This window comes from Argopecten irradians, chromosome 12 (genome assembly GCF_041381155.1).
Source record: "Argopecten irradians isolate NY chromosome 12, Ai_NY, whole genome shotgun sequence".
Taxonomy (NCBI): domain Eukaryota; kingdom Metazoa; phylum Mollusca; class Bivalvia; order Pectinida; family Pectinidae; genus Argopecten; species Argopecten irradians.
Genome location: NC_091145.1, coordinates 23,718,650 through 23,840,545, shown reverse-complemented (window position 1 = coordinate 23,840,545; position 121,896 = coordinate 23,718,650). Strand labels below are relative to the sequence as shown.

The 121,896-nt window shown below is 35.4% G+C and overlaps 1 protein-coding gene across 8 annotated transcripts; it reads right to left on the bottom strand.

Moving 5' to 3' along the window:
- Nucleotides 1-1,835: 1,835 nt before the first annotated feature.
- Nucleotides 1,836-116,618, bottom strand: LOC138336353 (FERM domain-containing protein 4A-like). 8 transcript variants are annotated; one of them, XM_069285796.1, is made up of 23 exons: nt 93,209-93,674; nt 90,947-91,628; nt 69,569-69,634; nt 67,494-67,588; nt 50,869-50,967; nt 50,087-50,171; nt 47,120-47,199; nt 44,686-44,769; nt 35,021-35,086; nt 33,461-33,518; nt 29,406-29,492; nt 27,213-27,289; nt 25,864-25,968; nt 23,839-23,980; nt 23,201-23,348; nt 17,082-17,218; nt 16,652-16,753; nt 16,179-16,328; nt 15,742-15,826; nt 9,396-9,445; nt 8,685-8,794; nt 6,429-7,817; nt 1,836-4,092 (listed from the first exon to the last, which is right to left on the bottom strand). In XM_069285796.1, the coding sequence occupies exons 2-23, from the start codon at nt 91,202-91,204 to the stop codon at nt 3,882-3,884; spliced, it is 3,684 nt and encodes a 1,227-aa protein (XP_069141897.1). In that variant the 5' UTR covers nt 91,205-91,628; nt 93,209-93,674; the 3' UTR covers nt 1,836-3,881. The 8 variants fall into 8 exon arrangements, with proteins under 8 accessions (XP_069141897.1, XP_069141898.1, XP_069141899.1 ...); XM_069285797.1 differs by lacking the exon at nt 93,209-93,674 and adding an exon at nt 92,611-92,775; XM_069285798.1 differs by lacking the exon at nt 93,209-93,674 and adding an exon at nt 92,561-92,576.
- Between the last annotated feature and the right edge of the window lie 5,278 nt (nt 116,619-121,896).

Sequence of the window (121,896 nt, the reverse complement as noted above, 5' to 3'; positions counted from 1 at the left end):
TGGTATTACATATCTACCTGTAACTACCACAACAAAGTCTGAGTTACAATACCATAGACACGAGATTTCTGTCTGACTGGTAATACATATCTACCTGTAACTGTCACAACAAAGGTGAGTTACAATTACATATAGACACGAGATTTCTGTCTGACTGGTATTACATATCTACCTGTAACTATTACAACAAAGTCTGAGTTACAATAACATAGACACGAGATTTCTGTCTGACTGGTATTACATATCTACCTGTTAACTACCACAACAAAGTCTGAGTTACAATAACATAGACACGAGATTTCTGTCTGACTGGTATTACATATCTACCTGTAACTACCACAACAAAGTCTGAGTTACAATAACATAGACACGAGATTTCTGTCTGACTGGTATTACATATCTACCTGTAACTACCACAACAAAGTCTGAGTTACAATAGCATAGACATGAGATTTCTGTCTGACTGGAATTACATATCTACCTGTAACTACCACAACAAAGTCTGAGTTACAATAACAATGGAATAATTGCAGTCATATTGACAAAATAAATACAATAAAGAATATGGGTGAAGATCATATCTTATGTTGGGTATCCTATCCACAAGTTTGATCTTTTTCTGCCTTATTATGAGACAGATTAAAGCTAGGGGAAGTCACTCTGTAAGATCAGAATGTTCTAACTATATGTACCCTCAAAAGGTGCTGTTTTTTTATATGAAAGGACAGTACATTAAGGTAGCTCCATACTTTTGGTAAAACTCATGTCATTTTTTTCTAATAGGTCTTATTTTCTTGCAGTTTTCATGTACATTTCAAATCTGTATAGAAAAATGGATGTCCTCTAACTACTTTTTGAGATATTTGAGCTTGAAATATACCATCTGTACAAATTTGCTGGCCGCAAAAAGAAAAATTCATAAAAATATGTTTTCCGTAATACTAGGGTGAATGTAGTCTCAATCCTGTTGATTTTTTGTCCTTAATTTCTAACTATAAATACAAATGCTAACTAATTTTCTTTATTTCCGAGGACCGTTTCTATACATAATTATCATATTTTGCCATGTTTTCGCCCGTAAAAAATCAATGAATAGGCCAAAAAGGAAATGAAAACCAATGTCAATTTCACAATATTTGTATATGATATGCCCAAGGTAATATATTTTTCAAATATCATATAAAAACATTGTGTCTTCGATCAAATTTTCACAATTTTGTAAGCTTAAAGTTTGTAACTCACAACCCTACCCCCATTTTATCCAGGGCAAAGATTGGTCATATTTGACTATTTTTTAAAAATCATGCCACAAAAAAAACCTTCTACATCAATTCATATGTTTTTGTCATATTCTATCTGGTTTATGTCGGTTTATTTTTATGATTTTCTCCAAATTTTGTGTTTTAAGGAAATCCGTAGGCGTTTTTTTTAGAATTCCGGAATTTCAGTCCGGACAGGTCCCCTCTTGTCATTTATTGCGATGAACGTTACTTCCGGTGTTTGAAAGTCCATTCCCATTTACGACAGGGACCGCAAAAACCTCAGAGATAGCATGTTATATTCACTTCATTGCTTTTATTTGATTTATTTAATGATTTTAAACATTCAATATTATATGTAATCAATTTTCACCTATTGAAAAAATGTCCAAGTGGAATGTCGTAGCATATCGGAAACCATTCTGGAATTCAAAACAACCTCGGCAGCTTCCGGTTTAGCGTCATATGAATTGGCGCGTTTTTCAAAAGTATGGACCTACCTTGATAGTAATCTTTATAATGTACAAATTAATCACTACAGGAAAAAGGTAACTCACAGACAACACAACAATGTAATATAGGATTCTTTCAGAAATTTAATATATATTTTAAGAATAATAATAATAATTCACGAAAATTTAAAAAATTGAGAATATAATTATCTCCCCAAACAAGCTGCCATCACTTTGTTAAGTATTGGTGATCTACACTCAGACAAGCATGATTGATTATAAACGTCACGTAACCTCACATGTTGCGCTAAAACATGTATCCATTCATCCTCTCTGTCGGTCCTTCTATCACTTCAGTCAACCTTCCCAGTCATACCTCTCACATCCATACACAATATTGCTATTTATCTTTAAGTTGTAACCATATCATAAAACATCATGGATTTCTTGTTCCTGTATTTGTTTTAGTAAAAGCTATTTGTAGGAAACTTTATGTGTCCTTTCAGGTACAAGTAAAATGGAGCTTTTAACTGTATACTTGTATTGTGAAATAAAGCACATTTCAAAATTTGTTCGGCACGAAATACACAATTAAGTCACCATAATAAACTGGTTTACAATATAATATTTATTTAAAATCTTCAGCATATTCCTTCAGTAAGGTATATTCGTTTTTATTACTGTGTATTTTATTTTACTGTGGAATTACAAAAAGATTCTCCTAACACAATTCACTGTATTTTCCCATTCTGGCCTCTTGAACAGCCATATTTTTGGAGCCAATGACAGTAATAATATTTTTGAGTATTACGATCATTAACCTTGAATTCAACACACACACACACACAGTTAAAATATTTCATCCATATTATAATCCATACAGCCAGTCTAAATTTTGTTGTCAATCAAAAACATTTTAATTATGAAATATGTTAATGACTAGATAATATATTTTGTTTGAATGCTGTGGACATATTTAATTTACAAAAATGTTTGGTTACTTTCAACCAGGCACAGCTGGAAGGCTGCAGCCTTTCTATCAAAGGTAGACAACCCAGCTCACAGTTAAGCATTTGACACTCCAGTAAAAATGAAAGTGAATTCCTGATTTACATGTGATAAAGAAGAACTTGTTATACATTATAACTGTAAACCTTTATAAAATGTTAAAAGAACAAAATCAAATATATAACTTTAGAGATTGTAAGAGAGCTGAATTGACAACTTAAGATCAAATATATATCTTTACTGATAAAACGGAAAAAATAAAATCATCACAGATTCCATGATGAATTTGCAAATAAACATTAACTGATATACATTGACTTTAAAAAATGAGTTTTAAAATAGGAGTATTGTATGTTTTATGTGACTTTTCTCTCATAAATTTGATCAAAATCTGCATAAGCTACATTTTTTTCAGTGTTTTGTATTTTGTTCTCAAGTGATAAAACTTGTATATAAATTCAGAAAATCTGTACAAAAAGATATGCATAAGCTTAAAATCTATTTTGGAAACTAAATGAACACATGTAAGAATATTTACTTCAGAATTAATTACCAATGTTCTAAGAAAACAAGATTATTAAAATTATCATTAACATTGAATAAGAATATGACTACTAAAGTCAATTTTATTTTTTCAGGAGATGTGAATTTCAGGCCCACATTTCTCCATTTTCTTCAGTTCAGGTTTCTGATTATGTTATAATCCATTCAGAAACCATGGCTAACAAAGATGAGATTTCTCGTGAAAAGATTAGATGTTATACAGTCAAACCTATCTATAACAACCACTGAAGGGGAGACAGAATAACAGTCACTATAGACAGGTATACCTAAAAAAAAATCATAAAATGTATTCAGTTTTAGCTATGTTATTGCATTATTTTCACTAGAGAGACTAGTAAGATTGAATTATTCACGTTCTGTTAATTTCAATTCAAGTAAAATTTGAGGGGAAAAAATCGCCATTAAACAAAATGTTTACTCTAAAATGTCCTCAATTTCAATAAAAAAGTTTTGCTCCGTAATAACTGGTACATTTGTATTACATAAACTCAGTGAACATTTGTAATGTTTATTTTTTTACCATTTCATTTACTACAATTTTTTGTGTGAAGAACTTGGCACCCGCCGATATATATATAGCACTCTAACAAACACACTTTCATACATAGGACGGTTTCTTGCCCACGTTACTGCTATCATCATACCAGGCCATCATCTCCTCGCTAAAATCATCTGCTACATGGTCCATCGGCTCTAGAGCAGAAAACGTTGTGTCGAGACACGAGACAGGCTGTTCTATGCGACTCCGTCGATGCTCTCGGGTGTTTCTAATACTTTTCTGGTCCCGTTTGGTCTTTACTTCTCGATGTCTGTTAAAAGTTAAGCATTGCATTAACAGATTATGGTTCTGGCGCCCTACTTTAAAATCAATTAGCTAATTAACTGTCTCAGTATGAGTGTTTTACCTGTTAACATTCTATGTACCCTGTAGTTTAATAATAACATTTTATCATCACCATCATCATAGTCTCAACCAACACTTTTTGGAGTAACTTCCCTTTAATACAGATATGGAAATTTAAAATAGACTTTTACTAGTAATCCCGCTCCACTAAGCTGCTCTAAGATACGCTCCTATTTTAATATGATTGGGAAATTATTTGATGTGTTGTATAATTAAACAATAGTACTTATTATCATGAATCCAAAAGGTTTAATATCAGCAATGACGAACTACATGTAACTTCACATGTATTTTTTACTACATTTACATATTTGTATTCCCATTTTTATACCATAATACTTTTGTTTTTTATTCTATAATATCACTGCCACTTTTATTAATGCTTAGGTGACAAAGTAATTCTACATTGCCTTAAGATAGCTATTTAATGCAGCAATTAACTAGACTTTTGTTGACTTCTAGGCTTAGGTATGTACAATTCTTGTATGAAATTACCAATTAACAAAAGATGTGAACAGAAACATTCTTCCTGTTCAATAAGTTAACATCATACATGGAGAAATCATAATTAAACAACACAGAAATTATATTAAAATGTTTTATTTCAGATCTTGTATTAATATCTCTATAACTGGCTCCAAGAATAAAACACTTCTCTCTTTAATAAACATTTCTTTGTGATACATCAACAATATTAACATTGTCATCAAGATAAAATAAATTAAAAAAATTAATGATAATTAAAAAGAGTAAAGATAAGAAATAATATTAGCATGATGATGGTGAAATAATTACAAAGAATAAAAAAAAAGAATTCTTTTTAAAAATGCAATAATAATCTCACAAGAAATAATAAAAACAGTTGGATCACATGCGGAAACATGACCAGAGATTCTGTAGGCGGATGTGATGGCATTCAACGAATGAGTGACAAGCAAGGGAGACAACCTCAAGAAAGGATGTCAAGCAAGGGAGACAACCTCATGAGAGGATATCAAGAAAGAAAGACAACATCAAGAGAGGATGTCAAGCAAGGGAGACAACCTCCTAAAATGATGTCAAACAAGAAATACAACACCAAGAAAGGATGTCAAGCAAGGGAGACAACCTCCAGAGAGGATGTCAAGCAAGGGAGACAACCTCGAGAGGATGTCAAGCAAAGGAAAACAACATCAATGAAGGATGACACATAAAGAAAACTGCCGATGTATTGTTGGCAAGCAAGGGAGACAATCACATGAGAAAGCAACAGACAATGACAAAGGGAAGACAATTCATCAGCAAGATGAAGTAGCAGCAAATAAAAATAAAATCAGCTCAGAATAGTGTAACTTAGAGAAGATCATCTATATATTAAATAAAGCAGCAGGAGGAGTGTAACAGCTCTAACACTTAACCAGTAGCAGTCAGTACAGATGACATGCAGCAGTAAGGAATGTGTATGTGTGCTCTAGAATGTCCAAAGGATGTGCAAGGATTCAAAACATTGTGTTACAATTCATGTAGAATGCATGCCTCTTGATTTTTTTAAAGAAAATTCATTCAGGTAAAATGTATGACTTTGATAAAATATTTCATGTCTTCAAATTCAAGATCAATGAATGACTATCAGATTATTTATTATTAAGAGCAAGCAAATTTACCAACTGTTGTTTGTTAAGATGACGGTATGAATGACAATCAATGTGAATATGAAGCTTGTAACAGAAAGCAAGTGCAATTGAATACAAACATTCAAGGGATCAAGAGTGCTGTTTAAAATCAAATATGTTAACAATTGTAATATTCTAGGCACCTTGAAATGTCTGGTTTTGAAATTATCCTTGCTTTAAAACTGTAATCCTAATATAGAACTGTCCATATTTCTGTTAAATAAATGTCACTGTGATTTCTAGTTAAAAAAGGACTGCATATTGAAGACAAAAATGGGGATTACCTCCCCTTACAAGCAATGGAACCCTATGGTTATATAGCACACACAGCAGAGTATTAGGTCACTGTCTGCATCGTAAAATAATTTCGGGGTAAAAAGCCTAGTGTACAAGTAGTCCATGTGAATTTGATTGATAAGCAGTGTAGGTATAAAGGTCAAAGGTCACACAGAGAGGCAACACACAGTAGATTGTGGGGGTCACACATGAGAGTCTGTGTAGACTAGAGGGGGAACACCACATCCTCCGTACTGAATCAGTCCTGACTAGGGTTTCCGCATGGCTGATGATCCACCTGTGGATATCTCACCTGGCACTGGGCGTGCGAGTGGATGGAGCTGAGGTCACTGGTGTGGCCGTCTGGTTTCTCACGGGGTCACACTTTTGAGGCGTTAAAGGTTTATACTGTGTATGTGTTGTCGTCTGTACAGATTTATAAATACGTCCACCCGTCGCTGTCTGTACTGTATATTGCACATGAGTACTATGTTCTTTAACTAACTTTGGTGAAGCATGACTAGGAAACAGTGATGACTGGTCATACCCCTCTCGCTTGTGGGCAAGGTAGGGAGACATTTGCCGACTAGCTGTAGCAAAGTTTGTAGGGGGGCCAGCCCTGAAGGGGCTCTGGGACGGGGAACCCTGTCCTGATGAGCCCTGTACAAAATGAGGGTGTCGGTATGAGGTAGAGCCTGAGTGGGTTGTCTCCCCTGAATCTGACGAGTGCTGGGAGGGGGTGGAGCACCGTGATCCTCCCATCAACTGTTGCTGGTACTGCTCTATCATCCGCTGCCGCCGGATCTTTTCACTGTATTTATAAAAGTCTGCCATTTCAAATGGTTTTGACACCAACTCCACACTCTGGTGGGGCTGTAATTTGGTCACTGTCACTAAAGCACTTGGATGTTTCTTATGAGATTCTGTCCTCTTGGTCGACGTCGTTCCCGTCTGCTCGGCGGACTGCACGTCATTATGACTTTGGAATGAACCCTCATATATACGAGGACTATAACACTGTCCTGCATACACACTTTCTTTACTCTCCTGTCTGGAGTGCTGAGGACTCTGCACGATTGGAGACGGCTCGGTTTGTGCAGTGTCCTGCCAGCCCGGCTGGTCCGATTTCTGGGAATGATATTCCTCATGTGACACAGGCACCTCCACCACACTATTTCGCGGGGTGGTCAAGTCGTATTCAGATTGTGAGGAACGTTTACTTCCGTACTTGGAAGGTTCTAGGTCTACCACAGGTATATGAGTGTCACTATCACTATGCTGTCGATCCCGCCCACGATTACTCGGATGCTGATCCCGTTTTTTAGAATTTCGTTCTAAACTTCCGTAACTTTGTTGTGAAGTCACTGATTTCCTATAACTACCGTCCAAACTACCGTGTTTGGACTGAGTGAGTCTATCATTACTAAACACACTGTCCGTGTCAGGATGAGGCTCTTTGTTTGTGGGGGTCTTTATCTCGTCTGTACTATCGTAGTGAGATGTACGTTGTGTCATAAGATTGTACATGTTATTTGCTGAACTGAAGCCACTGTCCTGACTGTCGTAGCGGTTGTAGCCACGCACGTTCTCGTACTCTGACTGGTTAGACATGTTACTACCTGAGGACTGTGAGCGGTTAGCCAGTACAGGAGAGTAAACCTTTCTGTTATACTGGTTACGACCTTCACCACACAACTGGGGGCTGCAAATAATACAACAGACAGCATTAAAAAACACTCCAGGTGTCAAAGTTACAACAAATATAGAAATATCTTTGCTTAGTTGTTCAGTTTTAAAGGATGAACAAAATGTGCATTAGCTCAGATGTTTTAATGTAAGTATTATAATGACAACATTCAAGTAAATTCAACCTCTAATAATTTCAGAAATTCTTTTAATTCATCAGTCTGATCAAGAAGCTTTCATTTACTCAGATGCAGATAAACATCGATTGGTATTTTTTTAAAACTGATATCCATACATAACTGATCAATAGTTGACCAAGAAACTTACATTGATACTTGTTCTAACTGTAACAGGAATCAATGGCTACTACATGACATTAACAAAAGGTCAGATGTACATGTATTACTACATTTACCTGCTGAGGGTGGGGAACAAAAGGTCAGATGTACATGTATTACTACATTTACCTGCTGAGGGTGGGGAACAAAAGGTCAGATGTACATGTATTACTACATTTACCTGCTGAGGGTGGGGAACAAAAGGTCAGATGTACATGTATTACTACATTTACCTGCTGAGGGTGGGGAACAAAGGGTCAGATGTACATGTATTACTACATTTACCTGCTGAGGGTGGGGAACAAAAGGTCAGATGTACATGTATTACTACATTTACCTGCTGAAGGCGGGGAACAATAGGTCAGATGTACATGTATTACTACATTTACCTGCTGAGGGTGGGGAACAAAAGGTCAGATGTACATGTATTACTACATTTACCTACTGAGGGTGGGGAACAAAAGGTCAGATGTACATGTATTACTACATTTACCTGCTGAAGGTGGGGAACAAAAGGTCAGATGTACATGTATTACTACATTTACCTGCTGAGGGTGGGGCTAAGTTGTGCAGGTGAGCTCTGTGTCGGTGACAGTTCTCTGGCTGTGGCAGATCTTTGCATCATAGGAGGAAAGTCCAGATCCCCTTCTCGGTCCTGTAAGGGATGTAACTCTTAGTCAAAATCTTAAAACAACTTCTGCTAGCAACAAACCACTAAACCATTTTCATTTACTATCAACAGCCAGTGTGATTTAGCAGGGTATTATTATCCTGATAATATATTGTCTAATACAAGATCAACTCATCCACGCTCACATGAGCAACATGATTTATTACAAGTCTATGTGTAAAGATATACGACTTACAACTTGAAATATTTATGTTAACAAAATTACTACCAGTTTTCCAAATCATTGGCTGCTGTCTTAAATGCTGTATTCCATCTTGGCATATCTCAGAGTTATCTCCCTTGTGGGTAGGTATTCGTTGTGACGCCATTATTTTGTGAATGAAACTCGCAATGATTGATCATTTTCTCAGAAAAAGTATGACATTTCAGAGGCAAACACATGTCACAATTAAACAATGCCTACTCGCAAGGGCAAAAATAAAGTGTGAAATGTGGAAATAGAGTAGACAGTATGTGGGAATCAAGTGATTCAATAATTTATTACAGGAAATAACAAGTAAAAGAATTTTTTTTTATTATTATTGATGACACAAACCAATGTTTATAGAGATGATTCACTACTTACATATTCCTGCTGTCGACGTAATTCAGGTGACTTTGTAGGACTTTCTAAATCTGCAAAAGATAAAGAAAATAAATATTACAAAAATCTATACAGAATACTTGCAGAATGTATATGAGTTTGTATATATGACAAACATCAACATGTTTATATCTACTGAACCATTATGTGTGATGTTTTGATCTCTTGTGTTATCAGCATTTCCCACGAGAGAGTTGCTTCTTCACAATCCTCATTATATATGACTGTTCAAGCAAGAAGCAATCAGAAACATAAAACGTTTACATGCAGTTATTCCTGAGGTAATTCCAGTGATAAACGAATGATGTAGTAGTTATTGTTACGATGAAAAATCACATCACAAAATTACTTGATCACAACACCAATTAAACAGCCTCTATATATGTCAGCCTGAACAAAGGACCACAACTGTTCACGGTTCGTACGATAAGACTGGGGGAAACAGGTGAACAAAACAACAGGAAATGATGATTAAAAACTTTACACACTTTTATCTGAGAAACATCCTCCCATCATAGGTCAAACAAACGTTTTAGAAGGCATAGTGCAGTCTGTCGACCTCGCGCGTGTGGATGTAATCATGTGCATTTCATGGTGAGCTGACCCCATTACACCACAAGCACGACCTGTGTCAGACTAACATCTACTCATAAACCCGAGCCGCAGGCACCAAACTTCCATCCACACAAACAGCTTAGCTCAAGATTATAGTTTTTTGAAGTGCATTTATTTTCATACCCATTCTGGAGAGATTTGGCCCAAAAAGATACAAGTGTAATATCAGATTGATTGGAATCAGTCATTAGCTTCTACTTAAGTACCCACATCCTTCAGGTTCTAAGGGACGAGACATTGAAACACTAGGGGTTAGCTGTGCTTATCTCTTAATGCTCTAGGCTCTTAAAGACTGTTTTCAAAAGTGATGCACTCTTATCTCTGACTCATAGACAAAAAACTTCTACTCCTCCTAAAGTCATTATTACATTTAGATTGTGTTGTGAGATTGTACATTAAGTTTATCTGTAGATCTAAGTGATTCTATCACAGTGTTACATCACACTACCTGTCTGTCAATATTGTATACCCGTTTATCTCCCTTACACAGAAAGGTGTCTGACCTGGTGTAGGTGAGAGGGTTGGACCAGGTGAACACACTGTCCAGCTGCTACCTAGCTAGTCACACTTGTTCTTTTATACACAACAAAGGGAGATAACTATCAAGTTGTTGGGCTGTGCAATTTCAAAACTATTGTAAACCTAACAAAAACAGGGTAAATCTCTACAGTTTTGAGGGTAAAGTAAATCAAATGAAGTCAACAGGTGGTAGGTTTCAGTATATAAGTGAAAATAACTATACTGAATGATTTTATATGCATGTACATAGATTTTATACTTGGTTTTAAATTTATTTTTTAATGTACAGCTATCCTCAAAGTGGAACTAAGATACTAATTTATCTAGTTAATTTACTGTGCATTTGGCTTGGTAAATTAATAAAACACTTGTTCTACTGAACAATCATATTAATTCTAAGTAAAAGATATATATTATTTTTAGTCTTGCTATGGGGATTAATCAAAGGGAGAAAATCATCTAGGCCAACTTCAGGGGAGACAACTGTCAACTGTTCCTTAATTATCAAAGGGAGTTGATATTTTTTAACAATCAATTTATTGATTTTTATACTAAGATAAACTTATCATTTTATTCGAAAATTCTCAAGAACCATAAGTTGAAGCTACTCTAACTAATTTATGAACAGTAACCTAAACCAGTTCACCCTATAAAATACTGGGGAAATTAACAGTGAGGACCTAATGTGTTCATTCCTATTCCTTCTAACAGGCCACACCAGGACCTCTTGTAAGCAGTAATCCAGGGGAGACAATCACATTGAATCATCATAAAGCTCTCAACATTAAAAAAATAAATAAGCACTACTGAGAAGTAGAAAAAATATTGTACAGATGTTTAATATACCGGAACCCTATCCTCTATAAGTCTATGTGGTAGCTATGTGGTAGACCTCCAGAATCAGTGACATGTTTTTACTTGTCTATAATCATGGTATACTATTACAGATAAAAAGGTTGTGGTGTACACCAGGTCCCGGGAGAGATTGCATCATCTGACTTCCCGACAGCTGTTTTTATACGAGTTCTGTCATCCTCCTGAGAATTTATCTGCATGTGTGGGTGTACATCTCATGTTTGATACTGTTTACATCCCCCCCCCCCCCTATATCTTATCAATAGGACGCTACTGATCCAGTGTGTGGTTCAAAACAGCTCATTTGATGTTCGCACTAAAATTTTATTTTACATTTATTCATATGTAATATATCAAGCAGTTCATTTGAGTTTCAAATTAAAATTATACTTATATGTGTATTCTTACGTAATGTATCAAAGTTAATTCTTTGTTTTATCATTGTTTAATTTCCTATCACCTTTCATGTCGCATGTATTTTCTTTTACTTTTAGTTTATTAATAATTTTTATCAGAATTAGAATTGTTTATTACCTCTGTGCTAACCTTCAATGTAGGATATGTATATATACTCTCTGATTTGTTATCACCTGATGCACTTGGAGAGCTACCAACCAAAATACATTCAAATAAACTGAATGACTTTTTGAATATCTGATGACTTAAAAGCATAAAATTGAGACTGAGGCAATTCTTTGATTTTTTTTTTAAAAGCAAAAGGAATGAATTACTACGAAAGGTAAAAACTGAATGATTGTTTAAACATGTTTTCCTTACTATAAAAATTCATTCTATTTTTGTGTGTATTAGTCTTGTTTCTTTAAAAAAATCTGGTAAACTAATTAACCCTTCCACAGCCTACATGTGAAACAATGTTTTCATATGATAGAAGCACAGCTCTTTTTTGAGAAGGGGTATAAGGAATGATTTTTTGGCAGTAACTAAGCAACCCATACCAAAAGTCATGTTTAAGTTTAGATAAGATTCCTTTAGAATACATATACTGTTTTTCTTCACAGGAATTAAAAAACAACTTTATCGCCACTTTTCGATTTTTTTTTTTAATCTTGGTCTAAGTTCAAGTCGATTTAAACTTTCAAGTGAATACAAAATTGATTTGCCAGTAATTTCCTGACATAAGATGATAAGGTTTTAGGTGTAAGTCAATGTATGGGTATGTTATCTGGGTAGGTATCGCCCAGGTGCCACTAATTGGCCTATCAGCAGGTGCCTGGGGCTGCAGTCCCTGTCTGTGGGAGAGAGGTCTGTGGTAGGCAGATGTTTCCAACTGTTTTCCATTACTATGTAGACAGAATACCCTGGGATTTGTACCCTATTAGAGTAGATCTACACCACTGCTAATTAACCATGACACCTAGGATGACCAATTTGTAATACAGACTACTTTTTTCATTACTAGTCAATGGAATCTGTTCAATAATGATGACTGTTTGCTTTTATGGGCTGTTTTAGATTGCTCTTCCTTTGTTTGAGAAGCTGTTGTAAAACTTTTTAATTCTGCCCACAGCTGTCCATTAGGACCAATTACCATGTGGGATTATCTAACATTATACAGCCAGATTAACTGGCACTTTTATTGATGATTTTATCAAACTCCTATAGACATCTCATGGCTTACTGATAATTGACTTTTTTATATAAATACTTCACTATTACATTTACAAAATTCAGACCATTCTTTACAGGAAGAGAGAATTAACTGTAACATTTCTGAGAAAAGATTAATGTTCACTTTCCCCTGGGTGTTTTACCAGTGACCCTCTATCTGAACGAAATTGTTGATTTGTTCTTTATGTAAATTATCTCTTTCTATAAGTAAGTATTGTCTATTCCTAGTCAACAATCTTGACCTATGACCTCCAGGTTTAATCTGCTGGTGCAGTTATGACCTTGACCTTGCTTTTATATACTGTTGACCTAACCTGTTAAAGTATTTTGATGTCATATTAACTCACTGACCCCTGAAAAATCATAATGAATTCTTCTAGTCTTTTACTTAGAACAGTACAAATGAGTCCTCAGGGGGTGAGTGGGTTAAAAGTTAAATCTTTTTCTTGTCATGTTCTGATGAATGTGACCTTGTGACCTATCTGTTGATATGTATAACATTTGTAATTACAAAAACTACAGTATCCATTTATAGATGAATTGCTGCCTTAGTCAACTGTATTTATATCTGTTTGAAGTATTTTTTACATTGCAGTAGTTTGACAGTGATAATGACCATTGTTCTTTGAACCAACAATGTTTTAGGCCAATTTGTAGTACTTGTCAGGGTTTATGTCTTCATTAGTGATGTCATTAATCCTTTAAGATTTGAGTTGGAAGTTTGATGCCATTTAAAATCTACCCACATCCTCCATAACCAATGTTCTCAATTTGACATGCAAGTATTCTCCCTTTTCCCTGATTTTTTCTCACCAAAGCTATTTTGTGTTTTGTCAGTCAAACATTGATCCTCCATGATCACCGAAAAATCAAAGAAATACCCAAACAACAGAACCTCCAGCACAAAGCACCATCTCTCACATGTTCTTTGCTTTTCATACAAATTCTTACTATTTACTTTTTCATTTAATCTTTATTAGTTAGAAAGGTTATTTATGTATTTCTTACTTAAGACAGAGAACTTTTAGTGGAAAGATGGTGTTTGTTCAGATGTTCTTCAACAGAACCTCCAGCAAAAAGCACCATCTCTCTCATGTTCTTTGCTTTTCATACAAATTCTTACTATTTACTTTTTCATTTAATCTTTATTAGTTAGGAAGGTTATTTATGTATTTCTTACGTAAGACAGAGAACTTTTAGTGGAAAGATGATGTTTGTTCAGATGTTCTGTTGTTGAAAGTCTCCAGCATGCAGTAAAATTAACGAGTCAAATGAATACACAGATTATGAAAATATATATTTAATAGTGAAGGAAATGATATGATGATTATCCTGGACACCACATACACAAGCAACACATATTACCACATATAAAGCACACCAAACAGTTACCATGGCAACAAAAACAAACACTGCAACATCACATAACAAAGCTTCAGATATTCCTTATGCAGTTATCTCCCCTAGATATTCATTATGCAGTTATCTCCCCTAGATGTTCCTTATGCATTTATCTCCCCTAGATATCCATTAAGCAGTTTCTCCCTTGACCTTATCAAAATAACTTAAAAGTTCATGAATTATATCTCATCTTAACAAAATTTTTATTAGATCTGTTCATCATTTATGGTTTTCATACTTGAATACATAAAAGAGTTTTTGGATATATAGATATCGATAAATTATAGATAATCTGTTATATAGGAATTCTGTCAAGCATAATAACAAGAAAGCCATGCATTAGCTATTGGTCAACGAAGCGTGCAGCTTACACACAAATATATGGCAGTGAAGCATTGATAAATATTTAGTGATATACACATAGAAGTGAGTACAAGTATTGATGATGATACAAAATGAGATCATTTCAATAAGAAACACTTTCAGATCTAATTTTATCACTTAAAACATCACACATAATGGCAGTTTAGATCATAAAATAAATATTCCCTGGGTATCACAATAAGTCCTGATTGTCTAAGATATGTCAGTCCTTCACTTAAAATATATACAACAGGGCACACATACACCAGTTACAGCGATGTGAACACCTTGGCACTATTGGAATGATAAATAATCTCTGTAGCACAACAATCAATAAATTAAAAGAGACAGATAGCCTCACAGTGTCACTAACACATGCATAGTTATCTCCCCTGACTGGGGTTATCTCCCTTCAATAAGGCACTTTGAGTGTATGTAAAGGATCCCAATGAGAGTTTGTCCCCAAGCACATCTAGTCACATTTTAACCATAGAAATGGGTCCTCCACATAACCAGCCACTTAGTCACATAGCACCAACACTTTTAAGACACTTCAGATAGAAGTCACATCTTAAGACACTTCTCACATCTTAGTCACATCTTAGTCACGTCTACACCTGACTCTCGACAGCTGGCGGTAGCTGATGAACCTTCTCATAGCAGTACGTATGCCAGGAAGCACGGCTGGCGGGGGACATCTCAAGCGCAGAACGGTCAAATACCTCGTCATCGAGAAAACCTGAAGTGTTGGCGCTACTGAGTGACGAGTCGAGATCGTAGCTGGACTTGTTGAGCTTGTGTCGGTAGGTGTACTTGTAGCGGAAGGACTTGTAGAGGCGACTGGTGATGGAGGAGTGGAATCTCTTCTTACCGTAGTCCTCGGTGTGACTCTGGGACAAACAATCATCTAAACTATACTCTAAACTGTCATTACAACTGTACATACCATCATATGATGGTGTGGAGGGGGTCAACTCAGCTAGACCGGCCTCACGCTGGCTATCCTGTAACTTCTTCTCCATCTCCTTGAGCTGTAGGGAAAAATAAAACGAAAATTAGCAATCTGAAGACATTCAGAAAAGCAAGTTGGTTTTTTTCATAATAATAAAAAAAAATTTCACTGAAATTATTCTTTGAATAAACCCAATTTTTATCTTCTTAATCTATCTATCATTTTTTAAAATGAATTGATTATGAATTAGTTTTCTTCAATTACGTATAAATGAATGCGAATGCCATTAGTTGGAATATTGTTTTCATTCTTTAAGGAACATTAAACATTAAAGCCACATAAGTTTCATTGCTATACCAGTTATAAATACAATATTTAGATTGTTTTATTTATTGTGTATATTTGAATCAACCTAAGACTGAGTAACCTACCTTGGTCTGGGCACGATGGAAGGACTGGCGACGCTGTTTCCGGACATACTTGCTGACGTTCTTGTCCTGGGACAGCTTGTGGGCGGCGCTGGTGATCTGTTTCTGTAACTCGTACTCCAACTCAATACTGGAAACCTGGTCATCATCATTCTGAAAGGACAAAACAGAATCATTGTAAACACCAAAGATTATTATCAAAATTATATATATATATATACATTTTTTATAAGTCTTCAAATCACTTATTTACTACATTACTTTGCATCTCACTATTAATTTGCAACAATACATAATATCTCCGATGTCTGGTTAATACTGTTATCCCTCTTTTTGGTGCATAAGGATATCTAAGAAACTGTGATATTTTCAAATTATCAAACTATTCAATGTTTTTCTGATTACATTTGAACTTAAATTACTTTTGAAAAAATCAGTTATCCATAGTGTACATTAACTATTATTATGCTACGTACCTTGGTGGCCAAAGTAAACGCTGTTCCAACACGTCGCCGAATCTGTGGGGGCTGCTCACCAGGGGCTAGGGGGGTCTCCTTCGGAAGTTTACCAGTCAACTCCTGTAAATACAAAATAACACCATGTAGGAAAACATTACATTCTGCATTTAGTTACTTTAACTCACACAAAATTGTGCTGATTTTCATTATTTCATTTGCTTTAACAAATAAGGCATATAGTTCTTTCTCTGCAAATATCTGCTTTTAAATACATAGAAGCTTTTGTTATTTTTTGTTCATTTTAAAACTCACAAGATATGAATTACATTGACTACTTCCTCAGTTTCATCCATGTAGTAATATCAAATAATTAAAGATTATCCGAAATACAGAATATCTTTATTTCTTTGATAGTCTATATAAATTATTTGATCTTTAGATAACTTACCCCTTCTTTGATGCAGAGAAGTTTGAGTTCCTCGGTGCGCTTACGGAGGGATTCCTCGAGAGCCTCGCGGCGGGCTCTCAGAGCCTGATACATCTCCCTCTGGGCCTTCAGGGCGTCTACGTGCTCTGGGATGTTCACTGTAGGAAAAAAGACATGCTATTAATGGCACATATAAAGTGTTATTGACTATATATGCTCTGATCGCTGGCCAGCCATACCTGGATGTGAATGATCAGTTCCTAACTACCCATCCAGCCTATCCCTCTCCAATAGACATGCAGTGTTAACCCTAAACACTCCATCATGACTACTGCACTCACTCACCCCTACAACCACTCCACAGTAAATCCAGAGATATATACCCTTAAAGATTTTCATGTTTTATCTACATATAATTAAAATATGACATCCAAGTTCATGGGTAAACTTCCGAATTGATCAATAAAAGAACATGATCACAAAAGCTATATTGAAGATTTGACAGGTTGACGTACCTATACCCGGATACTGTATTAGTCCACCTGTATACCTATTGTTATAGCCATTTCCTAGGGTTATACACCTGTAACAGGGTACACACCATTGCACTAGGGAGCCACGCTGTCGAGTGAAGCCGAGTAAGTCTGGTGGGACCAGATACACAGATTATATCTGTACGTTGGGGGGTATCTTTACAAACACAGTACAACATCTGATGCTACAGAGCACTCTGACTCATCTTCGATTCTACACTTTGATATTTATTACGCATCCTTGGAAAGCAGAGTGCTTACTGTCTTATCTTTAGTGATTCAAGTATTTTCTGGATCAAGTTACAAATATTTTTTTTTTACCAGACAACAAATTAGAAGCATTTAATAGCAATGGACCATTAACAAAGTTGTATACTAAATAAAAAACAATGTCATAGACCATTACACATCCAGTACCTAAATTTGGATTTTATGTCAAATTAATTTTATTTTAACCTTTTAAAAGTGAAGTCCTTATTGATGACTCATACTGAAGTATTTTATAGAAACTTTAATCCTATCATTCCTTTCATTTTATTAAAATAAATTATTCCCATGTTGAATTGGATCACTTTTATGTCCCATTAATTAAGTTGTCAACTCTTTAGTTTACAAAGATAAATATTTGAAAATTGATTGCACAATTTGTTTTCCTTTCCCTCTGATTTTATAAAATTAAAATTTTGGAGAACAACTAAGGAAACTTAATTTCCCAAAGGAAAGCAACACAAAATCAAAGGAATTCTTCCAAACTTATTATTTTTTTCCTTAACTAACTTCTGCAATGTTTTCCTAAGAATTTAAGGAATCCTAAAAGTTAAGGAATGTTGGTGAAACTGGTACCATAACTTAGGACAATGTAATACATACCAAAGATCTTCATTTTATCGTGTGTGTATAGATGGAGATTCTGTTTCTAACTAACACTACCTACTCTGATCCTATCACCCTATACCTCACCTGTCGACAGTCCACAATGACTCACCTGTTGTCACTAACGAGATTAAGATACACCTGTCAGGCCAGGTAAATGACAATATACAATCCAGTTACCATTGAGAAAAACCCAATACACCCACACTAGGTAACACACCTAAGGAATTTTATGAATGGATATCTAATTATAGAAGCATATTTATAGTACCATAGTATATAGTACCAATATGGTTCGTGATGTTTATATTAAATATTTTTACTACAGTAATGGAAGTCAATAACAGGTAACTCCTTACCACAGCTTTCCACAAACAGAAAAGAAAATAATTTCTAAATTTAATTATGAAAGTCAAATTGATAATTTTTTTAAATTTGTATTCATCATTATGAATTCCATTTCAATAATAATTTTATTTTAATAGAATCAAATTTTGTATATAATTTTAGACTATATGTAAATTTTTAGTGTGCCCATTTTCAACAGTTGCATATCTTGTCCCTTATATGAGTTGAGAAAAAGTAATTCTGAAGGGAAATAGGGAAAAGAAGATGTTTTAATTTTTGTTTGTTACTAGAAAAAAACTTGCTGAGGAAATAGACAAACAAATTGTACCCATGCAGCAGGACAAAGACCCTCAGACATCTAAATACCTGTGTATGGAACCAAAAGATTAATTAATTACAGTAATCTTTAAATTAAAGCTTCCTGTATATCCATTTCCTAATCTGCTTCATGTACAAATTTTATATTTCAGGGACTAAACCCTTTATAAGTAAACAAAGGGTCTAAGTTTTCACAGGAGCTGTGAATAAGCCAATTCTACAGACTGGATTAGGAGTGAACTGTTATTTTCTAACTTTGATGTGATCCAACTTTTTGATCGGTCGGAGACATGAGAGTGTGATGTTTGAGTATTATCTACAGATTAAGGGGTCAGACTACTGAGGAAGTATAGACAAGGTGAAGGAACTAGAGACATGATTGTGAAGGAAAGATAATCAGATTTATCCCGAGATTACACCTATCACTGGGTATAGGTGTTGTATATTGCTGTAAAAACACCTGTCTGGACAAGGAAATAACTCAACACCTTGTAATTCTCAACTGATTAACACTGAACACAAAAAATATTCTAATATCATCTAAAAAAACATTGGTTTCGAAAAATTTCACCAAATATATGACCCAAGATTTTATAATTAATAATTATAGTTTTTCTGCATTTAAGCTTTTTAAAACTATGAAAAATAAATAAGAAGAACTATTTTTTTTCATAAAATTAATTAATGATTGTGTAAAATCAAACTTTATCTGTTAAACAATTAAATCAACAAGAAGTAAAATATAAATTTATACGATAAAATTAAATTTTATCATTGAATTATTTCTATCTGCATTCACAATTAGAAAGATATTCAATAATTAGTTAAAACATGTAAGACCACATTGAATAATATCTTCAAAGTGATAAAAAAATTAAATGCATAAATTTTTTATAATTTTTAAATATTGTTGAAAAAGTCATAATATTGTCAACATATGCAACAATTCATATCAATTAAATGTAATTTAGTATCTAAAGTTAAATATTATGTATATTCTATATAGTCATTCCCTTAGATATTTATAAGTTAGCAGTAGTATCAATAATTCTTACAGACTAAACATGTCAAAATTATTTTGTAATTGGTTTAAAACAAACTATTATTGTTTTGTAATTGGTTTAAAACAAACTATTATTGTTTATATAGTAATCATTATATTTGTATGTACATATAATGAACATCTATTTGAATTGAGTTGGAAGATTATTCAATTATTTGTAAGAAAAAATTACATTTTCTAAGCATTTAAATGACAGCTATTTCACATGAGAGTAAACACAATACAACTGCAGCTCCTTATTATTTTTGCATCACATACAAATTTAAACAAATTAAAATCGTCAACATATTTTCTTTTTTGAATTTTGGTTTCAAAATCTTAGTTATTTTATATAAAATCAGGAATTAATTAATAGATATCTGAATATGTATAAAAAAAAATCAAAAGTAATTTATTTAAAAATTTAATAGGGTGTAAAGTTTCTATAAAGAATCTGATGGTTAATTAAAAGTAATAATTTGCTTTTTGAAAACCAAACAACTTTTTAAGTACAAGACAAAAGAAGATTTGCTCAGAAAGTAATAAGATATACATAGGATCCAAACAAGTATCGACCTACACAAGAAAATCTGTCTGCAGAGTCATGTAGGCAGTAAACCAGTAACTATAACTGACAGAGACTATGAACCACGCGATGAGACACAATGGATGCAGACCTGATGGCTGGAGCAAGAGAGAAGACAACTATAAGTACTCACCAGAGTCACTGAGGAAGGAGATATCAGAGATAGGAGTCAGACAGATGTCCATGATTGTAGATTCTCAGCCTCAAGATGTCACCAGTGTTAACACAACTGTCACAATGGCATTACCAGTATAGTGAAACAGGAGGTTACTGGTGAAATGTTGTGATAAGGAACAACTCAATTCTCAAAACACACCAGTCTCTTGACCAATCACAAGACAGAACTAGCACCCAAGTTTGATAGATTGAGCAACTCTGTGGTTGAGTCCTTCTGTCAGATTTGTCCACACACTGACCAAGCTTGACCAATCACTAGGACAACACTGGACACTATATACCTTGACCTGATCAAAGAGCTAATGAACACACTGCCCTTCTGATCTGACCTTATACCCACACTGACCACTGAAGCAGTCCCTAATGAGTGGATAATTGACCTACAATTACCTGTACAGGAAACACCTTTATAATGTTAATGAGAGTACAATAGGTTGTTTACAAATAAATCAGACCCAATCAGTGTTAACAATACCAATTAGCCATCAATTAATCACCTGGCTGAGTGTTAGGGTACACAGTGTGGTCAGTCAGGTGTGACCATGGGGGAGTAGTGCTAGGGTACACAACCTTAGGTCACAGGTAATGTGTTACCTGGGGGTAGGGACAATAGCTAGGTGTGTTAATTGATGTAGGGTAGGTATGTTGGGTGGTTAATGGAGTGTAGTGGTCCATTATACAGAATTACAGGTGTAGAAATCTCTGTGGGAATATGGTGGCACATGTGGTAGTGGTATACAACATGTGGACTGTGTGATATAGCTCCTTAATACTGTACATCTACATAATCACTTAATATAATTGTATCATGGAAACAGTTGCAACATACATACACTTATCAATAAGGTAAGCTTTCATTTATAGGGAGAAAAAACACCTTAAGGATCTTCACCAAAATAACATCTTATATTAGCTATTGACTATCACCAAGATTCAAAGAGCCAAACAACACTAAATCATTGTAAAGGGCACAAAAGGAACTTGGGACATGAAAATATAAACTCATATATGAATATATTTTGTCCATTCACAAATTCATCAATGATATTCTTAAACATGTTTTAATATTCACACAATTTTTAGAGTAATACTATATGATAAATATTTAGTCCTTTACACAAACCCTAAATAGGAAGTCGATATATATAGTTAAAAATTGAGTACTAATTAATACAACATTACTTTGATGATCTTGGTGAAAATCTGCAATCAATTTAGGAGTAAATGTTTAAAGCAAATAATATCTGCTTCAATCAATGTTAACAGTCTAGACTTATTTAATTCCTGTGTTATATTGTCAACATTTCATAGGTTGGGCTACTGCAGCCTTCGATGGACTACAAAACTTGTTTATGATATGAAGATACAAATTTATTTCACCCCCTCCCTAAATGTCCTCTTCAACATGTTATACCTACAGATCTAGGTTATACAACACCTAGATAGATGTAATAGACAACTCATAAACACCACCCTTTCTTGATTGATTCACACCTATCTTTTCATTTACAACCCCTGCCCCTTACAACCAACCCCCTCCCTTCTACTGTCTTACACAACAATAATAAACATTGTCATACCCATATATATCATACACATTAATATTGAAACATTACAGAATCATAAATCACAAACTATAAGACAAAGTGAGCTGTAGAGATAGTCCCTACTTCAGTCTCTAACTAACAGGTGTCAGCTCAAGACACCTGGCCCTCAGGTGTAATTAACAGGTACTTGTTGATTACTTTATTGGTTAATTAAGTGCCTGATAAACCCCCCTCTGTGTGGGAGAAGGTTAGTACTCTAGGCATAGAGAGCTGAGAGTGCTAGGGAGAACTCAAACAGTTTGATATAATGTCCAATAAAACTACAATAAATTTTAATAAACTTAGAGTAGGCTGTCAAGGATAAATACCTAACAAATTAATTTTATATTGTTGCAACAGAATGATTATCCGTAAATTAAAATTTTGAGAATAAAATGTCAAAATACTCAACATACTAATTTTTAAATATTTCATTAAATATAAGATTGGGGTCATATTAAATTATTCTAAAATAAATTTAATTCTGGTAATTAGTTGAAGTAAAAAGTACCTTTATATTCAGATAATTATGGTGACTTTGGTAAAAAAAATTATTCTCTTGTTAATATTTTTGTTCATCCAGGAATTCTTCCCCAACAAAGACTGAAATACAAGACATCAATAACAAAATCTGACATAAAAATAAATCAGAAATATAAAGGTGTGTTATCACTCACAGTCAAATCTGGACGTAGACAGACTGGGTATACTGGCAGAACTACCACTGCGGCTAATCCCGTCGGATCCCAGGGAACCAAGGGACGTTGTACTCCGGGAAAGTTCCGCGGCTATTTCATTGACACTCCGTACAACGGGAAGGTTAACCTACAACATCAATAAACAAGTTATTATTTCATTTCATTATTTATCATTATTTTCAGTAATATCATTGAGATTTACCTTCTGAACACTTGTACAAATCAAAATATATCATGACATCAATATTCACAAAATTGTAAATGACTAATTATTTTTCTGCATGACATTATACATATTACAACCAAACAAATATATCAGAGAGATTGACTATTCTGCTACTCTGACAATTGACAGATGTACCACTACTTGTGTCTAGGGGATAATTTTTCAATATACTCTTTAACAGTTATGGATAGGATGATAACTCTTATATGAAGTAAACATATTAATTTTCAGATGGTATAGAAAAATCTATGGTTTGACTGAGATATTCATAGAAGAAACTGCACTTTAGGTTTTTAATGTATAATGTATGAATTTTGAAGGAAAATTGCTTATTTTTATACCTATTGGTAATTGACAGCTTATTATAAGAGGAGATAACTTATGTTCTGACCTTGCTATGTTTGCGGTCGAGATAGAATTGGTGTTGCGCTACGGCCATAGACCAGATACATTTTGTCAGCTGTGGTGTGGCCCCGAACCAAGCATGGACAACAACGTTCCCCGGGCCGAAGGTCCGCCGGCTTACTGACACCCTGAAACAAGCACACACTGGTCAATATCATAATATCAGGTTATAATCTCCAAATACTGGTACACAGCCTGGGAAAATCTGCATCTTTTTTTTTATTTCATATTCCTGAAAAAACATTCAGAAACTACAAAGAAACCTTAATGAGAATTCTAGGGCAAAAATTTATACTTGTAATATCAAAACTAAAACTGATGGTCATGTAGGCGCTACGTGTTAGTTTATGATCAATGACATCATTATAATAGGTTAGAATTACTTTTTCCATTTGAATATCTCAGCGTGAATAAAAATACCAATAATGATATTTGTGAACATAGCAGAATCACAAGACAACTGAAGAAAAAAAAGAAAACAAACAACAAGTTAACCTAACACAATATGTTGGTTACAAGATACCAAAATGACCTTGGTTAAGTACTACATGTATTACTGTTAATTAGTTCAACCTACTGATGATTGCGACATATTTTTTTTAGGTCACTATTAAAAGAAGGTGTGACTATTAATCCTATAGTCATTTTAGTATCCAAAAAATTATGACATTTCAGGCTGCTCAATCCTGTCACTGTGAATTATATCAATACAGCATTGAATCATGCAATACACAAATAGACATTAGTTCAATTATTTAGACTTATAATAATTTCTCAGAAACCTACTTTAATTATCATTAGTGAAACATATCAAATAGAACTTGAAGTACCAGTGTCTATCTAATTACAGTAGTAAATTACAAAATTATGGGGGGCGATGCCTCCATCTAATTCTGAAACATCTTTTATAAATTCTTGATACATATCACATGCTACACACAGGTACACATGATATTTCAAAATATTTTCTCAGTGAAAAAATATGCTACATTAAATTAGTTGGTACAATATACTTCAATTATAGATTCAGAAGTTTACGACACACACAAAAATCACAAGTCACAGTGATTCTCACAACACAACAAATATAACATTATATATACAGCGAAAAAAAAGAATATGTAAATAAACACAGAAGTTTTAAAAACGAAATCCAATCGAAGCAAATTAAAATATAAAACACTAGCAAGCGCATGATGGTTACAATGCAACAGACACAGCTGGGAGAAAGCGCAATGATATGACCCTGTAAATAAATTATGTTCCAGTCGTCCGTCTGTTCAGGTCTCTGTTATATATTAAAATCTTATTCTTCCTTAGGCAGACTGTCAGGACATATATAAATAATTAAACCCCAATACAAGCAGAACTATCTGTTTGATTTCTATATTTTTCCCTCAACTACTTTAATATTTGATATTTATAAATGTTTTTTTCTTAGTTTAGTAATGAAGTTTAAACATAGATATAACAAGGTTATTGACCAGGGACATACACTAACCTAAACAAAAAAGCAACATTTTGTAGTCTTTATTTACCTGAACTGATCATGTAATCCATTTAAATTCATATTTCAGTAAGTGGTTTAAAAGTTGATTTTTTTTCTGAAAGAGTTACCCCCCTTACATCTTTAGCAACATGCTGTCGTGCAAAAGTAAAGTAAATTTTTGTAAGAATAATTGCTATAAACATAATATAGGCAAAATCTGGTTAAAAGCAAAATGCACAGGAACCAATTGAGAACCAAACATGACTTAATAGCTGGCAGAACAGAAAGTGAAGATATCAGATTTGTACTTTCAAGACTCAAATAGAAATTGTTTTACTTTATTTTCCATTCATATTGACCAAGCAAACAATTAAAAAGAATGTATTTATATATTACCACTATAATCAAAACATAAGATCGGTTCTGATGGGAAGAAGAAAGCTGGTGTTTGATTGGCTGGACCTTGCAATGGTGGCCGACCAAAATCAGCACGATGTAAGCCCGCTTTTGAATCATACTTACTGTGTCGTAGGGTCAGAAATGGCGTTGGAAAGGTCATCAAATTCCTCGGGCGGTTCTCTAATGGCGTCCTCATAAAGGTTAAAGCTGCTGAGCGTATGTACAATGCTACAAAAGACAACACGCCAGCATACATACACATGCACTATCTACAAGGATGGCGATGTTGGGGATATTATAAGGTAGAGGGTCAGTATATAGGTTTCCATCACCTTCGGTTTCTAGTTCTGATTTTTCATTTTAAAGTGCTTTCAATGAAAAATACCTCTCAGACTTGCAAAACAAAAAATTATAAATGACAAACCCAATGAAATTTTGAAGAAAAAAAAAGAACAATATATCAACAAACGTTAAAAAGAAAAATAACTACATACTTTAGCAAATGTGTAAATATATATATTCTTAATATCTTATATTGATGGGAGTTATCTGCCCTTAGACCAACAAAAGGTTGGGAATATAAAAAGTTTCCTACACTTATACCAACTACAAGGTTAGTTATTTCTACAGGTATAACATGTAAAAGTTCTTTTTATGTTTGTCCTTTATCAAACTAAATTATAGAAATTGTACAATATAGCTCAGAATATAACACCTCGCTTGGAGACATAGCATATATTATGGTGGCTCCATTGTGGTTAAACAAAGTTTTGAGGAATAGTTTTCTAGCTGACAAAGAAAGCTTCGGTATATAACTGGGATCATAGACTGAGAGTTATCTCCCTTACCCCACGTTAAACAAATGAGGATGAAGTTAAGATACGCAATGATATATGACAAGCCTTATTAGCAAACAACACCGAGCTTTAAAAACCCAGACACAAGCAAATGCAGGTTTTCCATGATCCTAGTTGTTAGAACAAAAGATTAAACAAGACTGCCTGTAGGATAAACCCTGTGTATTATAGCCTATGTAACTTAGGAAAGATCAATTTTACATTTATAAAAGCAGAAGTGTAAGACAGAATATTTCAAAATTATGAATTTTAAGCAGCAACTGAAAATACTTGAAGTACAACTTCTAACACAAAATAATATTTCATAAGAAGCTTTGAGACATTTGAATCAGACGTACAACATCTAGCTATTCTTTAATCACTGGTTAACACAGTTTGTGTAGTAGGATTTCGGATTATATACTGGACACAATCAAATAAAACTACACTCTATAATATGGAGAAAACACCAAAATAAAAAGAAAACAGCAGGCAATGGATATATACATGCCAACACCAAGTCAGGCAGTGTTTGTCAGAAAAAAAAAAATCACAAAAAATACAACAGCTTTTCTTTTCATGAGAGTTGTCTCCCATGTACCACATGTTTTTTCAGATTCTATCGGATTAACTTACCGTTTGGGGTCGTGGACTTCTATCGAAAATTTCTTATCTCTGTAGTACAGATTTTCTAAAAGTTTCCACGTAAATATCTGAAAAGACAAACATATAATATTCCTATTAAAATCAAATTATGAAAAACATTTCACACCGTAACATTCGTATGTAATTGTTAAGTGTTCCCATGCAATGAAATAGACTCCTTTTACCAATTTAAAAGAGATCGAGGACACAAATCATGTAAGGTTCAATAGGTCAACATGCTCAAGTCTAAATGAAGTTTCTTCTAGAACTTTCCACTATCACTATATCACAGAGGGACCAAAAACAGTGATAATTTATCCATTGCCTTAACTATCTAACAAACCAAATTACATAAGGACATTATGTTGTTATGCCTATAACCCATCACTGTTTGAGACCACAAATGAACTTACTGATGACCCGACATTTATTGGTGACCTTGTCCATCTTTACTGTATGGCGACCTAACACTTACCAACAACTATTGACAACTTTTCACTTACTGAAGACCTGATAGTGTAAGACCGACAACCTAATAGTGTAATACTGTGAGGTGCACTTATTTTGTACTTGGACCACCGAGTCTTGTTTTTGGTAAACACATACACAACCCTCTGGATCTTCAATCTACCTCAATCACCAACTATTACACTAAATAGACGTTATATGCACCACTTAATGCAGAGTTCCTGTGCCATCACTTGTCTTTTCTTTGATTGCCCTCGTGCTATTTCCATGTATATTAGGCACTGATGGAGAAATGATGTAGTGAGGTAACCTATATTTCAGTCTACCTCGATTAAAGAACAGAAAAACCTAAATTTTTGTTTACCTTGTTCAACAGACAAACTTGAATGTAGATTTCTACATTAGGAAGCCCTCATCTAGCCCTCACTCGCCACTATTCACAATACAACTCTTAACAAACGTTGCTTTTCATAATGTAGACATCAAAGTGCTTGTACCAAGCATTACACTTCATATTACTACACATCAGATAAATCAATACCATCCATTTTTAAACAGTTTAGTTTAAATTGAAAAGCTTGATAAACTACCATTCAGTACTGTGAAATTTGCAAAGACGACAAACTATTGATTTTTTAATGAGAATTTTTCTTCGGTTATTTTTATTTCAGACATCTCATCATTCTTAGCTCTAAATTTCTTTTTATACAGATTTGATCTGAACCTGACAGGATATTATTCTCACCAACACTAAACATTAGCTTGTCATACTATCCTTATACACATCTACCTTAACTGTAACTTTTACTCTAGAATTACAGCGACAAACGTCCCTAGTGTATTTCTTACATAACTTCCTATACTATTACATCAGGTATCAAAGTGGATAGATCCTGTTGTGTCTGTAGATGCTGTGGTGAATTACTCAGGAAAATAAACAGCAGATAGACATGACTGGCATTAGAACTTTCTCTACCAACAGTTACAGTGACGTAAAGGTTTGTTTTTGCTGGCTGTGGGGATTAAAGTGGAAAAGATCTAAGTCGACGCTGCCGACATCGGCTGGTTTCAATCATCAAGATAAACAGTTTACTGGAAATTCAGCATCGAAACATACATTTATGTGAAATCCTGCATGTTTAACAAGGCCTTTGTATAACTTTCTATTTTGGAACATGCTTTAAAGATTTCATTTCGTCCAATCTTAGAGATCAAGATGTTTGTTTTACAGGGTGTGTGGCCATACATATTGGTAAAGATTACAAGTGATGTAGAGTTTGTATAACTATAACAATTATATACGTCTGGTACCCGGTAGGGCTGTACATCACATGAACAAACCTAACAACATAGGTAAGGACCACTGATGATATATACCTTTACTTGATAGACACACCAATTACAGTTTACACAGACACTATAAACAAAGAATATTGAATGTAGCATTTATGTTTCTTACCTTGTAGCTCCCTTTTGATTAAGATTTTTATATCTCGCAAAACATTTCATAAAACATGCACCAAAATATTTCAATGACATAACAACTTTTTTCATAATGAATTTTAAAATGATTTTGATTTACTGCCAATTCAAAAGCGAAACCAACAGTAAGACAATAAGACTTTATTTCATTTCTATCTAAGGTATTTAAGAAAATACTAAGGATATGGTTATAGTGAAACCCTAGTGGGCCAACACCCAGGGGAGACAACTCACCTTTCTTGGTGTGGTTTTGTCTGTCTTATCAAATACAGATATACCCTTGTGGCTTGCTCCCAACCACCAAGGAATCTCCTTTTTATCCTGAAACACACAAAAACACATAATCTTAAATATAAAACAACAAGATACTTTTAGAAAATGTATTATTCATTGTAGAATGCATCAGACATTAACCTTTAGATTTAGGAAGACGATACAAACATCTCAGCTACTCCAGGCTAACAGTGTATTGGCCTTCTATGGTTAATACCTTAGTACAAACTCTAGAACTTATTGATATACACATGCTTGACGTTTCATCCTTACACTAAATATTTGTTCACCTTTGTTATCCACTTGTGTGAGGCAGACCAGCAGATTTACACCTAGTGATCTGAATTATTTACAGGTGATTTTGTAGAATGTTTAGTGGTATACTCCTGGGTACATAAACCTGATCTGTTTGTAGCCAGGAGCTATAACATTACCATGGTAACTATCCTTTTCCTTAATTACATCATACAGACATACACGATTTAAAACCCCTGAAATTTAATGAAAATGGATTTCTATCATGAGAGTACAACATTTCATTTGAGAAACCCGAATATGGTGAACTATAAAACAGGGCAATTGATAGGAGTCTGTCTAATGTTCAGTAGTATCCCTGTACACTTAATGGCTCACTGTGGAGCAGGGGAACCCTGATCCTCCACTGAATCAAAGCTAGTATTACAGACCCTCTATTGGTAAGGTGGCCTGAGTATAGAACATCAGATGATTCATAAACACTTGTAAAACATAAATGTCCTGCACATAACTTCTGCCGCATTACACAATAACTCGGTCTGTATTAGAAATGTCAGTCTGATCATTGCAGGGAACACCCTGTACTGTGTGGAGGGATTTTACATGGATATGAAGCCACTCAATGATAGCCTATTACAGTGTCATCACACTGAAGCATCTAACGACAGAGGAACAGCTTATTGACATTAAGCGTCTTGTCGAAAGAGGAACATCTTATGGTCAGAGAAGCATCTGATCAACATACAAAGATATATTCCATCTCATTCACATTACAAAGACGATAGGTTAACATTTAACTTGGTAAGCTTATTGTCCTATTAAAAGCCATGTCTCAATGATGAAGGAAAACCAGAGCACCCAAAGAAAAAACCACCGGCCAGCTGTCAGTACCAGGCAACTGTCTCACATGTGATTCAAACTTGCAACTCAGAGGTGGAGGCCTCATGGTGATAGTTTGGATATCTTAACCACTCAGCCCCTATTACAAAGATTATAGGCTCATAAGTCTCTGAAACAAACATTAACAAAGATTTTAAGCTGAATATCAAAACTATTTAAACACCCACATCAAGTCTTTCTTGAAATGGTTAACAATTAAATTCCATTACTAAAGGACTAATAGGCAAGGATGATAGAAACAACAAAAGACACAGGGTACAAACTGGGGATGAGTATCAACACTACTACTCCATAATATTGATATACAAACTGTGAATATATCGGTTTCCTAAGCTATCTGTAATGGGTGGTGGTGAGGATGGGAGTACAAATGCTACAACTCCAAAACAAACATGATATGGAAAGCATAAACATATTTCAGTCCTTTCAGAACTTTGTGATGATATAAATGTAAATCTTTAGCCAACAAGCTTTGTACCTTTCCATGTCATCTAACTGTACGTGTACAATACTCCAGACAGAGCTACAACAATGGGATTATACTTTCCATTGTCAAGTAGCACATCCTGTGGTGAAAGGTTTCTGAGCTGGGGATTACAGTTTATATACAGGGCCTTACACATCAGACAGACATCTCACATCTACAGACACAGTACAGATAAGATCTGTGATGTGATAGGCAGTGAAGATGTGGAAAGGTGATCTGATTTATCCTCAAGTGACCAGGAGATGTCAGATAAGGAAGGGAGGTGGGGAGGGAGGGGGAGTTGTTTCTCTCATAAAATCTCAGCATCATACCCAGGGGATGTGCCAACTCCATTCCTGTTCCTCTTCTATCAATACCTACTTATTAAATGCAGTTAGGATGATATCATCTATGGAGGTGTCATTGACACCCCTTCCATTCTACCTCAACCCAAACAGGTACACATTTCCCAGATCATGTTACAATGTAACAAGCTACATAGGCCATCACATTAAGGCAAAGGTCGGACAATCAAAGGTATCTAGTCATTCCACATACGGAAGATTGTGGATGGACTTTAATGTTTAATTGGATGGACTTGATCAGTTTATTGCCAAACAATTTTTCAGAAAACTTATTATTCAGACAAATTTTCAATTATGGTTTATCAAAACTATTTGAATTCAAAACATGTTCCAACAAAAACCTATGGAAGGGAATCCTTATCATTTCCATATTTTACAAATGAAAGCAAAACTAACATTATTAAATCAATATTAGACAAAGCCTTATAAATAACATCTTCAGGAACTGAGAAATAAGAGTAAGCAGAGAAGTCTTTGAGATAGCAGAGGGTCAGCCAAATGAACATATAATGAGAATTGTATATAATGTACCACTACACCACAGACAGGACTTCAGCTTCCTGAACCTCCTCCAGGATAAACAAGTTGGTTTTTATGTGTAGCTCACTAATTGAAAGTAAACATGCTGCATCCCTGGCGAGATGAAATGATACAGGTGTTGAGAGGAATTTGACAAGGCATCATATCATAACAGAGGAAGTGCATATGCAGACAGAATACAGACAACAGTCCGAGACAGAGCCTAGTAATATAGGCAGACAATAGTCCGTGACAGAGCCTAGTAATATAGGCAGACAACAGTCAGTGACAGAGCCTAGTAATATAGGCAGACAATAGTCAGTGACAGAGCCTAGTAATATAGGCAGACAACAGTCCGAGACAGAGCCTAGTAATATAGGCAGACAATAGTCAGTGACAGAGCCTAGTAATATAGGCAGACAACAGTCAGTGACAGAGCCTAATAATATAGGCAGACAACAGTCCGAGACAGAGCCTAGTAATATAGGCAGACAATAGTCAGTGACAGAGCCTAGCAATATAGGCAGACAACAGTCAGTGACAGAGCCTAATAATATAGGCAGACAACGGTCCGAGACAGAGCCTAGCAATATAGGCAAATAACAGTCAGTGACAGAGCCTCGCAATATAGACAGAAAACAGTCCGAGACAGAGCCTAGTAATATATGCAGACAACAGTCAGAGACAGAGTCTAGTAATATAGGCAGACAACAGTCCGAGACAGAGCCTAGCAATATAGGCAGACAACAGTCAGTGACAGAGCCTAGCAATATAGGCAGACAACAGTCAGCGACAGAGTCTAGCAATATAGGCAGACAACAGTCAGTGACAGAGTCTAGTAATATAGGCAGACAACAGTCAGCGACAGAGCCTAGTAATATAGGCAGACAATAGTCAGTGACAGAGCCTAATAATATAGGCAGACAACAGTCAGAGACAGAGTCTAGTAATATAGGCAGACAACAGTCAGTGACAGAGTCTAGTAATATAGGCAGACAACAGTCAGTGACAGAGTCTAGTAATATAGGCAGACAACAGTCCGAGACAGAGCCTAGCAATATAGGTAGACAACAGTCAGTGACAGAGTCTTGCAATATAAGCAGACAACAGTCAGTGACAGAGTCTAGCAATATAGGCAGACAACAGTCCGAGACAGAGCCTAGCAATATAGGCAAATAACAGTCAGTGACAGAGCCTCGCAATATAGACAGAAAACAGTCCGAGACAGAGCCTAGTGATATATGCAGACAACAGTCAGTGACAGAGTCTAGTAATATAGGCAGACAACAGTCCGAGACAGAGCCTAGCAATATAGGCAGACAACAGTCAGTGACAGAGTCTAGTAATATAAGCAGACAACAGTCAGTGACAGAGCCTAGCAATATAGGCAAATTCATGTAGTCAGTAAAACAATTATGACAGGAAACTGATAAATTAATACAAAACAGAACCTAGCAACCATGTAATTAAGGCAGTCAAGTATACAGTACAAAATTCTGAAGATTACTCACCTTTACTTCATAGTAATGAATTCCATAAGTTGGCAGTGCTTCCACAATGCTCATATAACTGTGAAGGGAAAACAGAATAAATATTATTTATAAAGACACTGTCCAGTCGTGATCCCTCTATCCATATATCTATCTTTTAAGGAGGAGATTTCCAATTATCCATGAAGGTTGAAGTAGACACATTCCTGATGTTTGACAGATTTCCTGTTCCTGGTTAATCCTATCCCGTGGTTTGAGAGTTATAATACCTAATATGACATAGCAGTATACTGAAGTCTACATTGATACATGTAAATATCATTATGAATCCGGAAAACTGTGACTATCACAGTGACACTTAAACAGGACAAGTGTATACTGTTGTTTTCACAGGTTGGCACTCCAATCTGTGATCAACAAATACTTAGTCTACATTTCATTACATGTGCAATACTTTCCCTCAGAGCACGTTTTTTTAAACATTTAAAAAGCAACAATGTTATTGTCCCAAAAGGGACATGAACTATTTAGCAACATGCTGCTACCCCCATCTGTAAGTTTAATCGTTTGTGAGAAATTACATCAATTTACACTGAACCCTGTTTCACCTGCATAGAGTAATCAGCCAAGTAAACATAGGCGTTTTCCCATACCTCGCTCCACTACCAACCATACATGCACAACATATTACTTTTTAATTGATTTAATTGCAAACTGACATTTTGAAATCTAGATACAGCAGTAGAAAATTGATCAGGATTATCTTCCCACCATACACGGGGAGACTGGGGACGGATTCGTCCCTATACACGGGGAAGATGGGTGGATTTGGCCAGAGGCCCATCTCTACAGTACAACAACATCACTGTTAACCAGGATTCAATAATGTGCACAAAATTGCAGAGTCATTTGATTTTATCATGTACACAATTTTAATTGATTTTGTATTGAATATTACCTCTGACTAAACGAAACAAGTTTGTATAATTATCCCTATAGGCACCCATTGATCACATATTGTTACTAAATCAGGAGAGTTAATCACATACTGATTTTTTTTCTTAAACAATTTGTGTAGTTTATCACACCCAGTTTTATTAATGCCTCGTTAACACATTCGCCCCTGAAGACACATTTAGACTCTCCTATCAATGACTAGAACAGTTCATTATGAAATTTCAGGGGTGAATGAGATTTGATGGCTGTAAGACTCTCCTATCAATGACTAGAACAGTTCATTATGAAATTTCAGGGGTGAATGAGATTTGATGGCTGTAAGACAAGTTTTCTGGATATGATGACTGCTTACATGAAAACATAGGTGACTTATTAAGAGGGTGAAGAGTTTCAGGCCAAGTTGAGACAGGAACACTAACATATATAATAGACTTGCCGACAGTCTCTAGAATATCAAAATTATCAATAAAATTTGACTTCATCAGTTTTGTCACAAACAAAGGAAATTCTGGTACTTGCCTACATCAGTTTGGTTAGAACCAGGTCTTATTCTCAGCTTCAAATTAACGGGAGATAATCTGGTAATAGAGGTTAAAGGGGGATGCAGATGATATAAGTACTTACTTGACAATAGACAGACCCCTGGAGGTATTGGCGAGTTTCCGGTAGTATTCTATCACCCGCTCTTCACTGTGAACAAAAATAAACGTCAATGTAATCATTGATAAAAGTAGAGATATATCAGTAAATTTTGCTGTATGAAATTTATTTTTCTATATAATAAATACATACATGCACTAAATAAGTCATGAGGTTTCTGTTCAAAACAGTTCCTTCTCAGGAAACCAGACATATATCCTTGACAACAATGGGTATTAGTGATGATGGAAGACTAGCCAGTGTAAAGGTGTGATACACATATCTCTCCTCCTACTCATGTCTACATATATTCTTCTTTACGATTCACAGCGCCATAAACTCCAAAAAATACCTTTTATCTGTTGTGGAAGCAGGATGCTAACTTTTTTTAGGTTGATTTTTACCCTAAAACAAAGCTTCCACAATAGTTAAGCATTGTCAATGCTCTGTACAACAGTATACCATTGTAATAGGTAGGATGTCGCATCAACTGCATTGGTATCAAAACTTAATACTTGCCTCAGCCGTTATAAAACAGCATGAAGTAGATAGGATTCCCAGTGACAAGATAAAACCAGACTGTGAATATTTTATGAAGTTTGAATGCAGTACTACCAGGCAATCACACAGATCTGCTGGTATAAGTGTTAGTAATCCACAGTAATCTGTCAAATTATTGCCCTATGATACCACAAAAATTGTGTGAAGCAGCACTACTACAGCTACGTCTAGAGCCTGTGTGATGTGTAATTCTGCTTCAAGAAATTACTACCAGGTACATGCAGCTATGTCTACAGCCTGTGTGATGTGTAATTCTGCTTCAAGAAATTACTACCAGGTACATGCAGCTATGTCTACAGCCTGTGTGATGTGTAATTCTGCTTCAAGAAATTACTACAAGGTACATGCAGCTACATCTACAGCCTGTGTGATGTGTAATTCTGCTTCAAGAAATTACTACCAGGTACATGCAGCTACACCTAGAGCCTGTGTAATATGTAAATCTGCCCTCTTAGAAATACTACAGCTACATGTAGAGCCTGTGTAATATGTAAATCTGCCCTCTTAGAAATACTACAGCTACGTCTAGAGCCTGTGTAATATGTAAATCTGCCCTCTTAGAAATACTACAGCTACGTCTCGAGCCTGTGTAATATGTAAATCTGCCCTCTTAGAAATACTACAGCTATGTCTAGAGCCTGTGTAATATGTAAATCTGCCCTCTTAGAAATACTACAGCTACGTCTAGAGCCTGTGTAATATGCAAATCTGCCCTCTTAGAAATACTACAGCTACGTCTAGAGCCTGTGTAATATGTCAATCTGCCCTCTTAGAATAATACTACTGCTACCTTTAAAGCCTGTGTGATAATGCCAGAATCTTTATTGCTTACATTTCACAGAAAGACAACAGTTTTGGTACCAAACCCTAGTGGCAGGAGACAAGCTCTGCCGTCTAAACGCTAAGATCAGTATTGTTTTTTTTGCCCACATGTCATCACACAGGGACAATGAAGTAACCAATTATCCAACTCCCCGCACGGCCATAAAACAATCGGACTTAGCTTTACACTAGTGAGCAGCTTCTACTGATCAATACTAGGTTTGATACGGTGCTGTGGAAGCTGATCGGTTAACATTATAGTTCTCACTAGATTTACAATTCACAGACATTTACATACATCAATGCTTAAAATATTTACACAAGGAAACAAACCTGATTGGCTTGTCCAGTCTTTAGGTATAAGTGGCCTCGAGGGAGTTTACTCACAAAGAATTAGATTGACACAAGACACACAATATCTTTACTGAGACTAAATCACTGTAATTAATTCATTTACATAACTTTTAAAAACTACTGTAAATCCTTTTAGAAGTAAATCTATCTGCTCATCCATACAGACAAACATGTCAGTGTTAGTTTACTTAACATCTAAGGAGACACTAACCAATCAGCATTATTCTAAAACTGACCCTGTCCACAACCAATCAGCTGTTTTTCCAATGAAAGACAATACCCAATCATAAAGCACTTTCTGCTTCAGCCATGAATCTGTCAGCCAATCAGACTTATTTGCCCAAAGACCAATCAGACATTTTGTCCACATAGACATTGATATTGAATGGTCATAATAAAAACAGATACATATTTAGTAAACATTTTTAGTTGTGCATGATCTTGCCAGTTAATATTTAGGACAAACTGATCTTGCTTACAGTATGGATCATTTATAGATCCAGTACATCAGTTCTGACCCTGCAGACAAATCTTTTATTGTTTGAATTTTCTATTTATAGACTAAGTACAATTCTTACTTAATGACCCAGTCAGCCAATCAGACATAAATTACTTGAGGTCAATAAGGTCCGGAAGTATGTGTTTACTGTGCTACACTCCATCAATTAGTGACGTTGGACAAAATCAATGACCAATACAATGACCAGTATCACTGAGCCACCAAAGAGTTCAGTTAGTACAAGTTTAAAATTCCTAAAACTCAAAGCACAAATCAAAGCACACAATTTTTCGTTTAACCTTACATGTCAGGAAAATAATATCTAAATTGCTGATGATTCCAAATTGGCAGGCAAACAAAATTATTTTCTACCTGGTACTAAGAAAATGTTGAGACAGAAGATTTCAGTATATGTAGCATTACATGAGGAGTATTGCTGATCAAAGCTGTAACATCTCTGACATTAAAAATTAAATTATTTTGTTTTGATGTCCAGTACTCACCCCTAAATGACTACACTCAGTAGTTGGTACAAGTTAACACATGATCAACCCTCCTTATAATGACATTGCATACTAAACATAATGAAACAACTATATCTAATTTACATATGTAACTGTCATGTACATACCTGTAAAGTACAAGCCTATAAATACTGGTAATCGCGTGCTGATCTTGATCCTGCTACAGTGGAGATCAAGCACTGATTAATTAGCACTGTGAACATGATTATGTGTAGTTTAAACATCTATATCAGATCCATTATTTCATATAAGATACAACCAATTAATACACAAAGGATAACACAGTAATTTAACCTGAATTTTACAACATAAAATCCACACATACAACCATACACTTTGGATTGCTCCCCCTCCTCTCAACCTTTTAACAGGTTTTATTAACGCCTTAAAGAACTTTTCTATTACTGTTCTGTTAATTCTATATTCTTTCACAAACAATTCCAGAATTAAATAGATAGCTAGACTAATCTAAGAAATCTTAATTTGATGGCCATGACTCTGACAAGCTATGCAACATCCCTGTCCAGTCTGTAACAGTACCCATCTCCGGAGAGGTCAGAATAAAGACATGTCAGATGGTATTACTGTATACATACCCAAATCAATACGATTCACAAGCCAGAATTCAATTGTCCAACTTTCCACCTTTACACAGTAACATAATATATAATCTCCAGAGAAATGTTAGGCCACACCAATTTGGCCAGTCTTCCTCCGTAGGTAACTGTCCAGAATATAAAGCATCTCTTCGTCCCTCCACACCACACCGGCTAATTTGCCTGACTAACTGTGCAGGGAAAGAAATCTAATCTGTATAGATACCTCACACTAGGGGTATACAGATAACCTATAAAAAATATCTCACCAAAACTAGGGAGCTTTTAAACTGCAGAGGTGCCTCCCCGAGGGAGTCAAGGTTGGCTGTTTTGATAACCTCACCCTAACAGCTATATCACAGGAAATACCGGTTTATATACATTTCAAAGGCACGAGGAGAGGATTAAGGCAGATTGTACCTTTCCAGGGAAGCATCTTTACAAGGCACACTTATCACAAGGATCAAGTACTCAGCCTCTCTGTGTAACAGCACACTTTAAACCTAGAAACTCCATCTTCACAACGAAAATACTTACGGCTTTCCATATTTTCGGTTCTTGTGATATTTTTTCCTTGGATGAAGCCCCATAAAACCGTTTATGATTCTAGATAAGCCACGTGTGTAATTCCATGATTCAATAACGACTGACACTATTACAAGGGTCTAATTCTGATGGATTTCAAACATCTGCGAGATAATCTTGTCATTTTACTCCCAACACTTCTTACATGTTATCAGGTACTCTGACTTAAATGTATAACTGTAAATGTGACTGGTTGTGACAGTAGTGCAAGTGGATCTCAGGACTTGGGATTTAGTCAACTAAAGGACGCATACTGAACAACATTTACATCAATGTTACATCAGAAGATTTTTTGATCAATACTTGTTTCACAAGACATACGTAAGAATTATAGAAAATGTCTCAGTTTGACAAAGAAAAATGTTAAAACAGACTTAACAGAAGATATGTGGGGAGAGAGGGAAAGTGGAGTGTGAAGAGGGGGGGGGGCTGGAGTATGAGGAGGGAGAGGATTACATACCTGCCAACAAAAATCCCCTTAATATTAACAAGTCCCTGTAATGCACATTAAAACATCAATAACAAGAGTTTTGTATTATTCACACCAGCTACAAGTTTGTTAGCAGTCAGTCTTTGGTCAGTGGGGCCAGACAGCCAGCCTGATTGCCAGACAAAACACTGACCACAACCACGTAATATCAACACATAATCTGTAACAACAGTTACACCAGGGGGTTAATTAACTGGTCATATCAGGTACCTACATCAACTGATCAGTGCTGCCTTGGTCACCCACTGGTCACCAACTGGTCACTCATTGGTCAAAATGGTCAATACACTGGTCATCCAATGGTCAAATTACCAACCTGATTGGCCACATTGGACAGAGGTCAAATTCTTCCCCAATACATCTATAACAATATGTGTTTTGGGCAGACATTATTTACCTTTACATTATGAGACTGTCACAGGTAACAGGCTATAAGTAATAACAGTAAGTATAATGTGAATGGTTGGTGTTATTAGCACAGCCAGTGGGCAAGTTACACAATACGAATTACAACACCTGAATTACATCTACAGGTGTAAAGGAAGGATTGTGGACAAAGGACACTACAACTTCAAGGGGAAAATGTAAGATAATAAAAACATTCATTTATAAGCTTGCATGCTACCTAAATCAACACCTAATATCCAAATGTCATTATCATTATCAGCTAAGAGGTGTAGATTATTATATAATCTGAACCCCCACAGCCTCCAATGCTGCTCTACTTTTCTACCTTCACTATCAGTCTATAAGATAATGGAATTTGGTTCCACTAATGGTACCAGGGCAGCACTTTCACCTGACACCAGCACCTAGCAGAGGATACATCACATCTTGAGGAGACAAATTCTGTGTGAAAAATTGGAGACAGTCTGACGAATTATAAAAGACAATATGGTGCCACAAGGCCCCGAGACAATTAAAGATGGGGAAAAGAGCAAAACGAGCTCACTAAATCACTTGGTGACTCGGTGACTCAATCACAGGGTTATATAATTATAAGACTGAGGTGCCAATACCTGGCTCCTCGTCCCATTACATACTGTAGTTGCTGTGACTAACAAATCGTCGTTAATTCTAATATCAAATCCTTATAGGGAAATCTCGTAAACATTAACAAAATTCTGTGAAAATTGATTCCCTTGTCAATACAGTTTTGAGGTAAAACATTTTAACCTATACAATTTCAACAAAATTTTAGAAATATTAATTAAATTAAATATTACCCATATACCTTTAAATGTGATAATGGGAACTTCCAGTTCTAGCACTGGAAGACTTAAAATGTGTTTTAGGTGAGAACATATCAAACAGAAGTTTTGACTAGGATTAACCGACTTGAAGTAAACCTCAAAATACTACCTAGACCATAAACACACGAATCAATACTACCTAGACCATAAACACACGAATCAATCGTACAGGCCCTTAGTCCAACGATCTTTGTCTTGGGCGTTTGTTCTGTGATACAGACGGAGCATATTTATCTGGGAAACACAGTAATACAGTATAGGTTTTACCCTGAAGACTCCTTAGAAAGTCTAATGGAACCTGACTGGATTGATCAAGCAGGGCACAAAACCTAATTACCTTGCATTACCTTGTGAACCAGCATATGGCTTAGGAATAATCAATGTTACGTAACACACAGATAATCTGCTCAAACTTATTGGCAGGTCTATCCTGGAATGGCCAGTCCAGGCATCTCGGAATGGAAAATATTCCATCAACCGATCCGAAGAATCTATAACCTGATAGATTCAGCAGTATCACATTTACATTTACACAGAAGATAGATTAGAAGCTTTTTATAACCAGTTCTACATTTCTATATAAGGAAGGGGGTCTTGGTCTCGCTGAATCTGGGATGAAGGCATTTTTAACCAGTAACACACATTAACCCATATCAAATGGACAGCGTCTGTGCATCCATCTTAATAATTTTGTATCAGTTGAAGTGCTCCATCCTTGGTTTATGAGAAATAGATTCATATTTGTCTGGATTTGTACAAAGAAGTTTCAATTAGGCTGTCCTACACAGACCTTGCTGAAGGTCAACTATCCAGAGTCCTATGATAGCATCTCTGTGTAAATATCCCTAAGACCATTTTGACAAATATCTAACGATAATACAGTCACATTACTTTTCTAGTAAGATATCATGTATATTTGTCTGTGACAGACAGACGCTATTTTCCGACTACTGCGTTTTCTTCATTATTACATTGTCATTGTCAATAAAATCAGAAAGAACTATACCATAGATGTGATAAGTATATAGACTTACAAATGAAACAGCCAACATGGCAGCAGGGACACAGACCGATATCTATAATATGGCAGGAAGCAGTAAGACCTTCCATACATTATGTCTCCAACTACAGCTAGTCTACCTATAGTGTCCCCATAATATATAGAAAATTGCAGTCACTCTTTATCGAACATCCTCCTCATATTTTCTTCAAAATCATGATCAACCAACTCTATCGTCATGGAAACATCCAGTCCGCATTACAATGCATACAGACTTCAATGAGACGAATACTGAAAACGAAATTTAACAATTTTGGTTCATTTCCTGTGGCCCATAAAGCGTTATTACATGACGGCTTTTTCCTGACGGCTGTATAAGATTGGACAGTATAGCCTGGTTTCTATAACGATGACTATACAGACAACAGATCCTCTGATGAATCGCCTCACCAGATGGTGCAGTTTAATTGTAAAATGCATTTCCTCTTACTGTATTGTTGTTAGCGTAACATCACATGGTGTTTATGGAACAATTCAGACAGTTATCAGAATCTCTGAAGACTACAGACCGGCAGTAAAACGTTACGTAATGTAAGGTCTGGCTAAACAGGATAGTTAAGTATAAGGTTTTATTACGTGTTGTGTGAGTAATTACTACTATGTTACAGATATGTAGACAAATTACCATTATTAACGGTATCCATTACTGGCTGCCAATGATAAACAAATTGTTATGTGACATGGGCAGCTTTTTCACACTTTATCAGTGACACTAACAAACGCCAAAATTCGTAACTCTTGAAAACATCAAACCAAATTTCTCCACACAATTTTAAATAGGTTTTCTTTTTTATGGTAGAAGAGAGAATAAACCATACATATGAGACTTTCTGGACATTGTTTCTTTGTCCAAATTTATAAACTGGTATAAGAATTTTTTCAACATTTTAGCCCAAAAAATTCCTGCAAAAATTACACTGGTGCGAAATTTACGATGCTCATCATCAAGCTGACTTTAGTTACAGCAACACTTCAGCAAGTTAGTCAACTGACATTTTATATCTTTATATGATCTGAAATACATCATCCCAACTGTCTACCAGTGATATTTCTTGTCCAGAGTATATGTTAACATATATCCTTATTCCAATGTATCCAAACCTATGACATTTCATTAGTTTCCTAATTCAATATTCCACCGTAGATTCCCTGCCCACTACCATTGTGATTTACCTATATGAGATGACACAGTGATTTGTTTTGACGGCTGTGAATATAACTGATATGTTACGATGACAGACAGGGCATTACTAGATTGTTGGTCTTCATTAATGATTCATACAAGATAATTAAAACTTAAACAGAATGTGTTTGATGTAGAGCACCGATCAAACTTCTCCCCAGACAAAACGCTAGACAATTTCATCTCCAATTAGATTGGAATCGATGAATGATATCACACACACACACACAACAAAAATAACATTTCAGTAAGTGTCAAAAATACGACGGTTGTAATCAACCCGTAAAATTAATATCATATGGTGTGTTTGTCACTGTTGTCAGAACCATGTCAGGATCAATTTTCCATTTCTTTCAGTTTAAATTTTATTTCAAACAAGAGGCCCAAGCCAGAGGGCTTAACCATGTAGGAAATTAAATTAGATATCATGTCATCGATAGCCTTCTTCAATTTGGGGATCAACCAGAGAATGTAACACCTACTTTGTCGATCCCCCATGTCAGGATCATCTAGGCAAGTTTTCAGCGCAAATCACATAGGCAGAACTTGAGAAGAAGTTCAAAATGTGTTTTTCAAGATGGCGCCTGTGGCGGGCCATCTTGGATTTCGAGGATCGGACCCGAAAAATAACAAACACTTTATGTCGGGCCAATGTCAGGATCATTTCATGCAAGTTTCAGCCAAATCGCACCGTTGTATAATTCGAGAAGAAGTTCAAAATGTGTTTTCAAGGTGGCCGTCTGTGGCGGCCATTCATGGATTTCGGATCGAACCCGAAAAAAATAACAACACTTTGTCGGGGGGACATCTCAGGATCATTTCAGGTAAGTTTCAGCCTCAATTCCCACTGTGTCCCCGAAACTTGAGAGAGAAGTTTCAAAATGTGAAAAGTAACAGCACGCGAGGACGGGGGCGCACGGCGCACGGCGCACGGCCCGGCGCACTGGGTCGCACGACGACGGACGAAACATGAATGAACTATAGGTCATCCTGACCCTTCGGTCAGATGACCTAATAAATGTTAATACAGAAATTTGAGAGTCGAAACTTTATGTTAATTAGTCAACATTGATTCATCTTTCATAATATTCTAAAAGCGATTCCTTATATCTAAAATATAGCAGAAATTCTTATCAATTTCATAGAACATTCCCACAATACATGTGTCAACATTTACACCTAAAACCCTTGGTGCCGAACATACAACATCACATCCTGTTTGTAATCTATTACTATCATCAATATCACCGTTACAAATTAGGTACGGATGGAGAATGTCCAGGCTGATTATGTAATCGTCTACCACACAACCATTGACCATGGGGCTAAGATACCGAGAATCACTAAAGTTAATGGATCACGATAAAAAAACAGGATGGCAGCACGCGACAAAATCAATACATTTCCATGGAAATCCTAACAGCACTCATTAATCATTGCCATTAAACTTAAAAATCGAAATATTTAAAAAAAAAAATTGACATTCGTTTTAATTAGGAGACATGTGTTCGATATTGATTTTGTAAAGAAAAATTGTGCATAATTTACCTGTGTCTTCAGCCTTTCATTAAAACAAAACAATATGTATTCTCCTAATCATGCAATTCTATAAACGACAGCCCAATGTGACAGAATGTTGCTAATCGCTGTGACAATTTAATTCGACCCCGACCCAGGGGGAACTGAATATTTAAGTGGATGGGGTGACAAGATCAGTACTTACCAATATGCAATGGAAGGGTGCTCCTTCAAGGCACTGGTAGGTATTACTGGCAGTTTTCGAAGGTCGTCTCGCGTGGTGGCATCGCTGGAATAGTGAAAACACAACTGTTACAGTGCTATCTGCAGGGCTACACAGACTGTCTCCAACTATCTGCTGTCTCCTACAGCAGCACACAAACTATAGGCTGTTTCAGAATACTCAAACACTTGTCTGATCGCTTATAGAACAGGCAGCAGCTCTCCTAACAAAAGGATCGCCTTTCTTTCCTCAGGAAGTTCATGTCACTAATAGGGGTGTTATAGCTGACATTAACATGAACTAATCACTTATTATAATCAGTCTTAAAATGGAGTAACATAATGTAATCTACAGATAAATCTCAAGTTTAACGAAATAATTCAAAGGTCTAGACCTCCTCCCTCACATCTCTACATGTCATTATAACAACTAATTAGTTAATTGCTTATCAATCAACAATTATTTTCTATTCACACTAAGAATGCTCAGCATGCAAGAAAGCTCCAACACAAATTTCAACCTTGGTCACAACAGATTATTTCTGTTTATCTGAAAGTATGAACTATTCTAAATTGTTAGATAACGAAATTGGTTTAGATTGTAAAGATGAGCTTTGATTTAAATCAAGGGGAGACAACTAGATATGATTAGATTGATGGCATTATATGTTTATAGTGACATTTGACAAGAGGAGTAAAGTGTATAATGACTATACATACAGTGTAAACTTATACTTCTGGTAAACCGAGACAAATTACCAGTATATGGAGGTCACCAGGCCTCAAACAATAAGTACATAATAGATATTAATAGCTTTACCCCTCGGTGAAATTCTTTACATGACTTAAACATGAGACGAGGATCATGATAAACCAGCACATCATGTATACTTGATATCCTGATGCATCATCACATATATCCTTTATAATATGGCCTGACATTCTAACAAACAAGTACAAATCGCCAGTACAGATAACAATAATTGTCTAAACCAGATACTCCACAGTAAGTTGTTTTTTCTGTGAAAGTCTCTATGATTAGATTTCTGACCTAATCAGAACATCAGTGGTATACACTACCATATATATAAGGTGTCCACAGATCATATTCTACCTGTGTACTATATATAGGACTGTTTCTCTTCCATTAGGGCAAGTGATCAACGACATTGACAGTAGTCCTTTAAATTGTTAGGATCACATTGACAGTAGTCCTTTAAATTGTTAGGATCACAAAATTTCGGGACTGCCAGATTCCATCTACAGAGTCAGTATTGGAATCTGTTCCCTGATATTTCATCCCGATTGTGAAGTTTCCAGACTAATGACATTCAAATTACCGTGGGTGCAGTTAGTATTTATATGATGACAAAACAAAATCCAAGATGTATTTCTGAGTTTTTGTCTGTAACATTTGTATAATAAAACAATAAGGAACCTCTTCTAAAACTTTTAACACTTTATAAACTTCAGTTTATGAAACCCCAAAAGTCCTGTAACATCATTAGCACAAAATTAACGGAACCACTAAACTGACTACCAGTCCTTTGAACATTGAAATTGTCACTAAGTTTTCTTTATCATTTTTGCCTCTAGACATGTCTGATTCTAAACTAAAAACAAGGGGGTGCTGTGGTAGTCAGACATTAATAACACTGTCATTTTCCTCAATCTCTTTTATTCTGAATGAAATAAGACTTCATGACAGCTAGAACCTGACTTCACCATAACACTCCAGACCACCGCCTTTATAGAGCTAGGCCGTATGAGGACAACAGGGCAATAATTAGATGACGATGAACAGACGACTTGAGACAGCCGGAGAGGTGTAAGGCGACTCAGAAGGACTGTAAGACAACAATGTTGTGACAGATGTCGCATATGGAGATCATCGGATCAGAATCGACATTCCTCAGACTCCGATACCCATACACAAAACCGTCGCAGAAACATGTAGAGTTTCATCAGTTCTGACGCGTGCAGGGACATATCAATAATTGATCAGAGACCTTTGTTTAATTCTGGGACATACACAATACAACAAACACTGCATTAAACTTTCTATACCCTGATACAGTTCAATATATCATCGGAAAATCTGTATTCATATCAATTGTTATGTAAATATGTTCTATACATCACAGAAAATTGGCATTCATATGAATTTCAATGCAAAGATATTCCCGGAGCGTCAGTGTTTTTGATAATTTTAATCATAAATCTTGCGCCATATAGAAAGCTACTATGACATATATCAATCAATACATACTGATCAATGTCGACACTTTAATAATGGACAACTTTCTCATATAAACCAATACGTTAGAATGAATACATTATATCAGAATACTAAAGACTAGGTGTCATAAAGAAACAAAAGATTTAAGATAATGTGATGGATATAAACTAATACTTACTCTACATAATCTCCATACGTAGCCTGTAATACATAGGCTGCTAACTCAAACACGGTCTCAGTGTCACACTCAATCTGGCCCTGGAAATAACAAAAACACATTAAATAGTGGTAAAAACATTACGTTTTCAATGTATTTCTATAGAGGTGATACACAAGCAGATGTTCAGTCAGTCAAAGACATAAAGATACATTAACAGACACATTAAAAAATACTGAAACAGACATATAGACACTTAAATGGACACATAACAGACACATGTAAATAAGACACATAAAGTAAACAGACATATAGAAATAAGATACATATATAGATTAAAACCAAGACACATAAACAAACACATCGAAATAAGACACATAAACACACACATGGAAATAAGACACATAAAACACACACATGAATAAGACACTATAAATAAAAGACACAAAAACACATAAATGACACATAAACAACACAAAATAAGACACATAAAATAGACACATGGAAATAAGACACATAAACAAACACATGGAAAGAAGACACATAAATAGCCACATGGAAATAAGACACATAAACACACACAAAAACAAGACACATATACATGTAGACACAAGAACAAATATGAGCAGACACAAACAATATACCAGTACCAGTTCCTCCCCTGATAGAGCCAGAGGCCTGAAGCTGATGAGGAGAGAATCTCTTGACTAAGACTTGCTACATTCCTTGGTCTGACAGTTCCTGACAACTATCATTACCCCTCGGCCCTAAGGACAGTGCTCTAGTGCTGAAGCCTCATCAATGAGAGGCCTTACTTCCACAACAGCTTGACATACTGGGCCTATACAGGGCATTGCATACATTTCTCTGAACCTCGATCCCTAACCACTTTCTATGCATCAGATCTGTCACGTATAATGTCCTATCTAAAACAGCATCAACTTATAGTTTAACAACCTATGTGCAATGGAAGTGCATCTATATTTTGTTTCAACTTAAGTAACAGACATTCTGATCAAGATTGTTCTATTTTGATAATGACCTTATCAATTACAACCAAAACAATCTTAAACCCTATATATAATGTCCTACCTCAGAAACAGTGACAACAGAAAACAAAGCTTACATGTAAACCCAAAACTGAAAACGTCAATGAAATTCTGATCATACGCTAAATATTATATACATTAATTTTTAAATTTTCCAAAACACTTGAATTCAACAAATTCAACATTGTTATTATTTAAAAGACCTTATAGACAATTTCTGCTGGCTAATCCCTTTGACATTTGTTGATAAAATTTTTTGGAATTGAAATTGACTGAATTACCCTACCATGGTACCACAGCAGTGAAATACCAATTATAATATTCTTCTTCCAGAACAATGAACTCTAACTCACAACGCCCTTTACAAAAACAATGACCCCTGAACCCTTAAATACCAAAACATTCTAAGGATGCATTGTCACAGCATCACCTAATGATCATAAAGCATTGCCCTTTGACCTGTCACAAGCTCCCTCTAGTGGTAATATAATGGGGTGATAACTCCGGGTACTTGACATGTGCCCCAGTCTCTAGCCTTGTTGACCCTTGACAATGATATGTCTATGGCCTGGTTCCCTGGGGAACTGTTCCAGCCTAAGTGATGTATGCCTATCAAGACAATGAGTATCTCCCGTCCACTTGACTCCCCAGTAAAAACCACCCTATTAACACAGGGTTTAGGTCACAAATGACCCTCATGTGCAATATTTATTAGAAAAACACAATAGGCAGGCAGTGGCTTCTACTTCCGTTTTCACAATTAAAAAGAACATAAATTTGATATTTATTTCTAGATTTGTGTTTTCAACGGTTACATAAACCACACAGATTAAATTGAGACTCTAATAATTAGACTTGATATCAACGTCAGATCAGGTTATACATCCTTCAGATATCATGTTCATTAGGACCAGAGATTTAATGTTACAATAATGCACTAGATGATACTGTTGTCTATTGACTATCATTTAAGAACCATATTTACATCCGACACCTCATAACATTCAATCAGTGCCACACTCATATAACAGTCTATATTTTATGGAGAATGAGCGACAGACAACCTGAAATTTCTGGGTGGACAAGTAATAGCTATACCTCAAACCTTTGTCCCCTTAAAGTCAGAAAAAATCATGTTATCTATAACCTGGAGCTATTAGAGATGTCACGTAACACTAGTTTAGTGTTTACCAGTAATTCCTCCTGTTATTACATGGCCAATATTACCAGGTCTTATCCATCACCAAGGCCTGACACCAACTTCATTATAGAGACATCATTACCACTACAGGATGGGATCCTGGCAATATCTATTATCGTGACAATCAAGACCATTATACTGAGTACCCAACCAGAATAACCTATATCCATGTAAAGTATACAGAATGCTGACTAAACAGAAATATATGCACTCTGAAACAATACCGCTGATATTTTAGTAGCTCATCATTCTGTGCAAAAAATCACCCTCAATAAAACGTGTTTGGTAAAGATTTTTTTTCCGCAATATTAGTGCCTCGCTGAAAGTTACCCTAATTAAAAGACTGTTTAAAGTCTAAATCAAACTGTTGTAAAGCAAGCATAAATCTTTTCTGTTTTTGGGCCTTGTAGAAACAAAAATGAAACACAAAGACCACATACTCAATTAACTTTTACATGACCAACCTTTGGTATTTCCAAACTAATTAGTACTAGTTCTCGACTGGATTAGCTGTGAAGGAACATGGATGTACCTTACATAAGAAACAACAATCTTATAAGGACTTTTTCACTGATTTATAGTATGTTAAACCTTTGGTATTTCCAATGTCTAATTTCACTTGTCGTCTTCAAACTCTAAAACATTGTATCAGAAGTCTGAATCTGCAGGAGCTGTCATTCCCTAGCAGTATATTACATGCCCGAGCTGTGGCTATTTCAGACAAAGCCATTAACTCACCGTAAATATAGCTTGTTTTGCATTGAGGTAAAATAATTCTACTGTAGCTGCATCTCGAAGGTTGGCAATGGTTTCAACATAATTCCTGCAAAAATCAGAAAGTCCAAAATTATTTTACAATTCCAAGAATCACAATATCGAACATTCCTCTTCACATCATTTCTTGAAGCAGTTCAGTTAGGTCAATGTTGAATTCAAGTTTTAATTAGTTCAAAAGGTTGTGTGATAATCAATCTGAGAATCCAACATTATTCTTAATTAAAACTTGAATTGATTTTTAACGAGTTAAGAGCTACCTGGAGTACTACAGTGAGTCAGTGTAATGAATCAGTGGCCAGTACACTGTGAATCACAGGTCTGCTACACTCCAACCACCATCTCACAGTCTGACAACTCCAAAACACCATCGTATAACTACCAATCACATAGGGGTATAGCATATCAGACCACAAAGTCTAATAATCCTACATTAAAGTAATCCTCTAAATCTGTACAATTTTACGCCCTATACCGTTTAGATCCCATACTGCTGTCCTAAATAGTGGTTATCCTCAAGAATCTGTAATAAGACTTTACATCCCACCGTTTTATCCCTCGTTATAACTATTTTTTAACGTTAACACTCACAATGGATTATCACATCATTAACATCTTTTTAAATGCATTAAAAACCGGTGCAATTTCCTCCCATTCTTTTGATGAAATGCACACCAATTCTGCATCAAAGAAAATTTTCTAAGTGGAAATGAACCAATGTGATTACCCCGAGATAAAATACTTACCGAACTGCAAAAAATAGAACTAATACGTTGACTTTTTTAGGGAAGTCGTGTTCCAACACTCGTTTATCAGGGTTGAGCCAGTTATGGTTTCCTCGGGATCTGTAACCAACAAATATAACCATTATAATAATATCACGTGTGAAATCTCATAGCTGACATTCTGTAACGATTCAAAGACATCGAAACCATGAGAAAATACCACTTGGGCAAAAACCATCAGTTAATCTAAGGCATAATTAGAATTCCAACTTAAGATGTACTTGTAGAACAGATGGCTGTGTAAAAACTTAATGTTTTCAATAATACGGAATATCATAGATGCCATTATACATTAATATAACAATTTACACTGACTATCGTGATGTACTGTATTGACAAGCCAAGAAATTTTGTGTCCATAATATAATATAGGTAAAGATCCTTACAATTAAAGAAATTACACACCTGCATATCATTTCATACTGTGTTACAAAAACACTAGCACTTCATCACTAAATCCTATCAGTTCATTGTAGACACAATTTGTACCCCAGCTGCAGTGATATCTTTATCAGATTCTGTGTAATTGTCAGGAATCGTATGTTTACCAATCCCGTGAGCACTAAGGAACTCCTGTATACAATATATTGTAAACACTGCACTGTTATCCAATAGAGCTGGCATCACAACTGAAGAGAAAGTACTCGATCACCATCTTATAAACAGCATAGACAGTTTAAACTTCAACTTTAGTTCGGTGAATCTTTAAACCATTAAATTCCAACAGATAACCCTGAGGTGATTTATACATGTTTTAGACATTGAGTGTGTTTAGGCAGAAGATAGTTGTAAATAACAAGTATTTGTATTGTCTACATGTGTGTAAAACAGAACTACACGATGGCCTGGGGACTTCTGGCCAAAGATCAAAATGTCATACGGACACAAAACAGGACATCAGTGCTACCATGTGCAGTGTTATTTATGATCCTGTAAGACAGAAATGATGTTTCCACCAATCAGATAAGCTGTAGCTACAATGTCAGTCTGTCTCCTCCAATCAGATAAGCTCTTAAAACTACATTATAAAAGTGTCACCTAGAACGTACAATAGACTTGCTGAAGTCAGAAAAGTTCTACAGTTAGAATAAGGTAAAAAACATTAATGTGTTTTTTAATCCTTTAAAATATAGAAATGAACACACAGAAACATTTGGTGACCATCTTTTTCTATCTTAATGAGACTAACAAAGAATTTCCAGAACAGATGTTAACAGCAGGAAATCAAAGATATGGCAAACATTTGGACATAGTGTGTGACATTGTTTTTGCCAATATCAAAATGACAGAATCTTACATTGGTTTGTAGAGTATATAGGGACATCTCAATCAAGTCATAGAGTTTGGCTCATTAGCATGAGGCTTGTTGAGTGCTAACCAGCCAAAATCTAGCTTTCACTGAGATATATATCCCAATCTATTTGACAGTCGTATGTTATTATTATTCTCCTGCATACTCAGGAGAAGCCTTTGAGCTGTCATTGCCATGTCCTTGTAAAAGACAGTGTTATCTTTTCCTACCAAAAACAGAGATTTTCCTGTGAAGTATAAACAAAACCAATCTCCTTAGGTTGATTTGATTTGATTTTTTTAGCAACAGTCTTTATGATAAAACCACACTTGTTTACACAAACATGGGTTGATTATGGAGAAGTTTTTAATGAACTGTACAAACCACCATACAGGAACAGATGTATTATATGATACACTTATCAGGCCCATCACTCATACCAATAACACTTTACACCAATCTAGGATACATTATCAAATTATTTACTTAACCAACCCAAACATCCTCCCTCCTCCCTCAAAAATATATATCAACTGATTTCCAAATATATTTCACTCTGTAGATGTAGAAAACAGTGGTACATTTATATGGAGAACATTTACAGCCCGATTCCTAGTGGGACTAGGTGTAAATGTCTGGTCGTGGTACAGATCCGTAATGTTTCACCCCATCTAACACCAGTATATACCAGTGGTCTACTGGACTCCCAGCTGGCACCTACATAAGGTACCCAGCTAAGCTCTAAGTATCTCTATCATGTCAGGCCAAAACTACAATCTTTATCAAGAAATCTCCATTTTTGAGTATTATAGCTCTCACATAGCAACACTAGACTTTTTCTGACTGCTGTGACCCCTCATCACCATGACAACCAGGCAGTGTTTGGGTTTGGAGGCTGGGACAGGAAGTGTCTATCTTATCTAACCTATATAGAACCACACCAAATGACACTTCTCCTCTGGTACATTCTGATCTACTCTCATCCTTATCTCCTCGACCTAGCTAATATAGAATACCCATAATGCCATCTGACGGCCTAGCACATGAAGGTTGTTAAACTGTATATAATTCTACAGTTGCCTTTGACTACTGTCAGACAATAGGAATGATTACTATAATCACTAGTGTTAAATCACCATAAACATCCACAGACCCATTACTGACTCTGAATCTGATCCTCTACAGACGACCTTGGTTCACCTTTGTCCTCTAAATCTTCCCTAATCATCCCCAATTATGTATACACAAAGGTTTCAGTAAGGCAGGCTGCCACCAGGGGGAGATAACTCTGTGGCCTTGGCCTTCTGACCAAAATCTTCCCTGTGCTGTATTGCAGACACTCGGGGAGATAACTCTGGAGGTCTTGGCCTTCTGACCAGAATCTTCCCTGTGCTGTATTGTGACACTTGGGGAGATAACTCTGTGGCCTTGACCTTCTGACCAATATCTCCCCTGTGCTGTATTGCAGATAAAAGAGGGAGATAACTCTGTGGTGTTGACCTTTTGACTAGAATCTTCGAATTCCTTGTGCTGTATTGCAGACACTTGGGGAGATAACTCTGTGGCCTTGACCTTCTGACCAATATCTTCCCTGTGCTGTACTGCAGATAATAGAGGGAGATAACTCTGTGGCCTTGACCTTCTGACCAGAATCTTCCCTGTGCTGTATTGCAGATAAAAGGGCGAGATAACTCTGTGGCCTCGACCTTCTGACCAGAATCTTCCCTGTGCTGTATTGCAGACACTTGGGGAGATAACTCTGTGGCCTTGACCTTCTGACCAATATCTTCCCTGTGCTGTATTGCAGACAATAGGGGGAGATAATTCTGTGGTAGAATCCCACTGACCAAACACATAGTTCCTAGTGATATCACATGTGTTACCCGGGGAGATAACTCTATGACAGAGACTTATATTCAGACAGTTATGGCCGTAGCTGGAATAACACATCATGAGTTAATTAAACCTTTCTAATGTGGACAGTGGTAGTATTCAGGAAATGATCATTCTTACCTTCACTGATTTCTCTCTCTTATATTCTAAGATTAGATCTGTTTCCAACTCTTTGATTCTTTCAGGGACTGGTTACTCATGATGATATCTATGTAAACTTTTACATGTAGCTAACAGCCTGTACAGGGATTTGTGGAAAGGCAGTTGGTGGAGTACAGACATCTGACACTTAATATATCGCCCATACAAAAGGTCATCAGTTCCTGATTTGTCCAACATTACTATAAATACTACACAATCATCCTTGTGGCTAAAGGATGACCAATGACACATGGCCTGACCTCACTCACCTCGTAAATTACTGACCGCAAGGCAAACCTGTTGTATGTTACACCTGACCAGACGGAAACATCACATAAACACATGTATAGAGTATTGTTCTAATTATATACATCACAAAACTAACGTATGTATAGTGTATTGTTCTAATATGTTATGATTATTATGTGGTACAAGTCAAATCCCGACTTTCCTGAGTAAACTTAACTCTAGCATTAATTGACATACAGAAATGTTTCTTTTTACCTACTGGTGGTTGGGGGCCGTGGAAGCTATAACCAGTTAATGAAGCAAGCCTATTTACGATTAAATCTTATAGAAAATTCTCAGACCTTAAAATCATGAACATCAAATGGAACTCTCTCTGGTTTCATTACTTTGACAGATTTAAAGATAAAACTTATACTGGAATGAAAAGCTATGAAATGACAAACTGAAACCTGGTAACTAGGTGTTTGAGAACCCTAACCCTCAGTGTGGGTGGTTAGAGTTCACAGGGGACATGGGGTCACTGGGTGTGGGCGCATGTCTTAATGACAGGAAGGAGGAAAACATGTGGAAAGTTAAAGATCTCCACTTGTAGCCTATCTCCAATATAGAAAGTTAACCACCATGGAATTCTTATTGAAAATGCAGTTGTGAAATGTAAGCACAGTACATATTCCATTTCATATTGTGTAGAACCTTCATTGCTTTTGTGCTTGATGCGGGACCACAAATATTAAAAGTAATGAAATAAGTTTATACATTACTGAAATCATGGTTCCTAGAACGTACTACAAGTAATTTTCTGCCAAAAAATATTTGTGAAATCGTTAAACCATAAACGAAACGATCAATCAAAATTTCATTTCCACATGTGGGTAAGGGTTTCTGTAAGTTAAGATGTAATTATAACATGCACCTGATGATGTGGTGACATTGGAAACCACTTGTGGAGATCTGGTACCACATCCTGTGTTAGAGGGTTTAGAGTGATAAGAGCTAAAAATATTGATGTTATAATTGTTATATAGCTGTGATTATAATGATCAATCCAATGTTTTAATTCTCAATTTTATATCTCAGCTTCCAGTACTCTACATTATAATTTGCTATAGCATTGATGTGGAGCATGCCTGGTGAAACATTACTTTATCATTTTACTAGTTAATATTAATCTATTGAATATTAGGAATTAAAGTTCATAGAATTTTTCACTAGTTAATATAAATCTATCAGATGTTATGAATCAAATTCCATAGAATTTTTCCACAAGTTAATATTAATCTATCAGATATTATGAATCAAATTCCATAGAATTTTTCCACTAGTTAATATTAATCTATCAGATATTATGAATCAAATTCCATAGAATTTTTCCACAAGTTAATATTAATCTATTAGATATTATGAATCAAATTCCATAGAATTTTTCCACTAGTTAAAATTAATCTATCAGATATTATGAATCAAATTCCATAGAATTTTTCCACAAGTTAATATTAATCTATTAGATATTATAAATCAAATTCCATAGAATTTTTCCACAAGTTAATATTAATCTATCAGATATTATGAATCAAATTCCATAGAATTTTTCCACAAGTTAATATTAATCTATCAGATATTATGAATCAAATTCCATAGAATTTTTCCACAAGTTAATATTAATCTATCAGATATTATAAATCAAATTCCATAGAATTTTTCCACTAGTTAAAATTAATCTATCAGATGTTATGAATCAAATTCCATAGAATTTTTCCACTAAGTTAATATTAATCTATCAGATATTATGAATCAAATTCCATAGAATTTTTCCACAAGTTAATATTAATCTATTAGATATTATAAATCAAATTCCATAGAATTTTTCCACAAGTTAATATTAATCTATTAGATATTATAAATCAAATTCCATAGAATTTTTCCACAAGTTAAAATTAATCTATCAGATATTATAAATCATAAAATATAAATTCATCTCGTCCCTAACATCAAGCACTAGTCGATCAGTACAGTGACTATACTACTGGTGTGCAGGCCACCTAACCATATGTCATAATCAAATCTCTATCAAAATTCGTCCCATTTCCTCCAATTTTTTTCTGGTGGGCATGTCCTTAATTGGTTTCCAATTTTACACGATTCAATTATTTGAGTTTCGGATCTAAGGGAGTGTGCTTGTGGGGATTGTAAAACCCAATACAGGGGCTACATCACATGACCTCCGTGCATAGAAAACATGATTAGGAAAGGCATGGTAACTCGGCTAACGACTCCGCGGTATTAAAAGTGACAAGGAATTGACAAAGTCTGAAACATAAAGTAAATGTTGCCTAAATTGTGATACAATTGTACTATATGACAAATCCTTTGGTGTCCTTCTAGACACTTGTTACAGGGAATATGATAAGGACCAAGGAGGTGGTGGTTTGTGCCCCTACCAAACTAACTCAAAATCAATAAACAGCTTGTCCATGTAAACAATCTTTGAACAACGTTCCTTATATCCCCTGTACGAAGAAGACATGGTTTTCATTTTAAGACCTGGAATGAACTATTCCTTTACCATATACACTCAAACATTGCCTTTCTATACATTTATTTATGGTCTAGCTGGTACAAGTAGGCCTAAGTATGGAGTTGTTCCTTGACCCCTAAATCATGAATTTGCATTGATCCTCTTTAACTGTTTATGATTTACGATGACATTTTCAAAATGTATTTTCTGTTTAAACTTTTCTCTTCCATTGTAACTTACGACAGGGCAAGATAAGGGTATAGACATTTGCATGGCTATATATTCCTTGTCTATCAATCTTATTTCCTTCTTTTCTCAAGTGAGATCTTCTTGAATGACATATTGAACATACTACCCAGTATACTATATATGTATAAGCTATTGCAATCATTGTACAATGTTAATCAATATTTACTGAACTTATACTGATTAATTCTATAACATGAAAAAGTTTAATGAACAATTTCAAAACAATGGACATACCAAATCACAAACCTAACACAAAGAGAGATTTTTTAAAGGAATTGCTAATAATATCTGCAAGACCATTTCAGTAAAGAATAAATTCTAATGCTTAAGATGGTATTTCAAATTCAGAAATAATTAGAAAATTGAGCCTAATTAATTTTGATCAACATATATTTTTCTGATGTTAATGCCAGGCAATTTCATATACATACAGATATATTTGAGCAAACATGCCAAGAGTAGATGACAATTTAACCCTGCAGTTAAATAAGAAAATGTACACTTTTCTTTCTGTAACAGAACTCCTTAATCTACGCCAAGAATCCTGACTTCCTGTTTTCTTATAATAATCACAGTAACAGGTGTTAAACCATTAAGGCTGTCAGTCTGTTACATCAGGTTTTTTTGTATCGATTAGGTAGCCCTTTTCAACCCCTAATACAAGAAATGTGAATTCTAGCTCTATTTACAAATGATGAAGGAGAAGTGTGAATCCTCTATATCACCCCCTTATAGCCCATATCATGAATTTTCTGTAGAGTGTGAATCTTCCATTACAGCCCAATATGGAAGGAATAATGAATTTCCTGTATTCCATGTCCATATGAAAGGAAGTGTGAATCCCCTTTACAGTTCTCAATAGACAAAGTGAGAATGAATTCTCCCACTTTAACCTAGATAAAAGTACAAATCGAGATTTCAGCCCTAAAGAGAGACAGTGATCAGTGAATCTACTATTTTAGCCCCTGGTAGTAAAAAGTGTGAAACCTCTTTAAGAGTGAATCTCCTGTTTTAGCCTCAGGAAGAGAGAATTTGAATGTGCAAATCCCCTTTTCAGCCCCTAACAGTCTGATGTGTGAACCCTTATTTAGCCAGTCACTTGTCACTGTATAAGGACCTGTAGACTTTGTCACCAGAGTCCTCTCTGAGTGTTGATGCTCTTAATATCTGATAATATCAGTTTGTCACCCTCGATGTCACCCGAGCCATGTCTTAAGTGTCCTCTTCAGACCAGGATAATTACACATACAATAGTCCAATATATAGGTCCAATTAACCAACAGGCCAAATGGACAACTCAAATGGTCAAGTAATGGTCAGATAAATGGTCAGTAAAAGCTTGTTTCCTGTATAGTCCCTACCATAGTCCATAGGAGTGTTTTGTGTAAAGCCGTCACTAATAGCACTCAGAAGTACTTATATTTTCTTTTTTTATCTGTGACAGATTGCCTTCCCTTGTCAACAGACACCAAAGGACTAAGATTGGTACTTAAGCTTCCTGTGTCAAATACACTGGACAGTTCTGTTTGGACAACTTCTGGAATGTTTTCAGTAATCATCAAGATCTAATAAAATTCCTGTCTTGAATCAATAACATTATTTTTGGAAATAAATACTTTAAACAAACAAAATTAAAACAAGCACAGTTCACAGCCATGAAAAGAAGAGCTTCAGAGACTTAAGACTGTATTACCATTACCATATATAACAGGGGAAACAAAGCACAAAGATACAGTACCAACACTCTCCAACAAACTAACCAGTCTTACAGTGAATCTATAAATCATGTTTGGTAAATGATAAAATGAAATGACTTTCTGTACAGAGGCTTGCTGTCCAGCAGTTTGTCATAACTGAAGTCATGGCGACCAATGACGGTGTTTTCACCATTTTCTATGGCCTGGTATCTGGACAGGAATGGTGAGATGGTATCAGCTTTGAGCTGTTGTGTGGCCCCCATCTCTCTCCATTAGTTAGGCCTAATGTCATTATGTATTGAGTCACAGAGAATGGCTAACAAGGACAGAACTATTACCCACATATCACACTACAGGACAGCCTCAATTCTACACCCAGTGTTGCTCCACCACCACCACATGATTTCAAAGAAGAAGATCTAACAGGATCTAAAGCTCAAGGCTAAATTACAGTATTCTTCGCCATAATTAGCACCCCTCCCCTTATAAACACCCATCTCCTGGAGAAGGAGTTGAAGTTATATAAAAGCACCCCCACACCTAGACTGGCCACCAGACCCTAAGTTGCTGATAAGACTTTCTCAGCAGTTCTTTACTATATTATCTCCCCCTAGTTTGAATCTTAGAATCAGACATGCAGTAAAGACAAAGATAATCCAGCCAAATTTAAGTGATTTTTTCAAAATTCTAGAGACTGGTGCCAGTCTACCCCCACACCCCAAATCCTATGGATTTAACTCAAGTTCCTAACAACATCATAAAACTATGAAGACAAAGTCTACCCCTAGTAATTATAGTTAATTCCATAAGTATCCAGATTTGTTGATGTTTACCAATATTAAGAGCCTAATCACCAATCTCAATCAGCAATAAGAATCAGGACTCAACACACATCTTATTAAAACTTGGTACCAATTCCTCAGGTTACATGACATGTGCATTACAGAGCAAGCAACTGGGTGATGTGCTTATAGAACTATCTGCATCTTATAAATATGACAATGTCAATAACCAAATCATACATATCATTTTAATTTCTAACTAGAGTAAAACATGTTTATAATGAACATGCTTACAACAAAGTCATGGTCTAAATTAATATGCATATCTGGCCAAATTAATATATGTTCCTGTAAGATATCGATGTATAAAATGAACTACGCTTTCATTCTTCCCCATGTAGAGAATTCAACCATGTTTTACTGTATAGAATATCAGATGTTCAACCTCATCAATCCATCTTCAAAGTTACAAATAATGAAATGATGCACTTATCTTAATTAACTCTTGAAAGTGAAACTCATACAAAGGTAACATGCCTTTGATGAAAATCATCTGTCTTGTGTTTATAGATACTTTTATGTTACCTGTAATTAAATGATCATCACCTGACCTATCTCTGAGCTGTCCATGAGAAGGAAGGCTTTACACTATCGCCAATGGACTAATGTCAAGACTGCAGATCTGTAGCCGACAGGATAAAATGTACTTCTATTGATGAAGTACGCTGGTCTAATACGACTATTCAATACCGTTATTCCCAGTCACACCTGAGTGCACATAGTAATCAGTCAACCATAAAACCTGGTCACATTCCAGTGAATAGCGAATACACAAACAAAACTAAGATCCAAAAACAATTCCAGGTAAATCCAGGATTAAGACTAATCTGTATGATTAACAAATTCATGTAAACAATATTTGTAAACGACGGTATTATCCTCTAAACACAGCTGATCTGTAGAGTATACAGGTACAGCCTTTAGTTGTAGTGGCCCGCGTGTCTGGTATGTATAAGAAGGTCTTGGCTCCACCCACTGCCGGTGTGTGATGGGGGCGAGGAGGCCTGTACTAAATCACCTGTGTTGTAGTACTATAAATACCAGATATATATGTGTGTTAGTGTCCTATTGATGTCCGCTAACACAACAACATATGTTATAGCCTATATATATCCATTTTAATGCTTTCATTGATCTGAACCAGTACATCATAATTTACAAGACATGGCCCAGAAGATGGAGCCATTGATAAGAGTAGTAATATACCTGTACCATTATAAACCCATATGTGTTAATTATACAAATAATGATATTCCCGCAGATTTTAGGCAGTTTGTGAAACAGATTATATAATCTGTCTTTGTACAATCTGTATTTTATAGACAAGGTTTTGAGAAAACTTCTTAAGACACATTTTACACCTACATCATACATATAGTCACCAGCTCAGAGGACATCAGTTAAGGTATACTGCTCCAAGGATCATTAGGATATTTTTTTACTTAAATAATAAGATGGAAGTTCATGATTGATTATACTACTTAAAAAGAAACAAAAGTCCTGCATCCTTTCGTACATCTATGTAAATCAGGCCCTGTATCCTGTATATCTAAGGCCCTGTATCCTGTATATCTGAGGCCCTGTATCCTGTAGATGACGATGCCCAGATCTCCTGATGGTGATCATGTGTAAAGCTATAATGGGTCATAGCCGTGACTCGAACTGATTCCTCAGTACAATGAAGTAAGACAATAGATATTAAAAATTCACAGAATTTTCAGAATACTTTTACATTGACTGGATCCCATTTTGACACATTACATCTACAGATATAGGATGCCTGTAATAGCTTTGTGATATCAAAGTATTTCCTGACTCATAAACATATATCGTTTCAGAGTTTTTGGTAATGACTTCAGTAACACCTTTGACTTTATAGGGTGTTTTGTTCCCTGTTAGATAACTAGATCTCATTTTTTTTTTAGTTCATTATTCTTTCCATCTATGTCTTTTAAGTTTTGTTTATTTTGCCATTTTCAAAATTCTAATAAATCACAATCTAGCTATCAGGTTTCAACACTCTTTGTGGCTGGTGATGAGTACAAAGTTAAATTTCAAAAGATCTTGCCTATAGCATACCTAGTATAGGAAGTTGAATCAAAGATTACCAGTTGATAAATATTATAAGACTCTTTCATATGTGGATATGAAGGATAGGGATATTCTACCCTCGGGATCACAAAATGTTCCAAACCCTCGGCTTCATAGGGTTTTGCAACATTTTGTGATCCCGAGGGTAGAATATCCCTATCCTTCATATCCACTTATGAAAGAGTATTTTTCTTTCATACCACGACGTTTTACTGCAATTTTACAACTATAATATCCCGCCATTTTGAAATAAATTCGAAGAAATCCACGACTGGAAGTCGATTTCCATACATGAAAAATTACGTGATATTTTCAACACAAATTCCGTTGCTTGCATCTTTTATAGTAAAACCAGTCAATTTTGTGAAAAAAATGTTTAAATTTTACCGAGGAAATAGAAATTTTGTTGACGCCGTGAAGTCATGAGGCTTTATTGCATGGGTAGCCATGCAATACAGCCTCAGGTGACATGAGTGTATTGCCCTAGACCAGCCAGTATTACACGTGTAGGTATGAAAGAAAAATATTACTTGAAAACTGTATATTGATAACTTCATAACAATTTATGTTTTCTAGTCTACAAGACATCATGAAATACAAAGTACGATTATTTTATTTTATTACGATTTCCTGATTGTAAATGATTGGCTAATTAACAGTAATCCAGAGTTATCTCCTAGATTATCACTACTTCCTGGCAGTAAAAAACACCCTCAGACCAGCTGCAACAGGCCTTTTTTGTGAGGTATCATAATGACTTAACTGCCTAGTAAACTACAGCAGACACAGGATGTGCTTTACAGCACCTAGAGTGATGGGTGTAGGGTGTTACAGTAGGGTGTTATGGTAGGGTGTTATGGTAGGGTACACTAGTAATGGTTTGTCCCTAAATCTCCAGAGGTTGTTTTCCTAGATCTCCAGAGCGTGTATAGGAGGTGTTGGTGGGCCATTGTATAGCTATAAACAGATTTTACAGTTATTGTACAGCAGGGTATGTAACCCTGCCTAACACTGTCTAGTCTGAGAGTTATACAACATTATACAAACTCTAATCAACATATCCTGATGGTTAAACAACAAACTGATGTAATAGGACTTAAGTTTGAAGTGTTTAGATAATATTATTTATCACATCCTTGAGGAGACAGTACTAGCTACATACAACCAATACACATTGAGTCTGGTATAGGCAAAGTCATGTACAGGATAAACCAGTTAGTATTATTGAGCTACGTACAACACACAACTTATTACTCTATGTCCGCCACTTTGAGCTGAAATGAACCCCCCCCCCCCCCCCATCCACTCAACCCCAATTTGAAGCCAGAAGGCAGCTGTGACACAAATATTACTCACAAATTAAACAAGTCATTTTGGCGCAATCTTTTAATGCACATTCAAATTTGTGCAAGTATACAGACATAATTGATAATAAAAGACATGTACAGAAATCTTATTACTGCAATACTTTTTTGAAGCAAAATTTTCTAGAACGAAAAGTATCCTTTTACAGTGTCCAAATGTAAACCATGCTCAAAATCACAACAGATGTCATATATTATTGTAAAAATTGAAAATTACATATATTGCTTTTGTTCCCCAACATAAAAAGACAGTACTCATTTTGGAGAATTATGATATCACATCCACTGGGTTATGATACAAACAGAACACTTAAGTAAAGGACTGTCAAGTGGGTCTGTTTAAGGGGACTAAGGATACATTAAATGGCCAATCAACAATGTCTGCACTAACTACAGATACGACTCTTACTCTCTTTGATAAAGGAGAGACAAAATGGGATTTGTCTGGTAATGCAATGCTGAAATATAATAATTTCTAAAACAATTTTTCCTGTTGAAAGGTATGTTATTTTTTGTGGTGTAGGTACCGACCAATGTTATTTTTCTAGAGCCATAGCCCTGCTATTTGTTGTTCAAGAGATAATCATAGGCTCTTTTTAGGCCATTTTTTTAAGATAATTATAAAACAATCATTTCCCATTCTAAACACTACAACAGTCCATTTTTCCATCAGTAAGCTTAAGAAGACCAGGGGCCTATAGTCTGGCAGACATTTTAACCCTTAACTATAGTAGTATGATTACAAAACCACTGTTGTATCCCATATTCCAAGCACACCTCTCTCGTGTCTCCTGCGCCACAGACCAACCCGGCTGATAGACTGTAGGTAACACTATCGCCTTAGATAATTATACAGCTCAGTAACGATCAGTTTACGACAATAGCAGCAGGTTGATCAGACGAGAAAGCCATTAAATTGTACCCAATACCAATAACATTGTCTTGTATTACGGAACAAATTTATTTTACACGCTGTCTTAGCCAGCTAATTCACATTACTGTCTATAAACCAGAGCCTTCTCATCAACAACTTCCCTCAAGATAAAATTATCTTTCAGCAGTTTTCACTTTTCCAAAACAAAATATATAATAGAATTAGATTTCAAACAGCTATCAGAACATTATCTTGTCTGCAATTTACTAAAAAGCTACATGAAATTATGTAACCTGAAATTTTCAATCAATTATTTCCTAATAAAATATTTTCTTTATTTTACTGATACCTTAATCTTTCTCAATTAATCTATTAAATTTAATACCCCTTTAAGTAAAACCCATCAATTGATTGATCGATGGGGGATTAACCACCTTGTTCTGGTTTTAATGATCAGTTGCGAGAGCTGAAATGATAAGTCTGACAGAGTTGTTCCCCTTGGACAATGAAGAAAGACACTACCAGGTACTGCAAAACAGAATCGCTGACTTCCTCATTGCATCAGCTGTCCTGAATATTTATATTTCCATTGTATATGACTAACACTTCACTCATGATCACTGTAAACAAGTTCTCCACTTAGGTAAACAGTATACATACCAACTATTTGACTAACTATACAGATCCACTAACACCCAATATAATTCATAGAAATGTATAAATACATTAGTTATTCACAAAGAAGGTTTCTTAGAAAAGATATACTTTCCAAATGCATAAGAGGAATTTTGGATTTCCAGACATCAACTTGTAGTAGATATCAGAAAGATATATTTCTAAAAAAGGTTTCAAAGAAAGTAAAATCAAACCATGTCGATCTAGTTTGTACTGCTCAGGTGAAAATACCACAGATATTTTCCATATATCAGTGATCTGAATATTATAGCTAGAAACACAAGAATTTCTGTCATTGTGAAATGCATAAAAAAATATGTTTTAATTAATGTACAATCTATAAAATAACCAAATTTAGCTTACATTTGAAAAATGCATTGTAAAACTAGACAATCCATGCATTTGCATTTGTTTATCATTATAGGAATGTATGCCTATACATTTTACCAAGGTTAGGTACAAAACAAACTTCTAAAATATGTGTACAATCATTAACATCAAACAGAGACATTGTGAATTATAAGTTGATTCATAGGAAACCATCTAAAGTCAATTCCCATAATACCAGATAAGATGTGTAAGTAAGAAACTTTAACCTGTACAAATATCCTAATGTGACATATTGATAAATAAGTAAGTTTCCTTCAAATATGTGAATATCATCAAGCATTTAAACTTCTTGACTGAGTTTCAATTGTTGAATTATCAACTAAAACATGGTTTTATCTATTCGTCTATTTAAAAGAAATTAGAATGAGATTAATGTCATGCAGCAATAATATAAACAGTTTGTTGATATCCTCCATGCAGCAGTTCCTACACATTAGAAGTTGTTTGTGATACTCCTTACCCTGTAGTAAACGACACACAGACTTGATTAATAACCCACCCCCTTCCCACCATTACAGAGAAGACCACTGTCAGCTGTGCATGCATTATCTTTGTTTATCTACATCATCACCTCTAACAGGGACTTGTCAAACACAGTCAATCTCACAGGCTAGCTAGGGTTGTCTCCCCTACAACACCACCTTTCACAGTCCACACACTGTCAGAAGAACTGATTAATGACCTGTTTTTCATGTTTATGAGAATGTAATGATGTGGTATGACACGAGTGAGCCCCTGACTTTTATTTGATGTCACTAAGTACATAGGATGTAATGTAAATATATACCGGACAGAGCATTGTGTATAATTCATGTAAACAAGGAAGACACTTGAGTTATGTTACATTTTTTTTCTATACATAAATATTTCTATAAATACCAATATACAGGAATGAAGGTCTACATATTTCCTAGTCATAAGCCTGTTTTAACTCTAAATTCCTGCTGTATCCAGGATCACCATTTCTCCTGATACAGATTCTGTTTAAATCCTACTGTGGCCTACACTCTCTACTGGGATCCAGACACACCAGCAGTGTGACAGCTGTACAAGATGTTATTCTATATAAAAAACACCTTAATCAATATCCCTTAGGCTAGATTAACATACATAATCCTCTTTCATACCATCTTATTCTATATTTCTTTCCTAATGGATTAAAATGCAAATATTTCTATTCTTTCCCTGCAGACAGCATCCGTTACATTGACAATCGAAATGTCTCAATTAACATAAGATGTCAGAGGTTTTTTTTCTTTCTTTCTTTTACTCAAATTGTAAAGATGACTAAATATTTTTCCAGTTACAAAGAAACTCTTCAAGTTATACCACTGAAAATTTGTTACATTACTACCTATCTACTTTTTTTTTTTTTTTCTTTGGGGGGTGGGGGGGGGGGTGGGGTTAACTTTTTTTTTTGTCATATTGGTGGATGAAAAATATTTCTAAAGCTCTTATAGATTTATGCACTTGTTGACCGCCTGCTTCCTCCATGATTTCCTTGACGTTGTGATAATGGCCTTGTTATCACATCTAAAAGTACTCGTAAACGTGTATGAATTATTCTGTATAATTGGGTAACAGCACATGAAACACCCCCAAAGTGTACTAAAATGGTATCGTTAATTTGTACTTCATGTACATGTTTATCACATGAAAATCTAAACACATTATTTTAACCAATAATACTAAGGTATTTTACCACGCTTTTTAAAACCATCTTGTATGCAGCCACTATAATGTTACCATTCAGGGAATTTTTTTAGAGTAAAGACCTACAATTCCATTTCCAGAAGTATAACAAATGAATACAAGATAATAGATATCAAAAGTCTCTCAACATTTTACTGTATTTTAAACTTGAAAGGTTTGTTGTGTGGAAGTTTTCGTTGTTTGTCATAGTTGCTGTGGAACCACGAATATAAAACAATGATTTTTTTTTATGTATATTATTGTCAATATTGCTCCATCGGCTAACCATAAATATTTCTAGCTACAAAATTATATTCAATCTCGATCTAAACCATGGTAAAAAATACACAAAAATATTTCATGTTATAAACAATTTAAAACCTCAATTTCCCTATCATTAAATTTAACTGTTGACAATAAGTTAATTTCCAATGTCGGTGAATGACCTTCCTAACTCAAGTACATTAAATACATATTATACGTTCAGGAAATGGAGATATACGCCAGAACTTGTAAAACAATGTCAACACACGAGTCAGGGATCACATTTCATATCCTATTCCACTACACTGATCATACACCAGGAAAGTACACAAGCTGTACAAATCAAATTATATACTTACGTTTCATCGAGAAAATAAATCCCAAAATATTCCTTTTCTTTTAGCTTAAAATGTGACGCTACCAGATCTAACAAGTCTTTTGTGTTCAATTTTGGCTGAAAGGAAAGAAAATATAAAATTTTGAAAAATTCAAAATCATCTACTAACATATACTAAATGTTGTTACACTATTTAAAAGTCCATTTATAAAACATTTGTGTATATATATCAATGTCACACCCTCTAATAACTTGGGATCATTCCAGAATTTGGTCAAAATTTCAAAAGTAAAATGTATTCCATGTTCAAAGAACAACTAATAATTTTGAATTTTTCTACCTACATCAGTCTTCAGAGCTTAACAAAAGTAAAACTTAAGATATTTTGGCCTAATCCTGGAATTATCTCAGAAATCAAAACTTTAAAGACAAATATTTGTAATGAATATAGAGAAGCAGTTTGTACATTTGTTTTTTACAATAAGGATAATGAAATAAAACTTGTCAGGAGTTATTGACCTCTCTTGACCTTGACCTTTGATCTCTACCACATCAAAGACAACATTCTGTAAATAAGATTTAGTACATCTGCTGACCTCTGTACCATAGATAGATAACAACCTTTACAATTGTTGGTTTTACTCTTCAGATGAAAAGCACAACAAAGTCTCTGTTATTTATCTACTTTGGTTCTAATGCAACTTTCTTAATATATATATGTACAGCACCTGTAGCAAGGTCAATTACAGATCTAAGACGATTAAAAAGAACTGCCATCAGATATTGATAAGATTTTCTCGGCATATAGATTATCTCCCCCTAGTTGAAAACTTAGGAATCAGACATGCCGCAGAGACAACAAGAGCTGTTGGAGAACAGCAAAGCTCGCCTATTCAGAAGAAGTTGATGTTCAAGTATTTACTATTTAAACATGGAAATATGACAAATTAACAGACTCAAAAACCCCCTAAAGGGCCCCAAATTGGTTGTATTATCACGTTCAGCAGCCATACACATTAGGAAAATAAAATCATGAACATTTATGATGACTTATGCTTAAACAATTGACAAAATAGAAACTTGCTCAAAAACTTTAACATGGAAATATGACAAATTAACAGACTCAAAAACCCCCTAAAGGCCCCCAAATTGGTTGTATTATCACGTTCAGCATCCATACACATTAGGAAAATAAAATCATAAACATTTATGATGACTTAAGCTTAAACAATTGACGAAACAGAAACTTGCTCAAAAACTTTTAACGTGAAATGGGACGCCAACGCTGACGCCGACGCCAGGGTGACAACATTAGCTCCCCCTATTCTTCGAATAGGCGAGCTAAAAATCATCAAGTCAACTTTTAGTGATGTTTTGATATTCTACAGACTGGTGGCCAACCTACACTGTACTGCTGTAAAGTTTTGTATATAGACCCACTAGTATATAAACCTACACAGAATTTCACTACAATATATCTTTATTTATTTTCCAGGTTAAACATATTAGGATGTTAGTGATAATAACCAATAAGCAATTTACAAGTAATTGTCAGTAATGGTCTTTCAGTTGGTTTTTATAAGCTTATGAATGCCGTCAGTTAAAGGCTGAACTGATGAAACATGCCAACTGAAAGTAATTTGATGCTGTAACATAGATTAATACTTTGTCATAATTGTTTTAAAGAATTTAGCTCCAGGATCTTTGGTTGTATATCAGATAAACACACAATTAGCAGGATTAGAGGAAAAGTCAACCAATGATTGTCGACAGCACATCACAGTTATAGTGATGAGCTTTTAAAAAAAATTCCTGTTTTTTTCTAATTTAGCCCTCCTAATTCATTGAAACTGACCTTTGTAACAAATTTTGATTATGATGTCTGAAATTCTTATAACCTAGAGTAAATATCAACTCCACTATAAACGTATAACTACTCTGATATGAAGATGTTAACCATTTAATGGATAAACATTGACTTTATATTGGACTAGTGCTGCAATCATTTCCACACAATGACAAAATAAAATGCTGGGTAATGTCAATCTTGTATGGTTATTTCCCAGGAGCTTACATGGCTAACCCACTTATACCTACTTGTATTAGAATGTCCAATATCCTTTCGTCTGGCAGTACAATTTGACTTTTTCGGCCTTCATTCATCTGAAAAATACAATAATAAGTCCCATGAAATATAATTCATACATAAAATTGTGTAGACTACTTCATCACATCAAAGCAAACAAGCAAATCCCAGTATATTGCCAACACAGTATGGCCACAAGGTTCTGTTTTTGACCTTCAAGCTTAAATACAAAATATTACACAACTCTGGGGAACAAAACCACAAATATAGAGTACACCATCCATGAGTTTATACCTCCAAGCTTCTGGTACTGCAGTGTGCTGTTATAAGTTATGGGTTTACAAATGAAGAAAGTTGTACGATAGACATCTGAAATATTCCAGAGATCACTATCATGTCTGAGTTTTCACAGCCACAAAAATTAACCACATATAAACTGTCAGATCCTTGTGTAAGCTGTGTGATTCGAGACAGCTCTTCTATTCAAAATACTTGTGTAAAATAGCCAAAAAAATGAATGTATCAAAACCGTAAATGTTTTCTACAGATCAGCAGACCATTCTTTATCACGCATGTTTTCACTTTCTTCATTCTGGAATGGCTCATTGCAAGAGAATCAGATTGTTTCAGAGGCTGATGCAGCCTGCAGACATCTGTATGCGATATTACTACCAAGATTCATCTGAGGAATTCCACCATCCAATTTAGACAAGAGCACGTTTGTATGAAATTTATCCAATTCTTAACTGTTTACACTACCACTATATAACATAATTGGGAGCTCAGCAAGTCTTAACCGGAGCACCTGACTGCTAAACACTGCTGTATAGAAATGTGCTCTCTACGAAAGAGCAGAACAATAAAATCAATAAAAATATTGCATTAGGTTTCAAAGCTGAAATAAATCCTGGATATAAATCACGAAAACCTGTGACAGTTATCGGTTGTGATTACTCCGTAGTCTGACAACCCCTTTCTTTGAGTTTTTATCTCTTCCTCTAAAGATAACGGTATCTGACTTTGAGGTTTATTGTGATATTTCTTATTTTTTTATTAACGTGGGTGCAGAGTTGAAGATACTTGATATAAAACTTCAATTTATGAATAATGATCTTATCATGTTGACCTTGACCCTTTAATGATACTAAAGGATGAACACCCAAGCATCAATGATCATCATTAAGTCGAACTCCATCTCATTCCTTCAGTTAGAATGTCCAACATGTCATTTATTTAGAATATTGAGAGTCTTTATAAATTGATATTTTTCAGTAGATATATTTTTGTCCTGGCCTCAGTTAAAAATGAGATTAATCAGAGTTTAACATCAATTTTAAAATCAATATAAAATAAAAAGATATAATCTCAGATCTTGAGAAATGAAAACATCACTAATCATGTGATTATTAAGCTAATTACCTGGTACCTTTTGAACAACCAGGCTATGTTTTTAGAGCCATATTGATTAGTTGATACGTCGGTGTGCCAATCTTCCAGCTATTGTGACGTCATATATATATTTTTGTTGTCACTGTGTGATGTCACAAACAACAGAAAGTAGAACTAATCACACTTAAACCAAATCATTTCACAATTCCCAAACTAAGTATTAATTAATCAATTATTTAGGACCCTATCTGAAACGTTAACAGTTCAAAGTTTACAACTGCACTCAAGTCTATGTAGTTTTGATTAGCTTTTTTTTTAAACTTGTTTTTCATTTATAAGGAAGCATCTATCAGGGAAATTAACACTGTGACATTATGATACATTGTTTTCTTTGTATGATCATTGTCTTGACCTAAATGTAAAACTTTAGTAAATTATATTACATAGGGATATATACATATACTAACAGTGATGTTTTCTTTTCCTCAGCAATGTAATCAAATGTAAATTTTGTTTAGATTATTAAGTAAAGACAGGATCTAGAGTTTTGAGTTTAGTATCTCTGCTATCTGTAGGTGACATTAGAATCTCCAGCCTCTGTAACATCATTACCTATAAGGAAGGACAGATCCTCTGGGACTAATAATCTCTAGGCGGAGCTATTAACTTCATCAAAACCCAATCTAACACACCGTATACCACCATATACACTGTAAATACTTTAAACGGTTGATGTATTTCACAAGATGGTAGTAATTTCACAAGATGGTCACATAAATAACTTATTAAATACTAGAATCCATGTTTGTGATGGTAACTATAAAATATATTTCTTACTATCTTGTACAAATACCAAACAGTTTGACCAATTAAAGCAGAATGTTTGATAGATTTTCTGGGTTTGATTTTCATTATAATCCAGATAGAAACTAAAACTTCTAAGGAACTTATTAGAACATTCCTTGAAGCTATTCTGTATGTAAACTAGTAATCAAAGCTATACCTAAGGGTATGTAACTACCTAAGGGTATGTAACTCCACAACCTCGTAAACAGCTCACAGAAGGACATTATATATACCATAGTAGTAAGTCTATTACGTCAACCTAGTACAACAAGTATTTTTGGGATATTTAATGTCAATTATGTTCCAAGAAACAATAAATTGTGTTCTAGAAATAAATGTTCCTGAAGACAAAGTAATATATATGAGTTCCTGTGCCTAAGTGTGCATGTCTACATAATGCACACCAATTCCAGCAGAGTTATAAACCCACACATTAATCAATATAGTCACAAGATTAAGAACACTAGATGGTCCCCCAACCTATTGGTAATTTCCCATAGGTCTGTCATTTCACAGTTCTGGTCAGAACTGTACTATCAATACTTAATCACAACTTGGTCAAGCTGACCTTCAATATTAAAGACATCGACTGACCATCCTGGCTCTGCTCATCAAAGAGACATTCTTCCTGTCTCAAAGGTGAGCGAAGTCAATTAAACAAATGTCTAAACATCAGGTATGTGCAGAAACCATGACAACCGAGGTAAACAAATGAGTGTTGTACACAATAAAGTATGGTAGATCAGACAGCACACATGTGACCTGCCTTAGCCCACAGCCTGGGTGTCACTAAGTAACGCTGACCTTGACCCAAGGTCCAACTTTCTACATACTTCACACATCACAAGGTCTATAAATAAAACTGTTGATATATTTAACAATGTGCAAAAGGTACAAATTGAAATTTTTGTCGAGACTTTTCAGTTCAATTCAATTCAAAATTTAATGATATCACCATTACATAAAGTTTAAAGAATGTTAACATGAAAATGGCTTCTTTCAATGACCTCTACAAATCTTAGCAATATTGGTTAAGAGAAATCGTTAAGAAGGTGATGTACGCTGTGGAACTCTCCAGTACAGAACATAAATATCTGTTAAAAAGATACAGGTATTAAAGCCTGTAACGAGACATTAGATGCTGGTAGGAGCAGAAAGCTTCATCCTCAATATAGATTATACACAACTCCCTAATCTTGTTAATGCTCCAACAATACAAGGATTCCTATACCAACCAGCATCTAGAAATAATTGTCTTGCCTTGAGAAGCTACACGGTACCCCCAGAGAAAGCCTCCCTGTCCAATTTACCGAGCCAAGCACTTAGTTTCCTGTGGGAACCATTACAAGGCTGTTAAGGGTATGGATAATCTATTTCCTACCTGGTGTAAGAATCCACCTAAACACTCCATCGAGACAAACTGCTCATCCACATACAGTTCAATATACTGGCCACAAAGGACCAGCCCACATATACAAGTCACTGTCTACACCATCAGGAGTGGTTGTAAAATCCAGAATAGAGTCTCTGACAGAGGCAATTGATGACAGTACAGAGATTCCTCGGGATTAACCAAAGATTGCTTTATACATTCAGAAATTAAGAAAACATTCTTGATTATGCAACAGTTTCAGACGTTGTGGAGTAGTTGATGCAGTCTGTTAGAACCGAGAGTTAATTAAATGTATTCCATTAGTGTGACTTGGCCTGGGATAGTGACAAGTTTGTTCCATCTCACACATGTATAATTACATCCACATTCACATAACAAACAGAAACACTTAAGATTTTTTTCAGGATAAAAAAAAAATGAGATGCAATTCTTGTGTTAAATTTTCAATTATAACACCTGATGTACTGTGACAATGAAGGTCACAGGCAGCTCAAGGTCACTGAAACACAGCCTGTGATTGTTATCCTATTCTTTTAATGATGACTGAACATTGGAACACAGCCTGTGTTTGCAACTCTTTTTTAATGATGGTTGAACAAAGGAAGTGGAATAAGTGCCAAGCTCAGAAATACCAGAAGAAGCTAAGGAGGTAAAGTGCAACTGTATGACAGACAGGAACATAATTACCTCCCCCTCCCTAGCTATCTAGATATAAGTAGAGAGTGTATGACAGCCTGGCATAATAATTACCTCCCCTCCCTACTCCCTAGCTGACAGACAGGCTTAGTAATTATCTCCCCTCTCAAGCTTTCTTTCATACATTAGCTCCTCCTCACTTTGTCTATCTCTTCTCTCAAGTGATATAAAATCCTCTGTCATCGTACCTCATTTATTCTGCTGTAATGCTAACAATATACCTCATACAAATCTATATCACAATTACAAATTCTATCAAGGATTTCATTCAACTCTAATTTTTCATATCTACCAAGCCCAGCATTTTATCTTGTGCTGGAAAATATTATGGGAGGAAGTTAAAGTTTTATCTAAAATTGTTCATAATAATGAAATTTAAAATCGCTTTTAATTTCAGAAATATCACACAATTTTCCTTCCTTAACACCTAAGCAGTATGAACTATGATATCACCACGGAGGTCAAGGTCATGCTGATGGCTGAGGCATCACTACAAAGCCTACTTGAGATGCCAAAACATGCTCAAACAGAAACAAGAGACCATGTCTCGCCCACAGGTGCCCGCCCTGTTCCTAACGATGCACATGTAAATGCACATGTTGTTAATCATGAATTAATCAGCTCAGAACCAGAACCTAGTAAAGGCTGTCAAGATTTGTATTTCTGTTGCGATAGTCTATAATTATTACACATTATAACCTCTAAAAGATATTAGTAAATTACGCTATAAAACCATGGTAATCAGATTGTGAAGTCGTTTTCGTCACAGGACGGAGGACTGATGATAGGATACATTGTAATTAAACACTGCATGAGCGGAAAGGAATGGGTGTTAGGTCCCAAGACTCAACATTCAACTTCATTCCCTTCATTAAATGCATGGATCATTGACACAAATCTCTTCTCATCTTGTTTCAACCTGCTCATCGGGAATGTTATGAATTTGCATGTCAAATAAGAATTAATCGCATTCCATTCATCAGGAATGCTGTTAATTTGCATGTCAGATATAAAATATGACTTGATCACATCCTAAACCTTTCAAATCAATGAACAATACATGTGCTACATCACGAATTGACACAATGACCCTCGTTCATCCCTTACTCATCCCCATGACCTCAGCGACACCAATCATTTTATGAAGGCCTCCCTTCCTGTAATTTTCTGACCTTCCTCATTATACATATGTACACCAATGGTCTCACTAGGCTAGTTGTTTTTTCTAACACAAGTCTTGTTTAAAATTAAACTGGTCCTTTCCTCCTCAACATATAAACACTGGTGGAGAAATTAAAGCAGCTCTCTCCATTGTTGTGTTACTCATTAAAATCATTTATTGTGGCGGATCAGACAGATCTTTAATACTATAACAGCTAATTAAAGTCATCTTTCCCATACATTACTGGTAACTACATTTGTATATAGCTATTATTTGCTCTTGTTGGCTGGCACTGTGGTTCTGTTAATAGAGGAATTAAAAACTTCATTGATAATCCTTTGAAATTAATACCTCTCATCTCAATAACTAAAAAATTATCACAGGAGCCAATAATTCCCACTCTTGTTTTAATTAAAGTGGAAAACATGTGATAGAAAATGGAGACATTTAATCCTGAAACAGCAAAGTCATAATGAAGCAACTTTAGTATATTTCTAACAGTCATGACTTTTTATCAAAAGCCTTAAACAATGATCAAAGGTAGGTGTTGTTTGAAGATATCGAATCTGGATCAGAGATCTTCATACAACAGGATGGATCTCATCAATATCCTCTGTCTCATCATTTCTGGACACTTGTCTTCATAACACTGAAGCAATAACCACATGGATCTATTGACATGAAAGGTTTCATTATGTCACAATCTAGCCTTGAGAATCAAGTCTGTAGATTTCTTCCTGTGTTAAAGGACAACTTGGTATTGAACATCAATAGATATCTAATACATATTTATCAGTCCACAAGGTTCTCTCCGTGTCATATGGCAGTAAAAATTAATTGATAAGCAACATGCATACCATTAATTCATCAGGATACATGATGCATTGCAGTGTTTTTATTTCCCAACAAGGGAGGAAGGGGAAGAAGGATCCGATGTAGATGAAGAACTCTTACAGGATATGTAATTTCTTGGGGAAGGGGAGGGAGCAAGTGGACTACTGATGCTCTAGCTATATATAAACTTACAGGATACTTATGTTCAGACCAAGATATAATGGCGTACTTTAATAGAACAAAATCATTATCAGGCAATACTTAACAAATGAGGACTGTGCCATTATATAGAATTCATCCTCATCTTCAGACCAATCCATAGAGTTCATCAACAACCATGTTAAAATTTCATTTCTGACAACATGCCTCGACATATTAATTATCTGTGACAGCCAATCACTCTATCAAACATTCTTGTTTTCAGAAACAATCAATAACAAATTAATCAAACGGAACCTAATTGTGGACCCAACATAACATTAGGATCATCTCATAAATAATTAGGGATCAACATTTCTAAACTCATGATGTGATAATACTGGAATCCATTTTACTTGTTTAAGTAAATCAATATGATGAAAGACTGCCCTGATATGCTTTTTGAAAAATTTAAATGAAAAGTTGTATTCTATTTATGGTAAATCTCTGGTTAATTTGAACTCATGGATAGTTCTAACACATAATTTTTTCAGGAAAAACAGTAAATTTTTAGCTATAGTAATAGTTCAAACACTGACATATGTCGAACACTGACATTTAATAATAAACCTATTTCGGACAGTTCGCACGCGTCAAATTATGAAGGTAAAAGTACACATGCACATATGGGTGGCTTCTGCTAATGTAATTTCAAAATTATAAATTCACAAATTAAAAGCATGATGATGAGGAATTCATCTTTCAGGTAAATCAGCAAAATATATCTGCTTTTTCTATAGATTTTCTGCCTTACATTGCTTATGGCAGCTAGGGTCAATTCTCAAACTGCCTATGGATTTTCTGCCTTACATTGCCTATAGCAGCTAAGGTCAATTTTAAAACTGATTTTACTGGTTATAACTTGGATAGTTCAAACTCACAATTTTTTCCTGGAGTTTATTTTGGAAAATTTGACCATCAATAAAACTACTGTCATTTTGTCCTAATTTTTGATAAGTAAACAGCCACAGCTCCACATTGTGATGGGGTATTGTTTTCGTATTATAGACATATACAACATTACATAGAATAATAGGATGACACATGTCCTCTACTACGTAATTTGCTGACAGTGACAACTTGAATTTAGATTATGAATGTGTTTTAACCACAGACATACCCTTACAGCGAATCTGTTTATTCTGCACTCCCTAAATACCTCAGTCTGACGAAATGATCAGCCAGTACATTATCAAAACAGGCTTAACCTAGAGGCTAAAATACAGGTAATGTTTTTAATAACATTCTTGACTTAACTTTACACTAAGACTGGAGTAACGGCAGACATAAGCCATTGAATTATAATCCGATATTGTGTATTAGAGATACAGTCGTGAACAACAAACTACAGTCGGAACGATAACATACCTCGACAATTATGTAACACTGGTAATTCCATAAGACTTAACTAAACAATTAAGATCATAATTATCTTTCATCTGTTAGGATTCTTCTGAAGTACTGAAATAACTTCAATGTTTCAGAATGTCAACCCTGGCTTTACCTCTAAAAGTACTGACTTCCATGCAATTATAACTCGTTAAAATGTTAAACTCCTAATATTTGTATGTACATACATGATCGCTTGCTAATTGATATTTTAGTTGTAAAAACAATTTCTCATTGAAGCAGTATTACACCTGCCTGTTTATTGGAAACTCAGAGTAAAGTTGTGAAAATATCCATTTAAAAGTCTCTGAATCGACCACATATTAACATTCCTGGCTAATGTGTCTACCAGTTTGGTCTATATATATCGGATCTCCGACAAACACAGGAGGAACAGCTCATTATATCCCAATCACCACTAAGTCTCAGTCTTTTAATTAATTTTTGAAAATTTTGAAATTCCATTCATAGAAAGCCTCCAAACCAGTACTTCCTACGAGTGACACCATCTTCCTGTGGGTCAAGATGATTTTGAGATAATCGTCTCACCACAATCAGCTTTTGACAATAATTTATCTGAATATTTGTCTTACCCAAACAAAGGACAGCCGTCGTCGGACCGATTTGGACATCCTCCTACGGCCCAATGACATCACGATTTTGAGTATTGACCAGGGTAGATAATTTTGGGGTTGTTGTATTCACCCTTGTAACTGTTACGATCAGCCCACATGGCAGTGTATAGAGTATATGAAGGCCAAACTCAGGATGTGAGCTCACTCTGACATATTTCCTTCTCACTTGACAATCTGTACACATTAGAAATAAAATCTCCCAACCTCTTGTCAGTCGTATGGCACAAAACTCACTAACTTCCTCCGATCATTTCACAGTATTAAACTCCTTGTTTCTCCCCAGTCAAGTCTACTTAAAACAGCTAAATATGCCTGTACATTCGTCTTATGTAAATCCACACCATTGACATGTGCCAGTATATATACACAGGACCAACATGTGTTCAGTCAACTTCACATTAAACTGGTGCTATAGGTAAAGTCTGACACACCTTACTATCCAGTACATCAGGTACACCAGCATCTACATGTAATCCTAATACTATCAACTACAAAAAACAACCCAAAGTTGTCAATTCATATTTCACCCCTTGATTGTGAAAAGAAAAAAAGTTTGATCTTATCTCTATACGTTAAAGTTACATATTTTGTATGGTTCATAAGCTACAGGATTTCCCTCCTTTTTCTACTCCATTGCATTGTTATGCACCAATTGGTAGTACAGCATATTAATAGTCTAGGTTTTACAATATCAACCCACTCAGGTAATCAATTAATCACCAGCGTAAGTCGATTAATGTGATATTTGATATATATATTGAAATTGCACCACACATTAGTGCACAAGTCATCAGCATTAAAGGCTGATATGGTATATAAAGTGTATATCGTTTTATTAAGAAAGTATGGAACTTGCATGTATAATACACTTCTGAGTATTTCCCATTAATTACAGTAATCACCTAACCTAAAAGTGCAGAGACAATTAACACGATAAAGTGAACAATTTGTACCTATACTGCACTCCAGTAACCTGGTGACTATATGGACTACTAGCTACCTGTTATGGACATGCATGTGTTCACCTGTAGTGTAGGAGGCTGCAGTATAAATGTGAATAAGAGTATTGGAAGTCACCTGTATGATGTATAATATGTGGATTAATTATATATTCAACATCTCTAAAACAACGAAAATAGACTATTTAACAATATATACATAAACCATTTCTTAGATTCTTGAAATCTATAAGTTTTTTTGTAGAATTAAATCACTAGTACATAAAACACTATTTGGTTGTAATGATTTTGACCCATTTACTAAGGACATTATAATTACATTTTCTCAAGTAGCTTTAGACATAACTGGATTTGTGTGTATCTGTACAGACTGACTGATGGAAATTTTTGGTGTCAGACAATGTCCTTAAGTTACAATACCATTGTTCTACAGGTGTCAGCGAGACTGTCCTTTCTGCCTCAGCTTCCTACACCTGTTAGAAATGGGTGTGTAGGCTGTCTCCTAACACTGTCAAGGAGACCCCTATGAAATGTGTTTGTGGATGAGACAGTATCTTCTCTCTTATAAATGTGGACCTATTAAACATTGACACATTATCTGGTGACTAGCAGCCTAATCAACACATCTGTAGTGTAAGGTATTTATTATATCAGGTGGCCATGGATTGCACTTTAACATTTTCAACATCATGCAGTTTTGCATCATCAAGTTGTCAAATTGTGTTTCTCATTTTTAAGAACACATTTGAATATTTCAACTGGAATGTTGCCAAATGTAATAGATTGAATTAGGTCAGCTGATAAAAAAGGAGAAACTTGTCAGTGACCTCCCTTGTCTAATTCTTTCTAGAGTGAGCTCCCTTTCCTGACCACATTTTAAGACAATAACATTATCTTGTTGGATTTACCTCCCTTGTCAGACTCCTTTAAAGAAAATAACATATTTTGTCTTGGAGTAATCTCCCTTGCCTTGTCTTGTGAAGTTTTGGAGTTACCTCTCTTGTACAATATTCCATTATAGATTGCATGCACATATTTAAATTAAATGACCAAATACCTCTCTCCATTGCACCAGATGCCACATGTGTCCTTAATAAGCTGTGACGATGGTGATGGAGAGAATCAATATATGTTTTATTAGAGTGATCTACCTTTAGGGCCAGTAGGACAGATGGTACTACAGATCAATGGAACATATTGGCTAGATCATATCTCTACTGACAGCCATAATTGAATCCTTCAAACAACTATGGCCAATTATTGATTCCAGATAATACTAGTTCATATGTATTGGGGCTAAGCTATTCCAGTAAATCTGTCAGGATATCTCCACTGACAATGGTGATGGCGACAGGAAGTGGCTCAACGTTTTTACAACCACTTTAGAGTAGCATTACGTGTCCGTCAGTCTGCCGGAAAAGCTCCGCAGGATTTACATAACTCAAATGATGGCTTAACACAAAGATTGCATAAAAAGTAATGATTTTAAAACGAAACAAAAATGCAAATCTCTTTACTGCCTTATAGATAAATGGAATTAGATTGATTTTAATGCGTGTTAAATGTATAGGTAGAGATGGAGGTATAAAGCGTGTTAAATGAAGAGATCCAATGAACAATAGTCTTTGTTCCTAGATATTACTGGAGCTCCCTCCCGGTGTCATGTTATACAGTGACATTCCAGGTAACACAAACTTGGCAGCATGTTTTATAAAAAATATGCCTGAGCCAGCGGTAAGTATTAGATGATGGGCTGTTACATAGCTGTGTAATTCTCCAGACCTCACAACACTGTCAATGTCACTGCCAATTCTGTGAGGAAACCTAATTTCATTTTTAAATTGACAAATGTCTGGAGATTAAGACATGAAATGCTGTAACACCTGACCTGTCGACACTCTGGAGGTGTTACGACTGTCAGACAGACGTCAGTGATTCCCCTCCTCCCAATTAAACACCAATCACAGACATCATTTGGCACATTCAAAAATTACTGTAATGGTGAAACATCAGCCAGAGAATGTCAGGAGGCAAAGAGGCTATTAAGTGAGATGGTTTGATTCCATGATTTACACATATTTATAAGGATGCCACTGAAAAACAAATATCAATAGTCAAAACCTAAAAGAATTTTGATCATTGAAATTATCTCCTGTGTGAATAAAACTTATTCACTGAATTATCTCCCTTGAGAACAATACTTCATTTATTGAATTTTTTCCCTTGTAGATAATTTTTTCCCAAATAAATTGCCTCCATTGTGAGTAAGATTTTTTACACTCCATTGAATTATCTCCTTTGTGAATAAGACTTTTCACTGAAATTATCTGCCTTGTTAGTTAGACTTTTTCACTAAATAATATCCCCTGTAGTATACAGTGAAACTGATTTACAATGCTGTGTAGAAATGCCAGCTGGACTGAAACAAGACCACTCTATATGAGCCAGTAGTACATTTCCATGTATGTTTACATTACAACAACTTCTATATAGCACCGACTACAATCATCTCCTCCCCTTTGACAGTTCTGGCACTAGTCGATGATCAATTCAATATTAATGTCCCTCTCTTGTCCTAATATATGACTTATATTCATGGTTTTGTACAGATCCACACAGAAACAGACACTTTTATTTGACACATTAGTATGAGATTAGTACTGTTATACTGTTTATATACATATTTTTATAGAAGCTTGCTATGCTGTTATTTCTTTGGTCTGAATTAAACTGCTAGAATACCACAGGCAGGCAATACAACAACACTACCGTACCATGATCAACCCTAAACCTAATGTAAACATCATCTAAAATCATCATGACAAACACAAATAGCCATTGATTGTTACAACATCAAACAAGATTCAGAATTAAAATTTACAAAGTCGACACAAATTAATACACCTTTTTGCCCTGTATTGAATTCACTGGTGTAAAAGAACACAAATGAGTGATGGAAAACGTTTTGACACAAAGAGTCCTGATTTTTTTTTGAGAACATTGTGTCTGGGTAGGAGTTTGTACATGTGTCTGAGGTCAATAAAAGCGTGGGGAACAAGGAAGTGGAATATTCTCATTCTTACCGACAAAATAAACCACAATCCACACATATATCACGACAAACAATATGTATACACAAACTTCTGTCTGCATCACAACAGGCACATCAGAGAAACCCCAACATACCTATGTTTATCACCGACTCATGTTACATTATGTTACAGAGCTCGTAATAATGACGAGCTGCATTTATTACTGATATATATATATATACAGTATTAACATGTCCTTAAAGTAAATTGAATATTTCAATATGATAATTCCGATCCTTTGAGATACTTTGAGCGCTAGCAGCTGCTGTATGTGTACACGGACTGTTACAGAGCGAGGCGTACCTCCTGTCAGCGAATAACATGGCTTACAATCTCATCAGGATCTAAATTAAGACATTTAGTCAAGATAATGGATTAATTACTAATGACTGAATTACAATTTGTCTTAAATTAGAAAATGTTGATACTTAAGACAAATAACCAGGATCTTTAGTTTAAATTTTTGTGTGTATGACCTGGTGCATATTCCTTAACAAAGTTATCTCCCTTTGTCCAACGCCTGTCTGGTTTACAACTTAGAATCTTTTTAATGCACATGTAAATTTGCCAAAGTCATCAATAGTAACAGAAAGTTCACAGAGGCAATTGTAGGCTGAGGGAGGAACTCTTGTGGAGTTAGAGATAACAAAGTGATTGAGATATACACAAATCTTCTAACCCAGCCTAAAACCTCCACTCCCGACAGCCTATCAGGGCCAAACAACAGTTCTTTATATGTGAAAGCACAGTTGTTTTTTATTTCATCTCCAAATTTCAGTTATAAACAGGGAAGTGGGATCAGAGGCTTGAGGAAGGCCTTTGTAGGTATATATCAGGCTGGTGAGACTGGTGGACTGAGCACATACCTAATCACTGCATACATATCCGCTGGTCTTTGATAATCCTGCCATAACATAACATATGGGTAGGATTTCTCCTCAAACAAAAGACCAGATCCTAACAATCAAGACCAGTAACCTATAGTACTGGAAAACCATTCTTCTTATTTGTTTTTTTTACTCATCTGATACAAGTGTTCTATTGATACACATTTCCATCAGTTTAGATTTCTTTGGAAGTCAACCAATAACATTTCATTTCACACTTTAATTTAATCACTATACCTTGTATATGATGTGAGGACACTAACATATTAGTAGTAAGATGTCATATTATTTCTCATGTACCATAAACGACCAGTCCTAAACTCATACTGGACAATAAGCCATCGCCACAAATTTACAATCAAAAGAGCCTGCTAAACCCTTTTTCTTACCAAGCAGTGATAATCAAAGCCCCTATTAGACAATAGGCCCCCATGCATCACCATACAGTAAGCTCTAGCATGACTATTCTCCCTCCCTTCCAGGGCACAAATAAAAGACTCTGTCTGGTGCTTTTTCCCATTTAATCCATTTATCATTTTATCCCAGGTACAGTTATACAATTATAAGCCCCTGCACCCCTTTCTCCTTATTGTGTGCCATGTTTTATACATGTACATGTACAAGCCATAAGGCTTAAAGTTTAATTAACAATCAATCAATCAATCAATCAGTCAAAAGCCCCTGATTTAAGGCTAACTCAATCTTTACTACAAACTGATGTGTCCTCATACCTCATTCCTTCATCAAGCCTATATACTAGACATTGAGCTCTCTTCCCTTTATAACCATCTAATTGTAAACTCCTGCTTTGCAAAATTTTAACCTTTCAAATATTGCTCAGCAAATATTTCTCCCTCCCTCCATTTAATCTTCTTTCAAATACATTTGATAATCTAGTACAATATGACTCATACTTTAATTTATCTATTTTCTTCCTTTTTTAATTTGTGAATAAATGTATCTCACAGGGGTATGACAAATGTTAATTAATTCCTGGTTTAATTTTGTGAATACCAAGCCCTCTTTTTTATTTCACATATTTTATATTGGGTTTAGTATCAGAAACCTTTATTGTTATATCAAATTACTATTAAACAAAAGCATAAATTGGCATTCGTGAATATCAACATAGCTGAGTTCATACAATTACTTAGCTCTTTTACCAGTCAGCAGTAAAGTCGAGCCAGCAGAGGTATTGCGGAGAATTAATTCTCTACTATAAGTAATAATTTACAGTTCAGTGGGCAGACATCCTTAGTCAATGTATTCAGCTGTAAATCAAGCACAGCCAATTCCAGACAGATACATTATAAAGCATGTATTTCCCTGGAGTACACTTCTCTGGGATGTTCTCTAGCTCCCTGGATTAAGATTCCAACATTTGTAGGAAGTAAATATAGGATGTAAATAGTAACCCACTTAATATCAGAGATTTTTTAAGTCCTGGATAATTAACCCACTTAATATCAGAGATTTTTTAAGTCCTGGATAATTTATCAATTAATATCAGTGATTTTTAGGCTTGAACTAGCATATTCCAGGACAAAGTACGTCTGAAATAATAGAACTGTCACCAGTGTCAATATATAGTAGTGAGTGACTGTTCTGGCAGATACTATGACAGATGTTGATATAAAAATCTCTGTTCTGTTCATAAATGTGTCCAATCTAACTCCCTATCCAGTTTATACTACTCAGATCTAACTCCCTATCCAGTTTATACTACTCAGATCTAACTCCCTATCCAGTTTATACTACTCAGATCTAACTCCCTATCCAGTTTATACTACTCAGATCTAACTCCCTATCCAGTTTATACTACTCAGATCTAACTCTCTATCCAGTTTATACTACTCAGATCTAACTCCCTATCCAGTTTGTACTACTCAGATCTAACTCCCTATCCAGTTTATACTACTCAGATCTAACTCCCTATCCACTTTATACTACTCAGATCTAACTCCCTATCCAGTTTATACTACTCAGATCTAACTCCCTATCCAGTTTATACTACTCAGATCTAACTCCCTATCCAGTTTATACTACTCAGATCTAACTCCCTATCCACTTTATACTACTCAGATCTAACTCCCTATCCAGTTTATACTACTCAGACCTAACTCCCTATCCAGTTTATACTACTCAGATCTAACTCCCTATCCAGTCTATACTACTCAGATCTAACTCTCTATCCAGTTTATACTACTCAGATCTAACTCCCTATCCATTTGTACTACTCAGATCTAACTCCCTATCCAGTTTATACTACTCAGATCTAACTCCCTATCCAGTTTATACTACTCAGATCTAACTCTATCCAGTTTATACTACTCAGATCTAACTCCCTATCCATTTATACTACTCAGATCTAACTCCCAATCCAGTTTATACTACTCAGATCTAAATCCCTATCCAGTTTATACTACTCAAATCTAACTCTATCCAGTTTATATTACTCAGACCATAACTCTCTAATCCTATCAGTTTATACTACTCAGATCTAACTCCCTATCCAGTTTATACTACTCAGATCTAAATCCCTATCCAGTTTATACTACTCAGACCTAACTCCCTATCCAGTTTATACTACTCAGATCTAAATCCCTATCCAGTTTATACTACTCAGACCTAACTCCCTATCCAGTTTATACTACTCAGATCTAACTCTCTATACAGTTTATATTACTCAGATCTAACTCCCTATCCAGTTTATACTACTCAGATCTAACTCTCTATACAGTTTATACTACTCAGATCTAACTCCCTATCCAGTTTATACTACTCAAATCTAACTCTATCCAGTTTATATTACTCAGATCTAACTCTCTATACAGTTTATACTACTCAGATCTAACTCTCTATACAGTTTATACTACTACTCAGATCTAACTCTCTATACAGTTTATACTACTCAGATCTAACTCCCTATCCAGTTTATACTACTCAGATCTAAATCCCTATCCAGTTTATACTACTCAGACCTAACTCCCTATCCAGTCTATACTACTCAGACCTAACTCCCTATCCAGTTTATACTACTCAGATCTAACTCCCTATCCAGTTTATACTACTCAGATCTAACTCCCTATCCAGTCTATACTACTCAGATCTAACTCCCTATCCAGTTTATATACTCACTACTCAGATCTAACTCCCTATCCAGTTTATACTACTCAGATCTAACTCCCTATCCAGTTTATACTACTCAGATCTAACTCCCTATCCAGTCTATACTACTCAGATCTAACTCCCTATCCAGTTTATACTACTCAGATCTAACTCCCTATCCAGTTTATACTACTCAGATCTAACTCCCTATCCAGTTTATACTACTCAGATCTAACTCCCTATCCAGTTTATACTACTCAGATCTAACTCCCTATCCAGTTTATACTACTCAGATCTAACTCCCTATCCAGTTTATACTACTCAGATCTAACTCCCTATCCAGTTTATACTACTCAGATCTAACTCCCTATCCAGTTTATACTACTCAGATCTAACTCCCTATCCAGTTTATACTACTCAGATCTAACTCCCTATCCAGTTTATACTACTCAGATCTAACTCCCTATCCAGTTTATACTACTCAGATCTAACTCCCTATCCAGTTTATACTACTCAGATCTAACTCCCTATCCAGTTTATACTACTCAGATCTAACTCCCTATCCAGTTTATATACTCAGATCTAACTCCCTATCCAGTTTATACTACTCAGATCTAACTCCCTATCCAGTTTATACTACTCAGATCTAACTCCCTATCCAGTTTATACTACTCAGATCTAACTCCCTATCCAGTTTATACTACTCAGATCTAACTCCCTATCCAGTTTATACTACTCAGATCTAACTCCCTATCCAGTTTATACTACTCAGATCTAACTCCCTATCCAGTTTATACTACTCAGATCTAACTCCCTATCCAGTTTATACTACTCAGATCTAACTCCCTATCCAGTTTATACTACTCAATCTAACTCAGTTATACTACTCAGATCTAACTCCCTATCCAGTTTATACTACTCAGATCTAACTCCCTATCCAGTTTATACTACTCAGATCTAACTCCCTATCCAGTTATATACTACTCAGATCTAACTCCCTATCCAGTTTATACTACTCAGATCTAACTCCCTATCCAGTTTATACTACTCAGATCTAACTCCCTATATCCAGTTATATCTACTCAGATCTAACTCCCTATCCAGTTTATACTACTCAGATCTAACTCCCTATCCAGTTTATACTACTCAGATCTAACTCCCTATCCAGTTTATACTACTCAGACCTAACTCCCTATCCAGTTTATACTACTCAGATCTAACTCCCAATCCAGTTTATACTACTCAGACCTAACTCCCTATCCAGTTTATACTCAAATCTAACTATCCAGTTTATATTACTCAGACCTAACTCTCTATACAGTTTATACTACTCAGACCTAACTCTCTATACAGTTTATATTACTCAGATCTAACTCCCTATCCAGTTTATATACTACTCAGATCTAACTCTCTATACAGTTTATACTACTCAGATCTAACTCCCTATCCAGTTTATACTACTCAAATCTAACTCTATCCAGTTTATATTACTCAGACCTAACTCTCTATACAGTTTATACTACTCAGATCTAACTCCCTATCCAGTCTATACTACTCAGATCTAACTCCCTATCCAGTTTGTACTACTCAGATCTAACTCCCTATCCAGTTTATACTACTCAAATCTAACTCTATCCAGTTTATATTACTCAGATCTAACTCTCTATACAGTTTATACTACTCAGATCTAACTCTCTATACAGTTTATACTACTCAGATCTAACTCCCTATCCAGTCTATACTACTCAGATCTAACTCCCAATCCAGTTTATACTACTCAGATCTAACTCCCTATCCAGTTTATACTACTCAAATCTAACTCTATCCAGTTTATACTACTCAGATCTAACTCTCTATCCAGTTTATACTACTCAGATCTAACTCCCTATCCAGTTTATACTACTCAGATCTAACTCCCTATCCAGTTTATACTACTCAGATCTAACTCCCTATCCAGTTTATACTACTCAGATCTAACTCCCTATCCAGTTTATACTACTCAGATCTAACTCCCTATCCAGTCTATACTACTCAGATCTAACTCCCTATCCAGTCTATACTACTCAGATCTAACTCCCTATCCAGTTTATACTACTCAGATCTAACTCCCTATCCACTTTATACTACTCAGATCTAACTCCCTATCCAGTCTATACTACTCAGATCTAACTCCCTATCCAGTTTATACTACTCAGATCTAACTCCCTATCCAGTCTATACTACTCAGATCTAACTCCCTATCCACTTTATACTACTCAGACCTATTACGTTATGTTCCTATTTAACTTGACACACATGCTGATGGTGGTAGACAGACTACATCTGTAACTGGTAGATATTATATAGGATGTGAGGATTAGGATGCAGGTGTACCCAACCTAACACACCCATCAGCATCAATACTCCACTTTACACTAACAAGTACAACATCTCCTCCTCACTTCCTGAATAATTGGAACAAGTAGCAGTGAGAATGAAACTTACCGTCTAATATTAGATAGAGTAATTCATTCAATTGAATTAAACCAGCCCATACCTGTGTGCTCAGTGCTAACAGACACATTAGGTGAACATTATCATTTGTTACTGTCACTTACTGTAGTGCATTCCAATCACAGGTATACAGTCCTTACTTTCTCTTTACTAATATTTATCATTAGACAACTCCAGAGGAGATTGCAGTTGATTAATCTATCAGTGGAGAAATCTGTGTCACATTAGATATAGCTGAAGGAAAAGATATGTCAGTGAATGTTGTGATAAATTCTTCTGACTATACAAATGTCAATCAGGCTCTTATTTCAATCTAAACCGATAAAGGATGCACAAGGGAAACATTCTCTCCATTGTGCTTAATTATTTAACACACTCAAATTGCTAAATGGAGTATGAACTCAGTACTGCCCTTGGGGGCATCTGGTAATAACCACCTCTGTTGAAACAAGAGGTCCATGGGACCTGCTAATATATGTGTTTCAGTTCTGATAGGGCTAGACTGGGCTCTAGAGGGTCAGGGTAAATCCATATGGTATTGACCATAGCCCCAGAGAGCTAACCAGATCACTTATGTATTTATACAGGAGCCTATTGAAATCCCCAGGGCTGACCTTATAAATAAAACATTGGGACATAATAATGATCAATTTCCCCACATTTACTGGTATAATTGTGGGCTGTCAGTCAGGTGGAGGTTGTGTGTGGCTCCTCAGGCCACCAAATCTATTCTCTTCATGTAAAACATGGGAGGGGAACAGGGGGATCAGTTCATACAGATATTTATATAAGTGACCATGTGGTGTACAAGAGGTTTCTAATAGAGCTTATTGATGGGTGGAGTGGATAACCATCATTTTATCAGATATACAGCCTGTTAATGAAGGGTTACTTTTATGTCTGTAGGATTACAATGTACAGGACAGTGAGCCAGGGGGATGGTGAGGGGGAGGCTGGTATTCCAGTGATGGGCAACATGCACATAATCTACACAGCTACAACATGCAGGGGAATCATCCACCAATATCTAGACATCCTACTATTCTCCAGGGTTTGGATATACCCCACAGTATTAGCACCAGGTAGAGCACCTGCTAATGATTGTTTATTACCACAGGTTTATATCTAATTAGTGTTTGTCAAACATCTACACCATCCTGCAGCCAACCACCAATTAAGTATCCCCAATAATCAACCAATTAACAAAAATAGATCTACTAACGAGATTTACCTCCCATGGAAACTCGAAAGACATTTCCTGAAAATTCAATAGTAGCATTCAATAATTTAATTTGTATTTTCAATGTTAATTGAACAGGTGTTTTATTTGAATATACGCCTAATAAATTTTTGTTTACAATGCTAGAAATATATCATAACACTTACAGTGTAAATTCTTTATATTATATATATATATATACTTATATTCTATACAGCTTTTTGGGGCTAAACATGCAATAACATTACATTGAATACCTATTGAACTTCAAATTTCTATCACACTTATATAATCTAATACAACTCTCAGTTGACTTTAAAGCTTAGACCTTCAAATTCCTTACATTTAATCTCTTTCCAATCCAGATTTACAATACAACGGATAAAATGGCACTAGCCTCTCAGAAGGTAAATCGGTAATAATTTTCTACTGAATACCTTAACCTGAAATTCCTATCACACCTACCTACTAAAACCACTCATGTCTATGGTGTAATCTCCGTCCCAAACCATTAAACATTGGCAAACCCCGTTTATAAACATAGAGGCTCAGATAAAGTTGTAGCTGTATGGCTTCAGGTTGTTCTCTACCAAATCTACATGTACCTATCTAGAACAAACAGCCAGCAATTTCAAAGTAAGCTAATTCCACCCAGAATACCTGTACAGAATCTTAGCCTTAAGTATTCCAACAGATTATGGAACGGCATCTCCACAAAAGAGGCTATTGTCTGCAGTATCATGGGTTAACATGAGTGTGATTTTTTTTTTATTTTGGGAATAAACAGAGCATCAAGATTACTTATCTCAGCACATAATAATTATAATATCCACATGCTACAAAATACTTCAAACCTTTTATTTTAATAACCTTAAGTTTCGGAGCAAATCCCCAGTAAATTGGGAAGACACCCCTGTAATTCACGAGCAAGCACCTGTAAATCAGGACCAAGCACCTATAAATCAGGACCAAGCACCTATAAATTAGGAGCAAGCCCTATAAATAAGGAGCAAGCCCCTGTTCTTAGAAATATACGCCTGTAATTTAAAGGAGTACACCTGTATACTTTAGAACCTCCCTGTAACTTACCGTGTAGGTTTTAGTCTCGAACATCTTCACTAGGTGCCGTACAGAATTCCTGGATCCTGTTCGTACCAGGGCCACCAAACTGTGTTCCCTCTTTCTGGGAATATTTTCCTTTGGCGTTGTTGATTTAACATCCTGCGATTTAGATCTGCGGACTCGAAATCGAGATCGTGATCGACTACGACTTTCCCGACCCCCAGATTCAGGACTATCTGGTAGGTCCTCCGCAAATCCTACTTTCTTTTTGCCTTTACTTGGCATTTTAAATAATCCTTCATCCAGATAGTTGCACCACTTTTAATTAGTAATCCCAAACTACGGCAGAACCATCATTATCGGGGTCCTCATTTCTATTGAGTAAAGCTGTTGTCATACTTGTATGTGATGCTGATAGAGATCATAACATTACAAAATACTGTTACACAATAGTGTTATTGTCAGAGTAACAAACATTCTGATCATACGCCCATCATAAAAGGCTGTGTTTCTGGAGTCATCATGAATGAAAAAGACCACACTTCCCAGTCACGAACATGCTCAATTGTACAGTGGTATAGACATACGTTTGGAATGTCAATTTGTGACTGGCCACTGAGTTTCTGGAAACCCAAGGTACGTTAGAATCCCGCAGTGAATGTACACAAGTCTATGGACCCTTGGACGTCATAATCAAAACCACTTCCTCCTTCAGAAACAAAACATACACATTTCAATACTGGTACCCGTTACAGAATTACATACAAAACTCAACATGATACCTAAGCATTACTCATAGTTTCTTAATAGAATGGCTATAATATTTCACCTAAATTAATAAAAGTCCTTAAATGTATGTAATATTTGACCACTTCTATATTAACATTTAAGCTACTTAATTTGAAATTATTTCTGGCCTAGCTTGTCACGAACATCTACATTAACCTTATGGACCGGATATATGAAACTTCTGTATTAAAAGGGCCTATTTCCTGTACACATTTACAATATATGTTTATGGGAACATGTTCACTATACCTACCTAATTATTAAACATCTATAATATCATATTAAACTTAACACAAGACATGGAGGTAAAAATGCAACAAAAGACAAACAATAATGGCTAAAACTCCTGTGTCTGTAAAACCTTATGAATAAGTACTGTGACAAAATTACTGCAGGTATTCCAAGGCTAAATTCCAGGGATATTTTCCAAAGCTAGCATAGCAGATAGCAATCTGTGGATGTTTGTACACGGTGAATAGACTCCTCCACCCAGTACTACACTGGGTAGCCTTACAGATATTATCCAACACGGTTAAGATATTATCTCATTTGTTCTAATATTAGGTGTGAATCCGATAATTAACGAGATATAACACCTGAGCAGCTTATACAGGTATGATTTACTGTTATAAGAACTAGACACAATAAGCTTTCGTGCTCTACTTAGGCCTTGTAGTATTCCACTCTTTCTGTACAGCCAAGATTTTAAATCCAAAAGTGCAATAGAATAATAATCACGAAGTGAAATCCAGTGAAATCCTCCAGAAAAGCACAATAGCTAGAATGATTGACTGTCGATCACTCTATAAGCGATCCGATAAACCACGAGACCTGGTACTGTTCTGTCCTTACCACGTTTTGATTACATTCCAATCCAATCTGTAGAAGCGTTTGACTTTTACCTGAGAACACGACCCCTCTATCCCTGGGGATATTACACCTGGTGGACAGGTAGGTTATCGGTATATTGACCCACGAGGAGTGTGTGTCCGTGTGTATGTGTGCTCCCCCAGCTCAGCAATCAGCCACACAACCAACACTCAACCATGTCATTCATCTCAATATAGGCAAACAAATCATCTGTGACATTTCTTCAAACAGCGACACGCATATCTGTTCAATGAATGTAGTAAATCCTCTCCAATCCTATTTGTCTTAGCGTGAACAGGTAAATTATAAACATCCTTGTAACACTCTATTCAACACCGAAATATTTAAAAAAAGAATTAATTACCTGGGAAAATTTGTAAAATCAATACACAATTCAAAAGATAATCTGCCCTCTTCTGAGCAAAACATTCCAAAGACTTAGGTTCAATATGCTTTAAATTTTGAATGGATCATACCACAAAACTACCTGTATGTGTCATAGTCCTGTATAATAAGTCCCATATTTCTCATGGTCCATTGTGCGCAAGCAATCTCATTCGTTTTATTGTAAGATCCTGTTAGGATGTAAAGCTCTAGGTGAGAATGTATAGCCTCAGGTTTACCACCTACCTGTTAAATCACTCAAAAAAATATGTATTTTCTCCTGGAGCATGTCTGATTATAGAGACATGGCAAAAACACTCAAATTCCTATAGGCCCTCGATACTTCATCTGTAAGTACAGTCGGGTAATACTGTTGAGTATAAACACTCAAATCCTCATCTGTATGTAAGACAATGTGTTGGTGCACGTGCCTGTCACATAACTTGTGTTCCAATCTCTGTCACTGTATCGCAGCTAACACCTCCACAACATGTACACCATCCATTAGCGTATCTCTTAGTTCAATGCTTCCAGATGATCTCTAAATCGGCTCTCGGACTCCATCACGAAAACATGACTATCTCATTTCTCTGTTAAGCTGAACACAATATTTGTTATAGCCTTGTTAGATTATTGAAGAGCTACCCTTCACAAACCCGAAATACCAGTCAGGTGAGACTGGAGCAGTATACCTCCTCTACCTTACACCACAGCCTGTTGTACAGAGCTACACACCAATCTGCCCATCTCCACACTTTCTCAGTACATGTGAGATATCATCGCCCTGTCAGCTGGTGCCTCCCCTACAACAGTTGATCACTTGTCCAAAACTCTGACAGTTTCATCACATTTCCTTTTGGTCTTGGCACAATACACACTGTTATATATATACAGGGCTCATCACCGACCTCCCATGAAATTCGGAACCTAAAAATCTACTGTTTACCTTGGCTCCTCTGACCTCTAATGAAAATTCAGATCCGACCTGTCATGAAAATCGGAGCCTACAAATTTATTCTATCAGAATAACTCTATCGACCTCCCAAGAAACTTGGAACTTACTAATTAATTCACAAACTTTAAATCCTGAGTAGGCAGAGTTCCTGCCTGAGCAGGAAGGTGAGAAATTCAGTCTGATTTACCGGCAGTAAAAAGAGCCACCTTGCAATATCACACAGCCTGGAATACCATGGTGAACGGATGCCAGTAGAGACACCTGATCCAGCGTATGTACCACCAGTACCTATGACAGTTCGTCAGAATGTCACTCCGCCCACTTCAGCCACAGAACCCTATCTAATTAGTCCGTCTCCAGACAATAGCGAGTGAGAGATTGATCTATTATGACCAATCAATGTCCCCCTATGTGCCTGATGTAACCAAAGATCGCTTCACCTATAATTAAAATTCCGACATGCCTGCATTGTCATCCACTCCGTACTCAACAGTATGGCTGTATCCACAATGCTTTGTCCGTTACAGCAGTCTATCGCATTACCTCTGATATTCCACACACTATGGTAATATACTACCAGTTTTCCCAATATATATTGATATGTATAACTCGCACCTTTCGGAATGGATTGTGGAGATATCTGAACACATATCTATATATATTTAGTTTTATTACTATGCGATTTCAATGATAACCAGAATTTTATTGATTAATACTCACATTCCTGTATAAACAGAATTTGTGTTTTTTATACATATAAATGTAGTCGGAACACAGGGTGAGCCGTCATCATTAAAAATATGTAAATGTCTGCAAAAATGCTTATGTCATTCACAATTGTTTATATTGTTGTTTCCGTCCAAAAAATCGAATTACAGATTTTAAAATTCAATAGAATAGCAACCTGTTTCAGATGACAAAGCAAAATAATTTAACTTTGAATTTAAATGAAAAATTTAAGGTATTAAGCATTTCATTACCATTGTTTGTTTACAATAGTTTTAAAAAAAATCTGTCGTTGTGTATTTACATATGCTGTATTGTGGCAGTCGTATACCCAGACCTAAATCAATACACCAGGTACGTTATGAAATGTGGATGACAGGTGCCTATACAGCAGATATGGATACTGTTGTCTAGGCCACATGTTATAAGTAAAGGGATACTTCAGTCTACATGGTGCTACATATATATACCCTCCATGTAATGCATGTGTCAATGAGCACACAACATGCCCAAGCCTGGGAATAATAAGGAATATTCTCATATTTAATAGGACTTGACTCAAGTTCATTTACCATGACAGCATGTGTGGTGTATTTTGCACTTACAATTTTTTTATAGCAATAAGGATGAAAATAGTGGCTGCATATATATATATAGCTTATACAGGTTAAATGATGTATATCTGCATATTATGAACTTAAGTGATGAAATGTTAATTGAAAAGCATTATGAAAATTTGTTTTTCCCCATGACATTCTTTGTGTGAAATATTTCTACAATCAAAATATCACAGTTATCCACCCTTGGTTTAGTTTGCTTGGTTTAACATCCTTTTACCAGCCAAGAAGCTTGTACTATAGGTTTAGAAGGTAGAAAAATGAGAAAAAAAAAAAGAAAAAAAAACGGAAAAAACCACCCATCTGCAGCAAGCAAATTGTAACTTTCGCTCCACATGGTTTACTAATATAAGAGCTGGCGGCCCAGAGGTGGATATAGCTTGTGGTATATGTCTTAACCACTTGGCCACTTGACCAAAATAGTATTCTATGGATTAATTTGTACAAGGGAAATATGTTTGAACTAGTCAAAGGTCAACCCAATCAACTGTCTATGTGACAAGCATATGACATTTGACCTGAAATGACATTGGTCAGTCAGAGTTGTTCAGTCAGGATTGGTCAGTTGGGGATGAGTTTTGTTCCCCTATAGACAAGATTGACAGCTACACACTGGTATAATAATTGAGATGACCTTTACACAAAGGTCAAACATCTTAACAGTAAGGAAAGTTGTACTGGTCAATGTATAACCAGTAATGCACAAGTCTACACATTGATGTTCCATTCATGAAACCAATATGCAGCCTGGCTATGGGAATGTTCCAAACTTCTCTAATCTATAAGTTAGTATATAAATACCTGATGTATACAAATATAACCATGGCCTATATGTCAGTTATATCATACATAGGTATCAAGGTGAGTTTATCTGTATGATGAAAACCACGGTACACCCTATCTCTGGTGAATCTTCCTCATCTAAAAACCTAAAATTTGGAGTTATCTCGCTGCCAAAAACTAAAACCTCGTCCATTTTAATGGTATCCTGTTTTGATCGTTAAGGACTGGCCTATCATGTGACCTGTTACCAGGTCTCGCCCAGGTTTCCGGGTCAGCGGAGGGGTATACCTGTATTATTATATACAACATCCCTCTTTATGACTAGCCTGACTCCATTAGACTAGCAGCAGGGCCCTTTAGGGTAAACATCTCCAGGCCTGGTCTATACAATGGAACAGCCCCAGTATACAAACACTAACCTTAGGTGTATAGTTTACATCAGAAACTGTCAAGAGCTGTACAAAGACATAAATTCATTTTATAACAAATATGAAACAAACTTAAGCTTGTAGATTTAATGTGAAAATGAAATTGATAGATTTTGGACATCAACCCAACCATGCAGCCATTAACACCTTCAAAGTATAGTTCTGGATTCAAACTAAGTTCATTAATTCTAATGAGTTTCTTTAGCACAATTCCTCCCCTTCTATATGCCTATTGGATATAGTACATACAACTGATCTTCTGCGATTTAGTTTATGTATATTGCAGACAATAAAAATCCACATAAAACAATTACTGTGGAAAAGTTTTACCATAACTACAGGTACATATTAGAGCATTTTAACTGTACATGTGAATTGCAAAAATAAATCACTTTGAAAAAGTTGTTGGGCAAGGAAACACAAAATTTACAGTATATAAAACAAAGTTGATCTGATCCGACTTTTCCGATTATTGATGGTTTGATTTCAATCCTACGTTATAACCTCATTAATCGATTGCCTTGGTTAGATTTCAACCCTAATTATCCACAATGACCGAATTAATCTATCTAATCTAATGGGCATCAACAATTTTATTCTTGCACATATGACAGTATTGCATCAGAATGGGAATTAAGCGAGCCGACCACCCAGTAATTAATTGTAACACCTGTGTCACTCTAACCCTGAACCATCCACTTCCTGTTTGATCAAGGATTAACCCCACCTCAATGATATTAATTCTGTTTAGAGTCAATATTATATTATCTGTGTCCCTCCACGGCCCAGATATTGTGACAAGAGCTGAGATCAGGGCAAGTATGACATAATAAGCTCCATTGTATAAACCCTGACCCTAGTTCCTCTAAACATCCTGGGTAAAGCACCCAGAGAAGATATTGGGTGTCTCTCTGTACCACAACTCGGGGACATCCTGAGAAGATATTGGGTATCCAAGTTCAGACCGCACATCAACCCTGAGACACCCTGACAGGGACGACACCATGGGAATCTATTCCTAAGAATATCACATTATCTACAGACAATTTATGGATCTGTTTCAATCGTCGATAGTATATATATAAAATATATATAAACTTTAGCTATACAAAATGTATGGAGGTGTTCAAGTATCTTCCAAAGAGAATGTGCTGCAGTGAGTTCAAACAGTTACATTATCTCACGAGACCAAAGTTCGTTCATCTGACACCTTACCAAATCCTATATAGTCATCTAAATAGTCATTTACATATTTATATAAATATATCATTTAGTCTTAATGTATAGTCAAAGACTTTACTACATCAGTAAGTTTGACATCATATCAACAGTCAATAGCATCTAAGGATGTGCCATAATTATGACATGGAGGAAAACTGGAATACCACAGGAAAAAAACACTAGGCTACGGTCAATACCTGGTAATTGCACTATTTGGACCCCATGGTGGAGGGTTAAAGGTAATATGTTGAAACACCTGAACAACAACCACTGTGACCCCAAATCCTTAGTTAATGAAGAATTCATCAACAAAGAAAAAAAGTTAACATTTCTTAATTAGATTTTTAAAGGGAGGTAATCAGGACCTTGGATCACTAGATGACATAGTAAGATTACTGGGACCTGCTTCAACATTCACTAACTAATTAAGTGAGCCGTGGCTATTTAATCATTAACCATTAGGCACACAACCAAATATGGAGTCAATTCTAAACGAGCTCCCAAATCAATTACACCATGGCACAGTTGAAAGCAGGCCTGCATTATTAAAGCACAACACAGCTAACCCTAACAGCAGTGAAATCAATCTACAACACTTTGAATCTAACAAACAATTCCATACAAATCATATTTTCTAACAAAAATTTGATGTAATCGTTTCAAAACGATCAACAGTTAAAATGAAAACAGATAAAATTTTAAATGGTACTCAGCAAATCAAGAATTATATAGTAATTTGCTTCAATCTAAACACACAAACTGAGAGTATGGAATTTTTAGATAACATCCAGCTTATTCTATAGCTAATTTTATGATTTACAAGAAAACTAATAGCAACAGAATTTGGCTGCAAAGTATAAAGCATCACATATATGGGTACATGTAACCAAGGATCTTGTATAATCAAATCGTGAGTAGAGCAGGGGCGATGTAGTGATAGTGAAGTTATACATAGTCTCCCCAGCCTCTCCCACCTGTAGTGTTATGTGTACCTGTATATCTACCTATAATACATGTAAAACAGTACTATCTACATTCACCTAAGTTGCACCTTATCTTATTCAGAAGATATTTTTAACCACAAAAAATACTCCACACACATTCACATCTTTTCGTTCATTTTTAATCGCACATGATATGAGTACTTTGTAAAATCTTGCACAAGAAATAATGATAACAGTCTTACAGGTGTTGGGACAACTTTGAATATAAATCAACTCCACACAAGTTTCTAGTAAGATTGACCTATAGGAGATTTCAGAAAAGATGGCGATGACGTCACACAAAGGTACATCCGGGCGCTCAAAGGTACAACTCCGTATATCTGTACACATAAACATGTGGGAACACAGCCGCTTGAGATGTTTGTTTACATTTTATTGTAATAAATAGTACGGCAATCCGAGAACTATTGCGTTATTTTAATTTTTAAAAGTGTAAATAATAATATTTAACAATATTATATAAATATAAACATCTGGCATTCATATATTTTACTCTGTTTATACTCCATTTTCGACCGCCACGAGAAAAAAACAAGGTCGCCATTAGACCTACGTATAAACATTGACAGAATATTAAAAATATAATTCCAAGTTTCCCGAAATATCATACTGACATTTTAATAAGCGATTACTGTTGTCTAAGTCTTACTTGGTAAACACCTTACGATGTGTGATTATGACCAAACTAAAATTTACCCCAAGCGCACGGCAGCCATTACGTACAGTACTGCCGAGATCCCGAATTTCGTCATTTTTCAGAGTCACAAAATTACGTATTTTGGATAACTTTTTCGTCAGAAATTTTGGAATTTAGTTAATGACATACAAATGAGTCAGTTTATAGTTACTTTTTATAATATTTTAAAACAAAACTTCGAGTAATTTAGGATTCTCGAAGCCGTGCGCAATGTGTCCTGGTCGGCATTTACAGTACTGCGATCTAGCTATATTGTAGTCTATCTAACATGTATTCAAATTATTTAAAAGTAACATCACTTCAATGTGGGACTTCACATAGCAGCCCATGGAATAAAAGTGACCAAAAATTAAAAACAAGAGATCCCAGAGGGATCTTGGCGCCCACCAAAGTAAGATCTATGTCTGACAATGGAAAGAGGGATCTTTTCCCTGCTTTTCAAACTTTTTCAAACACATGACATATAAAATTTGAGACAGATCGCTATAGTACTTTTTAAGAAATAGTGGTAACAAACTTCAACAATGAAATCTAAGATGGCGGCCGGTTGGCCATCTTGCTTACCGATCAGTCCCGAAAGGCATTATGCATCAGTCCTAAAAGGTACTATGCACAACTAGGTTACAAGGGGAACCTACACATAAAATTTGAGAAAGATCCCTTCAGTACTTTCTGAGAAATAGCGGTAACAAACTTTAACAATCAAAATCCAATATGGCCGTCGGTCGGCCATCTTGTTTACCGATCGGTCCCAATTAACAATATGCACAACTAGGGTCCTTGGGGAACCTTCATATGAAATTTGTAAACGATACCTACAGTACTTTTTGAGAAATAGCGGTAACAAACTTTAACTATCAAAATCCAAGCCATCTTGTTGACTGATCGGTTCCAAAATGCAATATGCACAACTAGGGCCCTAGGGAAACCTATATATGAAATTTGAGAAAGATCCCTTCAGTACTTTTTGAGTAATAATAGCGGTAACAAACTTTAACTGTCAAAATCCAAGATGGCCACCTGTCGGCCATCTTGTTCACCGATCGGTCCCAAAATGTAATATGCACAACTAGGGTCCTAGGGGAACCTGTATATGAAATTTGAGAAAGATCCCTTCAGTACTTTTTGAGAAATAGCGGTAACAAACTTTAACTATCAAAATCCAAGATGGCCACCTGTCGGCCATCTTGTTGACCGATCGGTCCCAAAATGCAATATGCACAACAAGGGTCCTAGGGGAACCTACATATGAAATTTGAGAAAGATCCCTTCAGTACTTTTTGAGAAATAGCGGTAACAAACTTTAACTATCAAAATCCAAGATGGCTGCCTGTCGGCCATCTTGTTGACCGATCAGTCCCAAAATGCAATATGCACAACTAGGGCCCTAGGGGAACCTATATATGAAATTTGAGAAAGATCCCTTCAGTACTTTTTGAGAAATAGTGGTAACAAACTTTAACTATCAAAATCCAAGATGGCTGCCTGTCGGCCATCTTGTTGACCGATCAGTCCCAAAATGCAATATGCACAACTAGGGCCCTAGGGGAACCTATATATGAAATTTGAGAAAGATCCCTTCAGCACTTCTTGAGGAATAGCGGTAACAAACTTTAACTATCAAAATCATCCCTTCAGCACTTCTTGAGGAATAGTGGTAACAAACTTTAACTATCAAAATCCAAGATGGCCGCCTGTCGGCCATCTTGTTGACCGATCGGTCCCAAAATGCAATATGCACAACTAGAGTCCTAGGGAAACCTACATATGAAATTTGAGAAAGATCCCTTCAGCACTTTCTGAGAATTAGCGGTAACAAGAATTGTTAACGGACGGACGGAAGGAAGGACAGACGGACGGACGGAAGGACGGACGGACCATGGATGAAAGGCGATTTGAATAGCTAGCTAAAAACACCTCTCTACAGCATGAAATTGAACGATTTCACCATTTTATTTTTTCGAGATATCGTCAGCCATACTGTACATGTACGTGCACGTACATGTACATATAGATCTGCATTTACGTTGTAACACAGTGGCTTATACCATTCCTTTAAAACAAGATATACATGGAAAATAACGAAATATATATATTTTACAAGTACTTATTGAGATATGTGTTGGTAATTATGTATTAATATTATTAATTTCCCAACTATGAGCTGTGGCCCGAGGTGATCTACCAGCGAAGCCATGCACGAGCGGCCGTGGTCTGGCAAGGTGGTTCACATTTCGTTATATTTATATTAAATAGTATTGTGAACAGCTTTTTCATGTATAACAGAAACAAAATACTTTGAAATCAGTTATCTATTCATAACTTTTTTCACTACATGGATTTCTACGTGTGAACAAAAAACGGGTACTTGTGACGGCCCGGCACCGCTTCGCAAGCTGGCTTCAACACTAAATCTACAGATATATTTAGCAATAAACAATTGTAAATATAAAAATATAAATGTCTGTCAACCTCTGAAACAATCAGAAAACATTCTAAAATCAGAATTTGCAAGTATGAAAGTGTATACTTTTGTCAACGTATCGATTGTGTAGCAGGGATGTACGTATCTGTTATTGTTTTTATTAGTCGCCATACTGTGTTTGTACCTTTGAGGACCCGGATGTAAACTTTCTGTGACGTCACGCCATCTTTTCTGAAATCTCCTATAGCAGTCCCAATGAAGCACTTCAGGGTAAGGAGAAATGCATGCAGTTGGAGTTTGGGTGCATGGCTAAAGAGTTTCTGCAGCTGTTCCTAGCTCCTACTCAATAGCGCTCAGCATAAAGGAAGTGGGATGACTGGTTTACCTGATTTCAGTAGTATGTGAATGAGTGGGATGTGCTGTTCAGTATCTGTGGTGGCATATGCTTCAATGGGATAGCACTATAAAAAAGGTCCAGTATTACAATACAACACAAATATACTGTAGCCTCCCAAAACATTCAAACATACAACACAATAAAAACAGAGGGGAGGCCATACCTAAATAACGCTAGCTTTTAATAGGACGTTAAGCATATTATATATGAATCAACCAACCAACCAACTATGCTGTCTGGTTTTTGTACAACAGGTATCAGATATTGACAGGTATTATGGGAAACTATAATCAATTGAAAGGATGTGTCCAATCAAAAACCATGGTAACCAAATTACCTGTATCGCTCACCTGGTTTGTAATGCCAAGTAATGTTCTGAATACAGGTTCATTGTTTCTTTTCTGAAGGAATTTTAATATTAACCTCTAAATCCCCTATTGGGCCCCACCCCTCCCGCCCCCAGGGGGTCAGAGCCAAAATTTATACAAGTTCTGTTCCCCTTCCCCCAAGGATGTTTATGGCCAAATTTGGTCACAATCCAAGCAAAACTCTAGGACAAGAAGTGATTTATAGGATTTACCTCTATTTCCCCTATTGGGCCCCAACCATCCTGCCCTCGGGGGGCCAGAGTCAAAATTTATACAAGTTCTGTTCCCCTTCCCCCAAGGATGTTTGTGGCCAAATTTGGTTACAATCCATGCAGAACTCTATGACTAGTAGCGATTTAAAGGTTTTACCTCTATTTCCCCTATTGGGCCCGCCCCTCCTGCCCCTGGGGGATCAGAGCCAAAATTTATACAAGTTCTGTTCCCCTTCCCTCAAGGATGTTTGTGGCCAAATTTGGTTACAATTCATGTAGAGCTCTATGACTAGTAGCGATTTAAAGGATTTACCTCTATTACCCCTATTGGGCCCCGCCCCTCCTACCCCCGGGGGACCAGAGTCAAAATTTACACAAGTTCTGTTCCCCTTCCCCTAAGGATGTTTGTGGCCAAATTTGGTTACAATTCATGTAGAACTCTATGACGAGAAGCGATTTAAAGGATTTACCTTTATTACCCCTATTGGGCCCTGCCCCTCCTGCCCCCGGGGGGTCAGAGTCAAAATTTATACAAGTTCTGTTCCCTTTCCCCCAAGGATGTTTGTGGCCAAATTTGGTTACATTTCATTCAGAACTCTACGACAAGTAGCGATTTAAAGTATTTACCTCTATTTCCCCTATTGGGCCCCGCCCCTCCTGACCCGGGGGATCAGAGCCAAAACTTATACAAGTTCTGTTCCCCTTCCCCCAAGGATGTTTGTGGCCAAATTTGGTTACAATTCATGTAGAAGTCTATGACTAGTAGCAATTTAAAGGATTTACCTCTATTTCCCCTATTGGGCCCCGCCCCTCCTGCCCCCGGGGGACCAGAGCCAAAATTTATACAAGTTCTGTTCCCCTTCCCCAAAGGATGTTTGTGGCCAAATTTGGTTACATTCCATTCAGAGCTCTATGACAAGTAGCGATTTAAAGGATTTACCTCTATTTCCCCTGAGGGGCTCCGCCCCTCCTGCCCTTGGGGGATCAGAGCCAAAATTTATACAAGTTCTGTTCCCCTTCCCCCAAGGATGTTTGTGGCTAATTTTGGTTACAATCCATGCAGAACTCTATGACAAGTAGCGATTTAAAGGATTTACCTCTATTACCCCTATTGGGCCCCGCCCCTCCTGCCCCCGGGGGACCAGAGCCAAAATTTATACAAGTTCTGTTTCCCCTCCCCCAAGGATGTTTGTGGTCAAATTTGGTTACAATCCATGCAGAACTCTAGGACAAGTAGCGATTTATAGGATTTACCTCTATTTCCCCTATTGGGCCCCGCCCCTCCTTCCCTGGGGGGGACAGAGCCAAAATTTATACAAGTTCTGTTCCCCCTCCCCCAAGGATGTTTGTGGCCAAATTTGGTTACAATCCATGCAGAACTCTATGACTAGTAGCGATTTAAAGGAAATGTTGACGGACGGACGGACGGACGGACGGACGGACGGACGACGACGGACGCCGCGCCATGACATAAGCTCACCGGCCCTTCGGGCCAGGTGAGCTAAAAACCATGGTAACCAAATTACATCTATGGACTGACTACAGAAGGAACACCACCTGACCTGTAAAAGTCTTTGCTATTCCTACGAATAGACCTAATGACACAGTTAAGACAGCTGATGCTCAGATTTCTGGGACCTGACTGACATAGTAGTCAGGTGATGCTGAACGTTTGGTACTTTGTGAAGGGTCAATGATTGGTAGGCCCCAACTGGTACACAGGTCCAGTCAGGTACTACACCATCAACACATAGGTCAGGTGTTCTGTTCATAACTGTGGGGGAATACTCAAACATTCCATATGTTCATCTGAATCTGCTCTAGATCTCAGATCTTCAATATCAAGTTATCTTCAATATCAAGGCCTTGTTTTAATCTTCATAAATACTGTAATGATAATTAAACAACGACCCTCAAAACTTTTGCAGGTAAATCTTCATCTGTTTGAGGCCAAAGTGATAAAGTGCTTTGTTTATAAATTTTAGCAAGCCTCCAACTCTAGTTGATGGCCCATGGGTGATGATGAAGATACAGACAAACTATATGGTATATTTATCATCCAAATACGGCAATATATATATATCCCCATAATACTGTATAGCTATGGGGCATATTAACGTTATCCTATATACTGTATTGAATCCAAAAAGCGCCCCAGGCGCTAAAAGAATTGAAGCAGTTCAGGTGGCACTTAATAGAAACATATTTGGACTCTCATAAAATGATTCTACAAAGTAAGCCATAAATCAATTTGCAAAAGAAATCCGTAAGAAAACCAACAAAGTTTCATATATCAGTCTGCACATAAATTCGAAGTAAGTGAAATTGAAGTCTAAAAAATAGGAGAGGGGCGCTTATAGGGATGGGGCTCTTATTGGGTCGAATACGGTATATATTGAGATGGAGGAAATGTATCCCACAGTTTCCTTCCAATTTATAGATTTATTGTAAATAGACCATATGGATAGAAGGATATCCTTTGTACAGCTATTTGCCTCCAAAACCAAAAGGCCATATGGAGAAAGGGGACATAACTCCATCCTTCGACAATCTCCACCACGTAATCAATGGTTCCTTGGTGTTGTCCATCTGTTACACACTCTCACTAATTATATCCTAAATTAACTTTGTATTAAAAATAAAATACATTTTTGGAAAATTTGCTTTTTATTGAAATGTATTGCCCGATATGTAATGACTTAAAAACACCAAGCATTTGACTTTTCAATTATCCCACAAAAACATAAAACAAATGATCACATGGAATGATTTTTACTGTGACCTACCGAAGACAAAGAGAAGACTAATTAACATTTATGACTCTCCATGTCTAAATAAAACTATTTGATCTACTAGAACTTCTGTAATGTACAGGTGATAAAATATCTATAAAGTTCATGAATGATGTTTGCGAGTTAAAGCAGTAAAATATTCAATTACTGTGGAAATATGTTCATTTAATCAATTAGTCATAATTAAATTCCAACAAATCTGCAATCTCCGGAAAAATATCTGTGGCAAATGTTTCAATAAGATATAAATGAAATTACAATGATCAAAGTGACGAGATCAATATGAAGGCTTTTGAAAGGTTATCAAATGTGAAGCAGACCAGAAACGATAGGGTGGTATAATGTATAATGTATACCTAACAATCAGGTCACCTTTCATGTCTACAAATTAAATACAAGGTAGCAGTTGGGTTTTTTCTAGTGTCCTATAGGCTTGGTTAAAACCAGTTCAAGGACGTTAACCCCATCAATCAATCAATCAATCAATCAATTTTTTTGTTATCTACAGTCTAGGTATGTTTGTAATACAACAGACTCATAACAGTAAAACAACACTTCAATTAATATACCTTTCATGTGTAAATATATAACAGAATTATTTCAAATACTTCTCTTCAATTTGCCATTTGCCATTAGAACTACATAAATGTATGCTCTAGTGTTTACAATGAAATACTAGTTATATTGTAATGAGAGTCAATAACTGGGATTTGTATATATTATTTTTTACAATTACTTCTGTGGAATTTATCCCTTAAATAACATTTAGGCTTGAATAGTTACAGGTACTGGTAATCTGAGTGAGGAGATCTATAGAGCCTCACATTAGTTAGTGACCTGGTAACTAGGGCTAAGTACTACTATATGATCTTAGGTCATCAGTGTTAACCCTAATACCATCAACCCTCCTCCCATAGGGTGTTCCCCTCCTAAAGTTCTAGTTCATGGCAACCCCCAAAACAACTCTGCTGAGACCTACCAGTATACTTCACTTCCCTTCTCCTCACTAATCTTCCCAGGGCACCACCCCTCACGATGTGTTCATGATGAGATCGTTTACTGACAATGACAGTTGTTATATCTTACCTTTTCTGTTAAGACAGTATACAAAAAGTGATACATGTAATTGATATGATTTTCATGAATAAAGAAGAATTGTAGGAAACTCTTTCGCCAAATGTATTTCAGCTGGAATGATATTTTCCCAATCAATTTTGCGGGAGAAACATTTATGATATCAAAATTTGTTCCGATAAATAACCTTAAGTCAGATCTTGAAAATTTTGATTCACGTAAATAATCTTTTACACAGTATTTCTGGTTTCTAATATTATCTACCAATGATTACGATCATCCCCATCTCCACATATTGCCTGACATGTACTTTTAATTTCTGATTGTATCGATAATTCGTTGCTTCCAGAATGGTGTCAAAACCCTAATGAGACACACTAACTAACACACGAAGCCTAGAATGTGTTGTGATGAAATGATAAAACTTTGACTTTGATTCTAGAGAGTTCCATAATGTAATTGATTTTTTCTCTGTTTTCTATCATCACTAATCAAGCATTAAAATCTGTAGCTGTTGAGGTGAGGAAGTGGTGGATCCTTCTCCTGTGGTCTGTATCTGTTTCTGATATAACACCCCTACCCCTCCACCTCACCCCCTCCCTATCACCCCATCCTCTCATACAGAGACCAAAAGGAGAAAGTACAACTAGCCAGCTGGTTATATTTGCATGTCAATCATAGGTAGAGTCTATGTTGTGTAGCTTAGAGCTAAAAAACCTTGGTATAATGGGCATTGTACATCCATCACAGTGGCAGTGCTACCATCACACGGTCAAATTTCTATAACGATGATTTGTCTGAGCACTCCAACACATCATTGGTTCTCGTAAACTTCTCTGATCAATTACAGCAAAGCCTAATCAATTCTGCCACTGTATATATTTACACTGCATGAAAAGCCAAACAGCTTTATAGCCATACTGATATGATTTTTACATCATACTTAATGAAAATTATTTATAAGTCCCAGATGAGCAATCGCTATCAAATCATTTCATGTGTTTTCCAACGATGTTGACTGTATTCCACAGAACACATCTGTTGCTTTTATGTTTTAGATGATTCGTTCATTGGTTTATAGATTTATATAGAATATTGAAATTCATTCCTTTATCCTCACTAATTGCTTACCAATTTTTAGCACATGTTGCAATATAAACATATATACTGGCTGAATACAACATACTAAAAAACTCTTCTAGAATTTGAATAAAGAATAAAGTATTTTTAAGTTGAAATGGAATTGTTTGAATTAAGCATTTCACTAAGGCCTAGAAAGATAATTCAACTCCCATTGTTCATGCTTGAAGAAGGGAAGGGAGATAACTCTCTGTTTACAGTAGTAGTAAGTCTAAAATCTTGTGTTAATTTTGTGTTTATATGCTTATTCATTAGAATACCACACCTCCTACATACGGCAGCCAAAACAATGATATTTTACAGAGACCACAACTTCTGACATTGTAAGTAATACCTCCAATTCTCCAAACAGAAGCCAGCCCCTGCCAAGATCCTGCATACACACATAGTGTAAGATATAACTCGACAGAAGAGATGCCAAAACACCCCAAAACATTTACAATATGAACAAGCTGTCAATATTTCATAAACTTTTGCCAAAAATAAGTATCTACAATATAAATGAAATTCTTGCACAGGCTCCGTTTCTTGGTTGTGATAGATCTGTCAGTGTATTCGGTATGGACTCAGTAGTTTACTTAGCTAGCATCGTCTGTGATAGGGGTTGCTGGGAAAGGTAATGGCTGACTTGGTGTGCTGTGGTAACACACCACAGACTGTGATCAAAGGACGCCACTGTAAATAATACAGCAGGTATAATAAAACAACCTGTACAGGAACGTCTAATGGAATGGTATTACCTACAATGAATTATATATCAACCACCATTCTGTACATCGCAAATAGTCTGAAGGTTAGGTATATCCAACGAAACAAAACCCTACCAATACACCTAATCTCACAAATAGTCTGAAATAGGTAAACCCAATGGTACAAAACCCTACCAATACACCAAATCTCACAAATAGTCTGAAATAGGTATACCCAACGAAACAAAACCCTACCAATACAGCTAATCTCACAAATAGTCTGAAATATATACATGTATACCCAATGAAACAAAACCCTACCAATACCCCTTATCTCACAAATAGTCTGAAATAGGTATACCCTACGAAACAAAACCCAACCAATACATTTAATCTCACAAATAGTCTGAAATACATGTATACCCAATGAAACAAAACCTTACCAATACTTTTAATCTCACAAATAGTCTGAAATAGCAGCAATTGATGTAGGATTTTTTAAGGCGAGTCCAGAAGACTAATTTTCCAATTTTAATGAGTCCCAATACAAAGAAATATAGAGGGTTCTCAAAATTTTTGTGAGTCCCAAAGGAAAATCATGAGTCCAGGACTCATCTAGGCTAGTCCCATAAATCACTGAAATACTAGGTATACCCAAAGAAACAATACCCTACCAATACACCTAAGCTCACAAAAAGTCTGAAACATGTACATGTATACTGAATGAAACAAAACTCCAATACATCAAAGTGGCATAGAATATGAAATTTTAAGTGTATATGAAAATGTCAACAAATGATAATTGGTTTGCTCATAAAAATATCTATATAGATTTAGCAGCTTTAACAATACATTTAAGGATGCAATTATATTACTTAAATTTGAAGTGTATCATCAGTTCAAGTTAGGATAAAATATAAAACGGTGCAAGATATGAATGGGTGGGTTAATTCACATATTGCATCCAATAACTCCTTACAAATGTATAGTCTAAATATTTGTCTAAATCTGTAGTTCCGCTAGCTGTAACTCATACCCTCTACATAACCCATCCTACAAGGTAAACACCAACACGTTGCTATCTTTATTAATTACCAAACAGTTACATAGTCAGGAATCTGCAAGATAAGGGAGATAACTCTGTGTTTGAGTAATTTATCAAACGTTATCGTGAGGGACTAAGTTAAACATGCCACTGTATACTGCTGAAAAATAAGCATTTCACTAAGGCCTAGAAAGATAAAATTGTTCATGCTTGAAGAAGGGAAGGGAGATAACTCTCTGTTTACAGTAGTAGTAAGTCTAAAATAATTTTGTGTTTATATGCTTATTGATATTTTACAGATAGTAAAACAAAGATCCTTACCATAGTGTAAGATATAACTCGACAGAAGAGATGCCAAAACACCCCAAAACATTTACAATATGAACAAGCTGTCAATATTTCATAAACTTTTGCCAAAAATAAGTATCTACAATATAAATGAAATTCTTGCACAGGCTTCGTTTCTTGGTTGTGATAGATCTGTCAGTGTGTTCGGTATGGACTCAGTAGTTTACTTAGCTAGCATCGTCTGTGATAGGGGTTGCTGGGAAAGGTAATGGCTGACTTGGTGTGCTGTGGTAACACACCACAGACTGTGATCAAAGGACGCCACTGTAAATAATACAGCAGGTATAATAAAACAACAACTGTACAGGAACGTCTAATGGAATGGTATTACCTACAATGAATTATATATCAACCACCATTCTGTACATCGCAAATAGTCTGAAGGTTAGGTATATCCAACGAAACAAAACCCTACCAATACACCTAATCTCACAAATAGTCTGAAATAGGTAAACCCAATGGTACAAAACCCTACCAATACACCAAATCTCACAAATAGTCTGAAATAGGTATACCCAACGAAACAAAACCCTACCAATACAGCTAATCTCACAAATAGTCTGAAATATATACATGTATACCCAATGAAACAAAACCCTACCAATACCCCTTATCTCACAAATAGTCTGAAATAGGTATACCCTACGAAACAAAACCCAACCAATACATTTAATCTCACAAATAGTCTGAAATACATGTATACCCAATGAAACAAAACCTTACCAATACTTTTAATCTCACAAATAGTCTGAAATAGCAGCAATTGATGTAGGATTTTTTAAGGCGAGTCCAGAAGACTAATTTTCCAATTTTAATGAGTCCCAATACAAAGAAATATAGAGGGTTCTCAAAATTTTTGTGAGTCCCAAAGGAAAATCATGAGTCCAGGACTCATCTAGGCTAGTCCCATAAATCACTGAAATACTAGGTATACCCAAAGAAACAATACCCTACCAATACACCTAAGCTCACAAAAAGTCTGAAACATGTACATGTATACTGAATGAAACAAAACTCCAATACATCAAAGTGGCATAGAATATGAAATTTTAAGTGTATATGAAAATGTCAACAAATGATAATTGGTTTGCTCATAAAAATATCTATATAGATTTAGCAGCTTTAACAATACATTTAAGGATGCAATTATATTACTTAAATTTGAAGTGTATCATCAGTTCAAGTTAGGATAAAATATAAAACGGTGCAAGATATGAATGGGTGGGTTAATTCACATATTGCATCCAATAACTCCTTACAAATGTATAGTCTAAATATTTGTCTAAATCTGTAGTTCCGCTAGCTGTAACTCATACCCTCTACATAACCCATCCTACAAGGTAAACACCAACACGTTGCTATCTTTATTAATTACCAAACAGTTACATAGTCAGGAATCTGCAAGATAAGGGAGATAACTCTGTGTTTGAGTAATTTATCAAACGTTATCGTGAGGGACTAAGTTAAACATGCCACTGTATACTGCTGATTAAATGCTGGTATATATATATATGTATCTTGTTTGATAGAAAACAAAATCTTTCCAGATCTTTTTTTTTCATTTTGAAATTTCATATTCTGACGAGCAAGTAGAGCAGAGCAGATAGCAGAGATCTATATACGTGTACATGTGCAACAGGCTTAAAAAAGGGGGAGGATGACCAGCTGTGTTGATATCTACAAAAGTAAGTACAATGTGTATCGTGCAGCATCCAATCTACTGGTTGACAACAGTTTTATAATGTTTCCTCGTTCCTGGATATTGATCTATGTACTTTTGTACTAAAGTTCCTGATCAAATAGATATGCGCGCAGCTTATCAATTGTTAGAAACATCATGACAATTATATATGTATTGAATTGGCCAATTGGCTTGAAACACACATTTACATTTACCAATGTTGAATTGGCTTTTGTTTGATGTTGTTTAATTGATTACAGCAGTGATGTTCTTATGTACAGTACACATGGATAATTTTGAGCAGTTGTGTACAGACTAGACAAATTTATAGATTACCGGTAAATCTTCAGAAGGAAAGCTAATAAGGAGGTGCTTTAAGTGTAATTCTATATTTAGAATTGAGGCTATACCAATATAATAACCAGCACATCCAGTGACCCTTGACTTTAAGCAGATTCAGAAGTCAAATCACAATTTCTGAAGAAATCTGAAGAGTCAAAACATATGACAAATACTGTACACACATGCTTCAAACTCAAGAGCCAAATTTGATTTTTGGGGGTCAAACATATATTCTCAAGGGTCCACTGGATGCCCTGATAACCCTGGTTACATTCTGTCATTTGTGGTCAAAATTTATAAATAGGATCTTACATGTATGTTCATTTCACAAGAGACTTTATGAAATAAGTCTAAGGAATTTTTATTTTTTTGGAGCCTTGGCGAGCAAAAATTAAAACTTTGTAACAAGTTTCTTAAAGTATTATATGAAATAAACACAAATTTAGCATACCTGTTATCACTTAACTATAACATCCTACATTTCGAAGAATTTCACATCAAATGTATTTTGTTCCACTGTGCTAAAAATCCTGACATCACATCATTTTTCCATGTGATGTCATATTACTGTTTTCTGTCTTCTTTGATGTCATATTACTGTTTTCTGTCTTGACGATGAATTTCCAGTCAATGAAAATCACCCCAGGTCATATTATAGTAGTGACATAAGCAAAAATATTACGCAGACGAAATCACTGAATATCACGTAGACTATATGATAAATATACATACAACTATTTTGTACACATTTTTAGAAAAAATGTTTTGCATATATATATGCATACCCAGGTAAATTAATCAGCAATTTTTTTTTAATCTTGATTTTTGCAAGTACAAAACACTAAACCCATGTACAATATACTTGTAAAGTCATATGAAATATATTTATTTAATAAACGGTATTAAACCATGAAACTAAAGTCTTCAGATCAGTACAGCACATGCAGAAGACTCAAGACCACAGGAGTATTCTCCCTTTAGTTGACATTTAGAAACTGCAAAACTATTTTGGAAAACTACATCAATTATCACATAAGAATATCTTACTCACACCAATAAATTAAAGCTTCATAATTCCATGATAGAATCGAAAATAGATCTATAATAAGTTAATTGAATTCCATGTATAGTTTGATATTGGTTTGTTGGTTGGGTTAAACATATAAAAATTTTAAAATATTAATATTGAAAAGTATAGTAACATAATACTGATTTCTGCCTCAAGTTCATTAAGATTTTAAACCGCTAAGATTCATTACAGTATGTTATATAAAGGTGAGTTAAAATTATTTCCTCTTCTATGTACACGCATGTACATTTCTTTGATATGTCATCATGACCACTCAATCCCTATATCAGTAAAATCAAAAACTGTTACAACACATGTACATTATAATGAAAGTTAACATAAAAGATAATCCAAATTAAATAGATTTCTACCTAGAAAAGACTTTGACCTGCTACTCATATACATATATATGATCTAATTATTAAATTAGTCTTGTCACCAGTAAACATAAAGAAAATTTATATTTTTAACTCTACCTGATTGATTACATATATCTACTACTACTGGAATGTGCTAGTTGTTGCCCATTACTAGAACATTCTCTAGTTTAAATCACCATCTCTGTGTCCACAACAAAGAGAAAAGTATCTCTCTGTGTCCCTTGTAAAAGGGGCCAGTGTAAACCTAAACCCATTTGACATGGAACAAATGGGGGCGATAATATTTTCCCCCAATCCATCAACAACAATAGCTTTCTTTAGTACAGAATACATTCTATCTCCTGGTTAAATGTTTAGCCAGCTAGATTTGTAATGCTAACTGATTCAGATAGTGTCGACTATTTTAAGTCTCATAACACGACACCTCGAACGGAGTACAAAAATCACAGGCATTTTGTTAACTCCTTGAATTTCACAAACAAATTGAAATTTAATAATCTATTCACTGGTTATACAAATAAGCAGAATTACATTCTTTCTTATGAGTTCTACAAATGGGAAATTTACAAAATGTTTTACAGGAAATATGTTATTTCCTGAGACCGTGTAATTAGTGTTTCCTTGTATACGTACCACCACAAAATAATCTAAAAATTGCACAATACTTGACCATATCAATTAGACCAGCCACCAGTCTCTACAATATTGAAAGCATCAATAAAATTAGGTTTGATAACTTTTGTATCAGCACCATGTCTGAATTCTTAAGCAGGGGGAGATATTCTAGAATTATGATTCTGGTGAGAAAACCTTTATCAATATACTTTGTGTAAATATGGTGGCCAGTTAAAATATCAACATGATCCAAATATTTCAACCACACATACAAATACTGTTAATAAGTGTCATTGAGTAGACATTATATGAAGAATTTTTTTTAACAGCAATACAATTATATAGCACCATTATAATGGGGAAAATCTTATAATGCATGCGACTGCTAAAAACTATCAACATACTTATTTTTGCGGTACATGTTTAGTTTAATTTTATTTAGCACTTTTTGTGCTGTCGTTGAAGCGCTAATTCATAGCACTAAATTCTGAAAAAGAGTATTTTAAGAATTAAATCTGAACAACTGAATTCACCAATTGAATCCGCACTATCAATTCTAATTTACATTTATTAGCATCTGTGCTAAAATTTCACTGCGCTAAGTAGCCTCGGTTTACAGTAAATTGTTTAGGTAATATAATTTTAAGTGTGTACTTTACACATGTTCACTCTGTTGGTTTGTATATTGTGTATATTATTAGGTACATAGATACTGTTTTGTTTGCTGCACATTCCTCCACCCCAACAATGACCTATCTATGTTTACTTTGTGTCTTATCATGACCTAAAATAGACCCTGTATGGTGACAAACGGATGTTACATGTATGTATACAGCTATAACAACAACTTTCATGTTCTACAAAAACATATAATTTGATGTGGGTTTATTCTCTTGTCACATTTTCAAAATTAGGATATAAATCAAGCAGTGTACATTGAATTTATATTAAGAATGATTTTACTAGAATCTTTAAAGATGCTCCACCGCCGACAGAGCATAAACGATATTCATTATTTGAACAATAATTTGTGAATAATCGTGTAAATAAAGGTATAATTAACACAAAAAATAACATAAAATAATTTATTTTGCCTTTGATGCATGCGCAATCAATACTTCATTCTATATATAATATATAGTGCCACAGATTTTTTTCAGGATGCAATTAATTATTTTTCATATTTTTAACTTGAAGTAAAATAAGTAAGTTTAGTAACAGAAGAAAAATAGTCTGACAATACTAATTGTCAGACTGTACATCAAATTTAATTTCAATTCTGCAGCTTTTTTTTTTTTTTTTTTTTTTTTTTGCATAACTATCTATTTATTTATTCTATAATGAACAAATCTTTCAGTGCTGTTGATTTTAAAACAAATGATCATATATTATTATATCTATTAAATTCTAAGTTACAGATTAATGGGGAAAAATACTCAATAAATTCATGTAGTGTCCTGTTAACATGTCATCAAAGTAAAATATTTTAAGTAGTCAACACGTTAAATCGACACCTGAGAAGATTATCTGATATTTGTATCATTGTGGTTAACTGAAATATGATGTTGTCCACACAATACATTTACCTGTCCTCCCACTTAACATTACAGTAAATGGAGGTTATAATTCCACATAATCACTAACGATAAATCAGCTTAAGTGCATTAAAGCGTGCCTACATTATACTATACATCATATTTAAATGTGTTGTTGTAGAGATAAGAAAATATATGTCACACTCTGTCAAACACTAACCTGCAAATACATACAAGTCAGTCAGTGTGTACCTTTTGTATTAGTAAGGTATGTAGATACCATAAGGCCTACAAATAGTTTTGCCTCAATATCCATGTAAAATGCAAACATAATATATAGATATATATTCATTGCAACTTTACTGGATGTAATAAATCATTTTCAAAAAAAAAAGACAATTTTAAGTGCAGCTGACAGAAGCCTGGGATTCTCCCCAACAAACGCTTCTCACCTACAAATTACAATACACTGAATTGCTCTGCAAAACCTAATACACAATAAATGCATGTCCCTGTCAAAACAACTGCTCTGCTTTTTTGGTTTGGTAGCAGACAGCTGACGAGGTAATCAGGACTGAGTGTAGTTAGGGAGCTGTCATTGACGACACATGCTGGTCGAGTTTACATCTTACGTTGTCGTTACATGATACAGCGTCTGTTGATGATTCATGCACGCACGCATGCATGACAAACCCCTTCTGCAGCATGGGTTGAATTCTGATTATACTGACAACACATAATTAAACAGGGAAATTACAAAGAATTTCTTTTAGATGTTATTATGTAGCGGAAATGATAGACTATATGTAGACTATATATGTGGCCTAGATACATAAACATTAAACAATAGCTCAACAACATTGCTCTTTAAATTGACTCCTGTAAACAATAACGTGGATGAGTCAGGTGAGAGAAGATTTTGGACAGAATGAGATCAGGAGAGGTCACTGACAAGTCTGTTTGGTGAAGTAAACATAGCTATCACATACCTTGCGTTATGTATCTTCAAACCGGTGTAAATTCTTCAAGACATGGTTGATCACCATTCGAACTATCTAGCTGGTAACAAATCTGGCCGCCATTCTCTTGATATACTTCCGTTTCTGCGCGCGCATGGAATACCTGTACGGGAAACCCCGGATGAGAGGATTTCTCAAAGAGGTCTAAAGGGTCCGAAACAACACTTTCCTTGTTGTAAATCGCAGCGATGGCTTAAAATTTAAATACCGAGAAGCCTGTTGGATTTTATAGGTGTTTTAAAAAATATTTTGACAAAAATCTAGCTTTATATCGAAATGTCAATTTCAAAAACTTCGATACTAGAACTCCTACCAAATGCCAACACCAACCTCAATATATGCATTGTAGTTTGTAATGTATCTAGCGCATCATAATGCTAGATCTAACATGTACTCTATCAATTTGCTTGTAACTACGATTCACATATACAGGTAGGAATCAACAAGTTTTAATTTTCAAACCTTTGCATGAAGGTTTATACCGACGGATGCAGTTTCTGATGATATTGTATAATTTTGCGAAAAACGAAGACTGAAAACCGAAATTAAAATAAAAGTGTAAAACGATAAATTGATAACATTACAGCTTGGAATTCAATTCAATTAATTTTATTACGTGGACCTTACGGTCCATAAGTACAAATTATAAATAAATATACAATTGATATTACAAAAGAGATGGAGAGTGATTCATGAATACCATAGATATTAAATTTCCAGCCAAATATCTCAACTTTTTAACTTTTCTGACCTTTTCTAAAAAAGCAAAATGAATAAATTTACCAGTATTTTGTAATTCTCACTTCGTGATATAATTTACCAGTACTTTGTAATTCTCACTTCGTGATATACGCGGAGCGATAAGATTACCCTGCCAATGCAACAGAGCGACGAGATTGTTTCGCAAAGATCTAAATTGAAATTTCTAAAAGATGGTCCGCAGTCTTTGATATCATTTTGGAATGGATACTTGGCATGTCTTTTTTTTGAAATTTTTGTCTATATATCGCATTGACGACTGAGTTAATGATACAACCTCGTGAGCAGAAAAAAATATCCAAGATGCAGTCAAACTTAAAGTCCCAATAGTCTTACGAAACCTAACATTAAATTTTGAAAATTCTTAAAAACAACAATTACAAAAGAAAATGTCTATTGATGGCCTAAAATGAGGTTACAAATAATTAATTTTCTCTTTGTTTCTGGCTTTCTGATTGGCCTATTCATTTTTTTCATTTTCACGATGAAAAAAAATATCCGAGAATGGCGCCGAAACCCGACGTTATCGTGACGTCACAATAGAAACATTGTCGACGTTGCGTATTGATTTGGAAAAAGTAATCCCTTGTAAAAAATCAATGGAATCGTACGTGTAAACGTATTACATTTTATAAAGTAACATGGAAAATTAATTATAAGCATTGAAGTCACTATTTTTTAATTTCATCGGGTTATGAAATAAATTTTGTTTGCAAACTTTTGTGAGAATCCGCAAACAAAATTTCTTTCATATACCGATGAAATTAAAAAAAAACAATGACTTTAATGCTTAAATAAATGCAATATATCCTCCGTTATCTATGTTAACGGTAAATATTCCGTTTGTCGTCTGGCGCAGTGATGACCAGACGACAGCGGGAAACTTAAGACGATCTGCGTTATGAAAATTAACATTTACTTTACTTTAATTGTTCAGTTCAGAAGGTGATGATGAGTGTATTATTATCAGTAAGCAAATAACTATTGTGACTCATCGAAATTAGGCATCTCGTTTTGCTTTCCCATTTTAGGAATTAAAAGCCAGTTCAGAAAGGCAGTGGGCCTTTAAGGGATCCGATTTGATCGAGTGGTATATTTTTTTCTAAAGTTATCTGAAATTATTTCATAACCCTTATAGCCTTTAACAATAGACATGTGTATTTATTGGCTGTAAGACAGATGATCTTTCTTCGTGTAGTTCGGCTTTCCTCTGTCACCAGATTTATCGGAATGCCATTTATCATGGCTATTATAACAACACAAAATATATCTAAAACGAAAACAAACTTATAAACTTTGCGGATTAATAGATAGTGAATAAGTACTATACCTAAATATTCGTTAACTAAATTTCTGGGTAAAAGGTCGTATAAGTCAAGCACAGATGTAACTGGTGGCAATTTAGGTCTTACAAAATTAACATACCATATTGATAAGAATGATAATATTCATTATTCATGTATACTGCTGGAGCCTTTTTTTTGTATATCATGTAGTTAACATCGTATAATATAGCGGTACTACAAGATATTGTCGTTTCACTCTGTGGTCATGGAGAAATTCAAAATTCTTATAAACATAATAGGGAGTCGAGGGTGTGGTATTTGCACCCTTTTAACGGAGTATTGACATTTATCAATCATGTCATTATGGCTGATATTAAGCTGACTCAGTGTCGTGGTACTTTGGATTCAGAATCACGTACGTGTGTAAGCAATTAAATGAATTAGATATATTAGTCAATGTATCGCGATGTTTGCCATTCTACTGGCGGAACTAAAGGGAAATAACTCTTATATAAGGAAAGTAACTCTGATGTATCGAAATAAAACAAAGAGAAGTAACTCTGATAGATCGAAGTGGAAATAGATTGATTTTGTCTTTAATTAGATCTCTACTCTACGCTAGCCGCGCTCCATAATGGGGTTTCGGATAAAATAACGAGTAGAATCTACTATATGACCACAATCTCGCAAAAATGGCATGTCATTTCAGTCATGTACACAGGGACCTGGCACGAACTTCTAACCAACGGTTAGAAATCGTGCCAGGTCCCTGTGTATATGACTGAAATGACATGCCATTTTTGTTTGCGAGATTTTTTAAACTGGTTTTGGCGCTGATGAGCCGAAGGGGCAATCGGGTCATTTATTCTGAAATGTCTGAAAATGGGTCAACCCGGGGAATGATGGTGAGTTGGAAATACCGGTAGATTCGATTGTCCGAGCCGAGTTTCCGAGAAAATGAAGAGAAGAAATTATTTAAAGGGAAGTAATCATTTCACAGTGACAAGTCCATGTTGTCGATTTATACATATATAAGCGCGCATATGTATAGGTGTAAGTGAATTACACAGATAGCAGAAAACAATTTAATGTTACCGACAATCAGAGCAAGGTTTGTTGAAAACATCTTTTAATTTAGGACTTCCATAACTTAAAATTGTCCCTACTAATGTATTGCCAGTGTACATTGTATATAAGTTTAAACTTGCAATATTTGTATCTATTAAAATTGTCCCTACAAATGTATTGCAAATGTACATTGTATATAAGTTTAAACTTGTAATATTTGTATCTATTATATAAATGACAGAGTTTATATCCAAATAACGGAGCAAAATATTATACTGTAGTTGTATCAGGTTTATAAGAGAAATTCATATGAAATATTAATGTTTGTAGAACGTTCATCTATACATATATAATGAAAATTCTTTAACTTATTTTCCTTCATTTATGTAATCACCAATGAAGAATTGCAAGTTAAGAAAATCTTTAAAGTGCTGGGACCGGTAGTGTATGAATCCATTCTCAGAGTTACATTGTATTTGGTATTGACGGAGTGAGACGAAGGGAAGTAACTCTGACAAACCAAAATATGTATACTGAAGAAGACTTGCATTGTAAAGCGTAAAATGATGTTCTCTTCCTTTCTGATATGCAGTGATAGATAAGCTTTAACGAAATCCCATGTTTCTCTATAATATTGTTTATATGTGGGTTACAATGCTCTTAAAAACAGTACTTTACCTGATTCAGTACCTGATCTTCGATTTATATAGGCATCAGTACCCCTTGACCACATCAACTTAGATGCCTTCAGGAAACGGCCCTACATTTACAAACTAATACATTGTATTTAAAGTTCATCATTTTGGTATATTTCGTAATAAATGGTTTTGTAAGATAAATATAAATATTTACTCATCAATATTTTATTGAACTTATAGTATAATGATAAAAAAAATATTATTAATTGAAGACTGCACTGAAACAGCTAAGTGCAACGTTAGCTGAAAAGTGGGCATGGACAAGCTTAGGGAAGATGCCTTGTAAACAGTGGATATGTATTCTAAAATACCATATTTGCAGATTTTATCGCTGACACTCATCCGTGCAGCGTAGGTATATATGCCTAATAAACAGTGGATATGTACAAGCGTAGGTATATATGCATAATAAACAGTGGATATGTACAAGCGTAGGTATATATGCATAATAAACAGATTAGCTGAAAATGGATGTGTACAATCTTTAGGCAGATGTTTAATAATTCGATTAGCTGAAAAGTGGATATGTACAAGCTTAAGATCTTCCACGGGCTAACGATATCAGACCAAAGTAATTTTAGAGTTATCTCTCTTCTTACATCTGAAACCACGCAGCAAAATGCCGTGGTGGACATGGATTTGAATGCATTTTCTTTATTTATTGTTTATTTCTGCAGTGGCGTAGGAAGATGAAACGTAATGGGGGGGGGGGGGGGGGGGCAAACTTCTTCAATATTTTGTACCCCCCCCCCCCCCGCCGCACCTACAGGAGGAGATTAATTCAACACACAACCATATATACTTTATATATTTTTTTCATATATCATCAATATAATCCTTGTACACATTTCTAGAAAGTTGGGTCGCTAAAAGGAAATTAACGAATACGAAAACTGGCCAAATTAGCGTGTGAGCGCCGAAGGCACGAGATTTTGGGGTCTGGGGGTCAACCCCGGGAAAATTATTACGATTTAGAATGGCTGAGATGAGTTTTACAATATATTTTTGATGATTTTGCGAGCGCCCGAAAGCGCAAGATTTTGGTGTTTGGGAGGTTCGGGGGTCTTCCCCGGGGAAAAAATATTACGATTTAGAATGGCTAAGATGAGTTTTACGATGCATTTTGATGAATTTGCGAGCGCCCGAAGGCGTGATAAAATTTTTGAGTTTGGGGGGTCCGGGGGTCTCCCCCGAGAAAAAAAAATACGATTTTAGAATGGCTGAGATGAGTTTTACGATGTATTTTAATGATTTTAAAGCGTTCTTACCATGGTATTTTTTCGATTTAAAGTAACCTGCATTTAGAAATGATAATTGTGATAATTGTGTCGTCATATCATTGTGCAGCCCTGCTCGATCTGAACATACCGGCTTCATACCATCAGCACATTGTTTTGTAACTCAAAATAATAATGAATTAATTGTCTTGCTAAGACATATAAACAAAGTAATCTTTTAAGAGACATTTTTGAAATACAAATGCAGTACGTAGAATCCCTTAATGGACATTTTTAGTGTAGTTCATGTGTATTGAATTATTACTATTAAAGGTTTGAACATT

What these genes read in the sequence shown, in the direction of transcription:
- LOC138336353 (XM_069285796.1), bottom strand. Translation starts at nt 91,204, where the DNA reads ATGCCAAGTAAAGGCAAAAAGAAAGTAGGATTTGCGGAGGACCTACCA. An exon ending in TATTGGACATTCTAATACAA is followed by an intron (nt 67,589 to 69,568) that starts GTAGGTATAAGT and finishes CTTTCCTTTCAG; the next exon opens with CCAAAATTGAACACAAAAGA. An exon ending in ACAAAACCACACCAAGAAAG is followed by an intron (nt 27,290 to 29,405) that starts GTGAGTTGTCTC and finishes TTGTCTTTTCAG; the next exon opens with ATATTTACGTGGAAACTTTT.